Consider the following 144,179-nt stretch of genomic DNA (forward strand, 5'->3'; position numbering starts at 1 on the left):
TTGATCAACACTGTAATACTGAAACATGTTTTCACACCTGTTTTTCTTTCTTTTGTCTCTTTTTTCATTTATTCTGTTCTTGTAGTTATTCCTTCAAATGCAAACAAAATACCCAAAAGAAATCTTGTGGACAAAGGATTTAAAAAACAATTGAATTCAGATCCCTGACATTCAGGAAATGATTATTAGAGAAATTCCAAAAGTCCATGTCTTCCTCAGTGTTTTCTTAAATACATTATCACAAAATTCATCACCATGCATCAACCAAAGGTGAGAAGTTATCAATTTTATACTCATCTATAACTGGAAACTAATCTCTAACCCAATTTTAGTACTGGTACTGGTAGAAAGGGCATCTATCATTGTGATCCAAAGAAAAATTAATGTGCTACTTATGGCTGTTTCCTTTAAAACTGTGCCTTCATACAAATTCAATGAAGGAAAATATCAAAACTAGGAGCAAAGGTTAGAAAGGGAGGGGAACCACAGTCCTGAATTTCAATGGTTAAGTACAGAAATTTCAAGAGCTGTGAACATTCAGGAGCCTGATTTCACTTCTAGTAAGTGGTAAAACTTAAGGGCAGGGCTAATATGTGAGCTAAAGAAGAAGAAAAGATTGAATACTTAATGCTTTTAGAAGGTTGAATATAACATTATGCTTTGTAGTTATAAAGAGAGAGTTTTCTGCTATTTAAGATGACAGGACAGATCTTGGAGGAAAGATATTTGTAGATGAAAGTAATGAGATAGAATTCAGTGAAAACAATGAACGGCTCAGAGATTAGTATGCAATAAATTACTCTCAAATTACTCTTTCCCCTCAAGTTGCCACCTTCAAAAATATCACATCCTTGACCCCACATTCCTTTCTTTATCTTATCTCTTATACTTTTCATTCACAGAGTATTCACTGCCTCATGAGCTTTTCTCTTATTCATTCCTAAGGCAACCCTTACCTCCCTCTTACTCCTCATATGTTGCTATTTCTCAGAATCTATATTTTGGGTCCGTAGCTGTTCTCAACCTATTCTTCCTAATCTAGAACGGACTCACCTTTGCAATAATTTAAAACCACGTCTCTACAGAAGACCTCTCTCTTGAGCTCCAGCCCAAAGACTGGAGCTCATCATGACTTGAACAAGCCAAAAACTCTTCAATGGTCTCAAATAAACATGTTCATTTGCAGTAACTTCTCAAGAAATTATACCATCAATCAATCCACTGGCCTTAAAACATTCCAGATTTCTGCCTTTTCCATACCACTCACACAAAGCAGTTTTAACTTTAACGCCTACATATCTAACTATGCCCCATATACTCCATGCTCAACTCCAAATTTTAATTCTGAACTACTTCATTTCTCACCAGAATGACTATAGGAGTATTTCTAATGCAGACATTTGTTAAACCATGTTCTCCAAACATTGGATATTTCCTGTACTGAAGAGGGAGGGGTGAAGGGAGGCAGAACAATCAGGTCCTAAGTTCCTCATCCCTATTTCAAGCAAGTATATCCCTCTCTATCAAAGGTTTCAAATAATATTTCCTTTGAAAAGTAAAGATTCTGCTATTTAGAATATGTAAATAATTATTCTATATCTAATCCATTTTCCATATTATCGATATCATGCTAATGTGAAAATCTTATATCATTTCCTTGATAAATAGCCTTGGTATCAGTTAGGGATTTTTCCTACAGCTCAGGAAACCAGAACCATAAGTGATAAGGAATAATAGATTTATTATAGAGGTTAGACCCTACACTATTGTGGAAATGGGTAAAGAGGTCTGTGGAAGGTTGTTGCTTATGCAATGTGTGGTGAGCTGAAGTCACTGTAGGTCAAAGGATTGGCAGTCAGGAAGAAAAACTGGAGGGCGAGTGAGAAAAACAAGCCCATGAGGACAGCTAGAATGTACTGCACAAGGCCAAACTGGAACTCACATCTGTCTCTCACTGATTTAAACCGTGACAATACATGTGACCTGCAGAAGAAGCCATTATCCTTCACACATACCTGCACACGTTCTGGCTTAGGACTCACCGAAACTGAAGAAGGAGATATGGTGGGAGGTGAAGGAGCCATGACTCTGCCAACAAGATGAGTCTCCACATATAAGCAGCAGTGTGAACAAGCTATGGTAGTGTCTAGCTCCCATACTAACTTGCAGTACAGTGACTGTTACTTCACTTCTGCCCTAAAATCTTACACAGATTTCTCTTGTGGGTAACACTAATCTCAAAGCATACAGGGAAGCAAATTCTCTGAAATATAGCTCCAGTTTGCTAAGCAGACACTATAACAAACCACAGTTCCTTTCAGTTGGCACCTATAACCTTCAGGGGAGAAAGTGTCATACCTCCCAGCTAATACAGAACAACTGTTTTTACGACCTTGTCTCAGTTTGCCTCCCTAGCCTCATCTCTGGGCATACTCTTATGTTCTAGACATATCAAATAAGTTTCTGCTCCCACGTTTCTGCTTTTTCAATCTTTATTGCCTTTGTACAGTTTCTTATCTAGAAAGCCCTTGTTTTCTTTGACTGATCAGCTACTACTCATTCTCCACTTAGTAGGTTAAATCTCAACTCCTCTAGAAATCCTTCTTCACACCTCCTTGTAGGCAGTCTGAATAAGATTTACTTCCAATATGAACACTTCCATATGGTAGTTACTACCATAGCTATAGTTTTTGGTAGTTACTGATGGAAAGTTCTGGATTACTTGTTCACTTTATTCACTATATTTTAAGTTCTTTGAGGACAGAAAATATGATCTTGTACATCCACGTATATAAATACTTCAAAGAATGCCTGGGGTTATCATAAATATTCAAAAGATATTTGTTGACTTATTAATCAGTAAAATGAGTAAATGAATAAATGTATGAATACATGACAGGAAAGAAGACCAAAGGAGAACTACTGCTACAAACTGGTGATTCTAGTAAAGAATTGCTCATAAAGAATTGGGTGATAATTCTAGTGTGAAAAGCAAGACTTCCCTCTGTAAGAGCTTGCTTTCATTCACTACAGATGAAAACTCTGATCTCCATCTCAAAACTCACATGTTTTTACTTAAAGGTGAGTTTATGTTTGGCAGTTCCTACAGGAGAACTTCCTGCCTATCCCAAGTATACTGAGGAGTTATCCATGTAGACTGAAAAGCCTGTCTCCATATAATGCGTGTTACCTGACACATTCACACATAGTTTTCAGTAAAGTATTAAATCATCCATGTCAATGGCTTACATTGGCCAGGCAGCGGTAGCTTCACGGCAGCCAGGGAACTGCGTGCATTGTAGTCACTTCCCTTAGACAGCAGTGGGAGAAGTGAAGGGTAGATTGTTGCCATCGGTCAATTGTGTATGTGGACTTCACTAAGGTGGTCGATTCTGTCAAATACATCAGTTCGTGAGGAATCCTATGAGAGACCTGCTGTCGAGGGAAGTTTACACATATTGCTCTCTTACTTTATGAGGGAATCATGAAAAAAGATGTAGCTGTGAGAGAGACAGCAAATTCATTTACTGTGACTAGGTGTACAGGCCAAGATGACATCTCTCAGCCATTAAGATGTGCATTCCAGCAGTATTTCACACTGCCTTCAAGTATAGTATTCCAGCAAGGGGGAATCACTGTATGTGATTTTAGTTTTAGAGAAAAGGACAAATATCCTATGTTATGGACTACTCATAGAATAATTATGCTGCAAATGTGGTTATATTTAGGTTATGTATATTGACTTGCAGTCACTACTACATTTTGACTTTTTTAAAAACAGAAGATGACAGGTTTTAGTGTATTTTACAATTTAGAGATTTCTATTACAAGTATATATCTCTAGTCCAAATCTCCTTCCCAGTCCCCAACTTCCCTAAAGAATATTCAAAATCAACGTATACAAGTTCCACTACTTTCCCTTCTGTCCCCTGAACATATATACACCCAATTGGAGGATGAATTCTATAGACTCATTTTTATCAATTATTTTTTAATTTCCACTCTAACTCAGGCCCATATTACCTTTTATCTTTGAAAGCACAAATCAGGAACCCAGAATAGAACTTCTTTTTTTTTTAAATTGGGGTATGGTTGATGTACAATATTATGTAAGTTTTAGGTGTATGACATAGTGACCTAAATTTTTAAAGGTTATATTCCACTTATAGTTAGTATAAAATATTGGCTATATTCCAGAATAGAACTTCATATGTGCAAATTCCAGCTAAGCTTAAAAACAAGGCTCTTATCCTGACACCTGTATTTGAGCTCTTTGTGACTTTCGTGTCCCAGATACTCTTATAGGATTCTGTAGCTATCCCCCAAAGACTGACCATACTCTTGAGTGATGGCCAGTTTTTTCAGGTTTCCTTGAATGCTTCCCTCTCTGCTGGTCAACGTTTGTCTCTTTAGAATCTAACATACATTCTGAAGCCCTCACCCCAGCCTCTCTGGAGTGCATCATTGTCTCCCAGGGAAGGCTGACCTGACTGGTTTCTCTATTCCTCTTAACCTGTTCCCTGTAGGTTCCACCGTTTCCAGATATCTCATAAGATAATACATTAAAGGGAAATGACTCTATTATAGAATGTTGACCAAAGTCAGGATCAGAAATCCAAGATAAGAAGATACTAAATGTGTTAGGAAATAGACTACAAAGAAATTGATTTTCCAGTAGGTTGGAAGGTGGTAGGCAGAGATATTCGTCAGACATCCTGTGCCCTACCTGTGCTTTCTCTTTATGAAACAATCCTCTCATATACCCTGGATGAAAATATGGTCTTACTGGCACTGACTTTAGTCCAAAAGAAAATCTGCTATTTCTCAATACTATTCAATGGAAACACACTGATTGTATAATTTCTTTACAAATCATGCTGCAATGCCAAAGTAGAAAATGACTGTGACATAGTAAGAACTGAACTTGTCAGGACTTGCAAGACCCGATCTTATAAACAGAGTGTCATCCATATGCTGTGTGCTCATGCTTCCACCCCCCTTAGGTTCTCTGGAGACCAAGCAATTGCATTGAGATTTACTGTAACTCTCTCCTCTGTGTGACCACCTTACTTCTAATTAGACTTTGTAAAAATTAAATCAGAAACATTATCTTACAATGCATGAATGTGTGACTTCCTGCCTTAAATCTACAGCCTACTTAAAATGTTGCAGACATTCAGGAGGTGCCAAATAAATACCATCTATTCAGTATGGCCTTCAAGACTCTCCACAGTACCATTTCAACTGCATCTTCAGACCTGTCACCTACAAATGTATGAGTGTATTTTATCTTCAGCTAGATGAATTATGAGTTGTTATTATCACTGTCATCTTTCCGTATCTGTGCCTTTGCTCTGCTGCTTTCCTGGTAGACTCTCCTTATGTCCACCTCTAAATTTCCAAGTCATCTCAAGTCCCATGTCAAAGCTGCCTCCTTCACAAATCCTTGGTTATTTTTCCCCAAAATGTGCTGGTGTCTCTCTCTGCCGAACCCTCAAGGCACTTTATTAATATTGATTTTTTTTTGCATTCTTCTTAATCTTCCTTTTGCTATTGTATTACCAACATGACTCTCTTGCAAATTTCTGCTGGATTGTAACATTGTATCTTTTGGAATCAAAATGTATTGGCTAATTTAAGTTGCATATTTTCAAAAGAGGAAAAATCCCTTTTTAAAAAGGAGAAGCAGAATCTTCAAAGTGAAACCAATAGCAGTGCTTTGCAAATTTTAATGGACAAAGCCAAAAGGAACTTCATTTATGAGGCCTGTGATAGGTTCAGAAAGTTGCATTTTTAACAAGCAACTCAAGTGATTCCATGCAGGTGGTCTGAGCACCACATTTCAAGAAACAATGCCAGAGAGAACATACAATTGCTAAAGAGAGAAGACAGGCGGTAGCCAATGTGTATAATAAACAATTATCTGTAATTTAAATTATCTGTAGTTCTGGATTCACAGAACAGAAAGCTAGTCCAAGTACAGAATTGGTTAGCTGTAAACAATAAAACACTCATGATTAAAAAGGTACAGTGAAGGGAAATTATTATACTGGCAATTGTTCTACACAACTGGAAAAATGGACATGTAGAATTCTTTTTTAGAAACAAAATTTTAAATAAGCTTTCTCGAACTGATTCTGTTGGCTTTACGAATGGGAGGCAGGAATTTCACATAGATACCATGTAAGAAACTTAGAAACGGTCAATATAAACATTAAATTGTGTGATATCAATCTAGAGTTGAACATAGCTAAAGTATTATAAGTGACAGAAAGAGTTAAAAATGTAGGAAACAATCAATTTATAAATATTAACTGCTTACAAAAGAGGTATGCAATTGCACATGGGGATTTGTCTTTTAATTATGCCCTGATTTTCTGTTTCTTTAAATATATAATATTTATTTTTTAAAAATTTATATTTACAATATAAGGTAGGTCACAAGCATAGCCCAAGTTTCCTCAGGTCTAAACAGCCTGAAAGTAAGGATAAAGTCACATTAATAGCAATGGTTCTAATCTTGCTCCTACTTGCCCCGCTTGCAAAGGACCCCCAGATCCCTAGCAAAGTCGTCTTCACTGCCTGTAGAAGAATTCAAGAAGTGTCATGTATACTCAGAAATAGATCCTTTTTTATTATGCACAGATGCTGACTGCTTGGCATCATCTGGGTACCACTATTTTGCCAAGTTCCTATCATCTCTTGTCAGTCATCACTGAGTACCTCGTAGTCCGCCAGATGCTATAATCTCCTTCCACAGCCGAGTCATTGGCACCACCAAGATGATAAACCTCCATGGTGTTCTTTTGCAAAATGGAGAAGACTGCTTCTCTCTCCTTTGGTTCTTAACTACATTAGAATGCACTGTGAATGCTCTTGCTTAAGATCAACATTTTACAGAGACCCTTCTGCTTATAAATAAACGCTTTTTGCTTATAAACACTCTAATTTTCATGGAACTTAGTTATGAACCCAAAGGTGGCTGGACCAAGAAGCTAATATGAACTATACACATACCCACTGCCTTCTCAAAAACTTATACACCCAGGGTGCATTGCTCCAAGAGCTTCTCATTTCTCATGTGAGTGAGCTTCTCTTGATCCTCCATTACTATCTGTGTCCAGTTTCATTTATAGTCCAATAAAGACCAGTTACTTAAATAATAGTTATGTTTTGTTTTGTTAAATTAAGAGCTCTACTTTTATAGTGAAAACATGCTCAAGTGGGGAAAAATGTTATATTGTAAAAAATATAGGTATCATACTTATGAGAAGCTTTTTTAAAAATTTAAATTATAAAAGCTTAATCCAGAGACTACCAACTGCCTGGTGGGTACTTATATAAACTATGTATGCAGTGGCAAGAATAAAAGAATTTCCGTAAGACTTAATCAAAAGTTGCAAATTGAATATTTTTGTTTAGCCTGCACAGTTTTTTAACTTAAAAAATACTTAATTGTTAATAATTAAATAATAAAAATAATGGTTTCTGACATTTATTAAGTGCTTATTATGTAGAGTCTTACATGAATTTAACTTATTTAGTCCTCACAAAATCCTATGAGGTACGCAGTACTACAATAATGCACACCTCCCGGAATAACAATCACGGTGTGGTCTTCATAGCCTTCAAGACAGCACTATATTGAACTACATTTTCAGTTTAGAACACTGAGGCATGGAGCAGCTGAGTAACAGGAGAGTCACAGACTAGTAAGTGGCAGAGCCAGTATTCAAATGCGGAGTCTCAGGCGCTAAGCCCGCCTTGGACTATACTGCCTCTGAAATCAGAAGATTTCACATTACAACACCTATTTCTGTCCTCTGTGGACAAATCAGATGATCTGGCAACATTAGCCCCTCATTTTGTTATGATTCCAAAGGGCTGAAGGGATGATGGACGCTCCCCTGTGCCAGCAAACATATCCATTTTGCACAGCCCATTCCTCTCTATTGCCTCCCTGTCAGGGAACCCTTCAATGTTATACCTGCCTTGTTGTCCTACAGTACAGGTGAAGGGAAAGTGAAACATTCTTGAACCCAAAAGATAGTTCAAGAGGGCCTGGTATTCTATCTGTCATTCTTTACAAATCTATATCACCACTGGCCCTGTATGCATGTGACTTTGTGAATTTAGATCTAGGTTTTCAAATCAAGACTTCTTTATGAAATAACAGCAAATCTCAGAATTATAATTGTAGCTATATAATATAGAGTTTCACTCCAAGGATCTAGAATATATAGATTTTGATCACAAGGCTTTGGATTAGACAGACCTAATTTAAATAATAGCTTTACTACCTATAGCTGTATAACTTAGAATAATTAAATTTTAAGTCCTGAGCTTCAGTTTCTATTACTATTCAGTGTATCTAATGAAATAAATAAATGCCCATCCATACTCACTGAATGAATAAATGATTAGGTGAATGAAAATATAAATGAAACATTATAAAGTGCTAAATGAGTACTGCTATTTTTTTTTGTACTGCTATTTTTTATTCTTTTTATTCATTAACTCAGTTTCATGTTCGGGTCTTTGATAGGAAAAAGAAAAGTGCTGATATTAATCACTCCAGGCTATCTATATACTGATGATTTTATCCTGGTAGCTTCTAATCAGGACGCCATGAGACAGTGGTTAAATAATTTGCTAAAGCTGTACTTTTCTTTGATCTATCAATGCTAAAGGAAAATATCTTCCTGCAGAGCTAGCAGAGACACCTGGGAATTGCTACCAATATCCTGGCTAATGATTTCATTCCACTAACAACTGAGATGACTTTTGCTACTTGAATGTATTCTTCCGCTAAGTCGTCTTCACTGCCTGTAGAAGAATTCAGGAAGTGTCAGCCTTGAGGAAGTAATTATTTGCTTGAAAATATACTGATTGTTTCTTTATTGACAAAGCATTTGCAGAAGGTGGATGATACCAAACATGAAACTACGGTGCCCATTATTTTCCTATAAAATGCATCTCTTTAAATTATAATGTTGGGATACTTGACTGTTGAAATATTAGATCCTTGGAGACTAATATTATTAAGGACTAATACTGAGGACCCAGTCAAGTGTTTACAGAAAGCACTCAGTAAATACTTGCTCAAGAAACAAATTAATCGATGTATAAATAATTGAAGATGCAGCAGGAAGTTCACTGGATTCACACTCATTTGCATGAGATCATATATACAATCAGCCTCGGCATCAAGAGAGGGAGAAAAAAATAGATTAAGTAATTGTCTCAGCAGAACACCCCTCACTTCACTAGATTAGGGTCTTTCCAGATTTCCAAACGTAAGGGATGAGATGAAAAGTTGGTATTAGTTAATCCTTTGAGCATATAATGATTTCCTGGAGGGAACTTGAAGTGGCTTGATAATTTCCCCCATTAAATATACAAAGATTTCCTAAAGTTCAATTCAAAGGGACATTTCTCATGGGAACTGAATGTAAAATCAAACTCCAAATGGCTGCCCTATGCCACAGCATGGACCAGCTGTTTCCAGAGAATTCCGTGAATATGTCAGGATCAAAGAATATTGTGAAGCAGGCATTGAATGAGAAGCCAAGTTCCAATGAGGCATCCGATGGAACATTAGACTATTCTATAACTAAGGAACCATCAAGACATGCGTAAGTGCACAGCCCAAAATATAAATTATATTTAGCAAAAATAATTTCAACAAATGCTTACATTTTTTTTCAGGTCCTCAAACAACACCTGTGAAGTCTCAGTTTATTTTTCAGTAAATGTTGCTATTAATGACTCCAAAATATAAAAATACTTTTGTATGTTCTTATCTTGTAAAGTATCAGAATTGAGTAATTTGGAGAGAAAAAAACCACATTCTTGAGAGGGCAGACTGCTGAAGCAAGAAAAACTACAAAACTGCAGCCTGTGGAACAAAAACCACATTCACAGAAAGATAGACAAGATGAAAAGGCAGAGGGCTATGTACCAGATGAAGGAACAAGATAAAACCCCAGAAAAACAACTAAATGAAGTGGAGATAGGCAACCATCCAGAAAAAGGATTCAGAATAATGATAGTGAAGGCGATCCAGGACCTCGGAAAAAGAAAGATCGAGAAGATGCAAGAAATGTTTAACAAAGATCTAGAAGAATTAAAGAACAAAGAAACAGAGATGAACAATACAATGACTGAAATGAAAACTACACTAGGAGGAATCAACAGCAGAATAACTGAGGCAGAAGAACGGATAAGTGACCTGGAAGACAGAATGGTGGAATTCACTCCTGTGGAACAGAATCAAGAAAAAAGAATAAAAAGAAATGAAGACAGCCTAAGAGACCTCTGGGGCAACATTAAATGCAACAACATTCGCATTATAGGGGTCCCAGAAGGAGAATACAGAGAGAAAGGACCCGAGAAAATAGTTGAAGAGATTATAGTTGAAAACTTCCCTATCATGGGAAAGGAAATAGCCACCCAAGTCCAGGAAGTGAAGAGAGTCCCATACAGGATAAACACAAGGAGAAACACGCCGAGACACATAGTAATCAAATTGGCAAAAATTAAAGACAAAGAAAAATTATTGAAAACAGCAAGGAAAAAGGACACATAACATACAAGAGAACTCCCATAAGGTTAACAGCTGATTTCTCAGCAGAAACTCTCCAAGCCAGAAGGGAGTGGCATGATATACTTAAAGTGATGAAAGGGAAGAAACTACAACCAAGATTACTCTACCCAGCAAGGATCTCATTCAGATTGAATGGAGAAATCAAAAGCTTTACAGACAAGCAAAAGCTAAGAGAATTCAGCACCACCAAACCAGCTCTACAACAAATGCTAAAGGAACTTCTCTAACTGGGAAACACAAGAGAAGAAAAGGACTACAAAACCAAATGCAAAACAATTCAGAAAATGATCATAGGAACATACATATCGATAATTACCTTAAAAGTGAATGGATTAAATGCTCCAACCAAAAGACACAGGCTTGCTGAATGGATACAAAAACAAGACCCATATATATGCTGTCGACGAGAGACCCACTTCAGACCTAGGGACACATACAGACTGAAAGTGAGGGGATGGAAAAAGATATTCCATGCAAATGGAAATCAAAAGAAAGCTGGAGTAGCAATTCTTGTATCAGACAAAATAGACTTTAAAATAAAGACTATTACAAGCGACAAAGAAGGACACTACATAATGATCAAGGGATCAATCCAAGAAGAAGATATAACAATTGTAAATATTTATGCACCCAACATAGGAGCACTTCAATACATAAGGCAGCTGCTAACAGCTGTAAAAGAGAAAATCGACAGTAACACAATAATAGTGGGGGACTTTTAACACCTCACTTACACCAATGGACAGATCATCCAAAAAGAAAATAAATAAGGAAACAGATGTTTTAAATGACACAATAGACCAGATAGATTTTATTGATATTTATAGGACATTCCATCCAAAAATGGCAGGTTTTTTGGATGAAGAAAAAGAGGTTACACTTTCTTCTCAAGTGAGCACAGAACATTCTCCAGGATAGATCACATCTTGGGTCACAAATCAAGCCTCAGTAAATTTAAGAAAACTGAAATCATATCAAGCATGTTTTCTGACCACAACGGTATAAGATTACAAATGAACTACACAGGAAAAAACGTAAAAAGCACAAACACATGGAGGCTAAACAACACGTTACTAAATAACAAAGAGATCACTGAGGAAATCAAAGAGGAAATCAAAAAATACCTAGAGACAAATGACAATGAAAATATGACGATCCAAAACCTATGGGGTACAGCAAAAGCAGTTCTAAGAGGGAAGTTTATAGCTATACAAGTCTACCTCAAGAAACAAGAAAAATCTCAAATAAACAACCTAACCTTACATCTAAAGGAACTAGAGAAAGAAGAACAAAAAAACCCCAAAGTTAGCAGAAGGAAACAAATCATAAAGATCAGAGCAGAAATAAATGAAATAGAAACAAAGAAAACAATAGCTAAGATCAATAAAAGTAAAAGCTGGTTCTTTGAAAAGATAAACAAAATTGATAAACCATTAGCCAGACTCATCAAGAAAAAGAAGGAGAGGACCAAAATCAATAAAATTAGAAATGAAAGAGGAGAAGTTACAACAGACACTGCAGAAATACAAAGCATCCTAAGAGACAACTACAAGCAACTCCATGCCAATAAAATGGGCAACCTGGAAGAAATGGACAAATTCTTAGAAAGGTATAACCTTCCAAGACTGAACCAGGAAGAAATAGAAAATATGAACAGACCAATCACAATTAACAAAATTGAAACTGTGATTAAAAATCTTCCAAGAAACAAAAGTCCAGGACCAGATGGCTTCACAGGTGAATTTCATCAAACATTTAGAGAAGAGCTAACACCCATCCTTCTCAAACTTTTCCAAAAACTGCGGAAGAAGGAACACTCCCAAACTCATTCTATGAGGCCACCATAACCCTGATACCAAAACCAGACAAAGATACTACAAAAAACGAAAATTAGAGACCACTGATGAATATAGATGCAAAAATCCTCAACAAAATAATAGCCAACAGAATCTAACAACACATTAAAAGGATCATACACCATGATCAAGTGGGATTTATCCCAGGGATGCCAAGGATTCTTCAATATACACAAATCAGTCAATGTGATACACCATATTAACAAATTGAAGAATAAAAAGCATATGATCGAGCTTCCCTGGTGGCGCAGTGGTTGAGAGTCCACCTGCCGATGCAGGGGACACGGGTTCGTGCCACAGTCTGGGGGGATCCCACATGCCACAGAGCGGCCCCGTGAGCCATGGCTGCTGGGCCTAGGCGTCCAGAGTCTGTGCTCTGCAACGGGAGGGGCCACAGTGGGGAGAGGCCCGAGTACAGCAAAAAACAAAAACAAAAAAAACCATATGATCATCTCAATAGATGCAGAAAAACTACTGAGAAAATTCAACACCAATTTATGATAAAAACTCTCCAGAAAGTGGGCATAGAGGGAAACTACCTCAACATAATAAAGGTCATATCTGACAAACTCACAGCAAATATCATTCTCAATGGTGAAAAACTGAAAGCATTTCCTCTAAGATCAGGAACAAGACAAGGATGTCCACTCTCACAACTATTATTCAACATAGTTTTGGAAGTCCTAGCCACGGCAATCAGAGAAGAAAAAGAAATAAAAGGAATACAAATTGGAAAGGAAGAAGTAAAACTGTCACTGTTTGCAGATGACACGAAACTATACATAGAGAACTCTAAAGATGCTACCAGAAAACTACTTGAGCTAATCAATGAATTTGGTAAAGTTTCAGGATACAAAATTAATGCACGGAAATCTCTTGCATTCCTATACACTAACAATGAAAGATCAGAAAGAGAAATCAAGGAAACAATCCCAATCACCACTGCAACAAAAACAATAAAATATCTAGGAATAAACCTACCTAAGGAGACAAAAGACCCGTAGGCAGCAAACTATAAGACACTGATGAAAGAAATTAAAGATGATACCAACAGCTGGAGAGATATACCATGTTCTTGGATTGGAAAAATCAATATTGTGAAAATGTCTATACTACCCAAAGCAATCTACAGATTCAATGCAATCCCTATCAAATTACTAATGGCATTTTTTACGGAACTAGAACAAAAAATCTTAAAATTTGTATGGAGACACAAAAGACCCCGAATAGCCAAAGCAGTCTTGAGGAAAAATAACAGAGCTGGAGGAATCAGACTCCCTGACTTCAGACTATACTACAAAACTACAGTAATCAGGACAATATGGTACTGGCACAAAAACAAAAACATAGATTAATGGAACAAGATAGAAAGCCCAGAGATAAACCCACACACCTATGGTCAACTAATCTACGACAAAGAAGGCAAGGATATACAATGGAGAAAACACAGTGTCTTCAATAAGTGGTGTTGGGAAAACTGGACAGCTACATTTAAAAGAATGAAATTAGAACACTCCCTAACACCACACACAAAATTAAACTCAACATGGATTAGAGACCTAAATATAAGACTGGACACTATAAAACTATTAGAGGAAATCATAGGAAGAACACTCTTTGACATAAATCACAGCAATATCTTTTTTGATCCACCTCCTAGAGTAATGGAAATAAAAACAAAAATAAACAAATGGGACCTAATGAAACTTCAAAGCTTTTGCACAGCAAAGGAAACCATAAACAAGACAAAAAGACAACCCTCAGAATGGGAGAAAATATTTGCAAACAAATCAATGGACAAAGGATCAATCTCCAAAATATATAAATAGCTCAATAGTAAAAAAAAGAACAACCCAATCCAAAAATGGGCAGAAGACCTAAATAGACATTTCTCCACGAAGACATACAGATGGCCAAGAAGCACATGAAAAGCTGCTCAACATCACTAATTATTAGAGAAATGCAAATCAAAACTACAATGAGGTATCACTTCACACCAGTTAGAATGGGCATCATCAGAAAATCTACAAACAACAAATGCTGGAGAGGGTGTGCAGAAAAGGGAACACTCTTGCACTGTTGGTGGGAATGTAAATTGATACAGCCACTATGAAGAACAGTATGGAGGTTCCTTAAAAAACTAAAAATAGAATTACCATATGACCCAGCAATCCCACTACTGGGCATATACCCAGAGAAAACCACAATTCATAAAGACACATGCACCCTAATGTTCATTGCAGCACTATTTACAATAGCCAGGTCATGGATGCAACCTAAATGTCCACTGACAGATGAATGGATAAAGAAGATGTGGTACATATATACAATGGAATATTACTCAGCCATAAAAAGGAACGAAATTGGGTCATTTGTTGAGACGTGGATGGATCTAGAGACTGTCATATAGAGTGAAGTAAGTCAGAAATAGAAAAAGAAATATTGTATATTAACAAATATATGTGGAACCTAGAAAAATGGTACAGATGAACCGGTTTGTAGGGCAGAAATTGAGACACAGATGTAGAGAACAAATGTATGGACACCAAGGGGGGAAAGTGGTGGGGGGTGGTTGTGTGATGAATTGGGCGATTGGGATTGACATGTATACACTGGTGTGTATAAAATTGATGACTAATAACCTGCTGTATAAAAAAATAAATAAAATAAAATTCAAAAAAAAAACCCAAAAAACTAAAAAACAAAAAAAAAACACATTCCCGAATTCAGATTATGATTTGATGGTACAAACAATAACAGAGATTTTAAATATTTCAACAAAATTAATTTTAAGGTGTATTAAAATGTGAATAGAGAAGGAAGAATCTAATATCTTCTAAGATAAAAGTCACAGGAATTCTTTATTATTTTCTGCAAAATATCACATAATGGACAATAGTTTAAAACAGAGAAAAACAATAATGTTCAATAATACCTGATGGAGTAAAGTCATGTTTATTTAATTATTCTCCCTAAGTAAAATAAATGCTTAAAAAAAAGTGAGTTGAAAATTCTAGCTACAGTGAGATTAAAAATGACTACAGGGGTGGGATAGGGAGGGTGGGAGGGAGGGAGACACAAGAGGGAAGAGATATGGGATCACATGTATATGTATAATTGATTCACTTTGTTATAAAGCAGAAACTAACACACCATTGTAAAGCAATTATACCCCAATAAAGATGTTAAAAAAAAATGACTACAAACCTCAAACCATATTTTGTCAAAAATGCCTATCAAATATTATGCAATTTGGATTAAATAAAGGTAGATTCTAAAACTCAATGCAATGTTTCATAGTTTGAATAGCATGTGTAGTTCCCTAAAAGATATGTATGGGACTTAGAGCACCTAATTTTTAATCCTTTCCTTTGAAAAATTGGGGGGATGGTGGGTAGGAAACCCATTAGAATATGTGACAGCTTCTAGTGTGCATGATTCTAGAGGGAAGATCAACAGGAGACACAATGTTAAAGAAAGAAAAGCACAGCTTAATCGTATTTATTTTAAAAAAACCAGTATCCTCTTAAATTTTATAAACATGAAAAAAATAAATGGGAGGAGAAGTAGCAATCAGCTATTATCTCCTTATTTCATTCAACATATCAAAGAAGAACAAAAAATTAAACAAAAGACCTGTGAATTTCAGAGATGGCACCTCAACTTTTAGCCAGGTGATTTCTATCATTTCCATAGGATAAAATTTGAAGATAAACATGTTCACGAGATATAAGACACAGAAGACTGAAATTTGTTGTGGAGTGCTTTGGGAATCAACATCTATTGGGAAGTGAAAAAAGCAATATTGGGTAGAGTGAGAAGTTTGGCTATTATGCAGTCACAATAAAGGTATGCACTGATCTCATGGTGACTCAGGGATTGGAATAGCCCTACAGAGTTGTACCAAATTGGCAGGAGGGATCAGCCTTTTATAATTTGACATTTCTAGTTACTGAATGCTTCCACAGAGGTTGGAAACCTCTCTTAAGCTGAGAGCATTTCCCAATAGCTGGAGGAATGAGTGCTTTATTTCTGAAGTTGATGGGTGGAGATTAGGGCAGTACATGACAGTGTTCACTAAACATATTTGAATCAGTGAAACACAGTATGTACAGGTATTGCTGAAAACAAAGTCTATGACTTAAAAGATTTTCTTGAGGAAAATTATCAAAATCTAAAATAAAAAGGAGCAATGATATACAATGCTTAGAAAGCATATGATAAAACGATGGAAGACAAAGGACGTCCAGCATAGGCATTACTCATATTCTCGACAAAACAGAACAATAAAATAAGAAATAAGTTCCTGTATGATAAGTAAAATAAATGAAAAACTGAATAGTAATTTCAAAAGGAATAGAAAACAAATGATTAAGACTATTAATCCAATAATATTGTGATGAATTTACTGAATTCAAGTTTAAAGAAAGAGTCTCAAGGAAATAAAGACAATTAGTAGATCATCTCCATAGGGGAAACATTAGGCTAATTCCTTATTGTTTCATAGTAAATTTTGGTACCAGAAAACAATAGAAGAATATTTACAATATTTTAAAGAAAATAATATGTCAAAGAACATTATTTCCAATTATTTGTTCTTTACACTTGAGGTTAACATTAAGATGTAATGTGATTAGAAGCTATCAGTAAACCTACCACCCATGAACCAGGCTTTAAAAACAAAACTTAAAAACGGTAATCTGAAAAGCTAACAGATGAATAAAAATAAAAATCTCAGAAACAGAAAATCTATTGTTGGTGTGAATGAACTGCAGTGAGCACTGAAGCCCAATTTAAGTACATAGCCAAGGTTTTTTTTAATAATTTAAGTCTAGATCTATGGGAAAAATGAGTAAAAACAAAATATAAATGTTATAAACTTTGGTACTATAAAAACAAAAATGAGGGGACAGGAAGGAAAATGGATGTTTGAGGAAATTTAATTATGTTAATTTTTTAATCTTTCATGATGGGAACTTTCTATCAAAATAAACAAAACAGAACAAAATAAAAATACAATTCATTTATGTATTGTATTCAAGTATGTAAAATCAAGGAACTCAAAATGATTATAAGTTTAAAAAATTGGGCCAAAACATAGAAGGGAAAAGTAAGCAAAAATCAAAATAAATCAGGTCACACACAAAAAAGATACACTCTAAAAAAAACATTATAACTGGTATTTCATCAAACTGCACAAACCATACATGCAAGAAATACTTGAAGAAATAGATTGCAACACAATGGTAATTAACTCATTTTTGATACCACTGACAATTGAACATAAAATAAATAGAGGACCTGAATAAAATGATTACTAATATTAGCTATACAAATAGATGGAAAGGTAGATAGTCCATATAAATGTTCACCCTGATATTAATCATTTTTTCTAAGACAAATGGAATACATTTTAATGACCCTGCATTTTAATAAATTCTAAATGTTATATAAATATCCTTCTACAGTTTATTTTTATACCCTTCTTAACCAGTTCTTAAATCAAACAGAAATCAGAACCAAACGTGTGGAATACCCAGAAAACAGCTACAGTGAAAATAATCTCTCTTAAACATATGAATCCACTAATAAACAGAAAAGAATAAAGAATGAATTGAACTAGGAGGGATTATTAAAGATATAAATTATTAAAGATATAAATATAAATTAGTGAGTTATAAAACAGAAAGGAAGTAAACATAATAGTTCAAATATTAGGACCTCTGATACAAGAAAAATAATAAAATAGAAAAATCATCCATATTAATTAATACAAAAGTGGGGAGAAAATATAACCTTATAAAATTGCTTATGAAATGTGGAACATTATCTGAGAGAGTAAATGTTTTTTACACATACACACACACACACACACACATCCATGAAAGAAAATAGTTTGTACAATTAAATGCAAATAGATTTGAACACAAGGTTGAAATAGGTCATTTTTCTTGGAAATATAAATTAGCAAAAAGATCTCAAGGAAATATATAAAAGCTGAATATACACTTGGGAATAAAAGAAATTGAGAAGGTTTCTAAAGGATTAAGCCCCAAACTTAAGCCAGGTTCTATGACTTTAAACATCAAGTATAATCACAAGACTATGTAATCCTCAGCCCTCATTTTACCTGATGTGTCAGCAAGATGTGGCAGAGTTGGCCCTGCTTGATCCTTCCATTTTTCCCCTAGCCCTAGCCCAGCCTGTTCCATTAGAGCAGGCTTTCATCACAACTAATGGAAACTATATTTTCCATTTGCTCAAGCCAACAAGCTTCATCATCATTTATTTTCTTCTCTTTTTCTCACACCACACATCTATTCCACCAGTAAACCTTATTGGTTCTACTTCAAAATATATCCAGTTTCTCTGATACCTAGCCTTTTATCATTCCTCTCGTCATACCATCCTGGTTTAAACCACCATCATTTCTTGTCCGTATTATCCACTACCCTCCTCACCGATCCTCTCACCTCTGTTCTTGCTTCTTCTTCTTTTATTTATTTATTTTTTTTGAAAAATCTTTTAATCCACCTGTTCACCTACAGCCTTTTTCAATGAAACAGTAAGAATGCTCTTCTTCAAAAAGTTAGAACATATTATTCCTTCCAAAGTTTTCCTATCTCACTCAGAATAAAAAATACTCAAAATCATCTAGAAGGCCCAAACTCTCAGACTTCCTGTTACTTCTCTGATTTTAATCTCCCATCATTCTCCCTCTTGCTCATATTACTCTAGCTATACCACTATACTAGTCTTTCCTGTGACATGCAAAGTAAGTCCTCTGGCTTCTGGGTCTTGTCACTTGCTATTCCCTCTGCTTGGAAGGTCCTTGTCCTATATAAATGCATAGCTCACTCCATCACCTGTTCAGTTCAAATGTCACTGTCTCAGTGAGATTACATTTGTTTTCTTTTGCTGCATAGCAGATTACCACAAGTTAGCAGCTCAAAACAACATGAATTTCTTACTTCACAGTTCTGTAGGTCAGAAGTCTGAGGTGGCTTGGCTGCTTTCTCTCCTCTAGGTTTCACCAGACCCAACTCAAGGTGTCAGCCAATATGGGTAATTACCTCCAGTCTCTGGGGAAAAATATGCTTCCAAGATGATTCAGGTTGGTAGAATTTAGTTCCTTGCAACTGTGGGACTGAGACTTATGCTTTCTTGCTGGTTGTCAGCAAACAGCTTTCTCATCTCCATAAGGTCACCTGCATTCCTCATTACCTTAGCTCCCCCATCTTCAAACCAACAAGAGTATGTTTCCCTTCTCACACTTCTAATCTCTCTGACTTCTTCTGCCACATCTCCTCTACTTCCAGCTGGAAAAATTCTCTTCTTTAAGGCCTCATATGATCAAATTCAGACCACCCAGATAACCCAGGATAATCTTCCTATTGTGAAGTCTATAACCTTAATCATATCTGCAAAGATCCTTTTTCCACATAACATAGTATATCCATAGGTTCCAGGGATTAGTGTGTGCACATCTTTGGGGGTCATTCTGCCTACCACCCCACTTTGACTACTCTGTTTAAAATAGAACAGCCTATGTCCACACTACCAATCCCTTTACTGTTTAGTTGTCTCATAAGCACTGATCATAATTTATTTATATAATTTACTTGTTTATCATTTGTGAACACATGATAAACAAAATCCTAAAATATAATTTTACGAAGGAAAAGATTTTATACTGCTTCATTCATTACTGTATTTTCCTAGTACCTAAAAGGGTGCCTAGAATATATTAGGCATTCAAGTATTTATCGGATGAACAAATTAAATAATATTTAATTGTCTGAGAATGTGGAGAAAAAGTAAATCTTCTATATTAATTTATTTCAAATGTAGTATAACACATTAACAAAATTTGACAAAGATAGCTCAAACAAGAAAAATATAGAATGAAAATTTGGACACCAAACTGTTGCTGTGGTTTCCGTTGGAGAGAAAAGAGGAATTAGTGGAGGATATGAAGAAAAAAATTCTGAATAATTATTTATTTTTTAAAATTTTATGATAAAGATACATTTAGTTAATACTCAGGTAATTAAAATGTATAAAGGTAAACTTTCACTTCAAAACTAAAAAGCAAACTAAAACAAACTTCTGACTATAATCAAATTAATAAAAATCAAAATTCTTACAAGAATCAGTTGGACATTAACAAAATGGTTTTAATGTTAACCTGAAAAAATAAATAGGAACAAATGACCAGAGAATTTCATAAGCGGAAGTGTAAGGAGGAGTAGTCATAAAGATATTATATTCAATAATACAGGTTTTATAAAAGTTTGGTATTGGCACATGGATATATAAACAGAACAGGATATAAACTCTGGAAATAGCACAGAATATATATGGGAAATTAATATATGATATAGGATTCATACTAGCTAATAAGGATTTTTCACTAGAAAAAATTTGGATACCTTTAATAGTTTGAAAAACAGATGAATAAATCTGGGTCCATATCTCACTCATACTCAGATTCTAGGGAGAGAGTAGATTTTAATTTAAAAATAAAAACTATAATATTGCTAGAAAAACCATAGGTGAATTTTTTTTTTTTTTTTTTTTTTTTTTTTTTGCGGTACGCGGGCCTCTCACTGTTGTGGCCTCTCCCGTTGCGGAGCACAGGCTCCAGACGCGCAAGCTCAGCGCCATGGCTCACGGGCCCAGCCGCTCCACGGCATGTGGGATCTTCCCAGACCGGGGCACGAACCCGTGTCCCCTGCATAGGCAGGCGGACTCTCAACCACTGTGCCATCAGGGAAGCCCCATAGGTGAATATTTTTATGATCTTAAATTATATAAAGTCTTTCTAAGAAAAACATAAATCCTAGAACCAAAAGGGAAGCAATTGATAAGTTTAATTACAGGAAAATGTTAAATTTGTATACAACAAAATTTAAGCTTCATTAACGAGGGTAAAATATAATTTAAAAATCTGATAAAAACTACATATATGCATGAGATATGAATTTGAGATATATACATAAATTGTAAATATGTGACAAAAGACTAATTTTTCTAAATCTTTTTTGAAATGACCAAGACTCAGATACAAAAAATGGTCAAAGGAAATAAACAGCATTGCCTAACAAATGAGTAAAACCAGTCAATTGATATATAATTAAAGAAATACAAATTTGAACATTTTTGATAGCACTTTTCACCAATGAGATCAATAAAATGTTAGGAAATATTAATATACAAAACTCTCATGCACAATGAGAATGTGATATGTAAAATCATTTTGAAAGGCATTTTGATTATCTATCCTCCTATTTACCTATCATCTATCTGTATATACATAGAGGATAGAGAATCCAGAAATGGTACATAAATACATATGAGAACATACACTTTTTAATGAGCATAACTTTTGACCCACATCAGTTCCATTTTTGAATATGTGTGACATACTCACACAAAGGTTGTGAAAGATGTATAAGTAGACTGATATCACTGCACTCTTTGTAATTATATAAACTGAAAATAAGTACATTTTAATAAAGTATTGTTAAATAAATTAATGCACTTTCATATGATGGTGTGCTCTGCAGATCTTATAAAGAATGAGGTAACAAGAAATATTTGAATTGTTTGCCATGTTTCTCCACCATAAAATTCCCCTTTATATTTAATAAATATCTTGAGGAAAATACTTCGATACTAGAAAAATATCTTGTTTCTCCTCAAAGAGAGAAACCTATTTACTAACCAGAGTACAGTACTTTTATACAGTTCTTATTGTCTTTAGCCTTACAATGTGCAGTCAAATACTGTTTTCCAAAGTTAATTATAGGAATTCTGTTCATCCCTACCCCTCTCAGTGTAATTATATTAGCGGTCTGTAAGACTAATTTGTTATGGTTGGTATCCCATTTTAGGTTCAAGAAGTATGGTGAACTTGCAGTTTGTCTAGCTTTTTTCTTTTGCATATTTGGGAGTGACACTTTTCCCAGATCTCTACTTTCCCAAGTGAAAAGTAGAAGTTCTGATCTGCATTACTTTTCAAATGAAGTTTTATAGATGAAGAAAACACAAATAACTAAATCTCGAACAATCTCCAACTCATGAATACATTTCTAAGCATGTCTAATGCAATTATCAAACTGAATTTTCAGGAAGAGACACAATTCTAAGTATACTGCATGGATGCCCTTGGTTACCTATAGTGAGACCTTGGTTACCTATAGTGAGACCTTGGTTTGCAAGTTTCCATAATGTGATTTAAGAGATACTCAAGCCACATTTCAAATGCCATTCTTTGCTGCCTTTATTGCCCTTTGGGCTTTCAATGATTCCCAAAACATAGTTGTGCCTACATCAGCCTTGGTAATTACCCAAGCATTTTTGAGTTAAAATAAAGAAAACAGTAATTGAATGAATATAGTTCTATTTTGCCCTATGGTGAACTTAATTTTCTTTGTAAGTGTCTTTACCATTCATTCTAAAGCCGCATTCAACATCTTAACTAATGTGGAGCTTTAGGGAAGAATTTCTAAGATGTTTGGAGAATCAAAGCAAGTGATTCTAAATAAGGTTGCACTGAGTTAATTTTAACTATAATTTACAGATGTGTTCAGATTTCCAAAATGTATAGTAGCATATTATGTAAGGGCACATTTACTTCTGTATTTAGGTTTAACTGTCACTCATAAAACACACATAGTACCGTACTATCATTAGAGAGATTTGAAACACTTGACAATTGTTAAATAAACACAGCAATTCATTAAAATCTTGGGGAAGTTTTCTCTTTGGCAGTATGAATAGCTTTTCTTTTACTTCTGCACAGAATGCTAATGTAGACAGCCTGTGATCAAAGTGTACTGGAGGTGCACTTTTAGGACAGGGAGTCACCCCACATTGGTGTTACTGCTTGATCCTTTTGTTCAGTAAAAATGTCACTTGCAGCAGAAGTACACACAGAGCGGGAGAAAGTGACAATTCTGAACAAGGAAATCAAGTAAAATTGAGGTGCTTCTGATATTCTGATAAACCTGAAAGGTTTTCCTTTGAAGCCCAGCCTTTGCTAAACATCTTTTTCTCTGCTGTGAGCAAAGTGACTGCTGGACATCTACAGCCTCTCTTTCTAGCTGGCAGGAATGTTCCTAGAAGTTGACAAGAGGCCTACATAATGTGGCTTGTATTATTACTGAAGACAGGCTGAAAATGCATTGCTTGCTCTGATGCTCACTGTTGCAGCTGTTGCTAATGAGGTGCTTTTTTTGTTAACAACAAGTGAGACTCTAGCCATCCTATAACAACTTAATGAATGTCCTTGTTTTTTCAGTTGTGGATCTTGATAATCCTGTCAGACTTGTCTGTAACAATCTTCAATTGTAAATGGCTTTATTTTGCATGTATATACTACTGATGCTAGACTTTAGCTCTTTAACATTATTTCTAAATGCTTTCTTAGAAGCATTTAACTCTCATTTGGTCCTACTTAAGATGACGAAAGTATATTTAAATTAAAAATTAGTCTACCTCCTTAATATCTCAGTCTGACATTTTATTTCATCTGTAACATGGAACTCTTACATGGACATACGTTTATCATTTAAAAAATCACGTTTTCAAATAAAATTTAATAAAAATATGAAATAAAATATTTTTATATTCATAATATGATATAATATTATATTATATAATTCATAATATATGAATATATAATATATGAATTATATAATTCATAATATAACAGAAATATTAGTTTAAAAACAAAAATGTCATGTGACCTTAGTTCTGTAAAACCATATGTACCTCTACTAACATTACAATATGTTCATAGCTGATACCTAGTTAAGAGTCCAGAAATAGACCCAAACATGTATGGTTGATTATTTTACACAAATGATCCAAAATAATTCAATGGAGCAAGGACAGTTTTCTCAACAAAAGGTGTTAGATTAATTGGACATCTTTATGCCAAAAATTAATTAATAAAATTTTAAAAAACCTTGACCTCACACCACATAAAAAATTAACTCAAAGTGGAACACAAACTTTTGTAAAACTTAAAACTATAAAACTTATGGGAGAAAATGGGAGAGAATCATTGTGACCTTGTGTTGGTCAAAGACTTCCTAGACATGATGCAAAGAGCACAAACGTAAATATAAAAGATTGTTAAATTAGACCTCATCAAAATTAAAACCTTTGTTCTTAGAAAGACATTGTTTAAAAAAAGACAAGTCACAGAACAAATATTGCAAAACAAGAATAAAGAACTCTCAAATATCAATATAAAGGAAACAAAAAACTGAATGAAAGGTAGGCATAAGATTTTGACAGAACCTTCATTGAAGAAGATATATACGAGATAGCGAAGAAGCACATGCTAGCATGCTGTCACAATCATTAATCATTAAAGAAATAAAAATTAAAACAATAACATATCACTGCTTATCTATTAGAAGGGCCCAAGTTAAAGGAAAAAAAAAATTTCTATACAAAATAGTGGCAAGGATGCAGAGTAACTAGAAAGCTCATATATTGCTGATGGGAATGCAAAATGCTACAGCCACTTTGGAACAGAAACATATATCCACACAAAAATTTACATATGGACGTTCTGAGACTTTGTTCCTGATTGCAAAAAATGGGAAACAAAGCAATGTTCTTCGACTAGTAAACAGGTAAATAAACTGTAGTACATCCATACTATGAAAGTCTATTCAGCTATAAAAAAAAATCAGCTACTGATTCTCACAGAAACATGGATTCCTTTCAAAAGCATTATGCACAGTAAAATAAGCCAGACCTAAAAGGCTGCACACTTTATGGTTCTGTTTATACGGCATTCTGGAAAAAGCAAAACTATAGTGACAGTAATCAGATCAGTGGTTGCCAGGGCCTCAGGGAGGGGGATGAAACTGACCATGAAAGGATGCAAGGAAACTTTGGAGTGATTAAAATATTCTATATCTTGAGCACAGTGGTAGTTTCATGCCTTATAAATTTGTCAAATTTCATAGAAGAATGCATCTGAAATGGGTGAATTTTGCTATGTGAAAAATTTACCTCGACAACCAAGAAAAGTGTTAATAATACTTATTATTTCTTGGTAATAGAGTTTTCTTCTCTTTGCTGTCCTATAATTTCAAAAACTTTAAAAATATTGTAGCATTTCAATACTGGAAAAGTGCATTTTTCTCAGTATTGTAAATTAATTTGATTGGAGGAAGAGACTAAAGCAGGCTTCACAGTACTGGCTGCTTCTCTAATACATCTCCTATAGATGAAGAACACAAGTGAAAATTTTCTTTGGAAGAACAGAGAAGTTGTATTTTTTTTTTTTTTTTTTTTTGCGGTATGCAGGCCTCTCACTGCTGTGGCCTCTCCCGTTGCGAAGCACAGGCTCCGGACGCGCAGGCTCTGTGACCATGGCTCACGGGCCTAGCTGCTCCACGGCATGTGGGATCTTCCCGGACTGGGGCACAAACCCATGTCCCCTGCATTGGCAGGCGGATTCTCAACCACTGCGCCACCAGGGAAGCCCGAGAACTTGTATTTTGAAGCAACTAAATAGAGATACTGAAATGTAGAAAAGAAGGATCCTCTAAGGCTCATCTATGAGCCACGAGAAATCTCTTATTTAGCTCCTCTTCTTATAAAGTAATCACTATATTCCTTTGGGATTTTAAAAAGAGGCTAAACAGCCCATATTTACTTAGATTTTAGAATAAAGGGATATGGCTACTATGCTGTTAAAGTAGTAGTATGTAGTTATTTGGGAATCAAAAATTCTCTCAAGAGAAGTGGCCCTGGCAATTATTAAAGGAGCATTCACTCTTTCAGGATGCTGTAGTACAATGTCAGGAGTCTCAAACTCATACAAGTATAGAGGTCATTTAAGCAACAGTAATAGATGAAGCCAACTTGGTGTAATATAATAGGCAACGTGGAAAATAAGACAGTCTGCAGAATGCAACCTTCTAAAAATGTTGACACTGAAAATTTTAAACACAGTGCAATTTAAATAAAACACTAACCATTGAACATAGCCACCTGGATGCCCTTTTGATTTCTGGATTTGTGCATCACAACCAAAAGCATAGTAACTGCTTTTTTACTTTTTATGGACCAGTTGCTCAGAAAATAGATTGTATTATCTGAATGCAGAATATTTTTCCTTAAAAGTAACTTTAATTTTTAAATCAAATTCATACAAATAATTCAGTTAAAAAATAATCCATTAATAAAAGATGAAATCCCACTGAAAATCAGAAAATAATTTGAATTGAACAAAAACAGTATAATTTTGGGATGCAGCTAAAGCAGTTTTTAAGGAAAAATCTCTTTCAGTGCTTATATTAACAAAGAAGAACGATCTTTAAACAAAAACTTACGTTTACATCTTAAGAAACTAATATAAGAAAAGTAAACTAAAATTAAGCAGAAAGAAGGAAATAATAAAGATTAAAGCAGAAATTATTGAAATTAAAAAAAGAAAAAACAGAGAAAGTCAATTAATCCAAAAGTTCATTCTTAAAAGTAAACAAAAATTGACAAACTTTAGCTAGACTGATCAGTTTATAAAAGAAAGAAACCACAAATTACCAAACACAGTAATGAAAGAGGAAGGCATTATTCCTGAGCTACAGAAGCTAAAAGGATTAAAGGAGAATACTGTGTACAAATTTATGCCAACCAATTAGGAAACTGATGAGATGGACAAATTTCTAGAAACAACTGCTGAAACTGACTCAAGAGAAAATGGAAACTGAATAAATCTATAACCAGTAAAGAAATGGAATTCATGATAAAAATTTTCCCTACCAATAAAAAGTTCAGACCCAGAGAACTTATCTTATGAAATCTGTAATTTACTTAAAGAATAAATGTTACCAGCATTTCATAAACTATAAGAAAATAGAGAAGGCAACACTTTCTGCCATATTCTAAGAGGCCAATAATACTATGACACCAAATGAAATGTATGAAAAGAAAAGAAAGTTGACCAAGATGGCAGAGTAGGAAGACACTGAGCTTATTTCCTCCCATGGGCACACTAAAATTACAAATATTTACAGAGCAACTGTCAATGAGAACAACCTGAAGGCTAGCAGAAAAGAGTTTTCACAACTAAATATACAAAGGAAACACAATGTTATGGATAGGAGGAGTAGAGATGCAGTATAGTCAAGATCCATACGCCTGGTTAGGGGACCCACAAATGGGAAAATCACAATTGCAAAGATGTCCCCAAGGAGTGAGAGTTCTGAGCCCCATATTAGGCTCCCCAGGCAAGCGTCCTTCACAGGGAAGAAAAATCCCCAGAATTTCTGGCTATGAAAGCTAGTAGGGTGTATAAATGGGAGAGCCAGAGGACTGGAAGAAACAGAGACTCCACTCCTAAAGGACTCACAGAAAATCTCACATGCTCCAAGACCCCGCAAGAGGCAGTAATTTGAAAGAAGCCTGGGACAGACACACTTGCTGATCTTGGATAGCCTCCAGGAGAGGCAGGAGGCTAACTGGAATCACCCTGGAAACAAGACTCTGGCAGCAGCCATTTCTGGGAGTTCATTCCACATTGGGGACACTGGTGCTGGCAAGCAAAATTTTGTACTCCTCCATATAGGCTATTATTGCCAGGGGCTTACCTTTCCACCAACGGGTTGACACCAGCACTGGGACACCCCAGGCTGAGTAGTCAGCCATATGGGTACCCAGTCTTGCCCACCAGTGGAGGAGCAACAGCCCTAGGAATCCCCAAACCCTGCAGCTAGCCACCTGGGGATGGGCACCAGGATACCCCTGGCAATGCATCCAGCCACCCCAGGACCCAGCAGAGGCCACCAAGTGGTGTCACTATCCCAAGGACCCCCAGCTTGCACAGCCAGACACCACAGGAAATGGGCCCAACCACCAGCAGGCCTGCAGTCTCTGAACAAGGCAGGACCTGGCAGCCAACTGGGCTGGGGACCAGCCCTGACGACTTCCATTATGCCCACATAGGGGGAACTCTTACAGCATAAAACTCTGGTAAACAGAGGGGAGTGTGCTCCTGGGCCCCATAAGAGGTATCCTACATAAGGCCACTTCTCCAAAATCAGGATATATAACCAACCTATCTAATATATAGGAACAGGCACAGGTAATTAGGCAAAGTGAGGACACAGAGAAATACGTTTCGAATGAAGGAACAAACAAAACCCCAGAAAAAGAACTAAGAGAAGTGGAGATAAGCAATCTACCCAATAAAGAATTCAAGGTAATGATCATAAATATGTTCAAGGAAATTGGGAGAAGAAAAGATTAACACAGTGAGAAGTTTAACAAAGAGACAATATAAAGAAAATCCAAACAGAATTGAAGAATATAACTGAAATAAAAAATACACTAGAAGGAATCAACACAACAGAGGAACAAAACACCAAACTGGAAAACAAGAGTGGTGGAAATCACAAAAGCTGAATAGAAAAAAGAAAAAAAAGGGTTTAAAAAATTGAGGACAGCTCAAGAGACCTCTGGGACAACATGAAGCATACTAACATTCACATTACAGGGGTCCCAGAAGTAAAAGACAGAGGGAAAAAGGCTGAGAACTTATTTAAAGAGATAATAGCTGAAAACCTCTCTAACCTAGGAAAAGAAACAGATATCAAGGTCCAAGAATCACAGATAGTCCTAAACAAAATCAACCTAAAGAGATCCACACCAAGACACACTGAATTAAAATGGTAAAAATTAAAGATAAAGGTAGAATCTTTAAAGCAGCAAGGAAAAACCAACTAGTTAGGTACAAGGGAACTAACTTAAGACTGTCAGCTGACTTTTGAGCAAAAGGAGAGTGGTCCAATATATTTAAAGTGATGAAAGGAAAAAAACCCCCTACAACTAAAAATACTATACCCAGCAAGGCTATCATTCAGATTTGAAGGAGAGATTGAAAGTTTTCCAGACAAGCAAAAGCTAAGAGATCAGCACCACTAAACCAACTTTATGAGAAATGCTAAAGGGACTTCTTTAAGTGAAAAGGAAATAACCACAACTAGAAATATAAAAATTATAAAAGGAAAAATCTCATTGGTAAGAGCAAATATGCCATAAAGATAATAAATTAACCACTTATAAAGTTTCTAGGAATTTTAGAAGACAAAAGAAGTATGATCATCTGTATCTACAAGTTAAGGAACACAAAACAAAAAGATGGAAAATATGAAATCAAAGCATTAAATGTGTGGGGGGAGAGTAAAAATGGGGATTGTTAGAATGTGTTTGAACTTAAGAGTTCAGAACCTTTAACAAATCATATATATAATATATATTGCTATATATAAACCTCATGTTAACCACAAACCAAATATCTATAAAAGATACACACAAAAAAAAGAGAATGAAATCCAAACATAGCTCTAAATATAGTAATCAAATCTCAAGGGAAGGTAACAAAAGAAGATGAGAAGAACAAAAAAAGAATTACCAAAACAACCAGAAAACAACAAAATGTCAGTAAGTACATACGACAGGGCGAGAGAGAGTCATGGGCATATACACACTAACAAACGCAGTAAGGTAGATAGCTAGTGGGAAGCAGCCGCATGGCACAGGGATATTGGCTCGGTGCTTTGTGACAGCCTGGAGGGGTGGGATGGGGAGGGTGGGAGGGAGGGAGACGCAACAGGGAAGACATATGGGAACATATGTTTATGTATGACTGATTCACTTTGTTATAAAGCAGAAACTAACACACCATTGTAAAGCAATTATACCCCAATAAAGATGTTAAAAAAAAAAAAAAAAAAAAAAAAAAAATAAAATTACTTTAAATATAAATAGACTAAACACTTCAATCAAAAGACAGAGTAGCTGAATGGCTACGAAAATAAAACCCATATATATGCTGCCTAAAATAGACTCACTTCAGATGTAAAGAAATGTACAGACTGAAAGTGCGAGGGTGTGAAAAGGTATTCCATAAAACTGGAAATGAAAGAAAAAATCAAGGGTAGCAACATGTATATCAGACAAAATAGACTTTAAAACAAACACTATAACATGAGACAAAGAAAGACATTACATACTGATAGAAGGATCAAATCAACAAGAAGATGTAACAGTTATAAATATATGTACCCAACATAGGAGAATCTAAATACATATACCAAATATTAACAAACATAAAGGGAGAAATTGACAGTAACACAATAATAGCAGGGGACTTTAATACTCCACTTACATCAATGGATAGATCATCCATACAGAAAATCAATAAGAAAACACTGGCATTAAATGATACATTAAACTAGATGTATATAATTAAAAATATATATAGAACATTCCATACAAAAGCAGCAGAATAAACACTCTTTTCAGGTGCACATGGAATATTCTCCAGGATAGGTCACATGCTAGGCCACAAAACAAGTCTCAATAAATTTAAAAAGAGTAAAATCATATCAAACATCTTTTCTGACCACAATGATATGAGGGTAAAAGGAAACTACAAGAACAAAAACTGCAAAAACACAAACTCATAAAGTCTAAACAACATGCTAGTAACAACTGATGAGTCACTCTAAACAATCAAAGAGGAAATGAAAAAAATATAATTGGAACAAGTGAAAATGAAAATACAGTGTCCCCAAATCTATGGGAAACAGCAAAAGAAGTTCTAAGAGAAACATTTATAGCAGTACAAGTGTACCTCAGGAAAAAAGAAAAATCTCAAATAAACAACCTAACCTTACACCTAAAGGAACTAGAAAAAGAAGCTCAAACAAAACCCAAACTTACCAGAAAGAAGAAATAATAAAGATTGGAGCAAAATAAATAAAATAGAGACTAAAATAAAATAGAAAAGGTTAATGACTAAGAACTGTTTCCTTGAAAAGATAAACAAAAATTGATAAACCTTTAGCAAGATTCATCAAAAAATAAAAAAAAATTTAAAAAGAGAGAGGGTTGAAATCAAAATCAGAAATGAAGAAGTTACAACTGACACCACAGAAATACAAAGGATCATAAGAGATTATAATGAACAGTTATACTTCAATACAATGGACGACCTACAAGAAATATATAAATACCTAGAAATGTACAGTCTCCCAAGCTTGAATCAGGAAGAATTAGGAAATATCAACAAACCATTTACCATTAATGAAACTGAATCAATCATAAAAAACTCCCAACAATTTAGAGTTAAGGACCAGATGGCTTCACAGGTGAATACTTCCAAACATTTAAAGAAGAGTTAGCACCTATATTTTTCAAACTATTTCAAAAATTTGAAGAGAAAGGAACGTTTTCCAAACTCATTCTATGAGGTCAGCATCTCCCTGATACCAAAACCCGAAAAAGACACCACAAAAAAAAGATTACAGGCCAATATCCCTGATAAACATAGATGCAAAAAAATCTCAAAAAATATTAGCTAATTAAATTCAACAATATATTAAAAAGATCATTCACCATGATCAAGTGGGATTTACCCCAGGGATGCAAGGATGGTTTGATATTTGAAAAAAAAATCAATGTGATAAATCCCATTAACAAATTTTTAATTTGTTTTTTAATTTTAATTTTAACAAATTTTAATTTTAACAAAATTTTAACAAATTTTTAATCCCATTAAAAATCAATGTGATAAATCCCATTAACAAATCCCATAACAAATTGATCATCTCAATAGTTACAGAAAAAGCCCTTGTCAAAATTCAAAATCCATGTATGATAAAAACTGTCAACAAAGTAGGTACAGAGGGAACATAACTCAACATAATAAATGACATATATGACAAACCCATATCTAAAATATTCCCGAATGGTGAAAAGCTTAAAGCGTTTCCTTTAAGACCAGGAACAAGACAAGGATGCCCACTCTTGTCACTTTTGTTCAACATAGTATTAGAAGTTCTAGCCACAGCAATCAGACAACAAAAAGACATAAAAGAAATCAAACTGGAAAGAAAGAAGTAAAATTGTCACTATTTATAGATGCATGATACTATATGTAGAAAATCCCAAAGATGCCACTGAAGAAACTACTACAACTAATAAATGAATTCAGTAAAGTTGCAAGACACAAAATTAATATACAAAGATCTGTTACATTTCTATATGCTTAACAACAAACTATTAAAAAGAGGAATTAAGAATACAGTTCCATTTACAACTGCCTCAAAAATAATAAAATATCTAGGAACAAATTTAACCAAAGATATAAAAGACCTGTACTCAGAGAACTATAAGACATTGGTGAAAAAAATTGAAGACAACACAAACAAATGAAAAAACATACCATGCACATGGACTCGAAGAATTAATGTTGTTAAAATAACCATACTCCCCCAGGCAATCTTCAGATTCAATGCAATCCCTATCAAAATACCAATGGTATTTTTCACAGAACTAGAACAAATAATTTAACAATTTCTATGGAAATAAAAAAACCCCAAACAGCCAAAACAATCTTGAGAAAGAAGAACAAGCTGAAAGTATCATGCTCCCTGGTTTCAAACTATACCTGAAAGCTACAGTAATCAAAAGAGTGTGGTACTGGCACAAAAACAGACACATAGATCAATGGAACAAAACTGAGATCCCAGAAATAATTCCACAGTTATATGACTAATTAATCTACAACAAGGAGACAAAATTATACAGTGGGGAAAACAGAGCTTCTTCAGTAAATGGTGATGGGAAAACTGGACAGTTACGTGCAAAAAAATTAAACTATTTTCTCAAACAATATACAAAAATAAACTCAAACTGGATTAAAGACTTAAATGCAAGACCTGAAACTATAAATCTCCTAGAAGAAAACATAGGAAGTATGCTCTTTAACATTGGTCTTAGCAATATTTTTTGGATATGCCACCTCAGGCAAGGGAAACAAAAGAAAAATAAACAAATGGAAGTATGTCAAACTACAAAGCTATTGCACAGTGAAGGAAACTAACAACAAAACAAAAAGACAACCTACTAAACAGGAGAAGATATTTACAAATGACATATTTGATAAGAGATTAATATCTAAAATATACAAAGAACTCATACAGCTCAACTACAACAACAAAAAGATTAAAAATAAGTAGAGGGCCTGAATAGACATTTTTCTTAAAAAGGTATACAGATGGCTAATAGGCAAATGAAAAGATGCTCAACATCACTAATCATCAGGGAAATGCAAATCAAAATCACAATGAGATATCACTTTATACCTATCAGAATGGCTATCATCAAAAAGACAACAAATAAGTGTTGGTAAGGTGCTGGATAAACAGGGACCCTCATGCACTGTTGGTGGGGATGTAAATCAGTACAGCCACTATGGAAAACACTATGGAGGTTCCTCAAAAAAACTAAAATAGAACTATCACACAATCCATGAGTTCCACTTTTGAGTATCTGCCCAAAGAAAACAAAAACACTAATTCGAAAAGATATATGCACCCCTATGTTCATGGTAGCATTATTTACAATAGCCAAGATACATCAATAGAAGCAAACTAAGCGTCCATTAACAGTCCAATGGATAAAGAAGATTTGGTATATATAAATCTATATAATGGAATATTGCTCAGCCATACAAAAGAATGATATCTCGCCATCTGTGACAACATGTATGGACCAAGAGGGTACTATGCTAAGTGAAATAAGTCAGACAGAGAAAGCCAAGTACAAGTGAGATTTTACTTATATGTTGAATCTAAGAAACAGGATAAATGAACAAATATAACAAAACAGAAGCAGACTCATAGATTCACAGAACAGGTGGCTGTCAGTGGGAAGAAAGGAAGGGGAAGGAGAGAAATGGGTGAAGGACATTAACATGTTCAAATTTTTAGTTGCAGCAGGGGGGTTGGTCGGTTTCTATCTATTACACACTTCTCCCAGTACAAAAGGACAAGAGAAATAAGGCTCACTTTAAATAAGTGCCTTCAAAGCAATTAATGATCTAATCTCAACTTAATAAGCAAGCACAAACTAATTTACCAGTGACCAGGGTTTTGTTGGGGTGGCAGAACCCGGCAATTGCGTAAAACTTAAACCTTTATACTCAGAGGTTCAAACCCCTCCCCAACAAAATGTTTATAATTAACATTTTAATGCTCATCATCCCTATGCTCCTAGCCGTAGCATTCCTGACACTAGTAGAACGTAAGATCCTAGGCTGCATACAACTCCGAAAAGGACCAAACATTGTAGGCACTCATGGTCTGCTCCAACCCTTTGCCGATGCAATCAAGCTGTTCACTAAGGAACCCCTGCGACCAGCCACATCCCCCAACACTATATTCATCACTGCACCTGTCCGAGCCCTGACCCTAGCCCTCACAATATGAATCCCTCTGCCCATACCATACCCCCTCATCAACATAAACCTAGGGGTATTATTCATACTAGCAATATCAAGTCCAGCCGTACATTCCATTCTATGATCCGGCTGGGCCTCCAACTCAAAATACACATTAATTGGAGCTCTATGAGCCGTAGCACAAACAATTTCATGTGAGGTAACACTAGCAATCATCCTCCTATCAGTACTCTTAATAAATGGATCCTTTACCCTATCAACACTAACTACAACACAAGAACAACTATGGCTATTCTTCCCATCATGACCATTAGCTATAATATGATTCATCTCTACTCTAGCAGAAAACAACAGAGCCTCATTTGATTTAACAGAAGGAGAATCAGAACTCACATCCAGCTTCAATGTAGAATACACAGCATGCCCTTTCACCATATTCTTCTTAGCAGAATAAGCCAACATCATTATAATAAATATATTCACAACTACTCTATTCCTGGGAGCATTCCACAACCCCTACACACCAGAACTATATAGAGCAAATCTCATTGTTAAAACACTATTACTAACAACATCTTTCCTATGGATTCGAGCATCCTACCATTGATTCCGATACGATCAACTAATACACTAACTCTGAAAAAACTTCTTACCTCTGCCACTAGCCTTGTGTATATGACATGTCTCACTACCCATCATAACAGCAAGTATCCCTCCACAAACATAAGAAATATGTCTGATGAAAGAGTTACTTTGATAGAGTAAATAATAGAGGTTTAAGTTCTCTTATTTCTAGAATCATAGGAATTGAACCTACCCTTAAGAATTCAAAGTTCTTCGTGCTACCACATTACACTACAATCTACAGTAAGATCAGCTAAACAAGCTGTTTAGTTTATATCCTTCCCATACTAATAAACCCTGTTATCTTTATTATTATCCTAACAACCATAATTTTAGGGACTACAATCGTAATTACTAGCTCTCACTGATCACTAGCCTGAATTAGGTTCGAAATAAACATAATAGCTATCATCCCCATCATAATAAAAAACTTTAGCCCGTGAGCTATAGAAGCCTCCACTAAATATTTCCTAACACAGGCCACCGCATCCACATTACTTATAATAGCAGTCATCATTAATCTACTGCACTCCAGTGGTGGGATGAATTGGGAGATTGGGATTGACATATATATGCTAATACATATAAAATAGATAACTAATAAGAACGTGATGTATAAAAAAATAAATTAAAAAAAATTTTAGTTACAAAAAAATAATGAGTCATGGGTATGAAATGTATGGAGTGAGGAATATAGTCAATAACATTGTAATAACTTTTTATGATGACAGACAGTAATTAGATCATGGTGATCATTTTGTTATGTATAGGAATATCAAATCACTATGTTTTGCACCTGGAACTAACAACACAGTGTTGTAGGTCAATTATACTTTAACTGAAAAAAAAAAATAAAAGAAAGAAAAGAAAATTGCAGGTCAATATCTCTCATGAATAGAATAAACAAAAAAATTTAATGAGATTATAGCTAAACAAATCCAGCAACACTAAAAGGATTATCAAACAGGACCAAATGAAACTTATACCAGGCATGAAAGGTTGGTTTAACATTCAATATCAATTAATATATCATATTAATAGTATAAAAGACAAACCCCATATTTTGAACAGAAAATACATTAAACAAAATTCAATTACTATTCATGATAAGATATCTCAATAAATTAGGAATAAAAGAGAATTTCCTCAACCTGACAAGGGCACCTATGAAAAATATACAAATAACATCCTTCTTAATGTTGAAACACTGAATGCTGTCCTCATAATATGGACATGAGGGGCATGTCCACTCTCACCACTTTTATTCAATAATTTAGTTCCAGTCATTGCAATAAAACAAACAAAAATAAAATATAAAACTATTCAGATTTTAAGGAAGGAGTAAAACTCTATTCACAGGAAACCTGATCATATTTGTGAAAATGCAGACATAACAACACTCATACATGCACCCAAACAAACAGAAAGAATTAATAGGTGAGTTCAGAAAGGTTACAAAATAGAAAATCAATTGTATTTCTATGTACTACCAATGAATAATTAGAAAATAAAATCAGGAAAGCAATTACATTTAAACAGAAGTTTTAAATACTTAGAAAACACTTAACAGAAGACACATGGGAAACTATACAACACAAAGAGAAACTGGAGTATCTAAATAAATTGAGAAATATTTCATGTTCATTAATTGGAAGTTTCAACATTATTATGATAGAAATTCTCCCCAAATTTATCTATATATTCAATGTAATCCCTATCAAAAAAACATCAGACTTTTATTTTCTGGATAGAGACAAGTATATCTGGAAATTTGTTCATATACGCAAAGGAACTCAAATAACTTAAATAACTTTGAAATAGAAGAGCAAATTTGAAGGAGTTACACTACCCACTATCCATTAATTGAAGCACTGTGGTACCCTTGTAATAATGGGCCTATAGATAATGGAATGGACTTGAGAGTCCAGAACTAAACCCTCATATTTATGATTAATTTTTCATTTTGTTTTGTTTTGTTATGAATGCTCTGAAGCAATACAATGGGAGAAACATAGTATTTTCAACAATGATGCTAGGACAAATGGATATCCTTATGCAAAAATATGAATGAAGACACCCCACACCACCATAGAAATATTGACTCAAAATGAAGCAAAGATAAGAGCTAAAATTATAAATCTTCTGGAATAAAACAGGAGTTAATTTTTATGACAATGGGTTAAAGAATTATGAAATGTGATAACACAAAGAAGGAAATAATTGATAAATTGGACTTAATCAAAATTAAAAACTTGAGAGTTTTGAAATGCACCAATAACAAAATTAAAGGCAAGTGCAGGCTTACAGAAAATATTTTTTCAGTCATACATCCAATAATGGGCTTGTATCCAAACTACATCAAGAATTCTTACAGGGCTTCCCTGGTGGCGCAGTGGTTGGGAGTCCGCCTGCCGATGCAGGGGATGCGGGTTCGTGCCCCGGTCCAGGAGGATCCCACATGCCGCGGAGCGGCTGGGCCTGTGAGCCATGGCCGCTGAGCCTGTGCATCTGGAGCCTGTGCTCCGCAACGGGAGGGGCCACAACAGTGAGAGGCCCGCGTAGCGCAAAAAAAAAAAAAAAAAAAAAAAAGAATTCTTACAACTCAATAATTAGAGGACAAAAAACCAATTTTTAAAAAGGTCAAATCATATCCATTGGTATTTTACCAAATAAGATATATAAAGAGGTAATAAGCATACGAAAAGATGCTCATTGTTATCAGTTTTTAGGTAAATACAGATTAAAACCCCAACAAGTTATCACTATGTTCCCACTTGAATAACTATAATCAAAAAGGCAGAAACTAACAGTTGTTGGTGAAGATGTGGATAATCTTGCTTTGCATTACTGACGGAAATGTAAAATGATAAAGCTACCTTGGAAAACACTCTGTCAATTTATGACTCTGAGATCCTACTCTCATGTATCTACCTAACATAAATAAAAACGTATGTCCAATGAATTTGGTAAAACTGCAGGATACAAAATTAATGCAGAGAAATCTCTTGCATTCCTATACACTAATGATGAAAAATATGAAAGAAAAATTAAGGAAGCACTCCCAATTACGATTACAACAAAAAGAATAAAATGCCTACAAATAAACCTACATAGGGAGACAAAAGACCTGTATGCAGAAAACTATAAGACATTGATGAAAGAAATTAAAGATGATACCAACGGATGGAGAGATATACCATGTTCTTGGATTGGAAGAATCAATACTGTGAAAAAGACTATACTACCCAAAGCAATCTACAGATTCAATGCAATCCCTTTCAAATTACTAATGGCATTTTTTACGGAACTAGAACAAAAAATGTTAAAATTTGTATGGAGACACAAAAGACCCTGAATAGCCAAAGCAGTCTTGAGGGAAAAAAACGGAGCTGGAGGATTCAGACTTCCTGACTTCAGACTATACTACAAAGCTACAGTAATCAAGACAATATGGTACTGGCACAAAAACAGAAACACAGATCAATGGAACAAGATAGAAAGCCCAGAGATAAACCCACACACCTATGGTCAACTAATCTATGACAAAGGACGCAAGGATATACAATGGAGAAAAGACAGTCTCTTCAGTAAGTGGTGCTGGGAAAACTGGACAGCTACATGTAAAAGAATGAAATTAGAACACTCCCTAACACCACACACAAAAATAGGCTCAAAATGGATTACAGACTTAAATGTAAGACCAGACACTATAAAACTCTTAGAGGAAACCATAGAAAGAACACTCTTTGACATAAATCACAGCAATATCTTTTTTGATCCACCTCCTAAAGTAATGGAAATAAAAACAAAAATAAACAAATGGGACCTAATGAAACTTCAAAGCTTTTGCACAGCAAAGGAAACCATAAACAAGACAAAAAGACAACCCTCAGAATGGGAGAAAATATTTGCAAACAAATCAACGGACAAAGGATCAATCTCCAAAATATATAAATAGCTCATGCAGCTCAATATTAAAAAAAACAAACAACTCAATCCAAAAATGGGCAGAAGACCTAAATAGACATTTCTCCAAAGAAGACATACAGATGGCCAAGAAGCACATGAAAAGCTGCTCAACATCACTAATTATTAGAGAAATGCAAATCAAAACTACAATGAGCTATCAGCTCAAACCGGTTAGAATGGGTATCATCAGAAAATCTACAAACAAACAACAAATGCTGGAGAGGGTGTGGAGAAAAGGGAACCGTCTTGCACTGTTGGTGGGAATGTAAATTGATACAGCCACTATGGAGAACAGTATGGAGGTTCCTTAAAAAACTAAAAGTAGAATTACCATATGATCCAGCAATCCCACTACTGGGCATATACCCAGAGAAAACCATAATTCAAAAAGATACATGCACCCCAATATTCACTACAGCACTATTTACAATAGCCAGGTCATGGAAGCAAACTAAATGCCCATCGACATACAAATGGATAAAGAAGATGTGGTACATATATACAATGGAATATTACTCAGCCATAAAAGGAATGAAATTGGGTCATTTGTAGAGATGTGGATGGATCTAGAGATTGTCATACAGAGTGAAGTAAGTCAGAAAGAGAAAAACAAATATCATATATTAACGCATATATGTGGAACCCAGAAAAATGGTACAGATGAACCGGTTTGCAGGGCAGAAATTGAGATACAGATGTAGAGAACAAAAGTATGGACACCAAGGGGGGAAAGTGGTGGGGGGGGGTGGTGGTGGCGGTGTCATGAATTGGGCAATTGGGATTGACATGTATACACCAATGTGTATAAAATTGATGACTAATAAAAAAAGAATTCAAAAAAAAAAGAAATAAATGTATGTCTACACAAAGATTTGTGTACAAATGTTTACAGTAAAATTATTTATAATAGTAAAACTGGGAAACAATTCCAGTGTCCATTAATTGGTGAAAGGATAAACAAAATGTGGAGTATTCATCTAATAGAATATTATTCATGTATATAAGGAACAAGCTATTGATATGTGCTACAATATGAATGGACCTTAAAACCATTATGCTAAGTAAAAGAAGACAGATGCAATAATCTACATACGGCAGGATTACATTTATATCAAAGCTCCATGAAAGGCAAAGCTGATGCATGGTTGTCTGATATTGACTTCAGCTGGGCATAAGGAAACACTTTGGGGTAATGGATGTGTTCGAAAACTGGGTTGTGTTGACGGTTGTACAACTCTATAAATTTATTTAAAATAATTCAAGTGTACTCTTACTATCTGTGAATTTATAGGATATAATTTATATACACCCAAACCTGTAAAATGTTAAAAAGTAAAAGGGAAAAATAATACATGTGTTAGTGTCAGTTCTTTTCAAATTTAAGAATTCTGAATAGCAGAAAAACCTGAGTTCTAGCAATGTTAACAAAAAAAAACACTTATTTTTGCCTTTTTCTTTCCTTTTGCTTACCTAGTTTAAATTTTATACGTGAAAGTCCTCAGATTTTATTGGAACTCATAGCAGCAGGTAGGTCTACTAACTGTTTCTGTCCTACATTTATTCTTTACTCCGTTCTTTTTGCAGCTTGTCTTGCTGAAGAGTAGTTTATGGCCTTATAGGAATCAAGTCTCTAAGACAAAATTTCACAAAGTGTGTTCCACCAGATGTTAATGGATGTAATTACCCCTCTCCACAATCTCAAAAATATTTTATGGATCAATAAGTTTGGATAACAGTAGGCTAAAATTAAAAAAAGAAATAAACAGTTTTAATTACTGCATAGCCTCTCGGAGTCCTCAGCATGTTGCTGTAATTTTGTTTTATTGCACAAAATATATATTACATGATCTCCTGCAGTCACTCAGAGACCCAGTGATGCCAACTTCAGTGATCAACTTTAAAGCCCAAGCATACGATTGGGGGTCACTATATCTACCTGGAAGATAAGGAAAAAGAGAGTGTGTGCATTTCCGCGGTCAGAGCTCCATCATATGATCACACTAAACTGCAAGGAGAGCTGGAAATATAGGCCAACACTGGTCACATGAAAAAAGAAAAGAAGTAATGGATATGATAGATATCTAGCCAATGTCGTTTTTTAAAATGAGAGTAAATCACTTCATTCTTTGGTTTGTACATCTCATAGATTTCCCAGTGACAGATGGAATATGACTACAGATAGATATACCCAACATCTCTTTTATAGAACAGTATGATGTACCCAACACTTCTTCAAATTTCCGTATACTACTCTTCATCATCTGAGCCCTTTGTCCTCTACTATCTATGTTTTTTAAAAAATGCTTTGCCTGAAACTGCCATAACCCATTGGGGGGAGGAGCAAAAATGCTTTTTTAAAAGCATTTAAAGAAAAATTTTCTCTGAATGCACAATGTATTCATATTGTCTACATTTTCCTCAGTTCACTCCTTTAACAACAGCACTAATGTTTGTGGAGTGCTTTTGGTTTTTACTAGTGGTTACCAGTGGGGAAAGGGAAGGGTGGAGGGGAAGTATACGGGTAGGAGAATAAGATGTACAAACTATTAAGTATAAAATAAGCTACAGGGATATATTGCACAACACAGGGAATATAGCCCATATTTTAAAATAACTATAAAAGCAGTATAATCTTTAAAATTGTGAGGGCTTCCCTGGTGGCGCAGTGGTTGAGAGTCCACCTGCCAATGCAGGGGACACGGGTTCATGACCCAGTCCGGGAAGATCCCACATGCCGCGGAGCGGCTGGGCCCGTGAGCCATGGTCGCTGAGCTTGTGCGTCCAGAGCCTGTGCTCTGCAACGGGAGAGGCCACAACAGTGAGAGGCCCGTGTACCGCAAAAAAAAAAAAAAATTGTGAATCACTATATTGTATACCTGTAACATATAATATTGTACATCAACTATACTTCAATTTAAACAATGGGAAAAAAAGAAGATTATTGGTAATAAGTAACCACACTTATTTCACACCTTTTTCCTTTACAGAAAAAAAAAATTTTACATGCAAAGTTCCATTTAATCCTTATACTTGTCCTGGAACATATACATTAATATACTCATATTATAAAGAAACAGTGGACGGAGATGTAAAGTGTACCTTTTCAATGACAGTGAAAAGTTTTGTAACACATTTTGGGGAATACCTCACAAGAGTACAAGTTCAAATCAGACAAGATTGAGGGATATTTTATCTCAGTCAGTCAGGGGCAATTTTAAGAACCTGCCTTTAGGAAATAAAATCTACACTAAAATGAAGGACTTACTCCTGTATTCATTACATAATACCCCTAAATTCACTGTGTACAGTTTTTAGATCCCTGTATTAAGTGCCAAGATTACAAAGTGGTTTAAAAATCAACTTTTTATTTCCTGCAAAATGCATCAAATCTATCTGAAGTGCCATAACTTGCATAGGTAACACTAAACAGTACTTGAAACACCTGTGTTAATGCCAAATGAGTGCAATAATGAGTATTACAAGTACAGATCTGAAGTGAGTCCTTAGGGCTGTAGTAATCAGGAAAATCTCCCAGAGGCTGCTAAACTGAGCAGAGTTGAGGGAGTCTTTAGGTGACTAAGAAGGAGAAAAGAAAAGGGAATCAAGGCATGAGGAATTGCAAGGACATAAACAGAGAAGTAGGAAGCAGTATGGGGTATCCAAAGAGCATTGCATAGACCTGCTCTACAGAGCAAGATTTCTTATTGGGAAACGAAGGTCCCTAAACACCAAAAAAAAAAAAAAAAAAAGGTTAAGATTTTTCTATAGGCACTGGGAGTCAATTATCTCAGAACAATTATCCATATCTGAAATTATTCTATTTATTTGAATCCTCTCACTAGAAAATAAGGGAGTATTATGAGCAATTATATGTCAACCAACTAGATAACTTAGATGAAATGGATAAATTCCTAGAAGAAATGGATAAATTCCTAAAGGATCTGAATAGACATATAACAACAAATTGAATTAATTTAAAAACTTCCTACAGGGGCTTCCCTGGTAGCACAGTGGTTGAGAGTCCGCCTGCCAGTGCAGGGAACGCGGGTTCGTGCCCCGATCCGGGAAGATCCCACATGCCGTGGAGAGGCTGGGCCTGTGAGCCATGGCCGCTGAGCCTGCGCGTCCGGAGTCTGTGCTCTGCAACGGGAGAGGCCACAGCAGTGAGAGGCCTGCGTACCGCAGGAAAAAAAAAAAAAAATTTTTAATAAAAATAAAATTAAAAAAAAACTTCCTACAAAGAAAAGTCCACGGCCAGGTGACTTATTTGTTAAATTATACTAAATGTTTAAAAAATTAACACATATTGTTGGCAAACAAAAAATAGACAAGAGAATAGTTCACAAGTTAGTCTATGAGGTCAGTGTCATGCTAGTACCACAACCAGACAAAGACATAAGAAAAGAAACCAGAGAGCAATATCTCTTATGAGTATAAACACAAAGATCATGAATAAAACTTTAGCAAACCAAAGCCTGTAAAGCATCAAAAACATTATGCTCCATGACCAAGTGGGATTTATCCCAGGAATGTAGAATTGTTTAATATCCAAAAATCAAACCATGTGATAAACCATATCAATAGAATAAATGACAAAAGAACACATGATCATCTCAATAAACATAGAGAGAGCGCTTGACAAAGTACAACATCATTTTATAATAAAATCTCTTAAGAAACTAGAAATAGAAGGGAACCTCCTAAATCTGATAAAAGGTATCTATAAAAAAACAATATTTAACAGTATACTCTATGGTGAAAGACCAATTGCTTTTTAGCTAAGATCAAGAACATGACAAATATGTCTACTCCAGTAACTTTTATCCAACATTGTGGTGAAGGTTCTAGCCAAGACTATTAGACATGAAAAAAAGGCATCCAGATAGGAAAGAGAAGTAAAATCATGCCTATTCTCAGATGACAAGATCTCATATACAGAAAATCCTGAGGAATCACAAATTAAAGAAAAATTATCAGAACTAGTAAGTTTGGCAGGTTACAGGATACAAGATCAACCTACAAAAGTAGACTTCTAGGGCTTCCCTGGTGGCGCAGTGGTTGAGAGTCCGTCTACTGATGCAGGGGACATGGGTTCGTGCCCCGGTCCGGGAAGATCCCACATGCCGCGGAGCGGCTGGGCCCATGAGCCATGGCCGCTGAGCCTGCGCGTCCGGAGCCTGTGCTCCCCAACGGGAGAGGCCACAACAGTGAGAGGCCCGTGTACCACAAAAAAAAAAAAAAAAATCGACTTCTATACACTGTAATAGACAATCCGAAATTTAAGAATACAGTTTCATTTACGATAGCATCAAAAAATATCAAATACTTGGGAATAAGTCTAACAAAATAAGTAAAAGACTCTTACAATGAAAACTACAAAACACTGATAAAAGTGATTTTAAAAGATCTAAATAAATGTAATGAAATCTCATGTTCATGAATTAGAAGACTTAATATTCTAAATATGGTAATATTCCACAAATAAATCATATTGAAAACAATCTCTATCAAGACCCTCAAATTCTGCTTTTTTGCGGAAATTGACAAACTGATCTTAACATTTATCTGGAAATGCAAGGGTCCCAGAATAGCCAAGACAATCTTGAAAAACAAAAAAAGTTGGATGATTCACACATCTCAATTTTAACACTTACTAGAAAGCTATAGTAATCAAGATAGTGTCATATAAGGATAGATATATAGATTATCAGAATAGAATTGAGAGTTCAAAAATAAACTTTTACATTTATAATCAATTGAGTTTTGACAAAGACACAGTCAATTCAATGGGGAAAGGAAAATCTTTTCAATAAATTATGCTGGTATAACTGGATATCAAAATGCAAAATCAAAATGCCTCAAACTATATACAAAAAATTAACTCAAATGGATCTTTACCTAAATATAAAAGCTAAAACTATTCATAGAAGAAAACATAAATGTAAATATTTGTTATCTTAGCTTAGACGATGGTTTCTTAGATGTAATATCAAACTCATAAGCAACAAAAGAAAAAGAGATAAATTGGACTTCAGCAAAATTAAAAACTTTTGTACTGCAAAGGCCACCAGCAAGACAGTATTTGCAAATCATATATATTATAACAGACATACTTCCAGAATACATAATGAACCCTTACAATAACAAGTATATAAAGAGCTCAACAATAAAATAAAAATAAGCCAATTTTCAAAATTAGCCAAGGATTTGAATAAACATTTCTTCAAAGAATATATACAAATAGCTCATGAGCACAAGAGAAGATGCTCAGTATCTTTAGTCATCACGGAAATACAATTCAAGCCACAGTGAGATAATCCTCTAATATAGACCAGGTTTAACTTCAGTAGCTGCCTAGCTCCCCCTTTTCATGACCTTTTCCTCCCTCCTAATCCAAGCCTTCATTCCGTCTACAAAATATACTAACAGAAGGTCAACGGAATTTTACAATTACAGAGGGCACCATTTACCTTGTATTCTATTGTAATGATGGCCCCCTGGATTTGTGCAATATGTCAGTATTGCCTCAATATGTATGAATTGGAACAATTAATTGGAGAAAACCTTAATGGTAGTAACATCAGCAAGATAGCAGAGTAGGAAGCCCTGCACCTCCTCTCACCCACAAACACAGCAATTCAGCAACAATTCACAGATAAATTCCATTTGTGAAAAATCCAGAAACTAATTGAAAGGCTTTTGCACACCAGGAGAATATGAAACTCATCAAGGCCAGTAGGGAGATCTGGAAAAACCTATCACCAGAGTCCCTGCCCCAGACACAGAACCATACGATCAGCAAAATACTTCCTAGCCCCCATCTTCACTTAGGGGATGGAAGGGGTGGGTACACACATCCAGTGCCCCAACTTTTCTGAGGGGTACCTCGGAGGACTGGCTTCTGTCTTGCCAATCTTGGAGCTTTGATAAGCCCAGCACAGTCTAGCCACAGTCTTCCCCCAGAGAGGGAAATGCTCAGGCTGTTAGATACCATAGATCCTCACCCTTCTTAGCACAGAATAAGCAAACGAAAAATCCAAATTTTCAGCTTACTGTTAGGGAGGGAAAAAGTTGATTCCTGTATCTAGAACTCCAAATTCTCCAGAGGTGCTCAAAGAAGTTTTGCCATTCTTGAAGTTTTGCCATTCTTGAAGCTTTGATGGGTCCAGCACAGTCTAGCCACCTAGAGAAGAAAAGAAACAGTGGCTTTGGTTTGTAGACACCAGATTCTTCCCTTCATGCTAGCGTGGAGTATGTGTATGAAAATTCCCAGCTCTTAGCTTTCCCCAGAGAGAGAAAGGGTTGATCCATGCATACAACACACCAATTTCTCTGGGTCTGCCCAAAGAACTGGTATGTGACTTGCCAGTCTTGGAGTTTTGATGGGTATGGCACAGTTAGCCATCTGGGGAAGAACATGAATGGTGGTTTGGACTACATGCCACAGCTTTCCACCTCAACTCAGCACAGAATGAATGGAAAAAAACCACAGCTGCCTGCTTATCCCTAGGAAAGGAAAATTTGGTAGAGACCCCCAGGATCTTGAGTCAGGCTGATTGGTAGGGGGTCTTCACCCATAAAAGGCCAGTTTATGAAGACTGGGAGAGGCACCTGCTTTGTCTAATGCATAGACAGTTTTTGTAGGTGACTGAGCTTAAGTTGTTATCAGCTTAAGTAGACTGTTAATAAGATATTTTATGTAAGCTTCAAGGTCACCACAAAAGAAAAATAAAAGGAGAAAGGAATCAAAGCATATCAATACAAAACATCAACAAAACACAAAGGAAGAAACATAAAAAGGAAAATACATACAGAAGAAACACAAAACCATCAGAAAACAACTAACAAAATTCAATAGAAAATCCTTCCCTAATGATAATTATTTTAAATGTAAACGGTTTTAATTCTCCAGTCAAAAGACATAGAGTGACTAAATGGATTAAAAAAAAAGAAAAGGACTCAACTATATGTTGTCTACAAGAAACCCACTTTAGATTTAACGGCACACATAGGCTGAATGAAGAGATGGAAAAAGATATTTCCTGCAAATGGCAACCAAAAGAGAGCAGGTGTGGCTATACTTATATCAGACAAAATAGACTTATTTCAAAAACTTTAATAGACGAAGAATATTTTATAGTGATAAAGAGTACAATTCATCAAGAAGATATAACAATTATAAATACATATGATTCCAACATCAGAGCACCTACATATAGATCAAACACTGGCAAAACTGAAGGGAAAAGTAAATAGTGATATAAAATTGTAGGAGACTTCAATATCTGACTTTCAATAATGGAGAGACTATCCAGACAAAAGATCAATAAGGAAACAAAGGACTTGAATATCACTATAGACCAAATAGACCTAACAGCCATACACTGACGATTCGGCCAAATAAGAGCAGAATACACATACTTCACAAGTACACGTGGGTCTTCATCAAAGACCAATCACATTTTAAGTCACAAAACAAGTCTTAACAAATTTAAAAATATTTAAATCATATCAAGTATATTTTCCAACCACAATGTAATAAAACTAGAAATCAGCAGCAAAAGCAAAACTAAAAAGTTCACAAATATGTGGGAATTAACCGCACACTCTGGAACAACAATGGGGTCAAAGAAGAAATCAAAAGGAAAATTAAAAAATACTTCAAGACAAAAGAAAATGAAATGAAACATAAACAAAACTTATGGGATGCAGCAAAACGAGTATTAAGAGGGAAGCTCGGGGGACCTTGAAGATGGCGGAAGAGTAAAACGCGGAGACCACCTTCCCCCCCACAGATACAACAGAAATACATCTACACGTGTAACAACTCCTACAGAACACCTACTGAAGGCTGGCAGAAGACCTCAGACCTCCCAAAAGGCAAGAAACTCCCCACGTACCTGGGTAGGGCAAAAGAAAAAACAGAGACAAAAGAATAAGGACGGCACCTGCACCAGTGGGAAGGAGCTGTGAAGGAGGAAAAGTTTCCACACACTAGGAAGCCCCTTCGCGGACGGAGACTGTGGGAGGCGGAGGGGGGAGCTTCGAAGCCGCGGAGGAGTGCACAGCAACGGGTGCGGAGGGCAAAGCGGGGAGATTCCCGCACAGAGGATCGGTGCCGACCAGCACTCACCAGCACGAGAGGCTTGTCTGCTCACCCGCCGGGGTGGGCGGGTCTGCGAGCTGAGGCTCGGGTTTCGGTTTCGGACGGAGCGCAGGGGGAGGACTGGGGTTGGCGGCTTGAACATAGCCTGAAGGGGTGAGTGCACCACGGCTAGCCCGGAGGGAGTCCGGGGAAAAGTCTGAACCTGCCGAAGAGGCAAGAGACTTTTTCTTCCCTCTTTGTTTCCTGGTGCGCGAGGAGAGGGGTTTCAGAGCGCTGCTTAAAGCAACTCCAGAGACGGGCGCGAGCCGCGGCTAAAAGCGCGAACCCCAGAGACGGGAGCGAGCCGCGGCTAAAAGCGGGGATTCCAGAGGCGGGCGCAAGCCGCGGCTAAAAGCGCGGACCCCAGAGACGGGCGGGAGACGCTAAGGCTGCTGCTGCCGCCACCAAGGGGCCTGTGTGCGAACACAGGTCACTCTCCAAACCCCTCTTCCGCGGAGCCTGTGCAGCCCGCCACTGCCAGGTTCCCAGGATCCAGGGACAACTTCCCCGGGAGAACGCACGGCGGGCCTCAGGCTGGAGCAACGTCACGCTGGCCTCTGCCGCCGCAGGCCCGCCCCGCACGCAGTGCCCCTCCCTCCACCCCCACCCCCACCCCGGCCTGAGTGCGCCAGAGCCCCCGAATCAGCAGCTCCTTTAACCCCGTCCTGTCTGAGCAAAAAACAGACGCCCTCCAGCGACCTATACGCAGAGGCAGGGCCAAATCCAAACCTGAGCTCCTGTGAGCTGTGAGAACAAAGAAGAGAAAGGGAAATCTCTCCCAGCAGCCTCAGAACCAGCGGATTAAAGCTCCACAATCAACTTGATATACCCTGCATCTGCGGAATACCTGAATAGACAAGGAATGATCCCAAATTGAGGAGGTGGACTTTAGGAGCGAGATCTATGATTTTTTTCCCTTTTCCTCTTTTTGTGAATGTGTATGTGTATGCTTCTGTGTGAGATCTTGTCTGTATAGTCTTGCTTCCACCATTTGTCCTAGGGTTCTATCTGTCCATGGTTTTTTTAAAATTTTTTTTCTTAATTAATTTTAATTGTAATAACTTTATTATTCTTTCTTTCTTTCTTTCTTTCTTTCTTTCTTTCTTTCTTTCTTTCTTTCTTTCCTTCCTTCCCTCCTTTAGACAACGAATCACCCCAAATTGAGGAGGTGGTCTCTGAGAGCAAGATTTATGATTTTTCCCCCTTTACCTCTTTTTGTGAGGGTGTATGTGGATGCTTCTGTGTAAGATTTTCTCTGTATAGCTTTGCTTCCAACATTTGTCCTAAGGTTCTATCCGTCCCTTTTTTTTTTCTAAATATTTTTTAATTCAATAACTTTATTATACTTTATTTTTACTGTATCTTTTCTTTCTGTCTTTTTTCCTTCATTCCCTCCTTCCTTCCTTCCTCCCTCCCTCCCTCCTTTCTTTCCTTCTTTGCTTCTTTCTTCCTTCCTTCCTTCCCTCCTTTCCTTCTTTCTTTCCTCATACTTCTACTAATTCTCTCTACTTTTTCTCCCTTTTATTCTGAGCCGTGTGGATGAAAGGCTCTTGGTGCTCCAGCCAGAAGTCAGGGCTCTACCTCTGAGGTAGGAGAGCCAACTTCAGGACACTGGTCAACAAGAGACCTCCCAGCTCCACATAATATCAAACGGCGAAAATCTCCCAGAGACCTCCATCTTAACTCCAGCACCCAGCTTCACTCAACGACCAGCAAGCCACCGTGCTGGACAACCTATGCCAAACAACTAGCAAAACAGGAATACAACCCCACCCATTAGCAGAGAGGCTGCCTAAAATCATAATAAGGCCACAGACACCCCAAAACACACCACCAGACGTGAACCTGCCCACTAGAGAGACAAGATCCATCCTCATCCACCACAACACAGGTACTAGTCCCCTCCATCAGGAAGCCTACACAACCCACTGAACCAACCTTAGCCACTGGAGACAGACATCAAAAACAGTGGAAACTATGAACCTGCAGCCTGCAAAAAGGAGACCGCAAACACAGTCAAGATAAGCAAAATGAGAAGACAGAAAAACATACAGCAGATAAAGGAGCAAGATAAAAACCCACCAGACCTAACAAATGAAGAGGAAATAGGCAGTCTACCTGAAAAAGAATTCAGAATAATGATAGTAAGGATGATCCGAAATCTTGAAAATAGAATGGACAAAATGCAAGAAACAGTTAACAAGGACCTAGAAGAAATAAAGATGAAACAAGCAACGATGAACAACACAACAAATGAAATTAAAAGTACTCTAGATGGGATCAATAGCAGAATAACTGAGGCAGAAGAACGGATAAGTGACCTGGAAGATAAAATAGTGGAAATAACTACTGCAGAGCAGAATAAAGAAAAAAAATGAAAAGAACTGAGGACAGTCTCAGAGACCTCTGGGACAACATTAAACGCACCAACATTCGAATTATAGGGGTTCCAGAAGAAGAAGAGAAAAAGAAAGGGACCGAGAAAATATTTGAAGAGATTATAGTTGAAAACTTCCCTAATATGGTAAAGGAAATAGTTAATCAAGTCCAGGAAGCACAGAGAGTCCCATACAGGATAAATACAAGGAGAAATACGCCAAGAAACATACAAATCAAACTGTCAAAAATTAAATACAAAGAAAGCATATTAAAAGCAGCAAGGGAAAAACAACAAATAACACACAAGGGAATCCCCATAAGGTTAATAGCTGATCTCTCAGCAGAAACCCTACAAGCCAGAAGGGAGTGGCAGGACATACTGAAAGTGATGAAGGAGAAAATCCTGCAACCAAGACTACTCTACCCAGCAAGGATCTCATTCAGATTTGATGGAGAAATTAAAACCTTTACAGACAAGCAAAAGCTTAGAGAGTTCAGCACCACCAAACCAGCTTTACAACAAATGCTAAAGGAACTTCTCTAGACAAGAAACACAAGAGAAGGAAAAGACCTATAATAACAAACCCAAAACAATTTAGAAAATAGGAATAGGAAGATACATATCGATAATTACCTTAAATGTAAATGGACTAAATGCTCAAACCAAAAGACACAGATTGGCTGAATGGATACAAAAACAAGACCCTTATATATACTGTCTACAAGAGACCCACTTCAGACCTAGAGACACATACAGACTGAAAGTAAGGGGATGGAAAAAGATATTCCATGCAAATGGAAACCAAAAGAAAGCTGGAGTAGCAATTCTCATATCAGACAAAATAGACTTTAAAATAAGGACTATTAAAAGAGACAAAGAAGGACACTACATAATGATCAAGGGATCGATCCAAGAAGAAGATATAACAATTGTAAATATTTATGCACCAACATAGGAGCACCTCAATACATAAGGCAAATACTAACAGCCATAAAAGGGGAAATCGACAGTAACACATTCATAGTAGGGGACTTTAACACCCCACTTTGACCCATGGACAGATCATCCAAAATGAAAATAAATAAGGAAACACAAGCTTTAAATGATACATTAAACAAGATGGACTTAATTGATATTTATAGGACACTCCATCCAAAAACAACAGAATACACTTTTTCTCAAGTGCTCATGGAACATTCTCCAGGATAGATCATATCTTGGGTCACAAATCAAGCCTTGGTAAATTTCAGAAAATTGAAATTGTATCAAGTATCTTTTCTGACCACAACGCCATGAGACTAGATATCAATTACAGGAAAAGATCTGTAAAAAATACAAACACATGGAGGCTAAACAATACACTACTTAATAATGAAGTTATCACTGAAGAAATCAAAGAGGAAATCAAAAAATACCTAGAAACAAATGACAATGGAGACACAACGACCCAAAACCTGTGGGATGCAGCAAAAGCAGTTCTAAGGGGGAACTTTATAGCAATACAAGCCCACCTTAAGAAGCAGGAAACATCTCGAATAAACAACCTAACCTTGCACCTCAAGCAATTAGAGAAAGAAGAACAAAAAAACCCCAAAGTTAGCAGAAGGAAAGAAATCATAAAGATCAGATCAGAAATAAATGAAAAAGAAATGAAGGAAACGATAGCAAAGATCAATAAAACTAGAAGCTGGTTCTTTGAGAAGATAAACAAAATAGATAAACCACCTAGCCAGACACATCAAGAAAAAAAGGGAGAAGGCTCAAATCAATAGAACTAGAAATGAAAAAGGAGAAGTAACAACTGACACTGCAGAAATAAAAAAGATCATGAGAGATTACTACAAGCAACTCTATGCCAATAAAATGGACAACCTGGAAGAAATGGACAAATTCTTAGAAATGCACAACCTGCCAAGACTGAATCAGGAAGAAATAGAAAATACGAACAGACCAATCACAAGCACTGAAATTGAAACTGTGATTAAAAATCTTCCAACAAAAGCCCAGGACCAGATGGCTTCACAGGTGAACTCTATCAAACATTTAGAGAAGAGCTAACACCCATCCTTCTCAAACTCTTCCAAAATATAGCAGAGGGAGGAACACTCCCAAATTCCTTCTATGAGGCCACCATCACCTTGATACCAAAACCAGACAAGGATGTCACAAAGAAAGAAAACTACAGGCCAATATCACTGATGAACATAGATGCAAAAATCCTAAACAAAATACTAGCAAACAGAATCCAACAGCACATTAAAAGGATCATACACCATGATCAAGTGGGGTTTATTCCAGGAATGCAAGGATTCTTCAATATACGCAAATCTATCAATGTGATAAACCATATTAACAAATTGAAGGAGAAAAACCATATGATCATCTCAATAGATGCAGAGAAAGTTTTCAACAAAATTCAACACCCTTTTATGATAAAAACCCTGCAGAAAGTAGGCATAGAAGGAACTTTCCTCAACATAATAAAGGCCACATATGACAAGCCCACAGCAAACATCATCCTCAATGGTGAAAAACTGAAAGCATTTCCACTAAGATCAGGAACAAGACAAGGTTGCCCACTCTCACCACTCTTATTCAACATAGTTTTGGAAGTTTTAGCCACAGCAATCAGAGAAAAAAAGGAAATAAAAGGAATCCAAATCGGAAAAGAAGAAGTAAAGCTGTCACTGTTTGCAGATGACATGATACTATACATAGAGAATCCTAAAGATGCTACCAGAAAACTACTAGAGGTAATCAATGAATTTGGTAAAGTAGCAGGATATAAAATTAATGCACAGAAATCTCTGGCATTCCTATATACTAATGATGAAAAATCTGAAAGTGAAATCAAGAAAACACTCCCATTTACCATTGCAACGAAAAGAATAAAATATCTAGGAATAAACCTACCTAAGGAGACAAAAGACCTGTATGCAGAAAATTATAAGACACTGATGAAAGAAATTAAAGACGATACAAATAGATGGAGAGATATACCATGTTCTTGGATTGGAAGAATCAACATTGTGAAAATGACTCTACTACCCAAAGCAATCTACAGATTCAATGGAATCCCTATCAGACTACCACTGGCATTTCTCACAGAACTAGAACAAAAAATTTTGCAATTTGTATGGAAACACAAAAGACCCCGAATAGCCAAAGCAATCTTGAGAACGAAAAAAGGAGCTGGAGGAATCAGGCTCCCTGACTTCAGACTATACTACAAAGCTACAGTAATCAAGACAGTATGGTACTGGCACGAAAACAGATAGATCAATGGAACAGCATAGAAAGCCCAGAGATAAACCCATGCACATATGGACACCTTATCTTTGATAAAGGTGGCAGGAATGTACAGTGGAGAAAGGACAGCCTCTTCAATAAATGGTGCTGGGAAAACTGGACAGGTACATGTAAAAGTATGAGATTAGATCACTCCCAAACACCATACACAAAAATAAGCTCAAAATGGATTAAAGACCTAAATGTAAGGCCAGAAACTATCAAACTCTTAGATGAAAACATAGGCAGAACACTCTATGACATAAATCACAGCAAGATCCTTTCTGACCCACCTCCTAGAGTAATGGAAATAAAAACAAAAATAAACAAATGGGACCTAATGACACTTCAAAGCTTTTGCACAGCAAAGAAAACCATAAACAAGACCAAAAGACAACCCTCAGAATGGGAGAAAATATTTGCAAATGAACAACTGACAAAGGATTAATGTCCAAAATTTACAAGCAGCTCATGCAGCTCAATAACAAAAAAACAAACAACCCAATCCAAAAATGGGCAGAAGACCTAAATAGACATTTCTCCAAAGAAGATATACAGAATGCCAACAAACACATGAAAGAATGCTCAACATCATTAATCATTAGAGAAATGCAAATCAAAACTACAATGAGATATCATCTCATACCAGTCAGAATGGCCATCATCAAAAAATCTAGAAACAATAAATGCTGGAGAGGGTGTGGAGAAAAGGAAACATTCTTGCACTGCTGGTGGGAATGTGAATTGGTGCAGCTACTATGGAGAACAGTATGGAGGTTCCTTAAAAAACTACAAATAGAATTACCATATGACCAGCAATCCCACTACTGGGCATATACCCTGAGAAATCCAAAATTCAAAAAGAGTCATGTACCAAAATGTTCATTGCAGCTCTATTTACAATAGCCCGGAGATGGAAACAACTTAAGTGCCCATCATTGGATGAATGGATAAAGAAGATGTGGCACATATATACAATGGAATATTACTCAGCCTTAAAAAGAAACGAAATTGAGCTATTTGTAATGAGATGGATAGACCTAGAGTTTGTCATACAGAGTGAAGTAAGTCAGAAAGAAAAAGACAAATACCGTATGCTAACACATATATATGGAATTTAAGGAAAAAAATGTCATGAAGGACCTAGGGGTAAGACAGGAATAAAGACGCAGACCTACTGGAGAACGGACTTGAGGATATGGGGAGGGGGAAGGGTGAGCTGTGACAGGGCGAGAGAGAGTCATGGACATATATACACTACCAAACGTAGTAAGGTAGATAGCTAGTGGGAAGCAGCCGCATGGCACAGGGATATTGGCTCGGTGCTTTGTGACAGCCTGGAGGGGTGGGATAGGGAGGGTGGGAGGGAGGGAGACGCAAGAGGGAAGACATATGGGAACATATGTATATGTTAACTGATTCACTTTGTTATAAAGCAGAAACTAACACACCATTGTAAAGCAATTATACCCCAATAAAGATGTTAAAAAAAAAAAAAGAGGGAAGCTCATAGCAATAAGCACCCACATTAAAAAGAAAGATCTCAAATAAACAACCTAACTTTACACTTCAAAGAGCTTTATAACAAAGAACATATTAAACCCAAAGTTAGCAACAAAAAATAAATAAATATTGTTATAAAGCAGAAACTAACACACCATTGTAAAGCAATTATACCCCAATAAAGATGTTAAAAATAAATAAATACATAACAGAGCAGAGCTGCATAGCACAGGGAGATCAGCTCGATGCTTTGTGATGACCTAGAGGGGTGGGATAGGGAGGGTGGGAGGGAGGCTCAAGAGGGAGGGGATATGGTGTTATATGTATACCTATAGCTGATTCACTTTGTTGTACAGCAGAAATTAACACAACATTGTAAAGCAATTATACTCCAATAAAGATGTAGGAAAAAAAAGAGCAGAAATAAATCATGTAGAAATTAGAAAAAATAGGAAAAACATAACAAAACCAAGAGTTTTTTTTAAAAAGATAAACAAAATTAATGAATGCTTATTTTAAAAAGAAAAAAATAATTCAAATACATAAAATCAGAAATTAATGAAGAAGCATTAGAACTGATGCCACCAGATTAAAAAGGATCATAAGAGACTATATGAACAATGATATTCCAATACTATGAAAACTAGATGATAAACAAATAAAAAGTCTGAAAAAATTTATAACAGGTATGGAGATTGAATTAGTAATCAAAAACTTCCCAAAAAATAAAACCCAAGATGAGATGGCTTCAATAGTGAATTCTACCAAACATTTAAAGAAGAAATAACACTAATCCTTCTCGAACACTTCCAAAATATTGAAGAGAAGGGAGTACTTCCAAATTCATTTCATGAGGCTAGCATTACCCTGATATCAAAGCCAGACAAAGGCACTAGGAGAAAAGAAAACTACACACAAATATCCTTGATGAATATAGATGCAAAAACCCTCTACAAAATACTAGCAAACAGAATCCAAGAGCACATTCAAAAGATCATACACCATAACCAAGTGGGATTTATCCCTGTGATGCAAGGATGGTTCAATATTTGAAAATCAATTAATGTGACACCACATTAACAGAATAAAGAACAAAAGTCATATGATTATCCTAATAGATGCAGAAAAGCATTTTACAAAATTCAAAACCTTTTCATGATAAAACTTCTCAACGAACTAGAAATAGAAGGAAATTACTTCAAAATAATAAAGGCCATATTTGGAAAACTAATTTCTTATATTGTATTCAATGGTCAAAACTGAAAACATTTCCTCTAAGATCAGGAACAAGACAAGGATGTCCATTCTAGTCACTTTTATTCAACAGAGTACTAGAAGTCCTATCCAGAGCACTTAGGCAATAAAAAGCAATGAAAGGCATACAAATAATCAAGAAAGAAGTAAAACTGCCCCTGTTTGCAGACTACATCATCTTGTATATAGAAAAATCTTGAAGACTCAAAAAAAAAAAAAAATACTGTTAGAACTAATAAACAAATGTAGTAAAGTTGCAGGACGCAAAATCAACATATAAAACATCAGTTGCGTTTCTACACACTAACAATGAAATACCCAAAAGGAAATTAGAAAAGCAATATCACTTTCAAAGGCATCAAAAATAATAAAATGAATAGGAATAAACAAAGAGGTGAAACACTTGCATACTAAAAACTACAAAACAGTGACTAAAGAAATTAAGGAAGACACAAACAAATGTAAAAACATTCTATGTTCTAGATCAGAAGACTTAATAATATTAAAATGTCCATATTACCCAAATCAATCTACAGATTCAATGTAAAATCCCAATGGCAATATTCAGAGAAATAGAAAAAAAGTAATTCTACAACACATATGGAGACACAAAAGACCATGAATAGTCATATTAATAGTGAGAAAAACAAAGTTAGAGGCATTATACATCCTGATTTCAAATATATTACTAAACTGCAGTAATCAAAACAGTATGGGGGGCTTCCCTGGTGGTGCAGTGGTTGAGAGTCCACCTGGCGATGCAGGGGACACAGGTTCGTGCCCTGGTCCGGAAAGATCCCACATGCCGTGGAGCGGCTGGGCCCATGAGCCATGGCCGCTGAGCCTGTGCGTCCGGAGCCTGTGCTCCACAACAGGAGAGGCCACAACAGTCAGAGGCCTGCATACAACAAACAAAAAAAAAACCAGTATGGTACAGACAACCTACAGAATGGGAGAAAATATTTGCCAACAGTGTGACTGACAAGGGATTAATCTCCAGTCTCCAAAATACAAATGGCTCTTGTAGCTCAATATCAAAAAAAAAAAAAAAAACAACCCAATGAAAAAATGGGCAGAAGATCTAAATAGGCATTTCTCCAAAGAAGACATATATAGTCAACAGGCACACGTAAAGATGCTCCATGTCACTAATTATTAGAAAAATGCAAATCAAAACTATAATGAGGTATCACTTCACGCTGGTCAGAATGGCCATCATCAGAAAGTCTCTAAATAGTAAATGCTGGAGAGGATGTGGAGAAAAAGGACTCTCCTACACAGTTGGTGGGAATGTAAATTGGTACAGTCACTATGGAGAACAGGATGGAGGTTCCTTAAAATACTGAAAATAGAGCTACCATATGATCCATGGACACATATCCATCCCACTCCTGGACACATATCTGAGGAAAAGTATAATTCAAAAAGATACATTCACACCAATGTTCAATGCAGCACTATTTACAATAACCAAGACATAGAAGCAACCTAAATGTCTATTGACAGATGAATGAATAAAGATATGGTACATACAAACAATGGAATATTATTCAGCCACAAAAAAAGAAAGAAAGAATGCCATTTGCAGCAACATGGAGGGACTTAGAGATTATCATACTAAGTGAAATAAGTCAGACAAAGACAGATACCATATGACATTGCTTATATGTGGAATCTAAAAAAAGAATGATACAAATGAACTTATTTACAAAACAGAAATAAACCCACAGACATAGAAAACAAACTTATGGTTACCAAAGGGGAGAGGTGGGGGAGGGATAACTTAGGAGGTGGGATTAACATATACAGATTACTATATATAAAATAGATAGTCAACAAGGAGCTATTGTACAGCACAGGGAACTATATTCAATATTCTGTAATAACCTATATGGGAAAGAATCTGAAAAATAATATATATATGTATATGTATTTGTATGTGTGTATATATATATGTGTGTATATATATATATATATATATGAATCACTTTACTATATACCTAAAACTACACAACATTGTAAATCAACTATACTTGAATTAAAAATTTTTTTAAAAACTTTTAAATAACTTGGACAGGAGAAAAAATCTATCTTGGAGTAAACTTTAAACTGCTTAATGCTTGTATCAGATTTGAGAAGGATCCCAGGAGTCTTCCTTGAATCACTTAATAAGAAAATGAAGAATTACAAACTAGGAGACATGAGAACTACTTCAATTAAAATAAAAAAGAAGAACAGTATGGTACTGGCATACAGACATATAGACCAATTGAACAGAATGGAGAATCCAGAAATAAATCCATGTATTTACAGTCACCTGATCTTCAAAAAGGGTACCAAGAATACACAAAAGGGAAAGGACAGTATCTTTAACAAATTATGTCAGGAAAACTTGATATCCACATGAAAAATAATGTTTGGAACCATATCTTATTACCATGTACAAAAAATCAACTCAAACTGAACCAAATGTCCAAAACTGTAAAACTTCTAGAAGAAAACATAAGGGAAAATATCCTTGATATTGGTCTTGGCAACAATTTCATGAATATATCACCAAAAGCACAGCCAAGATGTGGAAACAACGTGATGTTTATCAACTGATGAATGGATAAAGAAAATGTGGTTATTAGTTCCATATTTCTTTATCGATATACACACACACCATACACACACATACACACACACAATAGAATACTTTTCAGCCTTCAAAAAGAAGGAAATTCTGTGATACAGCACAACATCGATGAACCTTGAGGACATTATGCTAAGTGAAATAAATCAATCACGGAAAGGCAAATACTGTATGATTCCACATATATGAGTATCTAAAACAGTCAAAATCATAGAAGCAGAGGGGAATGGTAGTTGCCAGGGGCTAGGAGGAGGGGTATACAGGTAGTTTCTAGTCAAGAGGCATAAAGTTTCAGTTAAGTAAGATGAATACGGTCTAGAGATCTGCTGTGCAACATTGCCCTTATAGTCAACAAACATATATTGTAAGCTAAAAATATTATTTGGAGGGCAGATCTTATGTTAAGCGTTCTTAGAACAGAAAATAAAATTAGGGGAAAAAAGAAAACCCTAATGAATAGTGGCATCAAACTCTGACCACCTGATATATACCCTGCCTCTAGAGTAGTAGATATGCCAAAAGAAGTTGCTAATTCCATCATTTGGATACTGTTCAACAGAAGCTGAAGAATCTAAAGGTTTCCCTTTGTCTAAGTCACCATTCTTCTATTGATATTTTGACCACAGAACTATTAGAACTTTATTCAGGTAAATGTCCTTCTACATAGGTATCCATGAACCAGCCATATCATAGGGTTACATTTGCAGATGAGTAAGTTCATTAAGTTTGATTCTCAGTGTTTTCACAACCAAAAACTGGCTCTTGCCTTACAAGCCAGCAAATATGCTGGTTTCGTTATTACTGCAGTTTGTGAATAAAATATTAGTTGGAGAAAAATTTGATCTAAGTACCCTGCAATATTAATGTAGTAGCTGTAATGATGTCAGTCAGATTCATCAATAGGGCTTCCTTAGGGATTATATTTATCCCTCTTGAACTCAATCACATGGGGGAATTTTGTTGGGAGACATTGGTCCATTTCATTTTATTAGATTTCTAGTGATATGTAGCATAACTTTCCTGAACATAGAACTATAAAACTTTACATTCCACTCTTTCCCCCATCTGTAAGTTCTAGATTTTTTTCTTTCTTTTAACATCCTTGTTTTAATTAGGAATCCTATAATTCCTTAAGGTTTACAGAAGGCAATTATAATAACTTTTAATTATATACAAATGAATTGAGATGTAGAGGAATTGTACAACACATTCTTAAGACTCTCAGTTGCTAAGAGTTGAGGCTCAGGATTCTGGGAAGCTAGAAGTCCCTAGAAATAGAAGTATCTGGAATACTATTAACATGTTATTACTATGATACCTGGATGGTTTTAAATCCACCCGACACAAGTGTGTTAATATAATCCATTAATGAATCTTTGCTAGAACTTGTCCTTTGTTATTTGGAAGGCTAGCCCTTAAAGAATTTTCCCAACACTCTACATCAAGCATAAATGAATTGTATTTTAGCACAGCAGATTTTGTTTTTTAATTTTAAGGTGATTTATGCTACTGGATTGCTGGTAAACTTTTGAGCCTCAGAGATTAACAGATTTCAAGATGGGACTTCTATTCCTTTCATTCTGTTGACCTAGAGTGAGTTATTCAGTCTCTTAGACATCTGTGACCTCAACTTCAGAACAGGTTGGCGTATACATACCTCTCAGGGGCATTTTGAGGTTTAGATAAGATAGTGTGTGTAGAAGCACCTAGCACAGTGACTTACACATGAAGAGCGATAATATAAGTTCGTTAAATAAACTGTAGTTTCACACATTCACCCAACAATTTGTTGAACATTTGTTGAATATCCATAATAGGTCATGAGATATTTAATAAATATAAATTGATTTTGGATTAAGGGATATATTTGATAGTTCCTGAATGATTTTTTAAAGACTAAGAATAATATGTTCATAGAAGTATCTTACTGTAGCATATATAGAGCAAATGAAGAGTACAGGAATCACTAAAATATTTCAGATTCCAAACCCATTCTTAACGCTAGGAGTCTGAACTTTCCACATAAGTTTCCTGCATTACAGAATGATAATGTACAGTGGTTAAGAGCATGGGCTCTGAAACCATACTTCATGGAAGCAAGCCTCTGCTCTGTCCCTTCCTATCTCTTTGACCTTGGGCAATTTACTGCACTTCAGAGTTCTCACTTGTCGGTTAGGAACATAGCAAAGCTATCTCATAGAGTTGCTTTGGGGATTAAATACATCAATTCATGAAAGGCCTGGCATATTGTAATAATTAACTGTTTTTGTTTTTATTGCATAAACTTATTTAACCTCCTCTTTACTTAGTTAGGCAGACACGGACTAAGACATTAGAAGCAGGATTTCAACTTCCTAAAAGATATTTTAGTTTAGCTCATAAATTTTTGCTTTTAATCTTTTTTGGCAAAGGCTTTAAACAAACATTATGCTTACCATGGGAGGCATGATTTTTTTTGCCTCTTTTTGAAAGTGATTATAATTCTCTATGTCTTTTTTTTTTTGTAATTCACAAAGATTTCCAGACCTCCTGAGAAAATTTCTCACATTTTAAATCAGAAACAAGGGGAGAAAAGCACAAATCTTGAACAGGTTGAGAGACAACTACAAAAGAACAGATTCTCTGACAATGGGAACAAAATTCCATAATAGACGACCAGAGTGTCTTTCATTTTTTGACCTTTAATTGAAAGATTAAAGATAAGCAGTTCCTGTGATTAGGCAAAAGGCTGATTCACTTGCCCTGTAGCTTAAAGTTAAAAAGCTTCCTGGAAGCCTTACTATATATTATGAATCACTCTCTTGTCACTCTAAGAAGTTCATAGCTAAGTAAAATGCTAGAAATGGACTGATGGTACTGTGACAGGCACCAGGGCTAGAAGAAGAGGTGAAAGGCCTCTAGATAATACATTTGGGCCTCCCTTAAGGCATTTTTTGTAAAGCTGATGTTTCTGACCTAAGGCTTTCCTGTCTCACTGTGTCAGAAAAGAGTATTCTTAAAAATTCCCACTATCTTAAAACACATGAATCTGTAGAGTAAGGTTATGAAAAGCCAATTTCTTTTTTTGTCCCTTCAATTTAAACATTCCCTGTGCCTTTGGAATTATCCCAAGGGTGTATCCAAAGATAAGTCCTAAAATACTAGTAGTCTTTATTTAGGAAGTCACTGAAAATCCCATAATAATCAGACCCTGGGCAAGAAGCTGCTGAAAAAAGGAAAAAGTTGGATTCAGGCCAATATCTGACACATCATTTTAACAATCCATACAATCACTTATCATTTTTTACATCATTTTTCCTCTAACTCAATTAAGCTAATGTGTCTTTTTGCATTTACTTACTATAATTCAGCCATAATTATTAATCCTTTATAGATTTTAAAGCTTTCAACAACTAGGCCCATCTAAATATGGAGTGGTTGGCAGTCACCTCCTCATGCAAATTAAAGGATCATTTGTTTTCTCCCCCAAATTTCTATTCACTATACTGGATTCATATAATATGCAAAGCATTATTATAAACACTGTATCACACACAGTGAGACAGACATCAATGAGTGAAGCTAGTTGACTGAAGATAATAAAAGATTTATTCATGTTCTATAGAATTTGAATTTTTATTATAATAAAAGGTAGCTTAAAGTGAATGTCATATACAAGTGTCAAAAATTCAATGGGTTCTATGTTAGGGACACTTCAATCATGGTGGGGAGATCTAGAAAGCTTACTGGCTTCTTGGATCTTAGAAACTAGGAGTGAAAGGTAAGGGGCAGAGGGAGGGAGACAGAGACAGAGAAAACATCTTAGGTCTAGGGAACTCGAGGTGACATTGTACAGAGGGCAGAAAGTGAAATGTGGTTTGTGGCCCTATATGGCTTGAAGGTAGGATATAAGAACTGAAGAAGTAATCAATAAAGTTAGAAAAAAAGGGCTGAGTGAGGGCTGATGGGTGTCTTAGTTAACACTAAATGAATTATTTAGCCATTTATTAAGCCATAGAAGGTCACTTGTAATGAAAATTGCTTGATTTTGCTATCATATAGACTTAGAGTCACATAACAGATCTGATTCCCACTAATTGTATGATGCTAAGCAAGTTACTTAATCTGTCTGAGCCTCAGTTCTTTCATTTGTAGAATGAGAATCACACCTAATTTTCAGGGATGTCTAAAGTTTACAGGCAATATATATGAAATATGTATCATTATGGTTGGCAATATTTAGGCATATAACAAAGTGATTAATAATAATAAGCATTCACTGGAGTTTACTATTTTATAGAAATATGTTATTTTTTAATTATTATTATTTGTACAACTAGTGTGTTCACCAGAATTTAAGCTTCCTGAGGGTAGGGACTTTTTTATGTTATTTATTACTATATCCCTAGTGATTAAAACATTGCCTGGATTATAACATTTGATCAATCAATATTCATTAGATGAATGAATGAAAAATAATCATATTCAGTTTGTTATAAATATTCATCCCTGTCAAAATAAAACTTTAAGAGGATTGATCTGGAAATTCTACATAGGGAGAATTAGAATGAGAAGAGATAGGGGCCTCCTTTGTGGGGCTGCCATCACATTAACCTAGATGAGAAGTAATCCATAATTGTAGTAAGAATGGATGGAACAAAAGGGAGCTATTCAAAAGACAACATGGTGGATGAAAGAAATACCAGATTTCAGCAACTGATGGGCTGAAAAAGGATAGGCTGTTTCAATGCAAATTAAGGAGATGATGATGCTTACGGTTTTGAGCCTTAGCACTTAGAAGGATATTGATATTAATTCACCAAAATGAGGATGTCAGGACAAAGAGAAAGTGAACAAGTCAACTCTAGATATTATATATGTCTATATACACTTATTGAGTGTTTTCCATGTCAGAAACTATGCCAAGGGCTTCATATACATGATCACATTATATCTTTCTCAATGCTCAGATGAGGTGGATATAATAATTACTCTCTCTTTACATAAACCAGGAGACTGAGGCATACAGTGACTGGATAACATGACTAGGGTCAAGCAGATAGGCTGTGTCCAAAGTAGGAATTTGAACACAGCCTTTCTTGACTCCAGAGATTCTAACCATGAGGCTCCACTGCATAGTTTGAGTATGAGATGCTATTGGGCTTTATGGGAGGGGAAGGAATATTTGTCCAATAATTGAAGGGAAGGGCTTGTCTTTTCACTATTATAATAGTCCTATGATGCATCATGGATGATTTTTTACTTTTAAGAAATCGCTTTCATATTATTTCTGGAAGTAGTTACACATTAGAACCCTTTGCCAGACAATTCCAAATTTATTTGTTCAATCACAAATACTTATTTAATTCTAAGCAGAGGTTCCCATAAATAGGATTCAGTTAACTCCTGGGGTGGGTGTGGTAAGGACCACAGTGGAGAAATGGGAGAAATGGAGAATGGACAGCAATGGGCGAAATTCTAGGTGACACTGACCTTTCTGCAGACTTAATCTGACAACATTCATCTGACGTTTTACCATAAACTTTGCAAGTTCTTATTTTCCACATGAATTTCCTCAGAAACTATTAGTAATATATTTATTTAAATACTTCCTGGTGAATTTCCCGTTTCAAAGTCTAAGTAAGGAAAGCAGTTTTTAGGTTGTACTTAGTTGATCCATGGGATGAACTTTAACCAGTGTTCTTGAGAATCTCCCCTCTGTCTCCTATTTATTTAAACAAAGAACACATTGTCATTCTAGTGAAGTTTGTAACTTTAGCAACATTTCTGATTCATCAGGACCATTCCCTCTGCTTACATTTTAGCTATCATGTTATATTTTAACAAATGTTTAATTGCAAATCAAATACGTTTTTAGGAAATGATATTTTAAGCATCTAATTGCATCATGCTGTCAAGGCTAGCATGTCACATACAAATTGAAGGAAAGCCTGATGCTCAAACAATAGTTTATACTTGAGTTTACTAGACAGGAAGTAGCTCTGTGTCTCATAATCTACAGTGATACTAAAGCAGTCTTCAGTTAACTAGAAGGCCTTGTAGACAAAAAATATATATATTTTACATTAGTCCTTTAATGGGTAGACAATATTAAGTGTAAAACAGACTATTAGGCCAAGTGTTTGTGACTATATCTTATGTCAGAGGCTCAACTAGGAAGCACTCATGATTAGATATTATTAAAGCTTGAATATGGGGCCAGAAGTTGCCTGTATATATATGGAATTTTGTACTTCTCTATTTGATTGCTCACGATTTTTGAGTTCATAGGAGGGAAAGCAAAAGCTGCCTTCTTCAACTCTATATCCTTCACAATCCTCAGCACAGGTCCCTGCTCTTGACACATCTTCTGTGAATATTTATTAAATTGAATAGAAGTTGAGATTCTGAAATAACGTAAATCAGATATCAAAGAAACTCAAAGGGTGTAAACTTTCAGTTATGAAAGATAAATAAGTCCTAGGGATCTATTGTATAGTTTAGTGCCTATAGTTAATAATACTTTATGGTATATGTAAAATTTTGCTAAGAGGGGAGATCTTAAGTGTTCTTATCACAATAATAATAATAATAAACAAATAAGACAGGAAGAAACCTTTGGTGCTGACAGATATGTTTATGGCATAAATTGTGTTAACAGTTTCATGGACGTATACTTACCTCCAAAATCACTGTCATATACATTAAATATGTTTTTTGTATGTCACTCATACCTCAATAAAATAGTTTAAAAAATATGTCCTATATTCTGGGCTCACATGAGGTATCTTGCCACTTAAAATCCTTAGCTCTGGTACAAATCAATATTGGGGTAACTCAGTGGGCATACAGTGGTCCTATTTTCCCTAACTCAGGAGGACCTGAAATTTGCCAGCTCAGAAACAGATGTCAGCATGCAGCATGCTTATAGAGCTAGAGGCACACTTGTAGTGAGGAACTCTGGTGAGGGAAGTCAAGATCCATTTCTCATGGGTTACGTTTCCCATTGTCTTTCCCACCAGATATTCACAAGATCTCCCATCCCAGACGTGTGTTGGAACTTTGAAATGTGGCAGTATAGACCCTGAACTGGAGTCTACTAAACAACTTTCTTTTCTAGGGCCTTTTAATTTCTTTAATAATTACAGCATTCATTTCTTTGAGTAGACTCAAGAAAAGGGGGTACATAGGAAAGCCCTTTACAGCAATGTATGTCTTAACTCCAGGAAATAACAGGTCCTCACATGTATCTGAGACTCTTTCTTGACTGCCACACCGAAGAGGTTCCTCCTGACCCCTTGCTGAGCTCACTTCTGCCCTTGGTGTAGAAAGCATATTACACAGCCTGAGTATGGAGTAAATGTCCAATGGAGACATGTGGGTATTCACAGACTAGACTGTTTTCATTCCAACAGCTTCATATTATTAAAGAGAGATGCTCTTTTCCTTAGGATTAATTTGGTTTATATTACAAAGGACGCAGTGGACAAGTGAGAATCTTTTAAGCTTTTCCTAGCCTCATAAAAGCTTGGGTTGTACTGGAAAATGGAAATGAAGACAAGAAGGCTTTCTAGGTCTCATCTTTGAAAAGCATTTTTTGCTATCAAAGGCAGAGCTACTAAGCAGAACTGACATTCCAAATCAGTCGTGGCAATAATATCTCATGAAATAAAATAAGGTAAAAAATCTCTACTTGGATGCCACTAATTTGGAAGGTATTATAATATGGAGCCAGACTGGACATAAGTCTACTTTTAGAAGGGGTTTACTATCAAAAACATGCACTGAAACAAAATGTTATCATAGTTCCCATCAATTTAGGTTCTTTTTCAAGGTTCTTAAGCAAGAACATTTGCGAACAATTAATAAAGTATAAGTAAATAAAGAATAACAAGTAATGTTCATTTATTCATTAAAATGTCAGGATGTTCCCTGATAAGAGCTTGATATTTTCATTTTTGCTAATATTCATATATGTATCAATTATTTTAAAGACAGGATTACAGAGAAGAGATTTGTATCGGTGACTGGAGAGAATGTACTGGTGTCAATCTATATTAAGAATGGCTGACTTTTATTGAATGTTTAATATGAGCCACCACTGTACTTGCATTATGAAATTTAATTATCACAATAGACACAGCAGGTGAGCACACCCTTGTTATGTTTTCCAGACTAACACACCATAGCTTAAACAGTTAAAAGCAACTTGCCCAAGGGCACAGACAGGGCTTAGAGACAGGTCTGTCTGATACTGACTCATGTGCTTTTAACTCTTCTGAAATACTGTTTCTGTATTTAAGATTATGAAAAAAATTTCCATACGTAATCTCTTCTCACAGCAGCATTAAGACATTAATAAAGTCATACACAAAGAAATACTATATGATGTATAAACTCATATACAGCCTATCGGTCAGACTTTTAAAAACCATGTTTTGTTAATTCTCAGGGACTTGTTTATGCGGGTGTGTGGTAGGGTACAAAACACTAAAGTTGGGAAGGACATTAGTGGAATAAATGGGGGGTAACAATGTGAAAATGGGCAATTCAGGAGTGAAGAGTCACCTTACAGTTGTTAAAATAAAAAGCAAAAATTCAAGTCTACAAACATTAGCCTCCAAAGATCCTATTACCATTTGGGGCCATTCCTTACTTTATGTACTGAAATCATTGGTGAATATATTCCTAAAGAAGTTACATCAAGATCCTAAAAGTTTGCTAGTATTTCAAAATCAAATTAGAAAATCTGATTTGGTGAGAATATAAATATATTTATAAAAAATATTTTCTTGAAATAGTATAAATTCAGATATCACTAACTTAGACTATCATTCCCTCACTAATTATAAGCGAAATGAACTTTTATGTTGTTCCTAAGTAGAGGCTGACTCTAAACTTATTTGGCATAGCAAACCACTATTGAACCACACATTAAAAAAACCCACTTAGGCTTTTACAAAATAGACTGTAAAAGCCTCAGAGGACACACTACTGGTGCTGCTGTCAATAATTCATGGATTCGAGTCCACCCACAGGCTTTGATTTGATAGATTACAAGATACAAATGATCAAAAAAGTGTGCATTAATGCATAAAAAGAAAATTCAATATTTGTCTAGGATCATCTTTACACTTCTCTTTTTTAAAATTTAAGACCTTGTTCACAGTTAAGGGAAAAGTTGACTCTTCATGATCTTCTCACACCCCTTTAAAAAATGAAAACTAAAGAGAGAGCAGGGGAGGGAGAGAGAAAGAGGGAGAGGAGAGAAGAAAGAGGGAGATGGGAGAACTGATGGAAATAATAGCTGGGATTTATTTGTCACTGGCCAAAAAAGGATAGAGAGATTAGTGTATGAAAAGTTATGCCCATCCTAAGGAGAAAATTTAGGACTGGATGGGATTTAATTCTTAATTCTTAATGTTAGTCATTTGTCAAGCTAAACTATATGAAGAATAAATATACACTACCTGGAAACCCAAACCTGGAACATCATAGGAAGATGAGAGTCAGCAACATAGGAAGGGACATTAAGATACTGTATATATTAAGAGAAGTCATCCAATGCCACTGTTTCATCAAATATGTATTTGTGACTAGATGCCTAACCAGGTGGGATATACTGAATAAAGATAGAAGAAGCAAATATAAATCAGGGACTCTTCCTTAGAGGAATTCAAGTCTAGTTCAAGAGATAAGATATATATAGATATAACTCAGTTAAGTAACTACATGCCATCAACTAAATTGTGTCTACTCAAAAATCATGTTAAAGTCCTAACCTCCAATGGGACTATATTTGCAGATAGGGCTTTTAGGAGGTATATAAGGTTAAATGAGGTCACAAGGGTGAGATCCTAATCTGATAGGATTGGTGGCTTATAAGAAGATAAACAGAGAAAGCTCTCTCCATGCACACACACCAAGGAAAGGTCATGTGAGTACACAGCAAGAAAGAGGCCTTATGCAAGCCAGGAAGAGAGCTCTAACTAGGAATCAAACCAGTCAGCTCCTTGTTCTTGGACTTTCTAGCTTCCAGAACTATAAGCAACAAATTTCTGTTGTTTAAGCCACTCAGACTATGGTATTTTGTAATGGCAGTTCAAGCTGACTAATATATTATATAAAGAAGGAAATTATTTTTGACCAAAATAAATGTCATAGATAATTCAGAGAGAAAACCATTGCTGGGGCAATCAGGGAGGCTTTTATGGAAGAGGTAGGTCTTGGTCATTCCTGCTTCAAAGAGCAAAACAAAGAGTTGGATAAATACAAATTGGACCTAAGAATGGAGAGGTGGGCTGAGCATGTGTAGAGGGATGGAGGAGGATGGAGTCACAGGACTAGACTCCATCCAGACCATGGCATTTTCAATACCAGGCTAAGGAATCTGGATGGAGCAATGAAACAAACTAAAAGTTTAGGAAGTATATGGGGTGGCTGTGTATTTGAAGGATTGGAGAAGGGGTAGTTGTAAAGCAAAGAAACCAATTTGAATGTTTTGTTTTAATTTAATCAGGAGATAAGAGGTTTATCCCTGATGATGACAGCTAATCAAAGGTTTTATAATTTCATGAATTAGAAAAGAGTAAATAAAACTATTACATTTTCATAGCACTAAGTTCTGAGGGGATCTAAGATAGCTCCCAGCTTAAGGGAAGTTGTGAAAACAGCAAAGATCAAGGCACAGCCTGAGGAGTTCTGAAGAAAAGCACAGGGCCACATACAAAGTTGCATTTGAAATTTATTATTGAATGGTGATTTTTATTTTCTCAACTGTTACTTTAGTTAACTCTTATAAACATTAATGATTCCCAAACTTCTTCTCTAATTAATTAAATCATTAATGTTTAATTAATCATTAAACATTAATGATTCACAAATCTCTTCTCTAATTTACCTATATCTTCAGCTGCTTCAAGGGTTTTTTCCAGTGCCTTACTGGATGATGAGTACTTACTGTATTAGACTGACTCTTCCAGAGACAAGGAATCAATAGGAAGATAGGTAGATGGATAGATTGAGAGACAGACAGAGAGAGAGATAATAAAGAATTGGCTCATGCAGTTATGGAGGCTGAGAAACCCCAAGATCTGTAATCTGCAGGCCTGATTATGGGAAAGCCAATAGTGTAAATTCTAGTCTGAGCCTGAAAGCAGGAGACCAGTGTGCCACTATCAAGACCATCAGGAAGAGGCAGAGAATTCTCTTTTGCTCAGCATTTTGTCCTGTTCAGGCCTTCAGTGGATTGGATGAGACCTGCCTACACTGGGGAGGACTATCTGCTTTAGTTAGTCTACTGATTCAAAGGTTAATATCATCCAGAAACACCCTCACAGACACACCCAGAATAATCTCTAACCAAATATCTGGGTCTGTGGACCCGTCAAATTGATACATAAAATTAATCATCACAAGTACCTCAAAGTAAAACATTCCAAACTGAAATCACCTTTTCCATTCCTATCTCCACAAATAGAGCCACTGCCAACCCAGCAGCCTAAGCTTCTTCTGCTTTCTCTCTCCACCCTAATTTCAAGGGGTTAGGAAAGATAAATTAGCCCAGAAATATTCCCTTTCCCTTCTGTATAATACTCCACTGCCTTTATTTGGATCTCCATCTTCAATGGCATGGACTATTACAGAAACTATCCTCCTGGTCTTCTTGCTTCTAATCTCACCCACTTTACAACTTTCTCCACTACCATAAAGACTTATTTTTTCTAAAATGTAATTCTGATCACGATATTTCTCTGTTTAACATCAGCCTTTGATTCATCATTATTTACAAAATAATTCCAAAGTCTTTACTACGACATTATCCAAATTTGGGTTTTGACTACCTTTATAGTCACCTATTTTACCATTCCTCCTGGTGTATCATTTTATCCTATGGTTGAATCAAAATACTTCTGAATCTATGAATACATATGCTATGAACTGAATTTATCACCCCCAAATTCATATGTTGATGTTCTAACCCTGAGCACCTGAGCATGTGACTGCACACAGAAATGGGGACTTTAAAAAGGTAATTAAAATTAAATCATTAAGGTAGGCCTTAAAAGACACCAGTATGACTAGTGTCTTTATGAGAAAGGGCAATTAGGACACAGACACATATAGAGTGGAGACCTTGCAAAGATACAGAAGATAGATAAGATGGCTGACTACAAGCCAAGAAGACTGTTTTCGGAAGAAACTAATCCTGCCAACACCCTGATCTGAAGAACTGTGAAAGGATAAATTCCTGTTGCCTAAGCCACCCAGTCTGTTGTACTTTCATATGGCAGCCATTAGAAAACTAATACAAAATAACATTCATTTAAGTTTCCAACACGGTATTTATTAAATGTTCTCTTCCCCCAACCTAAGATTCCTTTCCTTGTGTTGTCTCCTTGGTAAAATTCCACTCATCCTTCACTACTCAACTCGGTTTCACCTGAGAAATGCTCTCTTTGTCCTCTACAAGTACTTTATACACCTTATGGCACATATCACATTATGCTTTAATTATCTTGTTAATATGACTTTAATTGGAAGAATATTTTGGACTTAACAATTTACTCTGGAGGTCTGGAGTTACAGAAATTCCAGGATTAGGCAAGATATTTATATGGTTTTTTCTGTAATAAACAGAATCAAATAAACTCTATTCCTTTGTCTCAGATTGTTTTCCCTTTCATGTACAGTTGATATTCAAGATGAAAAATTCTGGGTATTCATTTGCTGGTCTATTAATGCTAGATAAGAGGGAGAAACAAAAGTACCAAGGTGTTTTTACAAAACTTAAATGATGTAATACTCCTAACTGAAGTGTTACAAGAAGATAGGAGATAAACTCCCAAGACAGGGAAAAGCATTTTATAGTGGTTGGAATCCAATTTGTACTGATACTTCCTTTACCCACTTCAACCCCATATCATAAAATAATTATCCTTAATTGAGGGCAAGTGTTGGCAAATATTACCTGTAGCACCAGATAGTACATATTTTCAGCTCTGTGAGACATATGTCTCTGTTGCAACTATCGAAATCTTCCATTGTAGCACAAAAGCCACCATAAGAAATATGTAAATAAGTGTCCCAATAAATGGAAGGAAAAAATAGAAGTTGGGTAGATAAATATGCTGATGAAGCAATCTTCTTAATCACAGATCCCTTTCCCAAGTAATTCTTCTCTACCTCTTAATTCCTATCATCCATGTCTCCAAACCAGGGATTGCGTGTTTCAACCCTTTATACAATTTGCTCATAGTTACTTTTTTAGGATACAGGAACACTCTTTCGATTCCAGTAGTAGGCTCTGCACTCCCTAAAATGTGTAGTAATGGAAGTAAAAGGCAATGATAAGTTCTAACCCACTCTACTTGTTCCGTACTAAGAGTACCCCAAATTTGTTCAGGGTACCAAATGTACCCGGCTAAGAATTCCAAGTTCTAAACTACCTTGCAACTAGGGTATCCATATGAATTTACCTGAGCCATGACATAAATCTGCAAAGGCTGAGAGGGCCTTCTGGAAAAGCTCTGCAAAGATGTCATTTGCTACCTGCTCACTCATCTCTTCATCTTCTTCCTTCTTGGGGTGAGGATGAGATGCCTAGAGAAGTGGCAGCCATCTTACAAAAATAAGAATGAAAAACATCTGCTAAGAATGACAGAGCAACAAGCTAAACTGAGTCTGGGTCAGGATGAGCAGCAGCACCTGCCTTGGGCTACCTAACTCTGGATTTCTTGTTACATGAGAAAAAAAACTCTGTCTGTTCAAGTCAGTGGTAATTGGACTCAGCATTTGTTTCTTTCTGTTTACATCCAAATTAATAAGATGAGTAAGAAAATCCATGGTTGTAGCAAACATGAGATCATGGAAGTATTAGTTTTCTATGCCTGCTGTGGCTACCAACTTAGTAGTTTAAAACAATGCAGACGTCACTTTCCATTTCTTTAGGTCAGAAATCTGATGCAGGTCTCACTAGGCTAAAATCAAGGTGTTGGCAGTTCTGTACTCCTTTCTGGAAGCCCTTGGGGAGCTTCCTTTCCCTTTCCCAGCTTCTGGAGGCCACACATATTCCTTGGCTCATGCCCGCTTCCTCCATCTTCAAAACCACTCCTTGGTAGTTACATTTCTCTCTGACTCCAGCCTGGAAAAGTTCTCTGCTTTTAAGGACTCACATGATTAGACTGGGCCTGTATAATCCAAGATAATCTCCCCATATCAGGGTTCTTAACTTAATCACACATCTAAAGTTCCTTTTGCCAAGTAAGGTAAATATTCACAGGCTCTGGGGATTAAGATCTAGACATCTTGGGTTAGCTATTATTCTGCCTACCAACAACTACATAAAGAAAACTATATAAGGTTAAATGACCTTGTTTCTTGGTATAACTCAATTTTTTTGTACACAGTTATGCAAATAGTAGAAGAATAATGAAAAATAACTATTTTTATCAGATATAAGAAGTATTGCACCATTTAAAAAAAAATTCTATACTAAAGTAATACTATTATATCAGCAATAATCTGCCTTTCCAGGTTGGATAATCAGCCTGAACATCCCTTAAATTGGGAAAGCTAAAAACTGAATTAGGCAGAAATAATGAAACATTTCTCTTATTCACACATGGGTTGTTGCAATTTTTCAGCAGGACAGATTATAGAGGTAGAAAATTTTATAGAACAAATGACTGCTTCTCAAGCAAAGAAGTAGTTGTAGAAGTCAGGAAGCAAAAATCTATACAAAAACTTATGTAATAACAAATATTTTAAAATATTTTACAATTTATAATGTGATTTTTTCACATTATTCATTCCACTTAATCCTACATTCTTCCTAGAATTAATGCACATTAAAAAGTAATATTTGATTATTCTACTTTATCTTCTATATATAGTAAACCACCAAATAATTTGATAATTTTTCAGGAAATCCTTCTGGTTTCCATGTCCTTGCCAAACCCACTGTCAAGTCATGTCCAAGTAAGACACCATTTAGTGTTTAGATTGCCTTGTTTATTTGATCTTAAACTGTTACCTCTATAATACATCCTACATGCTGTTTCTAGAACAACACTAGAAACATAAAATTTTACAATATATTTGATTTGTAATGGATACACTCATTTAAGGGAAGCTTGAGAAGTAGCCATCAACCCATTAGTTTCTGCCACTTCCAGGGGCGGATAATGTTGTTTTGCAAAGCTCTCCATACTATATATATATAGCATTGGTAAACTTTCTGATTATTTGGAAAACTTCCCTTCCTATTTTTATTTAACTCCTTATTTTTGCCTTTTAAAGCAACATGCACTAAATAAACTCTTTCTCCAGCATTATATTTTCAAATATTTGAAGATAGTTATATTTCTTCTTAATCATATATTGTCTCAGTTAAACTTCCCCTGTTTATCCAACTCTTCCTCACTGCAACTGAAAACTCAAGATTTTTCTGCTCTCCTCTGGATACATCACAATTGATCAATGATCCACTAAAAGTTTTTTTGGTTGAGTTAAATTGAGTACTCCTAAGACCACCACACTGCAGCATATGGAGAGCAGGTAAATCTGGCTGTAGTTTTTTATATTGCCTATGATTCATGAATTCTGTGACTTTATATTTTCTTCCATCTTTCATATGACCTACTATCAAACATGATCTCTCCCATCCTGATCTTTTACAATTTATATTTTTAAATAAATATTTCATATTACACATGTAATACCTATTCATTGTAGGAGATAAAGATACGTAAAATGAAAAAAATAAAAATCATAAACTTGGCATTCAAAGAATTATTAATCATTTGAATCTAAATGTGAAAATCATATTTGCTTTTTAATAGTAGATAAAGCAACTAGATCAATCTTCCCACCAAGGACAACTAGAACAATCTGATAGATAGAAAGATATAAAGGTATATAAATATCCTTGAGCACTAATAAAATGAAGACATTTTACTGATACTACATATAATTGAAGTTAGAAATCCAAAGAGGTAAAACAACACTTGGAGCAGCTTTTCTGCTGGTAGCGTCTGACATGCTGAGAATGTCAGAAGCACTTCTGAAAACATCTTGGGGCAGGGAATAAATCTTTGGAGTTCAGGATTCAAAAAACATGGAAGTCTTGGTAATTCTAATACTTTGGATTGGGACTCTAAAAAGCTGCAACCTAGGAAAAGAGTGACCTGGAAATAGAACTAGATTGGCTCTCATAGAGACCTTGAAAAAAAGCCTGAAATATTCTCAATTCCTGGGAATTGATTAAATCATATCAGATTTCTGGTGTCCCCAGATACTTAGAAGAAGTAAAGATGAGTCCTCCATGTAGGATTATGACACAAATCTAATCCTCAAATCATTTCTAAAAATAAATTTCCAAATATAATGTTAGTTAAACAATCAAAATGATCAAACCTACAGGAGATAAGACTACATGAATGGCCCAACACTTAATATAGATCATAATACAAATTACTATATATAAGAAAACTCAGTTTTCAGCAACTTGCCTGTTGTCTCACACCATAAGTAGCAGAATCAGGAGTCAAACTGAGGCAAAGTGACTGCAGAGTCTGTGTTTTAACCACTACAACACACTGCCTCTTAATTAAAATGTGTAGGTGAGAAACAAAGGAGAAGTAGGTAAGTGTGTTATCTGGACTAGAGTCAGATTCCTTGGGCTTGGATTCTGGCTCCAGGCCCTTCTGCAAGGTACTCCATGTCTCTTTCTGTCCATAAAATGTGAATGTTGTTAGCACCTACCTCATGTGAATTCTGTAAGAATTCATGAAAACTGTGTATACTCTTGTTTGGCAAGTAGTAAGGTGCTCAAAAAATAGATATTATTTTTTATCATTATGTGCCCCGAACAGGGGTCATAGTATTTAAAATTTGTTTTGTAAGAAGGGAGACACCATATCTGATTTATATTATTAAAATAAATAAAAAATGAGGTAGTCAAGGAAAAATATTTCTCCTCTTGGCTTCTACAGAAATAAAAAATTACAAAAGGTGAAAGAAAATTGTAAAAGGAACAAATCTGTCAAGAAAGACTAAAGAATATTGGCCACTCTTACAGTTATCTCACTTATTATTCACTTCAATCCCACAATATTACATTAGGAAAACTAAGTCTTGTTGATTATTCATAATCACAGAGTCAGTAAATGACAAAAACCAGGAGGATATGAAACCATATCTCCCTGACATCATAGCTCTAATTAAAAAAAAAGAGAGACTATATAAATGAAAACTAAAGGAAGAAACAGACAAAATAAACAGAACAACAGGGGGTCAGGATATTGGAATTACAAACTCACATAGTTTAATATAGGAAGTAAATTGAAAATTTTGGAAGAGAATTAGTAACAATATGAAGGGAGTTAGATTTGAAAGAAAATAAAACTCTTATAACTGAAAAAATAACAGATATAAAATTAAGAATCCAATGAATAAATTCAAGAAGGTAATCTCTCTTACACCATAAAAGAAAAAGTCCTTATTAATGAAATTTTAGAATATTAAATCCAACACTAAATTAAAAGGATAACACATGATGACAAAATGTGTTTTTTTTCAAAAATGCAAGTTTGATTTAACCTTTGAAAATCAATCAATATAATTCACCTCTTCAGCAAAACAAAGGAGAAAAAGCATATTGTTCTTTCAATTACAGCAAAAAAAAAAAAAAGCATTAGATAAAGTTTAATTTATCCTACAAACTCTTGGCAAACTAGGGATATAAGGACAAAAATACCTATCAAAAGAGCATACTAATAATACTGAAAAGTTTACCCTGATTCAGGAACAAAACAAGAATGCAACTATCTTGATTTGTTTCACATATTGTACTTGACGTCTTGGCCAGTACAAAAAAGCCCTAAAAAAGACTTCTGGTTTTGGCTAAGATGAAATAGCCCCATTGTTCCCAGGCATTGCCTCATAACTGAAAACTCTGGACATAACACAGCAGATAAGCACCAGAAGGCTCAGAAAGGTGGAAAGAAGGCAAACTGCCTAGGGACCTTGGGACCTGAGGAATGGCAGGACAGTGAGTTCCCTGGCTTCCTTACTGGTTGACATTACATCCCAGCAGGGTGCTGCAGAAGCCTTCAAACCCAAGACCTGCAACAGGCACAAACAGAAAAAAAAAAAACAAAAAAGTTCCAAGAAAAGCCTGTTCCACTTAGTCCAAGGACCAGAAATCCATGGCCTTACAACAAAAATCCTTATTGGCAATACCCTACTCTGGTCAAACACCAGCAGCAAAAAGTGCACCACTCACTGTCAGAATTCAGAGGCTGAACAGGAAACTAATCTTCTACCAGCCCTACCCCTGCCCAGCAGAAACCAGGCAGCAGCTCTCCAATTCTCCTCCCCAGTGGTATGGGTGTAGCCAAGCTGGGAGCTAACCTTCCGTCCCCAAACTGGCCAAAGCTGGCAGCACTCCAATTCCCTGATAAAGTGGTATCATCGTTCTGAGTCTGGAGCTGATCTTTTATCCTCTGTATGTCTTAAGCAGATGGTAATGCTCCAACTCCCTGATCTTCCACCTGGAAGTAGGTGGTGCTAAAATTACTCCACCATGGTAGTGTCAGGGGAGTCCAGCCATAAGCTAAGCCTCCACCCCTTCCACAGCATTGAGACTGTACAAGGCAGTGTGAGTCAGGACTAGTCAATATTCTAAGTCTTCCTCACCCCTGCTCTTACCAGTGCCCCACGGGGAGCTGAACCTTCACACACACCCAGCAGCAATGAGATTGAATGAGACTATGAAAAGTAAGGTTAATTGACATGAATGCTGGCCATCTCCCAGTATCAGTGGGGCCCAGTGGGGCAGCTGAATCCCCACCTCACCTAGCATTAAGGAGGCAGGATGAGGTTGTTGGGGACAGGAAGGGCTAGTTGGCACTCTGCTTCCTCTGTTCCTCTCTACTGGTGTCAGTGGGGCCCAGCAGGAAGCTGAGCCTAAATCCCCTCTTGGAGGCAACAAGGAGGTACAAATTGGTGCCCCAGTTTCCCCTAGAAGGTATCAGTAGGGCATAGGAGAAACTGGATTTGTCTGCAATAATGCAGTGTGAGTTGGCACTCCACTTTTGCTAGGGTGGTTTTGGCAGGGCCTGGCCCGAAGCTGAACGGACACATCTACCTGCCCCAGAGGTACACCTCAAATGGGAGGACTACCTACTACAATAAGAAGATTACATAGTATCTGAAGTTTCATGATATAATATCCAAAATATCTAGGGTACAATAAAAAATCACTCACCTTTGAAAGAACAAGGAAAATCACACCCTGAATAAAAATATATACCAGATGTCAACACTAAGATAAATCATATGTTGAAATTATCTGAAAAGGATTTTAAAGCATCCACCATAAAAAAGGCTTGAAGAAGAAATTGTGAATCTTCTTAAAACAAGTAAAAACATAGAAAATATCAACAAATAAATAGAAGTTATGAAAAGGGACCAACTGGAAATTATAGAACTGAAAATTATAAAACTGAAATAAAAAACCTGCTTGATGGGCTCAATAGTAGAGTGCAGATGACAGAGGATAGAATCAGTAAAATTAACACATCAATAGAATTTACCCAATCTGAACAAAAATGGAAAATAGACTGAAAAATAAAACAACAACAAACCCAGAACCTCAGGAACCTGTAGGACTATAACAAAAGAATTAGCACTGGTATAATTAGAACCTTGTAAGAAGGGAAGAGTGAGAGTGGAACTGAAAAGTTGTTCAAGGAAATAGTGGTTGAAAACTTCCCAAATTTGGTGAAACATATAAATCTATAGATTCAAGAAGTTGAGCAACCCAAAGTAGGATAAACCTCAACACCAAATGCCATCAAGGATGTGGAGAAACTGGATCACTCATATACTAATGATGGAAATGTCAACTGATACTCTGGAAAATAGTTCGGCAGTTTCTTAAAAAATTAAACACGAGCTTACCATATGACTCTGTGATGGCATTGCTGGGCATTTATCCCTGACAACTAGAAACATGTTTACACAGGAACTTGTGCATGAATGTTCACAGCAGCTTTATTCATGTTAGGCCCAAACTGGAAGTAAGCCGTTTGTCTTTCAATGGGTAACTGGTTAAACAAAATGTGATACATCCATACCATGGAGTATAAGAAAGAAGAAGGAATAAACTTTGATACAACTTGAATATTGTATGATGGATGAATCTCAAGGTCATTATGCTGGGAGGAAAAAAAATAGTCTCAAAGGTGTCATGCCATTTACATAATATTCTTGAAATGATAAAATTATAGAAATCAAAACCAGATTAGTGGTTGCCAGAGCTGAGGGCAGGCAAGGGGTTGCAGTCAGGGGGGAGGCAACTGTGGCTGTAAAAGAGTAGCACAAGGTATCCTTGTAACGGAACTCTTCTGTATCTTGAATGTGAATGTGGTCACACGTTATGATAAAATATCACAGAACAAAACACACAGACACACACACACACACACACATATACAAAGAAGCACCTATAAAACTGTTAAAATCTGACTAAGATTGATGGGTTGTATCAATATCAATTTCCTGGCTATGATACTGTACTATAGCTACGCAAGATTTAACTGTGGGGGCAAACTGGGTGAAGGGCATATAGAATTGTACTGTATTTTTTCTTACAACTGTATGTGCATCTATAATTAACACAAAAGAAAGTTTTAAAATGCATAAAAATGTAAATATTGTAAATTAATAAACTTTATTTGCAGATGACATGATCGGGTATGTAAGAAAAATTATCCAGAAGAATTTAAACTGTTGGAATTAATTTAGCAAAGTTGCAGGATATGTCAATATTCAAAAAAATAATAATTCTCTGTACCAGCAGCTAACAATTATAAAAGGAAATTTTTAAAAATGTTTCACCTACACTAGTTTGTCTAGGAGTAAATATAATACAATATGTACAAGAATTATACATCAGAAACTATGAATCATTGCTCAAAAAGAATTTAATAGCCCAATTTTAAAGGATTAGAAAATCCCTTATGATTAGTATCAAAATTCTCCTTCAAATTTATCTTCAAAGCCTCTGCAAACACAGAATATTTTGGGGGAAAATTGAAAAGCTGATTCTAAAACTTATACCTAAGTAGAAAGAACCTAGAATAGCCAAGACATCTTGATGATGAATAACAAAGTTGGAGGAACTACATTATTAGATTTCAAGACTTATTCTAAAACTAGAGTAATTAAGAGAGTCTAGTTTGGCATATACATAGAAAAATAGACCAGTGTAACAGAATAGACAATCTAGTAATGGACCTGCAAATGTATAGTCATCAATGGTTTGAGCTCTAATTCACTGGAGGAAAGGATGTCTTTTCAATAAATTATACTGGGACAATTGCCGATTTATTAGTTTAAAAAAAAAGAAGAAGAACATAGACTCCTACCTTACATGCTCATAGGATATGTACAAGTTGATTCAAGATGGATCACAGGCCTACATGTGACTGGTAAACAATAAAGCTTCTAGAAGGAAATAGGACAATATTTTCACACCTTTGGTGTAGGCAAAAGATTTCTTAAACAATACCCAAAACCACTAATTAAAAAGAATATAAATAATCCTTTGATTTTATGAAAATTAAAGATGTTTATCAATCAAAAGACACCATTAACTAAGTGAAAAGATAGTTCACAGACAGGGAGAAGATATTGCAGTTCACATATCCAACAAAAGATATGACTGGAGTATATAAATCGCTCCTGCAAATAATTTTTTTAAAAAAACACCCAATGAAAAAGGGCAAGTCTTGAACAGGGACTTCATAAGAGGGAATCAAATGGTCAGCAAGAATAGGAAAATGTGCACAACATTTTTACCTACAAAGGGAATGCAAGTTAAAACCACAGTGTGATACCACTACATATTTCCCCTGAAGACTCAGATTCCAAAGAGTCACAATACTAATGGCAGAAAAAATGTGGAGTAACTGCAACTCTCAACAATCAATGTTAGGAGTGTAAATATTTACCAGCACTTTGAAAAATACTTTGGCAATATCTGCTAAAGTTATACCACTCCTAGTCATATTCACAAGAAAAATGAGTGTATAAGTTCCCCCAAAAGTATATACAAGAATATTTCATAATAGCCCTAAACTGGAAACAACCTTAATTTCTATCAACAGATTAAATTAATAAATTGTGGAATATTCATATAATGGCATACTATAAAGCAATAAAAAGAAACCATAGATACATAGAACAATACAGATGAATCTCATAGTTATTATGTTGAGTGAAAGGAGTTGGGCATTAAACATACAAATGACTCCACTTATATTAATTTTAGAACAAGCAACAGTAACTGATGGTGATATAAGAATACTGAATACCCCTGAGAGATGAGAGAACCTTCCAGGGTTCTAGAGATGAGAGAACCTTCCAGGTTTCTAGAAATGTCCTGTATGTTGAAATGAGTGATAATTACAAAAGTGTAAATATATGAAGATATTTACTAAGCTGTACACTTAATGTCTTTTATACAATCAATCTATAGTATCTAAGTTACACCTCCATAAAACAAGTTTTAAAAAATCATAAAGGCTCTTAATGATACTCTCTCCCTCCAAGGAGGGTTAAGCTTTTTTTGACAGGCAGAAAGACTTTTGGCAGAGCACTGTGATCGTATGGGAGCATGGTGTCAGGCTTCCTCAGGACTGCTCTTCTTCAGATTTTCCCTTACTCTCAAGCTATGAATCTTATTTCTTTGGTGGGTCCCTTACTCTTAGGATGTGGCCTTTCTGGAGACTCACTTGAAAGCCCAAGGTGTTTATGAAGTCTTCTCCACCTTTAAAATGCTTGAATTCCAACCTCTGTCTCCACAGCACAACACAGATGCTAAAATCTCTGCTAAGTTTTTCAACATTCTAGATGTCATATTTTACTGAATTCTAAGGTGACTTACCCTATATGCACATAGTTTAAGTACTGGCCAAAGACTCATGGGAGTGTATAGGCAGATTTTTGAGTGTCTTCACTGGACTCTCCTTCTGTCCAGAATTTAGCCTGTAAAGTACCAACAGACCTGAACTCTGTCTTCTCAGTCAGTTAATTCTACCATTTTCCTTTCCCTAGCAGCACAGTTTGGAAAATCTCCTAAGAAGATAAAGCTGGGATAAAAATGGAACTCTCCTACTGTGCTTTTTTTCCTCTAAAGGATCATAGACCCTGAAGCACTGCCTGCATTGGTTGCCTCTCCATTGTCTTTCAATAGTTTTTTTTTTTTTTTAATTTCTAAAGTTATTTTTTTCCAGTTTTTGTATTCCCCCCTACACTTCCTGTTCCCTCAGTTGGAAAGTTAATCTGATACAAGCTTTTCTGTCATAGTGAGAGCTTGAAGTCTATTTGTTTTCTTCACACATGGAATATAAAAACTTAGGAGTGAGGAAACACATCACATACTTTTACAATTCTTAAATTACCTAATTCTTTTTTCAGGTCACAGTTTCTCCTCAGAAAGTTTTTTGATTGCTTCAAACTTTGGTAGAGTGTTTTCTATAAGAAGTTCTTAAAGTTTATTCCAGTTGATCCATGTTATTCCATGGTTGGGCAGTTTCCTGCTTATACAATTAACTCAAAACTGATTATTAAAATTGGCAAATGCTATGTTTATCTTCAGTTTGTCTTCCTTAAATCTCTAGCAGTGGAGAATAGAGGTATAAATGAACAAGCCTGGAGCCTGCAGTTTAGTGATGTGGTTTTAAATTCTCTCCTGTATGGCCTGTATGTAGAAAAGTTATTTGATCTCTTTCTGATTCAATTTATTTATCTATGAAATGGGGAAGGATACTAGCAACTACTTCCTAAAGTTGTTGAGAGTTGAATGAGTGCTTAGAATAGAGCATGGCCCAAAATCAGCCCTCAACAAATGTTTCCTATTCTTCTCATAGCACTAGAAGATGGTCTCTAATTTACCAGACACGTGAATACTGTTTAAGTTTACTTACTGGGTCACTATTCCATTGAGTCCCACAAAGATTCTATGATCCCCAGATGTTCCATCATTTTTTTCTTCAGTTATCAAATGGCTAAGAGTTCAGACTTCCTTTCTTCACTAGCAATGCCAATGACACATAATTACATGTCTTCACATCTTAGAGAGTGAAGGCTACATGGATAATAACCAGCAAAAACATTTACTCAATATTCTTCATTGTTTTTTATTTTTAATCAGAACAAGAGTTCTATGGGGCATAGATTGGAAAAGGACATAATTTTGGTTATAAATCTACTTTCAGGGGGATGTTTTCTGTAATGAGAGTAAAGGTATAAAAAACAGACACTGAAAACCATCTGATAAAACACCCCAGTTGAGCATTATACATATTTCAACAGTATTAGATCTCACTATCTCTCAGTCTTGTTTTTATTTTTCCTTGCTAACACTATTTTCTACTTTACTAGGTGAATAAAATATTTTTACACTTGGTTACTTGTTCTATTGCTTTGTCTTTACTTAATCATTCTGTATTTGCTTTTACTGGCCTCAGAACTAATTATCTCTGTGTTTTCCTTAGCATACACTACTGTAGTAATTGCTGAAAGCAACAATTTGATACAGTATCTCAATCTCTTTTTTATTATTACTTGTATATTTTTTAGTTTCATTATATATCAATCAGCTGTTAAAGTTAATGATAGCCAACTTTTATTGAACTCAAATCATGTGCCAAGCATTGTACAATGAGCCTTACATGTATTTATTTTTCCCAAATTCCTTTGAGGTCAGTGCCATCTCTACCATTTGGAGATAAGATAACTATTCTGATACAATTACAGACTCCCAGGAAACTGCAAAAAATGTACATAAAGTCCCATGAAATTATTTTTAGTATATATTATATGGTCGTCAAAAAGAATTTAAAAAGAAGTACAAAGACCAAAATAATGGTTTTCTCAGAAGTAACAGAAAGCAGTAACCATTGCTGGTATTTTAGTGCATTGCCTTCCACAATTATCTATGTGTAAGCATTTCTACAAGAATGAAATCAAATCATATGTGGTTAGTATCCATATTATGGCATGAGCATTTTCCTAATATATTAGGTAGCTTTGAAAAATGCCACTGTAATACTCAACCAGTATCACTTCAAAAGAATTTATCATAAATAATTTAATCATTCTATTATTTTTGGGTAATTGATTTGTTCGTAATTTTACTATTAACAATTATGCTTCAATAAACAGTTTGAAAAATCATCTATGACAAAGTTTCTACTTCTCTAGGGTAGATTCCTTGATAATGAAATATCTGATAAATAATATGACTATTTTAAGTACTCTTAATTCAAACTGACAAATTTCTTTCCAGAAAACTTTAACCCATTTATTTTTATGCAAGCAGTTTATGAGAATGATTATGTCAATTGATCCTTATCAAAAATTGATATTACACTTTCAAAAAAGCTTTGCTAATTTGATAAACAAAAAGCAGTGCTTTAGCTACTGTTACCTGGAAACCACACTATCAATGGTGGAAATGGCCTTGCTCTGGAGCCAGCAAAATAGTGTATCCAGGTCCAGATAGCCAAGGTGGATCTGGAATTGCAGCACTATATGGAGATACCAGGCTTCCCTTCAGAGACAACTTCATCATATTTCTCTAAATATTCAGATCTTTGAAGGACAACACTAAAGAACATTCAAGGAAAATAAGACACCAAGAAGCCATCCTAGGGCATTGGATGGGATCAGCACACCAGGTAGAATAAAGATAGAAAGCTCATCTTGTGTAACCAGGTCTTTGTCTCAGCAATGATGGGCACAACTGCATCCTAGGAACAAACACTCCAGGAAAAGGTAACCAAGTCAACCAGCCTTCCAAGAAAATCCATATACCTCCAGCTGCTCTGGGCTCTTGGGTTGGGACCCACCTATAACCAACTCAGCCTCTTGACCTATTGTTGAGATTGCCTATGTCATCCACACAGGAATGGCATTCACAACTCAAGCCAGCCCAGTTCCTTAGGCTTGCATGCAGGGATACTTTGGGGGTTATTTCTGGAATTGCCTCTGCCCCTTAAATCTCCTGTAGAGACACCTTCATTCATTGTGCTAGGACAAGATGCCATTCTCTTGTCAAATGAACCTCTGGGGCTTCAACTAGGAATTTCCTCAGGGTAGCTTCTCACATAAGGAGGAACAATGTTTCTGTATCAAAATTGGCCTTTGAGTTCAGTATTTGTATATCCAAGCATTCCTCTCATACAAAACTGTGCCTTTCTACCTTCCTTTAACCCATCGCCAATTCCCCAGTTACCCCCCAGCCCCAGTGAAGTCTGCTGCCACACCTTTGAATACTTATTAATCCACCTTGTAAAACACTCCAACAATTAGGGAACCATATAGTTTAGTGAGCACTTACTGTGAGTTCTGTCAGAATACATCTATGTTTTAAATTTAACTTTCTTTATGTACCTTGGATATACTTATTGAGTTTATTAACACATACTTCTTAGTTCATAGAAAATTTATCATTAACTTAGGCAGGCCTCTCCCTTACTTTTTAACTCTTTAACCCCAAAGCACAATGCTACCTGTCACTTACCAGGTTATATTTCACAAAGATCCTTAACAATGTACATATATAGAACTTCTGCTTTTGCTGTGAGGAATAACTGCCTTGCCCTCATGCCATAAACAATTAGAAATAACATAAAAATATACTAAATAACATTATTTGACTATAATTAATGCAGGGCAGAGATTTCTGAGAGAAAGAAACAAATGAAGTGAGTTCTAAGATCATCCTTGTTTTCTACATGGAGGACCATTCCAGTCTGTGAAAGAAAGACAGGGAGCTCAAGCAGAAAACGTCAGTCATACAGGGTTGAGAAGACAGAGATTAGAAGTGGGTGGAGAGACTAAGGTAGCTGGAATTTATGGGGTGTGGTGGAGTAGAGGAGAGATGGGAGATCAGCAGCGATAGCTTCAGAAATTGGTGAATTGAATCCCCTGAGTCTGTTCCAGACCATAAATTGTATACATATGGTGAGACTTCAAGAAGCTAGGCAAAGGCAAAGAATTGTAAGTTGAACAATTTCTAGAGGTCACAGTACAGTACAAACTGTACACTTAAAATCAGTGATTTGTATTGTTTATGAATTATAACTCAATAAAGGTAATTTAGAAAAATAAACAATGTGTATAATCTTATAAAACATAAAATGGTGTTTCAGGTGTATGTTTCTAATGTAACTAAATGAAGTTGTGCTATAAATCTCACATTTTTAATACTTTTTTCATTCAATAATCTTTTCCAAAGATCTATCCATATCTCTGTTTATTATTTATTGTTTTTAGGTATTTAAATTTATGTGAATAAAATTATAATGATGTTTTTATTATATATTTTAAATCTGCAATTCATCTGCTTATGTTCCTCTTATCTTTCCTAATATTGTGTGTGTCTCCTCTGGTTAAAAAAAGAAATCTCAATTAAGTTTTGTCTTTTAGTCTTTGCCAAAAAACAACTTTTGTCTCTTAACAATCTTCTCTTGAATCTTTTGCTTTATACCTGATTGATTTCTCCTCTTACTTTTATATTCTTTCTCATCATTTATTTTAGGTTTGCACCCATTTTTTACTTTCTTAGGCAAGACATGTAATTAATAAATTTTATCCTTTATTCTTTTTAATAGAAATGTTTTATGTTATAAATTGTGTTCTATAAATGCATACTGTTTCAGTGCATCCCGTAGTTATGATATGTGGTATTTTCATTATTGTATTTTTAAAACTTATCATTTTTAAAGTAAAAATAAAGTTGCTTTTACATTTGTCATTTATCTACAGTAAATAGCTAATCAAACCAAAAATTATCTTTGCACTTTCTATTGATAAATCATACATATAATGCTCCAATAAATGTTGATATTATAATGGAGTAGTAATTATCATTAAAATTAAAATATAAACAACTCACATGTAAGATTAACATATAAGTGATATTTACCAAAAACCTTTCTGAAAATATAGTTCCATCTATCTTTAATTTGAATAAAAGGGTAGTCTCTTAAGTAGTCAACAATTCTTAAACTTATAATAAAAGAGAAATAATCTAAACTTATCTTGATGAGCAAGAAAAAAATTCAAGATTTTTTGGGTGTGATTCCGGAAGTACAAACAGTTGGTTTACTTAAAGGTTGAATTAAATTTGAAGAGAATCTCTTCTATTTTCAGGACATGAAGTTGATGGAAAAATCAAGCTCACAGCAAAAAAAAGGACTTCTTCCACAATTTTCCCCCACTTTTTAAAATGAAATCTAACCAAGGATAAGGATTATATTTAGGTGTTATAGCTCTTGACTCTGATCTAACTGCACCCAACAGATTTTGATATGTGATGTTCTCATTATCACTCAGTCTGAAGTATTTTATATTTTTTCTGGAGAATTTTTTGACTCGAGTTATTTAGAAGGGAATTACTCAATTTCATCTGCTTCATTCTACTTTTTAAATATGGCTACCAGAACATTTTATACATGAGTAATTTAAATTATTGATTCACACTACATACGAGTTTTATATTATGTTTTTATTAAATAATACTGTTCTATATTTTTACTAATTTTTAGACTGATTTATCAGTTTTAAGAGAGATATGTGTTTTGCTTGTATCAAGTTAAAGATTATTGCCTGTATTACTAGTTTTCTGAATGTTTTCATCATAAATATTGTTGAAACTTACCAAATTATTTCCCTGAATTTATTAAAATAATCATATTTTTCTCCTGTAGTCTAAAAGAGTGGTTAATTACATACAAAAAATGTTAATATCTCATTGTTGATTTAGATTGGGTCTTTAATCAACAGTTAAATTGAAAGTTAAAGACAGAGTATGAGAATTTGGAGTAAGAAAAGTAAACTTCAAGATAGTTGGCAGTCAATGAGAAACCAAGGTTAGCGGTTGTTTCCATTTCACTGAAAAAGAGTGAACAGTCAACTAATAAGATTACTAAAAGATCACTAAAAAAGTTGTGCAACACAGAAGGCAAATCTAGAAAGATTGATTTTGCTGAGATTTTGTAGAGTAATCAAAAATAAAATGGTTTGAAGATATAGCAGAAAGTGACAAAACAAGAACTAAGCTTGATCATGCTCATTTATTTACCTCTAATCTAGAGGTCTGTTTCATGAGAGAGAAGAAAATCTACACCATGACAATTCTATCTTCTTCATCCTAAGTACCATCTACCCATTTCCTCACACACACACCCCAAAAGGAAAATTTCCCTTCACGTCTCAGAAAAATAATTTGTACTAAAGAATTAATGGATGCAAATACAATTGTTTGATTATCATCCTAACATGGCATATTAATTATCAGACATTGCCTTTAATTTCAAAAAACTATTACCATAAATATAAAGCAGAAAGCTCTGAAGAAAAAAAAGTTTGTTTTTATATCTTAATATTTTATCAAGTAAAGCCTCATGTGACCTTCAGGCAGAGAAAAAAGTCACATTTGGTAATTGAAGCCATGTTTCCATTTCTTGTAAACAGTGAACCATTATATTACTTCCCTATAACAACCTAATTCTCATTGATATTTTACTAAGCTCTCTCCAAAACTGAGATGTTAATCAAGACATGGATGGGAAAATGATGTAAATCTTTATGTTCAACACCATGAATACCTGGTTTATTCCTGTGTAATGACTTAAATGATCTTACCCACAGGCTTTAGACCAAAATTAGTGTAATAAGCATTTTCAGGTCTAATGCATAGCAACCCAGTCTTTATTTGACATTAATTTTAGTGGTATAAAAAGCATTTAAACCAGTAATGGGATTTATAACCTTAATGAATAAATTCTCTATTCAATTACACTTCCATAGTCATTATGGAGTTCTTACTTTTATGTTTATTTTCCCAAGCCTAATGATTAATTTGAATTTTGAAATATTAGATGATGATCCACAAGTAGTTTCCAAATGTATCATAATCTTTTTAAATTCCTGGCAGACTTCCCTGCTTATCCATTTGCGAGACTTGATGCCTCATGCATTTGAAATTACATAACCAAATAGGTGAGAAAAAACAAATATTGTACATAAAAGTTTCACTACATCTCTCAATTTCTGAAAGAACTAAATAATTATCTTACAACAAAACAAAATATGAACTGTCATGGCTTTCTTTATTTTTAATTTTTGTTATGGGCAATGGAAATAATTGATTTTTTCAATCAGTTTTTACAGTAGAATATAATTATAAAATATAATACATCTAGAAATATGACATTTTGTGATTGACTTCTTCCATAACTTACATGTGAATAAAAAGTTCCTTCCTTGATCTACATCTGTACTAGCTTTATAAATTTTAGAGTGATTATGTAATGGATTAAACTGAGTTAGAAATTATGCTATGTTGCCTGTATTACATTACTGAAATTACATGTGCTAAAATTACATAGAAATGAAAATGCCCATTTCTCACAAAAATTCCTTTTTGAACCAAATTTATGTCGTCAGTAAGTCAGACTAAGCAGATATGTCACCACCACACATATATACCAAACATATAGAAATGTCAGATAAAATATAGAAAAATATTTACATTATAGAGCTAAGCTTGAAACCAAAAAGAAAAATATCTAGGTACCCAAAATGTTTTACCGATGATTTAGAAGAGAATTAAATTCCATATAACAGAGGAGTTCAAGCTAAACATCTGCTGTACATGATTAAAACCAGGATATCCCAAAGCATTTCTCTATACAAAAAATAAAGAGTAGGAAAACTCTACCTACTGACCCATAAAGAAAGCAAGGAAGTTTGCCATCTTTCTGGAGCAATAGGTAGAAATAAAGTACACGGCAATAACGTACACGGCAACAGCACTTCCTGTGCCACATCCATGTGTGAGCCAAAACACACAATCCTTGTGCTGTGGAATCTCAAGACAAACATTTAACATAGAAATAGTCTGTAATCAATAAAATATATTAGGCCTGATAGCAGCAAATATGAAGTCAGCTCTTTAAGTCACTTTTATTACTTGGGCACTCCATGGAAAGTATCAGTGAATTTTAATTCATAATAAAAAAAATCACAATCCACCGTTTGTGAAATATTAGATAGTTCTAAACCAGAACTACTAGATTATTTAAAAGTAACATTTAGACTAAGGCTCTTCTAAACGTTCAAACACAATTTAAAAAATGAAATGGAAACCATAAGGCAAGAACACGACAGTATGAGATAACAGAGTAGGTCTTTAAGTTAAACACTCAAAAAGACTAACGTGTCACTAAAGATTGGGATCAGTTTCTGAATCTAGTCTGAAAAATCATAAAGCAATGGAGATTAGTGGACCTCCTGATGTGAAGGTTGCATTGAAGGTAAAGTGCTTTTCCATTTTAATATGCACTCTCAATGTCCTTCAGGGCCAAGAATGCATGAGTGATTCCTTTGGACTAGATGTCGGTCATGTGGAAGAGAGAACATTCCTGGAGGAATAAACTTATTTAGAATTGGAAAGCTGACATATAGCTAGAGAGCCAGGCGTTTAAGAAAGGAACAGCAACAAACTTTAATCAGAATACATTCTCCCTAATGTAGGAAATATAGATGGGAGTTCCCCACAAATTAGGTGGGGGTGAAGGAAAAACAGAGAAAATATTTGAAGACCCATCAAAGTACTCAAAGAGGAAGATTTAGCCTTACAGATCTGCTCCTTCTTTATATTCCTGAAGGCTTACCCATAAGAGTTACGTCAAGTCTTTAGCTGCTGGTTGATTTCAGCCAGTGGAAAAACCCCACAGAATATCTGGGGGTTTGGGGCAAGTGGGATGAAAGAGAACTTGGTTTATTTATTCTCTTAGCTCCCTCCCTGCTTGGGCTGTGGCTTGGCAGTGTCTGTATTCCTCCACCTCGGGCCTAAGCTGTTGATGGGTGACCTCAGGTATGGTGGTGGCTTTTCACTCTTCCTAACCATGGGGTGTTTCACCTTTCCTTTTAAAACACTCTCTTCATTAAACTCTTAGTAATCATCCCTTTTGGATGTGCCACCTGTTTCCTGCCAGGACCTTGAATGACATAGTAAGTCAGAACTTTCTTCACCTACCTACATCTCCTAGCTACCCAACCTCCATCAACTCTGGAGGCCTCAGACACAAGATTAAAAAGCCAAGGAAAGCCCTGTAGAATTCAAGGCAGAGGGAGAGAAGCAGACCATATGTGCCCCATCTCAACCTTAGACTTTACTCATGTACTTGGCCCAAGACAGAGGTGGAAAGAAGTTTCAGCATTAAATCAAGTTTAGAGTTTTGACTATTACATGAAACTCTAATGATCCCAGACCTGAAAAGTTAATTACCAAATTGAGACAGTATTTAGTGCCTCTAAATAACCATATGATTCTTTATTAGCTAAGGGCACTTAGAAATGTCACAGACTACTTGAATTTTGCCTATTACTTGGGAAGAGTAAACACCCATAGTGTCAGTATAAAGGAATAGGGGAGACATATGAAGTGGCTGCATGATTAAATCTCACATATTCATGGTTATCCAATTTACTAATTACATATAGGAGCAAAACATAGGTTGGAAGGATACACACCAAAACCTTTATGGTAGTGGCCCTTGGGGAAATGGTAGCCAAAGTTAGTTCAACATTATACATGTATCTACTTTATACCTTTTTTGAAAAACCTTAGATCTAAAGCAGCAATGTCAATCTTTTCAAAAAACTGTGGATATGTGGTATATGAATGTTTATCATATTATTCTTGATACTTTTTCCTCTCTCTTTTAAAACTGGGCCTCAGTGTTAAATCCATATATTCTTCATCTTCACAAATTCTACTTTTTTTCAAGCCACAAAGGAATGTTGCTTTATTCGGGTAGCCTGAAAAATGGCCCTACTATTGATCATTTCTTAGTTTACAATCTGATTTGAAACTTCAAGTGTCCTCACAAAGGCAGGAATTCAAAACTCTATTGCAGTGATATAAATGCTAATGGGGAACTAAATGACATTGTTAACTACAGCTCATTTTGCAGTTATAATTCAGGGCAGCCAGACATGGGTCTGTAACTCAAGAACTTAATGGGAATCCCTGAAGCAGAACTACTGAACTGCCAAGTATGTCTGTAAGAACTAGACAAAACACACCCCAGCAAGACTCTTTCACTGAAATGACTTCCTAAATTTGGAAATTGACACTTGTCTACTTTTTGGCTACGGTTTAGAGAAAGATTTTTCCTTACTTCACAAACCACTCCAAGCCCTTCAGTCAATATTAAATTACTATTTTCCAATTTTATTGAAAGCTGCATGAAAGCATTTTTGCTTTTTGACAAGACAGTCCCCATGCTTTGAGAATGATCGATGTGCACTGAACTTTGATATAACCTAAATTAAACTGGGCCATCAGTTGGCCAATGCCAGCCAGATATCAAAACTTAAAGAAACTAAAACCAACAACTTACCCTCACACCAGAAAAACAAAAAAACAACAGAAAAACAACAACCTAGTAGCATAATGTATTCTTGAAGCCTATTGGTGAGATGCCAAAAGAGAAATTATATTATATAAAAAAAGAGCAAAACTTTCCAAAAATTGTATCTGTCTAATTCTAGTCTAAATCTCTCTCATAATATGGCACCTACTCCCCAAACTCTCTTCTTCTCACCATTACTCTCTATCTCTACCCCACTCCTCTTACTCCACCCCACCCCATTCTCACAACTATTTTGTCCTTCAGAAAGGATTCTCCCATTCTTTCTACTCTAGAATGAAGGTATCCTCTTTTACTAATTATCTAGTCTCTTCTTATCCAATACCCCAATCAGAACAATAAAATCCCAAGGGTTCAGCAGATCATAAAGAGAATTTTCCTAGGAAAACTTGGTAGAAGGGACACAGACTTGCCAGGTTTTGCAAATAAAAATGTAGGCGACACAGTTAAATGTGAATTTCCAATAAAAATTTTTTTTTAGTATAAGTATGTCCCAAAGAGATAGTTTGAAAATATTTATATTAAAAAATATATTTGTTGTTTATCTGGAATTAAAATTTAACTGAGGGTCTGTAATTTATCTACAACCCTTGAAGTGGGGATTTGTAAATATGTTTACATTATATTTTTGTCCTTGTGAAACCTATAAAACAGGAAGATCCAAGTAACACCTCCTTCACCTCTGTATGTTGTGATATTAATTATTTATGATACGCCTACTTCAATTTATACAGCACCCTAGCTTGGTGTGGGTTAGTTTCCTAAATTTTTCACTGGCATTTCTTCATATGTTTGATGCCTGCAATATGATTCTGCAAATCACTCCAGGAAAATACTGTCATTTTTTAATGCTCGTTATCAACAAAAGGACATTTATAGAAGAGTATAAAGAATGCCATCCAGATAATCCCCCATGGACAGAAAAGGCTCTCATTATTGTCATTGCAGTCAAAACCTGCATTAATAATACTAGGGTCTACTTAGACTCGAAAAGAGAATAGCAAAAGAAGATAGAGGAACTCAACTTCTAAGATGCCTTGAAACTGAGGGCAAGCATCATTGATGTGGTCTAGAACATTCAGATTCAATTCCTGTGCTGAATTAGATGTATGATCCAATTTTCCTTCTTAATCTTTCTCAAAAAAAAAAAAAAAACCTCTCTTAGTTACTTAATAACTAAGGATTTTAAAGGAATTGACTTAAAGCTTCCTCCTTTAGTGGCTTTCATGTTAATGTACTTGGGACAAATTATTTAAGTTGTAAAGCAATAGACTTAGGACAAATTTGCTGTTGTTACATGTTATTACTAGTTACACAGACCATGTGCACTATTAATTAAAGTGGTAAAAACACATCTTGGGGCAAATAGCATAGCGCATTTAATTTTAGAAGTTGGATATACAAAGGTTGATTGAAAACTGGTTATGCTTTGACTTCTCTCACTAATGATATATTAGCTGAAGGATGGATTTTTAAGGGAAAAAAAAGCAACAGGTTCATATCTGTAGAATTCATCGTTTTTTAAAGCATATCCCATTGTTTGAGCCTTTGGTTTGATGAAAGAGGGGAATGAGTGTACGACTGAAACTTCACCCATAGCACCAGCATATAGATAACTCCATGGGTTCATGGTGCTGTTTTACAATGTACCATTTAAGATAGGAGCCAAAATATGGTTCTATTTTCTCCATACAAGCCAAGGTACCAAAAGAAGGACTGACTTTTCTTCCTATTACTCTTATTAATCCAGTTGAAGAATCTGAATCCTGTCTCTACAACCTTGAGCTCAATGGATTTAGAGATCCTAAAGCCCAAGGGAAGAATGTTATTACCAAACACTACCATGGTTCAAGGGATTTGGATGTTGCAGCCATTACTGGCCATTTTAGTTTCTTTATAATGGCAAACCAACATTCAGAGAATTTACTGTTCAGAGTGATTGATCATGATTGATCATGATTATTAAGCCAACTGTATTGATGCTATGTAGTGAAAACAAGGAATACTGTTTGGATCCCAGGGAATTAATAGTATTCCTTTTCTCAATAGTCAAAATAAATGGGAAACTGCAGCAACCCAGTAAAGACAAGACCATCAAGAACACAGGTCCTGCAGGAGTGAAGTGCTCTGTCACCCAACAGGTAAGTATCACTGTTCAGGTGATATTCTGGCAGATGGGATGGGCAATATGGAATGAGTTTTGGAAGAGTATAGGTATTGTTGTGGAGGAGGAGTACCTCTCACCAGCTACAGAAATGGTAGCAATGGTCTATGTAGCAGCAGTTATGGTTTATGTTTAATGTTTTATGTTCCTTGATTTTTCCAGTCTACAAATGTTTCAGCTAAGATTTTCAGTTTTAGATGGAACTATGACTAAACTGATATCATTCCATGATGATACAGTAATTGTTGTGACTTTGTATGCCCCCAGTGTTGGGTATGTAAATTTTTATCAGAATGAATTAAGGATGAGTGTACAATAAAGGGACCGGAGTGAGATGTGCTAGATAATTTCTTTTTGCCCTCCACATCTACTTTCTACTTTTCTCAATCTTGCTAGGGCTACATACTAACTTGAAAATCATGGGGAAGATACTCAACTTTTAAAATATCAAATTCAATGTGCTATTTTATACATATAAAAATACACATAATATTTACATAAGGTTTATGACATACAAAAAGATAATATTTACATAAGCTTTAAAGAATAATTTTATTTATTTATTTATCTATTTATTTTTTAATTTTGGTTGTGCCACATGGCTTATGGGATCTCAGTTCCCCGACCAGGGATTGAACCCAGGCCAAAGCAGTGAAAGTGCAGAATCCTAATCACTACAGCACAAGGTTAAAAGGAGCACATGTGAGCCATCTATACAAAGGAAAAAGTAGAATATTGCAAACATTCTTAATGTTGTACTTTTCATTCCTTTGTTTCTGGTTAACTTTTATAAACATTTGTTTTCAGATATATATAAGAAATAACCTACCTATCATCAAATCTCATTGGTTCAGTCTTCAAAATACCTCTAGAATCTGGTCACATTTTGCTACCTCTACCATTGAAACCCTAGACTCCCAGACCAGGTCACCATGATCTCTTCTTTGAACTATTGCTTTAACTTCTTAACTAGTCTCTCAGATTTGTCCTTTTGTCTCCCTGCCTTCTATTCATCCCATAGAAGGCAAAATGGTTCTTTTAAAATATAAGTCAAATGGTGTAACTCCTCTGCTCAAAAACCTGTACTAATCATTTCCCATCTCACTCAGAATAAAATCCTAACTTCTCGCCACGGCTTAGAAGGTGCCACATGCTCATGTCATTGCCTCCTTCTCTAACCCCAACTTTTCCCATTCTCACTTCATCCACTCCACTTCAACCACCCTGATCTTTCCATTTCTCAAATTTCTCTGTTAACACTCTAACTTTTGTACTTACTATTCCTTCTGATTAGAATGTTCTCTCACATTTCCCCAAAGCTCATTCCCTCCCTTAGTTTAATTCTTGCTCATTTCAAAAGCCATCTTCACAGAGAAACTTTTCAGATAACCCTACCCTATGGTACTCACTTATCTCATTGTCCCATCAACTCCTTATTTCTTTTCCCTATTTGCATTCTATGAACATATTATGTATTTGTTCATAGTATATTATCCACCTTTAAAATGTAAACACAACAAAGACAGAAACTTTACCTCTGCTGTTCACTGCCATGTTTCCAGCATGCAAAGCAGTACCTACCCCAAGATTCTGATACCTGATACCTCAGCCTCTGGGTGGCTAACCCAGCCTGTTTGCTGGAAACAACCATACGTGGTTACTCCAGTGTACTAATATTATCAAGTGTATTCTGATGTTATAATGCAAAATTCTAGAAGGGCTTGATTACAGAGAATAAAATAAATAAGATATACAAATTCAACTCTTATGCTAAAACTTTTATGACAGTCATGCAAAACCTATAAAAACATAGGAGATGAGTAAATACAATACACAAAACAATGTGACAACACATGTTTAATACACAAATGAATAACTGAAAAATGAATGCTACTCTAGGCATTCAATTTGATGATAACGCACCATGGGACGATAACAAAGCTTTCTGAATGAGAAAAAGTTGACATATAAATATCAATAGCAAGATTAAAAAAATCTATGAGATAATGAACCTCTAAGTGATCACTGAAATATCAGTGGAAGAGATTTGAAAATAATGAAAGAAGTTCCTAAAGATATTTTCTTCATGTGTTTTTTACCTCAAAATACTGGGCATTTACAGAAAGGGCACCAAAGACAAAGGCAGAAACAGACTACTTTGGTTTCTTTGAAGGTATAGGTTTACAATCAGATTTACACTTACTCTAAAAGAAAGCTCATCTCTGGAAGAGAGCCAGACAAACATGTCTAAAATAAATGAAGGTTTTTTAAGGACAGATTCCATAAAAGATTTCTTTCAGATGTATCTATATATAAATAATTCCTCAGAAAGCAATTCTGCATAGATACAGATAATTAGAGATGTTTGTCCTTTTTATAAAAATCTTCTGAGAGTATTCAAATACTATAACAAAATATTCCTTTCATTTCAGCATAAGATTTCTCCTATTTTTGAAGTCTCCACAGCGAAAACTAAGAGCCATGTTGTCAGCTAACACCATCAATATTTATTTTCACTTCTGCTAAGTGTAGCAAGGAAAAATAAAATATAATCGTAATAAAAATCAAAAACGCATGAGGAACAGAGCGAGAAGCAGGTTATGATTTAAGAAGCAGCGCACAATGTATGTAAGGTTCTCAAAGAAAATAATTCTTAGATGATACTTTGCATACCTTAAAATGTGTGATCTTCATTTCGTATCTCTTCGCATATGAAGTAACTGTGATCTCCAGTGAACAAGACAGAGCTCAGTCAATTAACCAAATTATGACCAAGAAGCAAAATGTTCGTATGTCAGGTAACAACATCAACTTCTTAAACTAGCCACAAAGTTGTGCAAATGCAACTGCAAACTTTTTTAAATGTGAAGGCGGCACAATTATTTTTTACTTCTGTCGTAACATTTTTAATAAATGCCCTAGCAGTATGAGCATCTTTGTCAGAGATTCTTCATGAATTTTCAGCATAAAATGGAGCATAAAAGTTACAGAGGGGTTATTAATCTATCAAGTAAACAGTAAATTGGGTTAATTTCACCCACATATACTGTCATGTCACAATCCATAAAAATTACCAAGAAATCCCAGACACTGTGCCAAATAAATTCTGACAAAATCTGCACCATGTCATAATGAAAGGATGTATATATGGAAGCCAATCCCAGGAGACCCTTGTTGGTATATTTATGGTGAATATTGTATAATGACAATCCCTATAAATTATTTTTATTCAAAACTCATGTAGTAGCCACTCAATAATAGATTTTGTATTACATATGGTTTACACTTCAAAAAAACAGGAAGATCTGAGTTGAATTATTCATTTTATTTGGAGATTATTTGTGTTTTGCTTTCAAGAAGTATTGACTATTTAACACAATTTTCTTATCTCTTATAATCACAAACATGTCAATAATTTTCATCCAAAAAATATATCCAAAGTCATAATATTCAACACATTAAAGCAGGGAAGAAGGTCCTTATGTTTAGAGAAGAAAATAAGCAGAATTACATATGCTCAGATACCTCCTCCATTTCTTTCTGAGATCATAGCATTTATTTCTATGTATTAATCTCTTTGCTGTAGAGGGTTGAACATCATTATTTGATTTTTAGAATCTCAAGACGTAATCATATGGAATCATTTCTTTGTGTTTGGCTTCTTTCAATGTTTAAGGGAGTCATTCACGTTGTTGCATGTATTGATGTTTAGTTCCTCTTTATTACTTAATGGCATTTTATTTCATGAATATACCATGATTTGTTTGTACATTCCCCTGTTATTGGATATTTAATTATTTATAGTTCTTGGCTATTATGAATAATGCTTACTTAAAATTATTGTACACATATTTTTGTGGATAGATGCTTTATTTTTCTTGGATGCAAAACTGGTAATGGATTTCCCAGGTCTTGGGGAATTTTCTAGCATGATAGAAACATTAGTTAAAGGTGTGTGTGTGTGTTTTACATTGAGTTGTATGATTTTTTATGTAATTTGAATATTAACCCCTTATTTGATATATAATTTGTGAATATTTTCTCCCATTCAGTAAAATGCAAATTAAAACCACACCTCACACTCATCAGAATGGCTATCATCAAAAACAATAAACAACAAGTGTTGACAAGGATGTGTAGGAAAGGGAACCCATATGCACTGTCATTGGGAATGTAAATTTGTGCAGCCATTATGGGAAACAGTATGGAGGCTCCTCAAAAAACTAAAAATAGAGCCTCCATGTGATCCAGCAACTCCACTCCTGAAATACATCCAAAGAAAAAGAAAACACTAATTCAAAAAGATACATGCACCCCAATGTTCATAGAAGCATTATTTACAGTAGTCAAGATATGGAAGCAACTTAAGTGTCCCTCAACAGATGAATGGATAAAGAAGATGTGAGATAGATATACATATAATGGAGTAGTACACAGCCATAAAAAAGAATGAACTTTTGCCATTTGTAACAGCATGGAAGGACATAGACAGTATTATGCTAAGTGAAATAAGTCAAACAGAGAAAGGCAAATACCGTATGATTTCACTTATATGTGGAATCTAAAAACCAAAAGAAATGAACAAATAAAACAAAATAGAAACAGACTCATAGATACAGAGAACAAGCTGGTGATTACCACAGGGGATGGTGGGGGAGGTTGGGCAAAATAGACGAAGAGGATTAAGAGATACAAACTTCCAGTTGTAAAATAAATAAGTCATAGAGATGTAACACACAATGTAAAAAATACAGTCAATAATACTGTAATTATTTTGTATGGTGACAGATGGTTACTGAACTTGTCATGATGATCCTTTTGTAATGTATTCGCTTGTCAGATCACTATGTTATCCACTTGAAACTAACATAATATTGTACATCAACTATACTTCAGTAAAAAAGGAGTGTATACATTTGTCAACATTCATCCAACTGTACACTTAAGATCTACAAATTTTACTGTATATCTTTAAAAAACTACTTGGAATGTATTTCCCATTTTTTACTTCCTATTAAGTTTATTTATAATACAAAAATTCAGGCATAACAAATTATCAGCCTTATTCGTAGAATAACTTATGTTATTTAAAAACCTTTTATGTACATTATTAGAATCTCAAATTTTACTTGCAACTCTATTTGCTAGCTAGAGAAAATATTATCACTCACTTGTAGACAAGGAAAGTGAGGCACCCAGAGAGTAAATGGCCTGACCAAGTTACATAACAACAGATATTAGGTGATCTCAGAGTCCTTTGTCCAGTAGAGCCAACAATAATCACTATTTCTTGGAACTTTTTTCATGGAAATCTTTCTGCATCATGTTTAGAACATTTCCCAAGTGAACAGATTTCAAAAAAGAGCTTCCAGTTATAACCTAATGTACTGCTACTTCAAACTAGATGCAATGGTAGGAGACATTGCCCTTTAAAGATTTCCTAAATGTATTTGGAGTTAACTGCATTTATTCTCTCTTACTTGTTCACCGGGGTTGTGCTAGAACAGAAGAGCTTTTGCATTTGCATGCCCACTGTTGGTTCCATCGCATGAAAATTTCAGAAGGCTGAGGAAGAATTGGTAGAAATTATTGAATTTACTAGACCACAGAGAATGACAGCATTCCAGTAATAAAGCTGTGCTCAGAGCAGATACTCATCTTCAATGCCAACAGCTCTTCATGATATAATCTTTATGAATCAGCTACGTTACTGTATGGCTACCATTTTTATGTCATGTGGACCTAAGAAAATCCATTATTTGCGTATCGTCCTTTCACATTTCTATACCCTTCTCCTCTACCCGCTGTATTGTTCTATTACTCACAAGGATAGCAGGCCATAATGAAGCAGATTGTTACTTCATGTCCAGACTCTGACCCAAGGCCATAATTAGCTTCTTTCTTTCAAATATATATATATATATATATATATGTATATATATAGTTAATTTTATGGGAAATATATGAAACAGTGACTCATCTCTTTTTATACCTTTATTAGTAATGGAGTAATAATGTGAAGATAGGCTTGGACGTTCCATGCAATGTCCTCTAATTGGGGATAAAGATCATAAGGGATCAAAAACTGCAGAACAGAGGATGGCTCCAAGATTGGGAGAAAGGTTTGGTAGGAAGTTACACTATTACTGAAGCCTAACACCATTTTAGTCCACCCATATTAATAAGCGTCAGACAAATTACTAGTTCAGAAATATTTATCTAAAACAGAGTATCTTTTCCCCTGCAGAAATTCAAGTACTGGTTTCCTACAGTTTTCCATTTTTTAAAGAAACTGTAAGTCCAGATTTTTATGTAGAATCTCAAAGATCTTGGACGTTGGAAACTAATTCTGTTTATTTAAAACACTATTCAGGACAAGCAAGTCCATCAGTGGGTCATATTCAGTTGAAAAGCCACCATCTGTGTCTTCTGCTTAGATAACAGTTTAACTTCCTACCAACCCCTTCTCCCAATCTTGGAGCTATCTTCTGTTCTGCAGTTAGTCCACCCCTAACCATCTTCAGCCACAGTTAGAGGACATCATAGGAAACTTCCAAGCCTATCTCCACATTATTATGCCAATACTAGTAACACTGACTTCCAAATGGGTATCTTTTGACTTTTCTTAAACCTTGACTCTCTCCCTTCCTTTTGGGACAAGGTGGCTGAACATATCTTTCTTAGTTTTCCCCAACTTGACTAATCCATTGCATTTTGAACACTATGTCTGAGATGCACCTTGACTTCTCTCAATCTCCACCAATACTGAAGTTACTCTTAATTATAGTTGTCTCTCCCTTGTTTTTCATAAACAGACATCATAAACAGGTCTTTATATTAATCTTACTTAGCTGTCTGAGCTAAGTAGGCATTTTCTCAGAAAACAATAACAGAAAGTGAGAACAGCTAATAAATATTTGGAAATAAATGAACTATTGATACAAATAAAATGTCACAAATCTCTATACTACATCCAGATACTTCAGAGAATGATAGAATACTATTAGTAAATATCACATAGTATATCACATAGTATAGACTCTCCAAAAGTTGTCAAAACACTAACTTTTTCTCTAGTATAACTATTTGCAGTTTGTAAAGTCAAGGTAGGTGAAGTGATTAACATAGTTTACATGGTAATTTTAATATTCCATTTTCCCATTTTCACCATTTTCATTTCTCCAGCCCAACTTCTGGCTAACCAAGTTCTCTTACCTTTTTTCTCCCAGGTCACTGGGTAATATCTCAAACCATTTTTCAAACCAGTGATTCTTTTCTTTCCATCAAAGTGTGCTTTACAATGATGTATTCCCTTAGATCCTTCACTATACTTGCTCTTTTTCTTCTCTCAACTATGCAATATTCTGTCCCTATCCTTTGTTCTAGGTTGATAACTTCACTTCTTATATCATGTAAAATACAGAACCAACCAAAATTAAGTAACCTCAGCATCCCACCAACAAGCCCACCCACCTACGTGTACTTGTTGCTCATATAATCTTCCTTCCTGTTTTAATATATAAGCCACTCTTGATTTTATCTAATGCCAACCTCTCTCTCTATGGACTGTATACCATTCTCTCAGTCTCTAGTGCCTGCTTAAGTTCTTTGCTCCCTCAATTACCCTCTAACTTCTGCATAACCAATGTTTACCCACATAATAATTTTTTTAATCAAAATACAAACATAGCCAGCTTACCCTTCCCACTCTCCAAATGTAAAATAGCTAGCTAGTGGGAAGCAGCCACATAGCACAGGGAGATCAGCTCGGTGCTTTGTGTCCACCTAGAGGGGTGGGATGGGGAGAGTGGGAGGAAGACGCAAGAGGGAGGAGATATGGGGATATATGTATACGTATAGCTGATTCACTTTGTTATACAGCAGAAACTAACACACTATTGTAAAGCAATTATACTCCAATAAAGATGTTAAAAAAATACAAACATACCAAAATATTTCTATCTAAAAATAATCCTCTTTATGTTAGGTCCTTTTCCAATTGAGGCTACATTTTTTGTTCCCATTTATTTTAATAGGTCCCCAAATTGTCCATATATGCCTACTCTCTTCACTTAATTCACATGCCATTTAGCCTTTCTTTGCTACTACTCCACTGAAACAATTCTTGTCATACTCAAAATGACTCCATCTTACCATATACAATGGTTAATTTTTAGGCTTCAATCTATTTACTTCATCAAAATTATTTGACATATTTAGTCACTCCTTTCTTGAAACAATTTCTTTACTTGGATTCCAGGACTCAACATTCTGGGTTTAGCCATACCTCACTGTCAATTTTTTGTTTTTGATTTTCAATGTCACTTGTGCCAGAACTCTGCACATTAATATTAGCAGAGAATGATCTCCTTGGTCTCTTACTTTTCTTGTCTATAATCACAAACTAACACTGCGTTGAGTTCTATGGATTCAAACACAATCAATATACTGATACTTACCAAATTTGTATTTTTAGTCCTGACCACTTCTCTAAGCTCCAGAATAATATCCCAACCACTTACTAAACATCTTTTGCCATACATCTTCTACTTGCCCCTCCAGATTCACTTTTCAACCCTCTCTACTCTGGTCTCTACCCTGAAAATCTGATGTAAATATAACGAGGGTCCTTACAACCTCTGACCTCCGGTCACCTTCATTTATCGTAAGGGAAATGCTAATTAAAATCAGACTGGGATATAAATATGTATGAACCAAATTAGCCAAAATGAGACACAGACACAGACACAGACAGACAGACACACACACACACACACACACACACACACACACACACACCCCAGGCGTAGATACAATGAAGGTGTGAAGAAGTCAGAACTCTCTTACACTGATGACGTGGGGTACAAATTGATACAACCATTTGATAGTTTAAAATACAGAATAAATCTGGAAATATACAAACCTTAGGACTTTTAAAATTCATTCTTACATCATAGCAGATATATAGAAAACAGAAAATCGTAGCTTTTTAAATCAAAAGCCATGGACTAGAATGTTCATAGCAGTACATTTGGTAATAGCCTCAAATTTTAAACTGCACAAATGTCTACAAAGCATAGGATGGATAAAATAAGTGTGGTATATTCACAAAATAAAATATCCTACAGTACTGAAAATAAATTAATTTTAACAATTTGCAGCAATATGAATCATTAGTATACACATAATATTAAGCAAAGGATGCAGACACATAGGAGTATATAATGCATGATTACATTTATATAAAGTACAGAAATAGGCAAAATTAAATATGCTGTTAGAAGCCAAAATGGCAGTTACCTTAATTAACAGAAGGGAATATTAATGCATCTTCTGGGGTAATGCTCTGTTTCTTGATCTGAGATATATATAGATATACTCAGTTTGTAACAATGTTAAACAATAAAAAATGAATTTGAAAAAAAAAAGCATTCAGCAAATACATTAGAATTATAAAAATTTTGAGAAGGATATTAAAGGAGAGATGAACAAATAGAGTTAAATGCCATGTTTAGTGATCCAACACTCATCAAAAAATTATCAGTTTTTCCTAAATTGACCTATAAAATAGATGCAATCCCAATAGGCTCTTTAAAAATTAAACTTAAAACATAATTTTAAAATTTACATTGATAAGGGCCAATTATTAGCAATATATACCTAAAGATGAAAAGGTGTCAAGCATGTTCTAACAGCAGTTTTTAAGACAGTGTGTTACTAATACACAATAGACAAATTGGCCAAAGAAGCATCAAAGAGATTTCAGAAATAGACTCAAATTTATATGGAAATTTGATTAAAAAAACAGAAAAGTAATTGATGATAACTCAGAAAATGTTGATTCTTCAATACTTGTTGCGAGGAAAAATTAGTTATCTTTGTAGAAAAATATTAACTAACTAAACCTTCACCTCAAGTCATAAAGTAGATGAATTCCAAGTGGTTGAAATAATAATGGAAGGAGAAACAATAAAGCCTTTGGATGTCATTATAAGATATCTTTAAGCTTTTAGGGGACAGAAAGATGTCTTTTAAAAGATTAAAAATGAAAAATATTGCTAAATTTGACCATATTAAATTTAAAAATAGTTCTTCACTAAAATAAATCATAATGAATATAAAGAGGTAAACCACAAATTGGGAGAACATTTTTAGAAATCATATAATCTACAATATATTAGTTGGCAGAATATACACAGGAATTTTTACATGGAAGTAACAAAGAGATTAAAAAGAGAAAATATAAAAATGCATTTTAGGAAGCTGAAAGGAGGGGGAATGAAAAAGACACTTAAGATACACAGGAGGAGCTTCAAGATGGCGGAAGAGTGAGACACGGAGCTCACCTTCCTCACCACAAATACATCAGAAATACAACTATATGTGGAACAACTCCTACAGAACACCTACTGAACGCTGGCAGAAGACATCAGACCTCCCAAAAGTCAAGAAACTCCCCACGTATCTGGGTAGGGTAAAAGAAAAAAGAAAAAACAGAGACAAAGAATACGTACGGGACCTGCACCAGTGGGAGGGAGCTGTGAAGGAGGAAAGGTTTCCACACACTAGGAAGCCCCTTCGTCGGTGGAGAACGCTGGTGGCGGAGAGGGGAGCTTCGGAGCCATGGAGGAGAGCGCAGCACAACAGGGATGCGGAGTGCAAAGCGGAGAGATTCCTGCACAGAGGATCGGTGCCGACCAGCACTCACCAGCACGAGAGGCTTGTCCGCTCCCATGCCGGGGTGGGCAGGGGCTGGGAGCTAAGTCTCAGGATTTGGGCTTTGGTTGGATCCCAGGGAGAGGACTGGGGTTGGCTGCGTGAACACAGCCTGAAGGGGCCTAGTGCACCACAGCTAGCCGAGAGGGAGTCCGGGAAAAAGTCTAGAGCTGCCGAAGAGACAAGAGACTTTTTCTTGCCTCTTTGCTTCCTGGTGCACGAGGAGAGGGGATTAAGAGCACCGTTTAAAGGAGCTCCAGAGACAGGCACGAGCCATGGCTATCAGCGTGGACCCCAGAGACGGGCATGACACGCTAAGACTGCTGCTGCAGCCACCAAGAAGCCTGTGTGCAAGCACAGGTCACTATCCACACCTCCGCTCCCAAAAGCCTGTGCAGCGCCACTACCAGGGTCCTGTGATCCAGGGACAATTTCCCTGGGAGGATGCACGGCGCGCATCAGGCTGGTGCAACGTCACGCTGGCCTCTGCCGCCGCAGGCTCGCCCCGCATCCGTACCTCTCCCTCCCCCGAGCCTGAGTGTGCCAGAGCCCCCGAACCAGCGGCTCCTTTAACCCCCTCCTGTCTGAGTGAAGAACAGACGCCCTCAGGCGACCTACACGCAGAGGCGGGTCCAAATCCAAAGCTGAACCCCGGGAGCTGTGCGAACAAAGAAGAGAAATGGAAATTTCTCCCAGAAGCCTCAGTAGCAGTGGATTAAATCTCCACAATCAACTTGATGCACCCTGCATCTGAGAAATACCTGAATAGACAACAAGTCATCCCCAAACTGAGGAGGTGGACTTCAGAAGGAACGATATATATATATATATTTTTCCCCCATTTTCTCTTTGTATGTGTATGCTTCTGTGTGTGATTCTGTCTGTATAGCTTTGCTTCTACCATTTGTCCTAGGGTTCTGCTGTCCACTTTTTTTTTATTACTTAAAAATTTTTTTGTAATAATTATTTTTTATTTTAATAACTTTATTTTATTTTACTTTATTTTATTCTATCTTCTTCTATCATTCTTTCTTTTTTTTCTCCCTTTTATTCTGAGCCATGTGCAGGACAGGCTCTTGGTGCTCCAGCCAGGAGCCACGGCTGTGCCACTGAGGCAGGAGAGGCAAGTTCAGGACACTGGTCTACAAGAGACCTCCCAGCTCCACATAATAACAAATGGCGAATATCGCCCACAGATCTCCATCTGAATGCCAAGACCCAGCTTCACGCAACGACCAGCAAGCTACAGTGCAGGACACCCTATGCCAAACAACTAGCAAGACAGGAACACAACCCCATACATTAGCACAGAGGCTGCCTAAAATCAAAATAACGCCACAGACAACCCAAAACACAACACCATACGTGGACCAGCCCACCAGAAAGACAAGATCCAGCCTCATCCGCCAGAACACAGGCACTAGTCCCCTCCACCAGGAAGCCTATACAACCCACTGAACCAAGCTTAGCCACTGGGGACAGACACCAAAAACGACGGAAATTACGAACCTGCAGCCTGAGAAAAGGAGACCCCAAACACAGTAAGATAAGCAAAATGAGAAGACAGAGAAACACACAGCAAATGAAGGAGCAAAGCAAAAATCCACCAGACCTAACAAATGAAGAGGAAATAGGCAATTTCCCTGAAAAAGAATTCACAATAATGATAGTAAAAATGATCCAAAATCTTGGAAACAGAATGGAGAAAATACAAGAAACGTTTAACAAGGACCTAGAAGCAGTAAAGAGTAACAAACAGTGATGAACAACATAATAAATGAAATACGAAATTCTCTAGACAGGATCAATAGCAGAATAACTGACGAAGAAGAATGGATAAGTGACCTGGAAGATAAAAGAGTGGAAATAACTACTGCAGAGCAGAATAAAGAAAAAAGAATGAAAAGAATTCAGGACAGTCTCAGAGACCTCTGGGACAACATTAAACCCACCAACATTCGAATTGTAGGGGTCCCACAAGAATAGAAAAAGAAAGGGACTGAGAAAATATTTGAAGAGATTACAGTTGAACGCTTCCCTAATATGCAAAAGGAAATAGTTAATCAAGTCCAGGAAGCACAGAGTGTCCCATACAGCATAAATCCAAGGAGAAACATGCCAAGACACATACTAACCAAAGTATCAAAAATTAAATACAAAGAACGAATATTAAAAGCAGCAAGGGAAAAAAACAAGTAACACATAAGGGAATCCCCATAAAGTTAACAGCTGAACTTTCAACAGAAACTCTGCAAGGCGGAAGGGAGGGGCAGGACATATTTAAAGTGACGAAAGAGAAAAACCTACAGCCAAGATTACTCTACCCAGCAAGAATCTCATTAAGATTTGACAGAGAAATTAAAAGCTTACAGACAATCAAAAGCTAAGAGAATTCAGCAACACCAAACCAGCCTTACAACAAATGCTAAAGCAACTTCTCTAGGCAGAAAACCCAAGAGAAGGAAAAGACCTACAATAATAAACCCAAAACAATTAAGAAAATGGTAATAGGAACATACATATCGATAATTACCTTAAATGTAAATGGATTAAATGCTCCAAACCAAAAGTCATAGACTGGCTGAATGGATACAAAAACTAGACCTGTATATATACTGTCTACAAGAGACTCACTTCAGACATAGGGACACATACAGACTGAAAGTGAGGGGATGGAAAAAGATATTTCATGCAAATGGAAACCAAAAGAAAGCTGGAATAGCAATTCTCATATCAGACAAAATAGACTTTAATATAAAGAATGTTACAGGAGACAAAGAAGGACACTACATAATGATCAAGGGATCAATCCAAGAAGAAGATATAACAAGTGTAAATATCTATGCACCCAACATAGGAGCACCTCAATAAACAAGGCAAATACTAACAGCCATAAAAGGAAAAATCAACAGTAACACAATCATAGTAGGGGACTTTAACACGCCACTTTCACCAATGGACAGATGAACAAAAATGAAAATAAATAAGGAAGCACAAGCTTTAAATGATACATTAGAGAAGATGGACAAACTTGACATTTATAGGACACTGCATCCAGAAACAACAGAATACACTTTCTTCTAAATTGCTCGTGGAATATTCTCCAGGATAGATCATATCTTGGGTCACAAATCAAGCCTTGGTAAATTTAAGAAAATTGAAATCGTATCAAGTACCTTTTCTAACCACAACGCTATGAGACTAGAAATCAATTATAGGAAAACATCTGTAAAAAATACAAACACATGGAGACTAAACAATATACTACTTAATAACCAAGAGATCACTGAAGAAATCAAAGAGGAAATAACAAAAATACCTAGAAACAAATGACAATGAAAACACGAAGACCCAAAACCTATGGTATGCAACAAAAGCAGTTCCAAGAGGGAAGTTTATAGCAATACAGTTCTACCTCAGAAACAAGAAACATATCAAAAAAACAACCTAACCTTACACCTAAAGCAATTAGAGAAAGAAGAACCAAAAAACCCCAGGTTAGTGGAAGGAAAGAAATCATAAAGATCAGATCAGAAATAAATGAAAAAGAAATGAAGAAAACGATAGCAAAGATCCATAAAACTAAAAGCTGGTTCTTTGAGAAGATAAACAAAACTGATAAACCATTAGCCAAACTTATCAAGAAAAAAAGAGAGAAGATACAAATCAATAGAATTAGAAATGAAAAAGGAGAAGTAAAGACAGTCAGTGCAGAAATACAAATGATCATGAGAGATTACTACAAGCAACTATATGCCAATAAAATGGACAACCTGGAAGAAATGCGCAAATTCTTAGAAATGCACAACCTTCCAAGACAAAACCAGGAAGAAATAGAAAATATGAACAGACCAGTCACAAGCATTGAAATTGAAACTGTGCTAAACCTACCTAAGGAGACAAAAGACCTGTATGCAGAAAATTATAAGACACTGATGAAAGAAATTAAAGATGATACAAATAGATGGAGACATATACCATGTTCTTGGATTGGAAGAATCAACATTGTGAAAATGACTCCACTACCCAAAGCAATCGACACATTCAATGCAATCCCTACCAAACTACCACTGGCATTTTTCACAGAACTAGAACAAAAACTTTCACAATTTGTATGGAAACACAAAAGACCCTGAATAGCCAAAGCAATATTGAGAAAGAAAAACAGAGCTGGAGGAATCAGGCTCCCTGACTTCAGACTATACTACAAAGCTACAGTAATCAAGACAGTATGGTACTGGAACAAAAACAGAAATATAGATCAATGGAACAGGATAGAAATCCCAGAGATAAACACACACACATATGGTCACCTTATCTTTGATAAAGGAGGGAAGAATATACAGTGGAGAAAAGACAGCCTCTTCAATAAGTGGTGCTGGGAAAACTGGACAGGTACATGTAAAAGTATGAAATTAGAACACTCCCTAGCACCATACACAAAAATAAACTCAAAATGGATTAAAGACCTAAATGTAAGGCCAGACACTATCAAACTCTTAAAGGAAAACATAGGCAGAACACTCTATGACATAAATCACAGCAAGATCCTTTTTGACCCACCGCCTAGAGAAATGGAAATAAAAACAAAATAAACAAATGGGACCTAATGACACTTCAAAGCTTTTGCACAGCAAAGGAAACCATAAACAAGACCAAAAGACAACTCTCAGAATGGGAGAAAATATTTGCAAATGAAGCAACTGACAAAGGATTAATCTCCAAGATTTACAAGCAGCTCATGCAGCTCAATAACAAAAAACAAACAACCCAATCCAAAAATGGGCAGAAGACCTAAACAGACATTTCTCCAAAGAAGATATACAGATTGCCAACAAACACATGAAAGAATGCTCAACATCATTAATCATTAGAGAAATGCAAATCAAAACTCCAATGAGGTATCACCTCACACAGGTCAGAATGGCCATCATCAAAAAATCTACAAACAATAAATGCTGGAGAGGGTGTGGAGAAAAGGGAACCCTCTTGCACTGTTGGTGGGAATGTAAATTGATACAGCCACTATGGAGAACAGTTTGGAGGTTCCTTAAAAAACTAAAAATAGAACTACCATATGACCCAGCCATCCCAATCCTGGGCATATACCGTGAGAAAACCATAATTCAAAAAGATTCATGTACCACAATGTTCATTGCAGCTCTATTTACAATAGCCAGGACATGGAAGCAACCTAAGTGTCCATCAACAGATGAATGGATAAAGAAACAAAATTGAGTTATTTGTAGTGAGGTGGATGGACCTAGAGTCTGTCATACAGAGTGAAGTAAGTCAGAAAGAGAAAAACAAATACTGTATGCTAACACATATACATGGAATCTAAAAAAAAAAGGTCATGAAGAACCTAGGGGCAAGACAGGAATAAAGATGCAGACCTACTAGAGAATGGACTTGAGGACATGGGGAGGGGGAAGGGTAAGATGGGACAAAGTGAGAGAGTGGCATGGACATATATACACTACCAAACATAAAATAGATAGCTAGTGGGAAGCAGCCGCATAGCACAGGGAGATCAGCTCAGTGGTTTGTGACCACCTAGAGGGGTGGGATAGGGAGGGTGGGAGGGAGGGAGATGTAAGAGGGAAGAGATATGGGGACATATGTATATGCATAACTGATTCATTCTGTTATGAAGCAGAAACTGGTACACAATTGTAAAGCAATTATACTCTAATAAAGATGTTAAAAAAATAAAAACAACAACAAAAAAACAAAACAGAAAACAGACACACACAAAATGTATTTTAAAGAAAAAAATGGTTTATATATATATATATATATATATATATATATATAAGCAATCATCTATCTCATTATCAGGTAAATGTGAATTAAAATCACAATGATACTCAATATATTGGCAATAAGTAAACAAATGTGGATAAGGATACAGACTACTCAAGTTGTAGGACAATATGAACTCTCATTCACTCTCTATAATAATATAAATTGGTGTAATATCTTTAGAAATTTATTTGGAATTACCTTATAAATATGAAGATAAGCTTAATCTTCATTTAAAAATTCCATACCTATGTACATTCCTTGGACAAATATGTTTATGTGGTACAGGAAATACGTTCATACCTGCACTATTCTTAACAGCTAAAAGGGGAAATAATCCTATGCCTATCAACAGTATAATAGGTACATTGCTGTGCACTCCTACAAAGAAATACAATGCAGCAATAAAAAGGAACGATCCACGTGCACATGTCATCATGGGTGATTCTCAGAGGTATAACAAAGCATAAAAAATACAAGCCACAGAAGAGTAGGTCCTATATATTCACTCACACAAAGTGAAAGAAACAGGGAAAATTTCAAAAATATTGTCTTGAAACATGACGTATATGGTATACCAATGAAGAAAAGCAGTGGGAGGATGGAGAGGGATCTGTTCATGGAGGAGCCGCATGGAACTTCCGTACTAGTCACTTTCTTGTCTTTCTCATGCTGATGTTTGATAAACAGTGTTAACTTTATTATATTTTAAATTATTCATCTACTTTACACTTTACGTCCACCTTTACATCTTGGATATATCACTAAATAAAAACAGATATGAAACAACAACCTTTAAAGTTTCTATGGAGGTTCCCATTTGAAGATAATGATAAAACATTTGACAGTCTCTAGTTCTCTTTTTGGAATTATCCAAAGGTAATAATAAGAATTTTTTTTAATTGCAATTACATACTCCATTAGCTATGTGTAAGGGACACAGATAAAACACTCAAAGCCTCATAGAGGAGAAAGTTCTGCCACATGCAATAGAAATAGGCAGACGTGTTCTTGGGAGAACAAGAAGAGCACACACTGAAGCTAATGATAACAGAGAAATCAGCACCCTATACTTCTCACAGCTGAAAGGCACATCCTAAGGCATAAACCATAAAATATCTCTTTGTGGGCTTCCCTCGTGGCGCAGTGGTTGAGAGTCCGCCTGCCGATGCAGGGGACACGAGTTTGTGCCCCGGTCCGGGAAGATCACACATGCCACGGAGCAGCTGGGCCCGTGAGCCATGGCCGCTGAGCCTGTGCGTCCGGAGCCTGTGCTCCGCAATGGGAGAGGCCACACAAAAATAGCAAAAACAAAAATCTCTCTTTGTAAGAGCAGAAAAAGGGCACATATGCTGCAATCTGAAATTTTCCTGGATGATTAAACTGTGAGAATCACAGAAAATAGGGCTAAGTAAAAGTCAGATAGACTAGCCATGTTTTCATGAAGTTGTCTGCCTCAGTGGCTTCAAGGGAGAAGGAAGTCATTGCATTGAGAAATATCCCCAAACTACCCATAACCTTTAGGTGGCAAGAAGTAAAGACCAAATAATCTCACACACAAAACCCTTGGAAATAAAGAAAATTCCAGTAAGCTACCTTTCCTTTGAACAAACGTTTAGGAAATACCTGATATAAGGGAAAAAATCACCTGTGATTTAAATGATTAATCAAAAAGGAAGTAGCAGAAAATCTGCACAACTGTACTACAAGAAAAGGAGGAAAGTCTAGAAGAAGATGAAAACTGTGGCCATATTTCATCCTGAGTTAAAAAAAAAAAAAAAAAAATCAACCAAACCAATGCTTCTCTGAAACAAAGCACAAGCTCACGACGTGCATAAGTTCAGGGAAGTGACTGCCAACAGCAAGCAGAGCTTAACAATGAAAATTCAATGTTCAGGATAGAAGTATAAGACAAATACAAAATATAACCATTATAGAAATTAAGGTAAATGTGAAAGGACTGCAGGAAGAAAGAGACAATCTAAAAATATTAATTATCATAAATTATAGAAATTTTGAAAAATAATATAAACAAAATAGAACAATAACATAAATAAAGGTTTAAAATAATTAAATGGAAAATAATGGATATAGAATAGAGAAAAAAGATGATACATTTATAAAACCAAGTACCCAAATTTTTAAAAGAATCCAAGATAATAATTTCATTGTTATATAACAAACTACCCCATAATATAGTGGCTTAAAACAGGAACTATTTTATTTGCTTAGATTCATGAGAGAGGAGTGACTGTGCTGGACAGTTCTTTAGCTCTCTGTCCTGTCAAATGAAGTTGGCTAGTGTCTTAGCTGAATTAGAAGTTCCAAATACATTTGACTCTTATTCTTGGCCTATCTTTCTACATGGCTAATTCAGGCTTCATCCCAAGGTAGTCTGACCTATTTCTGGTGGCTGGCTTAGAAATGACTTTCACCATTTCTAAGATGGGTAAAAGCAGAAGTTGTACAGCATCAGTTCCACACATTCTGTTAGTCAAAACCAGATATAGAGCCAGCCCAGATTTAAAGGGAAAGATGATACTCCCATCACTCAGTTTTGGTAAGGTGTGGCAAAGGATCTATAGCTATCTTTAATCTACTACTCTACAAGGATACAATTTAAGAAAACAATATTAAAAAATAATGTCATATAATATGTTGAAAGTATATCCTGTGTTCCAGGAAAAACTGAATCTGAATAACTGTCATCAAAATATAGGCTTATAATTTTCACAGATTCCAAATTATACAAATAGCTAACACTTACTAAAAATGTTACTCAGTAGCTATATGCCAGACATAAGGTTGCCAGATTTAGCAACAAAAATGTCTTGGGACATACACTAAATGTCTTGGGACATACTTCGACTAAAAAAAAAACTGTTGTTTATCTGAAGTTCAAAGTTTAACTAGACATTTTAAATTTTATCTGGCAACCTTTCTAAGCAGTAATTTAAGAAAAGTACTGGAGGTGGAACTCCAGCCAACCAAAAGATAATCATAAAACTAGGGTAAAACATCTGGCAGTAAGCATTAAATGTATTTAATAGAATGGCAAGATAATAAAATATAGTGATTAGTTTATTAAAACAGTAGGTAATTATATGCCCTGACTATGCAGAAAACACAACTAACAAACATTTGGGGTGGAAGGTGTGTGAAAAGTGAGTGGTAGCATAAATGTGCAGAGTTCTTCATTTTCTATACCAGGAATCAGAGTTTATAAGTTACAGGTGACTATTCAAGTAACAGAACTGTGAGCATAGTTAATAGCACAATGATAGACACTGAGAAAAAAAATCATAATTAGTGAAAATCTGGCATTGGGGTAGAGTGAGGGAAAAAAGAGAAAAGGAATTATGCTAATTTTATCATTGCTTACAATAGGCATATCAGTCAAGGGGCCCAGCTGGAAAGAGACGGCATACTGAAAATAGGAAAGTTTGAGGTAGGTTTATCTGCAAAGGAATAATTTACAAAGTGTGGGTTTAATGAAATAACAAGGAATAGAGTAAGAACCAGGGTTCCTATCCCTAGCCCAGAAAGAATGAGGGAAGCAGTACAGAGTATTATTTAAAATCAGTCACCATAAGAGGGACAGTGATGGTAGGTCAAGGGACACAGCCATTCTCTCCTTCCTCCATCCTATTTCTTGCCAGGGTTCATCATTGTCTGAGCTCAACCAGAAGACAGAGGTCATGGAATTTACTTATATAATCCATAGGGTCAGACTCTGGACCAAAGAGCAAGTAAAAATATGGAAAGTGGATCTGGAGGGGCAAACAAGGTATGTGGTATCATAGATAATTAATAAATATTCCTGAAGAAATAGACCCTGTAGGGGATTATATGACATTATAGTTACCAAAAAAACCACTATGGCAAAAATAAATATATCAAAGGAAATGTATGTTAAAAAACAAAACAGAGAAAGAGCCAAATCAGATTTTTACAAACTATCAACAGCTATCTGAAAATAATTTAAGACAACTGAAACACATATGCTATGTGAATAAATGAAAATGGCTTATATTCACTTATTAAAAGAAAAAGGCACTTGCATTACCTTACAAATAAAAAATCCTGTTTATATCATTTTTAAAGACACAATCTAAAGCAAAGTGATTTGGGAAAGTAAATAAAAGGATTTGCAGAGAAATGTGAGTAAAATGCAAACAAAAAAGGACAGGGGGTATGCCCTTCATATCAGATAAAGATACATTCATTTGAAAGCCATTAAGTAATCATAGAAAGGCACTTGCAACAAATTAAGGGTAAAATTTATGATGAAGAAGTAGCAGACATGGTTACCAAATAACAGAGCATCAACAGTCATAAAGTATAAGATTAGAGGTGTTAAAAATAAGTGATAAGCAAATAATAAATAAGCAAAATATTTTAATTCACTAATGTCAATCTATAACAGAGCAGATATTAAAAAAAAACTATGAAAACAGATGACCTAAATGCACAATATTTTGTATATCTATATAAAATGAGTTGGGAAGTGCTCACACCATTCCTAATTTCTGGGATGGTCTATTACTGGTATTTTTCATCCTTACATATTTGATAGAATTTATAAGCATAGTTATGGGGCCTTAGTGAAATATTTATATCTATCAAACTTACTCTAAAGAAACAGAAAGTCAGAAAAGACAATCATAGAAAAGAAAAATGTGTCAAACAGCTACTCCCCAAAAAGCATGAGGCGAAGAAAGTTTTAAGAAGAGATCTATATGAAAGTGAAATTAAGAAAACACTGCCATTTACCATTGCAACAAAAAGAATAAAATATCTAGGAATAAAACTACCTAAGGAGACAAAAGACCTGTATGCAGAAAATTATAAGACACTGATGAAAAAAATTAAAGGTGATACAAATACATGGAGACATATACCATGTTCTTGGATTGGAAGAATCAACATTGTGAAAATGACTCTACTACCCAGGGCAATCTACAGATTCAAAGCAATCCCTATCAAACGACCACTGGCATTTTTCACAGAACTAGAACAAAAACTTTCACAATTTGTATGGAAACACAAAAGACCCTGAATAGCCAAAGCAATATTGAGAAAGAAAAACAGAGCTGGAGGAATCAGGCTCCCTGACTTCAGACTATACTACAAAGCTACAGTAATCAAGACAGTATGGTACTGGAACAAAAACAGAAATATAGATCAATGGAACAGGATAGAAATCCCAGAGATAAACACACACACATATGGTCACCTTATCTTTGATAAAGGAGGGAAGAATATACAGTGGAGAAAAGACAGCCTCTTCAATAAGTGGTGCTGGGAAAACTGGACAGGTACATGTAAAAGTATGAAATTAGAACACTCCCTAGCACCATACACAAAAATAAACTCAAAATGGATTAAAGACCTAAATGTAAGGCCAGACACTATCAAACTCTTAAAGGAAAACATAGGCAGAACACTCTATGACATAAATCACAGCAAGATCCTTTTTGACCCACCGCCTAGAGAAATGGAAATAAAAACAAAATAAACAAATGGGACCTAATGACACTTCAAAGCTTTTGCACAGCAAAGGAAACCATAAACAAGACCAAAAGACAACTCTCAGAATGGGAGAAAATATTTGCAAATGAAGCAACTGACAAAGGATTAATCTCCAAGATTTACAAGCAGCTCATGCAGCTCAATAACAAAAAACAAACAACCCAATCCAAAAATGGGCAGAAGACCTAAACAGACATTTCTCCAAAGAAGATATACAGATTGCCAACAAACACATGAAAGAATGCTCAACATCATTAATCATTAGAGAAATGCAAATCAAAACTACAATGAGATATCATCTCACACCAGTCAGAATGGCCATCATCAAAAAATCTAGAAACAACAAATGCTGGAGAGGGTGTGGAGAAAAGGGAACACTCTTGCACTGCTGGTGGGAATGTGAATTGGTACAGCCACTATGGAGAACAGTATGGAGGTTCCTTAAAAAACTACAAATGTAACTACCATATGACCCAGCAATCCCACTACTGGGCACATACCCTGAGAAAACCATAATTCAAAAAGAGTCACATACCAAAATGTTCATTGCAGCTCTATTTACAATAGCCAGGACATGGAACCAACCTAAGTGTCCATCATTGCATGAATGGATAAAGCAGATGTGGCAAATATATACAATGGAATATTACTCAGCCATAAAAAGAAACGAAATTGAGATATTTGTAGTGAGGTGGATGGACCCAGAGTCTGTCATACAGAATGAAGTAAGTCAGAGAGAGAAAAACAAATACCGTATGCTAACACATATATATGGAATCTAAGAAAAAAGAAGAGAAAGAAAAAGTCATGAAGAACCTAGGGGTAAGACAGGAATAAAGACACAGACCTACTAGAGAATGGACTTGAGGATATGGGGAAGGGTAAGGGTAAGCTGGGACAAAGTGAGAGAGTGGCATGGACATATAAACACTACCAAACGTAAAATAGATAGCTAGTGGGAAGCAGCCGCATAGCAGAGGAAGATCAGCTTGGTAGTTTGTGACCACCTAGAGGGGTGGGATAGGGAGGGTGGGAGGGAGGGAGATGCAAGAGGGAAGAGATATGGGAACATATGTATATGTATAACTGATTCACTTAGTTATAAAGCAGAAACTAACACACCATTGTAAAGCAATTATACTCTAATAAAGGTGTTTAAAAAAAAAAAAAGAAGAGATCTACAACATCTTTCAAGACCAGACATGTTAAAGCTCTTTAAATTTCCAATGCACAGAAAGAGAAAGCTTCCGACTGTTCATGTGAAGTGAGGATAATTTAAAAACAACAGCAATAACAACAAATATTGCAAGACAAAATAATGTAGACAAATACCACATGACAATTGGTAATAAATTCTAAGTATATTATTAACAAACAGAAACCAGCACAATAAAAAAACAAATACAAAACCAAGCGGGATTTTTTTTCTAGAAGTACAAAAATGGTTAGAAAGAGAAAGGAAATCTACTTACATAATTAAACGTATTAATAGTTCAAACTGGAAAATTCCCATAGATTATTAACAGAAATCAGTATATTAATCATCCATTCTTGATTTCAAAAATCTTAATAAAACAGGATGATTTTTATTAACATGATTATTAATAATCATGAATCCATGATTATCAACATGGATTATGTTAACTCCAAAGACAGCATATGCATATGGGGAAACACTGAAAACATTCCCCAAAAATTCAGAAGCAAGGTAAGATGCCCATTGTCACTACTATTACTTAGCATTGTTCTTAGAGTACTATCATTGCAATTACAAAGCCAGGAAAAGAGAATGGTATGGAATTATCTTTACTTTCAGTCACCAAAATTTTATATCGAAAAAGGGGAACTATAACTGAAAATCGATAACAAAAATTATTCCATAATATGCATAGATATTAACTTAATGCACAGAAATCTATAACAGTCATGTATTAAGACTGCAACAGTTTAAAAGATATAATAAAATAAATGTCCATTTTCAATAGATAAAAATTGTTGAAGTATATTAGGAATAAATGAATTAAGAAATATATGAGACCTATGTGGATTAAGCTTGAAATTTTTCCTGAGAGACTGAAGGTAAGACTAATGGAAACTCACAACATTGTTTTTTCAATGGGAAGGTTCAACACCATAAAAATAAAAGCTTTACATAAGATAATCTTTAAATCTGACACAATCACAATTTAAAATGCCAAAAGCATATGCAAGGTGATGCCAAGGTCATATGGAAACAAACAAGAATAGTCGAGAACACAAGAAAAGGAAGACTATTGAGAAATAATTAGCTTAAGCAGATATATAAACATATTACAAATATTAAGTAATAATGTTGGTTTTATTCTTATAAAATAGAGATGCATCAAAGGAATGGAATGAAAAACTGTAGAAACAGATACAAAAACAGACAGGTATATGATAAATTAGGTATCTACATTAAAAGAACAAAGTTGGATTATTTAATATACTATGTTAAAAATCTACATGGAAACAATAATTTTATCCAGATTAAATTCCAAATAAAGCAAACATTTACACGTAAACATATAAATAAGAATTAAATAAATAAAACCATAGTAGTATTTGAAGAAACCATAAGAAAATTACAAAACTATGTATGTATATATTTGATTGTACATGCATAACATATTTTTGGAAAAATATTTACGAGATAGAAATATTGTTTGCCTATAGTAGGGAGAATTACTTGGCTGGGATCAAAGATGAATGGAAGACTGTTTGCTCAATACTTTTACGTAATGTTTGGATTTTCCACCATGTGTATGTATTACCTATTCAAAATCAAATATACACAATTTAGAATAATAAAAAAATAAAATGCACAAAGTGAGTAACAGTAATTCTTAATCCAAGAAATAATTCAAAGCCTTAACATAAATATTTCATGCATATTATGGGAGGTGTTCCAACCCCTAAAATTATTGTCCCTATCTGCTTCCTCTCACAGATTTTAGTCTAAGAGTCCTGGTTTATAATGCCCTATTCAGTCCCTAACTTTTAAGGATATCTTCTGATTTTATTGAAAGATTAAAAAATAGTTTACAAGTGGTTCTTTTATTTTCTCTGAATTACTGCAATTAAAAGTAAAAAAAACAAACACAGACAAAAATTTATACATTTCATGGGTTATATTAAAAATTAAAATCTCATGAGCATAGAGATTTTGGTGTTGAGAGTTTTAATTCAGGAACCTAGGTCTGGATGAGAACCAAGTACCCACTGGCAGAGGTATCTGATGATCTCAGCTGAGGTCCTATTAGAATGATCTGAGACTCCTTTGTGGAAGCATGCCTCTGATACAAAGCAGTCTTAAGTCAGGATAGATTTATGTGCATTGGCAGAGCCAAGTAACAAACGAAACATGTTCTCACAGTATGTCTGGCCTGAGCCTGTGTTATTAAATCCTGACTTTGATGAATCCCAGACCTTCAAGGAAGAGAAAATAAAGTCCAAAGACAGTTGGTTAATAAGAAATTACTGAATCAGCCTGGCCTAAGATGTTGTAGCAAGAGGAGCAACATTTAGTAAGTACGCAGAGAAACAGACAGAGGGAAAAAACTAGAAAATAAAGGTTATACTTTTCCAACTTCCCCTCAATTTTGCTTTCATCACATTTTGGATATTATAGATATGTAGAATATTTTATCATTGAAATTATATCTTTTATTAAATTCAGAGATGTTGCTATTAATAATTATATAAGTATAACAAGTATAATCTAGGACTGCTCTGGGAAAATCAACTTATTTAGTTACCCAAAGTATGGCACTTATTCCAAAGCATTACAAGATTTTGTTTATGTACCTGTCTCCTCAGACAGGAGTATGTGGATTCCCTGAAGAGAAAGAGAGTGTGTGTTATTCATCTTTATATCATCATTGGCCCATGCAATGTGTGGTACATGGCCAACATTGAGTATTTTGTTGAGAGAGGGAAAAAATGAACGAATTAATTTGTGAATCAATGGATAAATATCAGGGACACCCCATCTTACTAATATGCTTCCCCAGTGCATTTTCAAATGATGTGATATAAAATTGTTAGGTCAAACTATATAATTTTATTGTAGACATATTATAAAGGTATATATTTTTTCAAAAAGATGGTTTTGTGGTAATTCAAAGGGTTGAGACTGGAGTTTGGAATGTTCAGATCTAGAAAACATATTTAATATGAAGTACTACTCAGTACTTTTAAGTATTCTTAGAGGCTTAGCCATGGGTGCTGATGAGCTTTACGTATACTGGAACAGTAATCTTAACTGAACCCAGTAAAATGTTGATCAAGTGAAATGTTTGAACACGGAGTGGTAAAATTAGCTGGAAAATATTTATGTCAACATCTAATAAAAATTATTCAGAAGTCTACCAGTCCATTCTTCATACTTCCCTTAATAAAGGTATTCATAAAGACTTAGTTGTTACAGAACGAAAGATCATTGTTCAGAACAACTGGTTTAATTGCACATGTTTGTAGACAGACAACTAGGCTAAATGCATATTGACACAAGACAATGCCTAAATTTAAAGTATTATTTGGTTATTATCTCCACTTAACATTAGAAACTGTGATGCCAATATCAGATAAGGACAGTGTAAGAGAGAATCCATAAATTCTAAATGAAATATTTTAGAACCTAAATGCAGCAATATATATAGGCTATACATTGAGATCAGTCGAGGAATTTGGTGATGGCTTAATATTAAGAATTTATTTTAAGTGACAGCAATGAAAATGGTGGAGCAAGAACCTCAAAAAAATTCTCTACTTCACAAAAACAATAAAGGCATTGGCAAAAAAAAAATCAGAATAAACTTCAGCATTCTGCAAATTAAACAAAGACTTGCAGAAAAACAGGGAGCATTTATTCAAGAAAAACAGCTGACTCTCTGTAAGCAATTTTACAGTATTTAATTTGCCCTATTCCCATCTTTCCTACCCCTTAAGCTTTGTAGTATCTTTGAAAACCAACAGCCTGCAGTCATAGTAAAAATTAATAGCTTAGCAATCACTAGAGGGGGCCAGAAAAGGTTTGGAGCTCTTTCAAAGCCCCATTCACAGAGAATTTTTATTATTTGACTGGTCTGTTATTTCCTTGGAATACCTCACTTGCAAGGCTTTCTTTACTTAAAATGACCTACAGATTGCACACAATAGGCTCACCAAAAAGCTTAAAAGAAAGAAGCGTAAGATGTTAATAGGAGATTTGGAAAAGCTCTGATGTATCTCTGATAATCTAGAATGTCACGCATGTAGGGTTTTATGCATTCCTGGGGCTATGAACTAGTTCAGGAAAGATGTGAAAAGACGCCACACTCTCACTACAAGCTATCCTTGATGATCTGCACAAGCAGGAAGTGCAGGCTAAGGCAGAGTTTTAAACTCCCTGGCTGAGTGTTAAAGGCATTTACTAATACATACATAGAGCCCCTTGACAAACATTGGCAGAATTCTTGGTTCCAGGTGTCTAAGAAATCTCTATGCCATCATTATCTGACCACTAAGCTAACTGAGCAGAAGCCTTAGTAACCACACATGACAAAGAATACAAACTTTACTGAATTAGTTCAGAAAAGTCACTAAACAGACAAACTACAACAAAAAGCAAAAACAATAAACCTGGTAAGAAAAATAATGTGATTTTCAGTTTCCTGTTTTCAATAAAAAGAAAAAAAATAAAACTATGTGGCATGGAAAGAAACAAGAAAATATGGCCCATGTGCAGGAAAAAAAAAAAAAGCCAAAAACTGTCCCTGAGGAAGCCCAGAAGTTGGAATTATTTCACAAAGGCTTTAAATCAGCTTTTCCAAATATGTTCAAAAAACTGGAGAACATATCTTAAGAAACAGGAATATATGAGAATAACACATCACCAAATAGAGGATATCAATAAATAGATGAAACAGAAATGAAAGAAATGAAAATTTCACTAGAGGAGCTCAACAACAGACTTCAGCTGGTACAGGAAAGGATCAGTTAACTGGGAGATAGCGTAATTTATTATCCAGTCAAAGGAACAAAAGAAAAAATAGTAAACAAAATCAACAGAGCTTCAGAGACTCATAGAACACCATCAAGCATACCAAACTCTAGAAGGAGAGAGAGGAAGAGGACAAGTGAATATTGAAGAAATAATTAATGAATATGTCCAAAATTTGATGTAAACATTAATCTGCATTGAGACAAAAGTCTCAATGAACTCAAAGTAGGATAAACTCAAAGAAACCCAAACCTAGACAAATCATGACTAAGCAGTTTATAGTCAACTAGTGAGAATCTTGTAAATAGGTAGAGAAGCAATTCATCATATGCAACTGATCCTAAATAAGATTATAAGCTAATTTCTCATCAGAACCCATGAAGGTCAGAAGGCAATGGGAAAATAAAGTCAAAAGACTGTTGACCAAGAATTCTACATCAGGCAAAACTGTCCTTTAAAGATAAAGGAGAAATCAAAACATTCCCAGAAAAACAAAAACTGAGAGAGTTCATTAGTAGCATACCTGTTCTACCATAAGTACTAAAGGGTGTCCTTCAGGCTGAAATAAAGGTCACTAGATAATAAGAAGAAATAAAGAGCACCAGTAAAGGTAACTATATAGGTAAATTTTTTTTTTAAAAAGTATACATGTATTTATGTTTGTAACTCTTTTCTCCTCCCTAATTTAAAAGACTACTGCATAAAGCAATAATTATAAATTGGTGTTGGTAACATACAATGGATAAGAATTTAGTTTATATGACAATAAGAGCACAAAGGAGTTGGGAGGGAATGCAGCTCATAGAGCAAAGGTGTAAAGAAAACCTACACAACTCCTCCTGTGTATTTCTTCTTATTCTCACACTATCACACTCACAATACTTCTAACACCAGGCATGTGGGGGTTTTATCCACACCAAGCAATTTTGCAACACCAGTTGTGTGTCCTACAATTTAACTCAAATCTGACGTTACCTACTTAGGGATAGCAACAGATCCCATAGGGTAAGGGCTCAGTTCCACACGACTACCTTACCCCCTTAAGATGCCAATTCCAAAGCCTGTTTGTCACCTATGCTTCTGAAAATCAGCTATAAATCAAAGGATCCCACGATCCCCTTGTCGGGTTCCATTAATTTACTAGAATGGCTCACGGAACCAGGAAAAGTACTTCCTGTTTTATCAGTTTAATATAAAGGGAGATATTAAAGGATACAGATGAACCTCCAGATGAAAGACATGTGTAGAGCAAGATATGTGGGAAGAGACAGAGTTTCTATGCCTTATGTGGGTATGCCATTTTCCCACCACCTCCATGTTCACCACCCTGAAAGCTCTCTGAACCCCATATATTTTGGGATTTTTATGGAGCGTTCATCATGAAGGCATGATCAATCATTAACTCCATTTCCAGCCCCTATCCTCTCTCTGGAGAATGGGGTGAGGGACTAAAAATCCCAAGCTTCTAAGCATGGCTTTGAGTTTGTGGTGATGAGCCCTATACAGGAGCCATCCAGGAGCCCACCCAGAGCTGCCTTTTGCCATCAGAACAAAAAACATCCCTATCAGTCAGGAAATTCCAAGGAATTTAGGAGCTTAGGGTCAGGAACCAGGGTCAAAGAGCAAATATTAGAAGAAAAGATGCTCCTAGTGTTCTTATTGCTTAGGAAATTACAAGGGTTTTAGAAGCTCTGTGTCAGGAACTAGGGGTAGAGACCAATATAAAAATTTTCTGTTATTTCACAAAAGGTTTTGTATATTATTAAATTTGAGTGGCTATCAATCTGACAGCTTACTATACATCAAAATATTATTTGTAAATTCCAAATTCCAAAAAAAAATGTAGTTTTTCTTCAGTTTTGTTAAACAGCTCAAAAGTAATGAAACAAAATGACAAGGGAATAAAAATGGTACACCAGAAATGTCTATTTAACACAAAAGAAAGTAGTAATGAAGGAATAGAAGAAAAATATGTATGACATTAAAACATAGGAAAATGACAGATATAAATCCTATCTTATCAGTAATTACATGAAATATAAATGGATTAATCCTCCCAATAAAAGATGAACAATGGCACAATGGATTAAGAAAAAATACAAGTTTACTTTCAACATAAATTGAAAGAAAAAGTTTGAAACTAAAAGGATGAAAAAAGATATACCATGCAAACAGTAAGCAAGAGAGAGCTGGAGTGTCTAAACCAATATCAGATAAAATTGACTTTAGGACAAAAATTTTTACTAAAATATTATTATGGTAAATTGTTAATTTATAATAATAATAAGGGTAAATTCATCAAGAAGACAGAACAATTATAAACAAATATGCACCTAAAATAGAGCTCAAAGAATACATAAAACATTAACTCACAGAATTAAAGGAAAAATAGAAAAATCAACTGGGATAGGTGAACAATTCAATGGTTCACTCTCAATAATGGATAGAACAACTACACAGAAGCTCCAAAACGAAAAACGAACACATCACCAACACTATAAACCAACTAAATCAAGCAGGTATGTATAGAACACTCCACACAGGAGCAGAAAACAAATCCTTCTTAAGTGCACATGGAACATTCTCCAGGATAGACTACATATTAGCCCACAAAACAAGTCTTAATAAATTTAAAAGGACTGAAATCATACAAAATATAGTCTCCAACCACAACAAATGATATTAGAAATAAATGACAGAAGGAAATTTGTGAGTTACAAATACATTAAAATTAAATACACAGTGCTAAATGACCAATGAGCTAATAAGAAATCACACAGGAAATTATAAAATACCTTGAGATTAATGAAACAAAAACACAGCATACCAACACTTATGGGATGCAATAAATGAGAGCATAGAGGGAAATTTATAGCTGTAAACACCTACAGTAATAAAAGAAAAAAGAAAGATAAGAAATAATCTTCTACCTTAAGAAATTAGAAGTAGAGAAGCAAATTATGCCCATAGTATGCAAAAGGAAAGAAATAATAAAGATTGGAGTGGAAACAAGTGAATGGAGAATAGAAAAAAAAGCATTAGAGAAAATATACAAACCCAAAAGATGGTTCTATGAAAAGGCCAACAAAAATGGTGAAGCTGTAGCTAGACTGTCCAAGAGAAAAAGAGCAAAGAATCAAATTACTAAAATCAGGAACAAAAGAATGGACATTACTAAAAATAAAAAAGTATTTCAAGGGAGCACAAATCCTTTACAAACTCTCATAAAAAGTAAAAGGAGAAAATACTTCCCAACTCATTCTGTAAGATCAGTGAAGAGATGCAGAAAAAACATTTGACAATATCAAACATACTTTTATAAACAAAAGAAAAACAAACACTCAAAAACTAGGAACTGAGGGAACTTCCTCAATCAGATAATGCACCTCTACAAAAACATAACAAACAAACAACAACAACAACAAAACAAAACTAACATCATGCTTAATGGTAAACGACCCAAGTATTTTCACTATGATCAAGAAAAGATAAAGGTGTCCACTCTCACCACTTTTATTCAGCATTATACTGTAGGTCCTGGGCAACACAATTAGCAAGAAAAATAATTAAAAGGCATCCCGATTAAAAGGGACAAAATAAAACTGTCTCTATTTGCAGATGATATGACTTATAATATAGAAACTCCTAAGGAATCTAGTAAAAAACTAATAGAGCTAATAAATGAGTTCAATAAAATCATAGGATACAAGATAAATATACCAAAATTAATTGAATTTTAATAACTTGTAACGACTAGTCTGAAAGTGAAATTAATGTAAAATCCATTTAAAATATACTGAAAATAATAAAATACTTAGGAATAAATTTTTAAAAGAAATGTAAGACTTGTGTTCTGAAAACTACAAAACATCATTGAAAGAAATTAAAAGAGGACCTAAATAAGTCAAAAGACATCCTGTGTTGGATGAGAATGACTTAATACTATTAATGTACCAATACTTCCCAAGCTGGTCTACAACTTCAATGCACTCCCTCACAGAATACCAGCTTATTTCTTTATAGAAATTGACCAGCTTATTTTAACATTTATGTGAAATTTCAAGGGACCAGAATAGACAGAACACTCTTGAAAAAGAACAGTAGGAGGATTCTCACTTCTGATTTCAAACATTACAAACAGCTATGGCAATGAGGATGTGTGGCACTGGCCAAACAATTACATATAGGTCAGTGGAGCAGAATTTAGAGTTCAGAAATAATCCTAGACATTTTGGTCACTTGATGTTTTACTAGCATGCCAAGATCATTCAATGTGGAAAAACGGTCTTTTGAATAAATGATGATAGAACAATAGGAATGCCACAAGCAAAGGAATTAAATTGGATCCCTACCTCAAACTATATATAAAAATTAAAATCAAAATGAATCAAAGACCTAAATGTACAAGTTATAACTATAAAATTTTTAGAATAAAACGTCATGGTAAATATTTGTGGCCTTGAGTAAGTAGTTGTTTCTTAGATGTAATGCCAAAGCACAAGCAACCAAAGGAAAAAAAAAGTAAGCTGGATGTTATCGAAATTAAAATCTTTTGTGCTCCAAAGGACACTATCAAGAAATTGAAAACATAACTCACAGAATGAGAAAAATTATTTTTAAGTCTTAAATCTGATAAGGGACTTATGTTTAGAACAAAGATACAAAAGACTCTCATGATTCAACAATAAACCACAAATAACCCAATTATTCAATAAAAATGTTCTAAGGATTTGAATAGTAATAAAAGATAAACAAATGGCAATAAACACATGAAATGGTTCTCAGCATCATCAATCATCAAGGAAATATAATTCAAAACCACAACATGATACCACCTCACACCCACTAGAATGGCTATAATCAAAAGACAAGCAATAACAAGTGTTGATAAGATTGTGAAAATATTAGAACTCTCACACGTTTCTGCTGAAAATGTAACATAATGCAGCCACTTTTGAAATGTTTGGCAGTACCTCAAAAAATTAAACATAGAGTTAACATGTGACTCATCGATTTCACTCCTCACTACATAACCAAGAGAAATATATATATATATGTATGTATATATATCCACACAAAAACTTATACATGAGATGTCACTGTACATTTGTCCAAACCGATAGAATGTACAACACCAAGAGTGAACCCTAAGTGAAACTGTGGACTTTGGATGATTATGATGTGTCAATATGGGTTCATCCTTGGTAAAAAATGTACCATTCTAGTGAGTGATATTGATAATGGGGGAGGCCATGCATGTATGGGGGGCAGCGAGTATATGAGAAATATCTGTACCTTCAATTCAATTTTGTTGTGAAACAAACTGCATTAAAAAAGTAAAGTCTTAATTTAAAAAATAAATTACACTTATACATGAATATTATGGCAATATTATTCATAACAGCCAAAATGTGGAAGTAACTCAAATGTCCTTTAACTAATTAATGGACAAATAAAATATAGTATATCCACAAAATGAACTATTATTCAGCAAATAAAATAACACACTAAGTGAAGTAAGTTAGAAAGAGAGACAAATGCCATATGATATCACTTATATATGGAATATAAAATATGACACGAATTAACTTATCTACAAAACAGAAACAGACTCACAGACATAAAGAACAGATTTGTGGTTTCCAAAGGGGAGGGGAGGTAGGGGAGGGATGGATTGGGAGTTTGGGATTAGCAGATGCCAACTATTATATATAGAATGGATAAACAACAAGATCCTACTGTATAGCACAGGAAACTATATTCAATATCCTGTAATAAACCATACTGGAAAAGAATATGAAAAAGAATTTTTTTAGAAAAGGAATAAAGTATTGATACAACATGGGTGAATCTTGAAAACATTATGTTAAATGAAGGAAGCCAGTCACAGCAGGCCACAGTTGTATGATTCTATTTACTTGAAATGTCCAGAATAGGCAAATCCATACAGATGGAAAGTAGATGTCATGGTGAAGGTTGGGAGGGGAGCTGGCACGGAGTGAAAGGGTATGTGCTTTCTGAGCTGATAAAAATGTTCTTGAACTCAATAGTGATGATGGTTGTAAATTATTGTGAATATACTGAAAACCACTCAACTGTATACTTTAAAAGGTTGAATTTTATAGTATGTAATTTATCTCATTAAAACATAAGAATTTATTAATGTGAATCACTAGAGATGAAATAAAAATTACAAGTTATCTGAATGAGAAATAAATATTTGATGAAATTTAATATAGTAATAATTTTTAAAATTAGTAATAAACTAATAACAGAATGTCTCACTTAAATTGATAAATAGCATTCAGTAACATAGCAAATAACATAACAATAAACTTTTATCACTAAAATTTTAAAAGTCTGACACTTAATAAAATATCACACACATACCAGCTGTTAGAAACATGTGACCAAGTAACATGGAACAAAGGGAGGTTGGGACACCATAAAAATAAACTTCAAGTAGCCTAAATATTAAAAGTTACAACTTGGGCTTACTTATAATTAATATGTCAACTGAAACAAATTACATGGTAGAAAATTGTGCCAGAGGACTCATAACAAGACTATCAAATCTGAATTTTAGAACTTAAATTACTATAACTGGAGAATGTAGTATACAGGTTTTAAAACAATGAAATGTAGCAGATGAAAGAGTTAATTGATTGATTCAACAGATTATATCCAGACTGAAGCACAGAGATAGAAGAGTATGACCAATTAACCAAAAGAAGGTAATAGACTTGGGAGCCATGTAAGAAGCTCTAAAATACCTAAAAAAGGAGTTCCAATAATTAGTGATGTTGAGTATCTTTTCACGTGCCTCTTGGCCATCTGTGCTTTGTGATGACCTAGAGGGTTGAGATAGGGAAGATGGGAGGGAGGCTTAAGAGGGAGGGGATATGGGGACATGTGAAGGTATATGGCTGATTCGCTTTGCTGTGCAACAGAAACTAACACAGTATTTTGAAGCAATTATACTCCAATAAAGATCTATTAAAAACATTAAATTAAATTTAAAATAAAAAGGAGTTCCAAAAGAAGAGAAAAGAATGAATGGCGTAAAAACAATAGTAGAAACAACACTGGCCAAAAATCTTCCAAAATTGAAGAAAAACAAGACACTTAGAGTAGCTCAATGAATCATAACAAAGAAAAGTACAAAGAAAAGCATGCCTAGACAAAGCAGAGTCAGACTACTTAAAACTAAAGACACAAGAACATTTTACAAGCAACCAGAAAGTAAAAACAGGTGCATTGCCTTCATAGAGTAACAAGAAACTCACAGCTTACTTTCCAACAAAAATGATGGAAACCAGAAAAATAAAAAAAAGTGTCTTTAAGGTGCTGAATGAAAGCAACTGCCAAATTAGAATTCTATATGCAGTGGCAATGTTCTTCAAAAATGAGGCCACATGAAGATGCTATTGAGAAAAAAGGAAAACTGAAAGAATTCCTCACCTGCTGAATCTTACTAAAAGACTCACTCAAGGCACAAACTGAATTCTTCTGGGAGGAGATAAATGATGCCCAATGGAAGTACAAAAAAATTGAATTCAGATTTTTAATGGTATATATATGGTTAAATATAAGTAAATGTTGACTATATTAAACAGTAGCGTTAATTTTGTGGGATTAAAAATTTATGTAGGGGCTTCCCTGGTGGCGCAGTGGTTGAGAGTCCGCCTGCCGATGCAGGGGATGCGGGTTCGTGCCCCAGTCCGGGAAGATCACACATGCCGCAAGGCAGCTGGGCCCGTGAGCCGTGGCCGCTGAGCCTGCGCATCCGGAGCCTGTGCTCCGCAACGGGAGAGGCCACAACAGTGAGAGGCCCACGTACCGCAAAAAAAAAAAAAAAAAATTATGTAGAATTAGAATATGTGCCCCCAAAGCACAAAAGTTGTAGGCAAATAAATAGACCTGTTTTGTAAAGGTTCTTGTGTTGTCAGTAAAGTTGTAAATGCTCCAATTTATTTTAAGTTTAAATAAGTCAAGGATGTATGTTGTAATCTAATGCGTAAGCATTGAAAGAATTATAAAAGAATGCATAACTACGATGTCAATAGAGAAGAAATACAGAATTTTAAAGAATAATTGATTAATCCTAAAAGTGGGAAAAGAAAAATACAGCAACACAGTATAGAAGTAGCAAAGAGGAAACAGTATGATAACAGATTTAACTCCAAATATATGTCCAATTATATGTGAATGAATTAAATTCTCAAATTAAATACAACTTTGTATTGCATATGAGACACAGCATAAATTTAACACAAAAAAGTTACAATAATGCAAAAACGTATTGCATGAAAACATTAACCAAATAAAAGCTAGTACGGCTGTGCTAATATTAGACACAGGAGACACTGAGACATATATATTATTAGATATAAAAATTATTTTCAAAATAATAAGGGATCTTTCAGAAAGGTATTCTAAATCTGTAAGCTCTTGATAATTTAAAGTCAGAAGTTAAAAAGTAAACAGGAAGATCTACAGTCATAGGGAAAGATTTTAATGCTTATTTCTTAGTAATTAATAAAACTAAAAAACAAACGTCAGCCAGAAGCTGACTTCATTCAGCTAACCCCAACCAAAACTAGCAGAACTACAGCCTGCTTGCACACCCATGAGAAGGAAATAAATGCTTGTCATGGTGAACCACTGAGTTTTGAATTGTTTTAATGAAGCACTATTTCAGCTGAAACCTGACGAATACAGCTTTCAAAGATTCAGTAGACCCGTGGGTAATTCTTAATTTGCATCTGTAATTCACGAGGCCTTCGTGAAATTAAGCTAGAGGTCATGAAAAGACTGGAAAGTCAAATAATACTGGGCAGTTAAAGATAAGCATATTTAAAAATAATTAATATTTATTGCATGCCATTGTTCTATAATTTTTCACAATATTTTAGTGCATTAATACATAGAAGTATATGTGTGATTATATTGTATGTGTGGTGCTGGTTGGTGGTGGAGGGAACATTTTCCTTCAACAGAATAATCCAACACTGCCTTTCCCCTACCCTGCAGTGAATACTAGAAACATCGGTAGGGTTCTTATTTACTTCTGGTGACGTTTCTGACTATTCCTCTCTTGTGCTAGTGTGGATGAACACTGTAAGCAAGTGCATGGGGAGCCTGAGGACAGACATAAGAATTGGTTCTGCACTTTTATTTGAAGCATCTGGAACATCACAAGGTGCATTCTTGGTTTGCACACAGACATATGCACACATATCTGTGACTCTGTCATAGCCCTCAGTCTAATTGCACAAATGTTCCCATTTATATATCTTTCGCATGTAGCAAAAGGTGCCACATGCCAATTTCTTCCTCAGAATCATATGCCCCAGAACTGCTATGCAGGTATATTTTTATTACCTCCTCCTCTCACTACTGCCAGTAGCAAATGAGGTAGTAAATCCATTCTAGGCTTTCACACTCAAGTCCCTTAGCATTTTGCAAGGCCAAAACACAGATGGGTACTATTTTTAATTTAAAAGCACAGTCAGATGTTAAAAAGAAAAAGAGCTATCCCTCTAAAAAACTAAGATCAATAAATATACTCTGTTAAAAACGACTCAATTTTAATTTGTCCTAACTTATAATAACCAGTCTTATTTTTAAATATCTTAATTGTGATTGCTTACAATCTTGTTTTATTTTACTGCTAATATCTATGCTAGATGCCTAAGAGGTATAAAGAAATGAAAAGCTCTCTTATACTGTTTAACACGCATAAGTATATGAATGTTTTTCACATCCTTAAACACTGGAAACTATGCAAATCAAACTTTATTTCTTGTAGTTGTGAATAATTATGACACTCACTCATCCAATCACAGTAGTCAAGCACAGTATATCCTTTGTATTCTTTTGGTTCTATATTTTTCTCTACTCAGAAGATGACAGTAGGCATAATTTAAGGGGTTTTTAATTACAAAATCCAATCAGACTTAACTAAGATTTATGCTTTTTTTCAAAATAGCATTTTATGTTAAGATAATTGTAGATGCACATACAATTGTAAAAAATCATACAGAGATCCAACGTACACTTTACGCAGCTCCCCTCCACCTCGAAAAGCATCTTGCAAAACCATAATACACTATCACAACCAGCATATTGACAGTGATACAGTCAAGACACAGAAGATTTCCATCACAACAAGGAACCCTCCTGTTGCTTTTTATAGCCCCCCCCACCCTCTTCCCACAGCCACTTTCTCCTTAACCTGTGGCAAACATTAATGTGCTCTCCATTTCTATAATTGTGTCATTTAAATGTTATATAAATAGAATCATGAAGTATGTAACTCTTTGGGATTAGCTTTTTCGCTCACCATAATTCTTGGAAGAATCAACCAAGCTGTTGCATGTATCAGTAGTCTGCTCCTTTTTATTCTAAAAAAATAGTATTTCATAATGTAGATGATCATAGTCTGATTAAGCATTCACCCATTGAAAGATATGTTTTTTTTTTCCAATTTTGGCAATTATGAATAAAGCTTTAAAAATGTTTCATGTACAGATTTTTGTGTAAATATGTGTCTTTATTTCTCTGGGATACATGAGTGGAAATATAGATGCTGGGTCATATGGTAATTGCATATTTTGTTTAACAAAAAAATCTAACAAGCTATTTTCCAGAGTGAAACCAGCCTTTTATATCCCTGGAATAAACATAGCATAGATGTGATAAACAATCTTCAGATTCTATTTGCTAATATTTTGTCAAAGATTTTTACAAGTATATGTATGAGGAATATCAGTCAGTAGTTTTCATTTTTTGTACTGTCTTTGCCTGGTTTTGATATCAAGGTAATACTGTAGAGTCTAAAAATTAGCTGGGAAGTCTTTCCTCTATTTTCTGAAAGACATTATGTAGAATTTGTTTCACTTCTTTTTAAACATTTGGTAGATTTCTGTGATGAAACCATCTGGGCTTGAAGATTTCTTTTTTGGTAGTTTTCAAATTACAAATTAAATTCCTTAACAGTTATAAGGCAATTTAAATGATCTATTTCATAATGGTGAGTTATGGTAATTTGTGCTTTTAGAGGATTTGGGCCATCTAATTTGTCAAGTTTATATACATAGAGTTGTTTGTAGTATTTTCTTTTTATTCTTTTGATGTCTACAGTCTGTAGTGATCCCCTCTTTTATTCCTGACATGTGCCAGGTAATTTGTGTCTTCTCTCTTCTTTCTTTGTGTCTTGTTAGAGATTCATCAATTGTATTATTGTTTTCAGAAAACAAGTGTTATTTCATTGCTTTTATCTATTGTTTTTTATGTTTTTAATTACATTGATTTCTACTCTTTTGTCCATTATTTCCTTCCTTCTGCTTTCAGTTTCAGTTTGCGCTTCAATTTCTATGTTCTTGAGATAGCATCTTAGATTATTAATTTGAGCCTTTTCCTCTTTTCTAATATGTGCATTTAGAGCTATAAATTTCCCTCTCAGCACAGCTTTAGCTTGGTCTTGCGAATTTTGATATATTGCATATTCATTTTCATTCAGTTCTTTATCTTTTTAATTTCCTTTAAGATTTCCTCTTTTTCCCACAGATTATTTAGAAGTATATTGTTTACTTTCCAAACGTTTGGTGATTTCATCTTTCTGACATTGATTTCTAGTTTTTTTTCTACTGTGGGCAGAGAACCCAGAATAGGATATCAATTCTTTGAAATTAGCTGAAGTTTGTTTTATGGTCCTGTCCATGCTCTATCTCGGTATGTGTTCTGTGAGCACTTGAAAAAATGTGTATTCTGCTGTTGCTAGGTGCAGTGTTCTATAAATATTAATTAGATCTTGTTAGTTGATACTTTTCAGTTGTTCTTTATAATTCTTTGAGTCAAGTTGTTCTATCAAATGCTAAGAAAGGGGTGTTGAAGTTTCCAATGATAATTGTGAATTTGCCTTTTTCTTCTTTTAATCCTGTCTGCTTTTATTTCACATATTTGTGGCTCTGTTGTTTGATACATACACATTTAGAACTGTTACATCTTCTTTGTAGATTGACTCTTTTATCATTATATAATGTCTCTCTGTCTCTGATAACTTTGCTCTGAAGTAGGCTTTATTTTATACTAATATAGTTACTGATGCTTTCCTCTGATTAATGTTTACATGATATAATTTTTCCACGTTTTTACTTTCAACCTACCTATATCATTATATCTGAAGTGGGTTTCTTATAGAAGGCATATAGTTGAATCACATTTTTTTTTTTTTTTTTGCGGTACGCGGGCCTCTCACTGTTATGCCCTCTCCCGTTGCAGAGCACAGGCTCCGGACGCGCAGGCTCAGCGGCCATGGCTCACGGGCCCAGCCGCTCCGCGGCATGTGTGATCTTCCCGGACCGGGGCACGAACCCGTGTCCCCTGCATCGGCAGGCAGACTCTCAACCACTTCGCCACCAGGGAAGCCCTGAATCACATTTTTAATCCACCCTGCCAACATCTTTCAACTGGTATATTAAGACCATTCAAATCTAATCTAATTATTGATATGTTAATGTTGCCTGCCATTTTATTTGTTTTCTCTGTTTTCATTTATTTATTTACTTACTTATTTTTGGCTGCGTTGGGTCTTTGTTGCTGCATGTGGGCTTTCTCTAGTTGCGTCAAGTGGGGGTTACTCTTCATTGAGGTTCATGGGCTTCTCATTGCGGGGGCTTCTCTTGTTGAGGATCACAGGCTCTAGGCACGCAGGCTTCAGTAGTTGTGGCACATGGGCTCAGTAGTTGTGGCTAGCAGGCTCTAGAGCATAGGGTCAGTAGTTGTGGCACATGGGCTTAGCTGTTCTGTGGCATGTGGGATCTTCCTGGACCAGGGATTGAACCCATGTCCGCTGCATTGGCAGGTGGATTCTTAACCGCTGTGCCACCAGGGAAGTCCCTCTCCGCTTTCATTTAATGTTCACTTTTTCCTACTATCCTCTAGGTTATATGAACATTTTTTAGGACTCCATTTTAATTATACAGTGTTTCTGAGTATCTCTTCATATAAAATTTTTAGTGATCATGCTAGGTATTACATTATATATACATGATTTACCATAGCCTACTGGTGTTTTCATTGACCAGTTTGAGTGAAGTATAGAAACCTTATCACTTTTTCTGTCTCTTTCTTTCCCCCATTTGTAATATAATTGCTATTAATATTTCCTCTACATACATTTATAGTGACACAACAGAGGTTCATAATTTTTGCTTCAATCTTCAAACATAATATAGAAAACCCAAGAGAAGGAAAGTCTATTGGATTTACCGACATTTTGCTGATCAAGTTCTTTCTTCCTTCGAAAATTTTTTCTTTTATCATTTCCTTTATATTTACAGAAAATCCTTTAGCCATTAGATCTGTTGGCAACAAATTATCTTAGCTTTTTCTTTTTTTTTTTTTTAATCAAAAAATGTTCAGATTTCTCATTCATTCCTGAAAAATGCTTTCATTGGGTTTAGGATCTATGTTGGCAGTGTTCTTGGTTTTTTTTTTTCCAGCAACTGAAAAATGTGCTACACCTTTCTGGACTCTGTGATTTCTCATGAGAAACCTATTATCATTTGAATTGCCTTGCCTATAGCTAAAGTGGCAATTTTCTCTGCATTTATCAAGGTATTTTCTTTTGTCCATAGTTTTCAGGAATTTAATTTTAATATGTTTTGCATGGATTTATTTGGGTTAATACTTTCTGGAATTTTCTCAGCCTCTAGAATCTTCTTACATCTCTTGACAAATTTGGACATTTTTCAGCCATTATTTCCTCAAGTATCTTTTTAGCCCTGCACTCTACCTCTCCTCTTTCCAGGACTCAAAGACATGAATGTTAGATCTTGTGTTGTAGTCCCACAAATATTTTTAATTTTTTAATCATTTTTAAAAATTCAGTACATTTTCTCTCTGTTGTTAAATTAGTAATTTCCATTATTCTATCTTCCAGTTCATGATTGTTTTCTCTGTCCCATTTATTTTACAATTGAGACCATTCAGTTATTGGACTTGGCAGTTCTAAAATTCCCATTTGATTTTTCACAGCATCAGCTTCTTTGTTGACACTTTCTATTTCGTTGCTGAAGTTTTCTATGATCTTTTTTGTTTCAAATGTGTTTGCTTATTGAAGTTTTTCATAATGACTGCATTAAAATCTTCATTAGTTATTTCTAAAATCTCTAACTTGTCACTGTTAACAACTATTGCTTGCCTTTTCTCATTCAGTTTGAAATCTGTCTGGTTCTTGGAATGATAAGTTATTTTTTAAATTGAAATCTAGACATTTTCATTTTCATATTACGTTATGAGACTTTGGGTCTTGTTTAAATCTTCTGTTTTAACTAGTGTTTTCTGACACAGTACATGCACGGAAAGTGAGGACACCAGTTCTTTACTGCCAGGTGAAGTTGGAAGGCCAAGTTCCCCACTTGGCCACTGTTGACCCTGAAGATCAGGGATTCCTTGTTGCTAATGAGCAGAAGGTTGACTTCTGACTATCCACACAGTCTCCACTGACATCATGTTAAGAGTGGTCTCATTACCAGTGGAAAATGGTGAAAGTTCCAACTCTTTTCTGATATGGAGGGGTGCCCTGCTTCCTTTTTTTTCTCAATAAACATGCTATAGGATTATGGACAATTCACACATACTTGAAACCAGTAACACCAATAAATATTGTACATTTAGTTTGAATGTTATTGCTAACCAACTTAAACACCTAAGAGAGTAAAAACATTTATTAGGTATTAATGCCACTGGTATTACTCTTGTAGACAATTTTGTTGGATGTTCCAAATATTAACATAATACTTAATTTGTGGGTAATTTATGTTTTATTATTTTGGGTACATATTTCCAATGAATCTATGAGTCTAGATATTTTAGATACGTCAAAAGGAAATATGTGCATTACCAATATACCTACCATTTTACTTTTAACCTAATAAAAATTTGAGGCCATAAATATATACAAAAATACCTGAGGGCTTCCCTGGTGGCGCAGTGGTTGAGAGTCCGCCTGCCGATGCAGGGGACACGGGTTCATGCCCTGGTCCGGGAGGATCCCACATGCCGCGGAGCGGCTGGGCCCGTGAGCCATGGCCACTGAGCCTGCGCGTCCGGAGCCTGTGCTCTGCAACGCGAGAGGCCACGACAGTGAGAGGCCCGCATACCACAAAAAAAAAAAAAAAATACCTGAAAGTGATTTTTAGATATAAAGCATATGTTGCAATACAAAATATAGCCCTCCTTCCCATATTTTATTCCCTCTATAATGAATACAGTTTTTCCTAAGGCTCTGATTGAGATTATGAATTCTTTGGAAAGAAGAGGCTTTTAGCTGCAGTCAAAATGAAAAGGCAACTGGAAGTGGTTCTGGATGGTGGCATAGGAAGAGCCGGAACTTATTTCCTCCCACAGACACAACAAAAATACAGCTACATATGGGTCAATTCCCTCTGAAAAGAACCTGAGAACTACCTGAACACCTGCCCTGCAACAAAGGATAAAAAGGGCCACACTGAAACAAGTAGGAGAGGCAAAGAAACTCTCTCACCAAAAGCCCCATCCCCAGCATACTGCCACATAATAGAGAGGGATCTCACTAGATGGATTCTTCTATTGGAGGAGTGAGGAACTGGCTCCCCACACCAGGCACTCCAATCCCTGGCATCTAAAACAGAGAAATGAACCCTGAAAACATCTGGCTCAGAAAACCAATGGGGCTGAGCTCTGAGGTTCCCCAAAACTATAAAAAACTAAGCTTCCATCTTAAAGGGATCGTGGGTGTTCACATTCACTCCAATAACCAGCAGTCTGAAAACTTCCAAGTCTCTATGGGAGGGAAAGTTGTTTGTGAATCTAAAAGCATTGTTTGGAGTGGCAGGAGATCATGGAAACATTCTCTGGGGATGGAAGCAATGAAAGACAACGTTGTTGTGCTCCCCACTTAACCTGCTAGCACAGGCAGAAAGTCTTGGACACGGGGGCAAGTAATTGAGGCTGTGTTGCTGAAGACAGAGAGTTCTGCCAGTTGCAGCATTCCCTTCCTCCCTGATTGGGGTGGCCTGGCATGAATGGTTGAGGCATTCTCCTTCTCCCTAGCTGAAGTCTGCAAGTGTGGGCCACTGTGACACTCTCCCACCCTCTAGCTGGGACTGGCAAGTATGAGCAGCCTTGGCATTATCCCTCTCCCTGCCAAAAGTCAACTGAATACTCTCTGCTCTTCTGGTTGGGGCTGGCAAATGAAAGTTGATGGCATTCTCCTGCTCTGAATGAAAAGCTGACATGCAGGCGTAGGCAAAGCACTATCAGGCTGTACTGCTGAAGTCCACAGGTACACACAGCCAAGTCATTTTCCCAGTGATTTCCTGAAGCAAGAGAGCAAGCCTTGTCCCTACACTCTCAAACTGCCTAGCTAAAGAAAATGGGTACATACAATCCGCACAAGGGATACTCCTTGACTGCCTGGCCCTGGTGGCCAAGAGGACTGGTGATCCTGAGCTCCATGGGACTATAACAATTAGAAAGACAGTTATTGGCAAGCCATCACAGTGCAGAAACTTCACAGAGAGAAGACAAACACAACTCCCGACTTCCTGCAAAAAAAGGTCTATCTACTTAGCCCGGAGTTTCACCTTGGGGGATAAACTTCAGGTTCCTGACATATCTAGAGGCTAAGGAGGCACTCTTGGGGAACATAAGCAGGAAGATACCACCCTTGTGCACCCCCTTGGCCTTGAAACAGATCACAAGACTTCCAAGAAAGGAGTTTATACTCTCTTCAGACAGACAGATTTTTGCAACTGTCACCAAGGGAACAATTCCAGATTCCCAGGTTTGGAAGTCATCAGGGATTGACTGCAGCCCCACAGAAATGTATATATCTGCATAATTTAAAAACTGCTGCCTGAAGGTCTGTCATCCAATCAGCCTGAAAACAGGTGCTAAATGATGTTTCTCCCCTTGAAACACTGACAGGTCTCAGCACACCCTCAACAACAGGGACATGTCAAGCATAAAATGAGCAGTACAGAAAATCACAAAGATTCAAGAGACAACCAAGAGCTAGGACAGGGTTGAACAAGAAAAAAAAAAAGTCACTACAGAAAGCCATTCCTTCAATAAAGAAAGAAATAGCACTTTGCCTAAATTATAGAAACAAACACACAGAGCCAAACAAAATGAGGAAAGAGAGAAATATGTTCAAAATGAAAGAACAAGAAAATAACTTCAGAAAAAGACCTCAATGATATGGAGGTAAACAATCTACCAGATGAATCAAAAGTTATGGTCATAAAGAAGCTCACTGAACTCTGGAGAATAAGTCAATAAACATAGTGAGAACATCAACAAAAAGGAGGAAAAAATAAGAAAGAACCAATGAGAGCTGTAGAATACAATAACTGAATTGAAAAATTCACTAGAGGAAATCAACAACAGATTAGATGATACAAAATAAAAGATCAGAAATCCAGAAGACAGGGTAGTGGAAATCACAAAATTGGAACAGCAAAAAGAAAAACAGAATTTTTAAAAATGAGGGTAGGTTAAGGGACCTATGGGAGAACATTCAATGTATAGAGATCAAAGAAAAAGAAGAAGAGAAGGGGACATAAAACTTATATGAAGAAATAATGTCTGAAAACTTCCCTAAACTGGGAAAGGAAACAGAGAGCCAGGTCCAGAAAGCAAAGAGAGTTCCAAACAAGATGAACCCAAAAAGATCCACACCAAGACACATTACAATTAAAATGTCAGAAGTTAAAGATAAAGAGAGACTCTTAAAAGCAACCAGAGGTGTAAAAATAAAAGTTATATAAGGGAACCCCACAAAGCTATCAGCAAACTTGTCAGTAGACATATGGCAGGACAGAAGGGAGTGGCATAATACATTCAAAGTGCTGAAAGGAAACAACTAGAAACCAAGAATACTCTATCCAGCAAGGTTTTCATTCAGAATTGGAGGAGAGATAACAGGCAAGCAAAAACTAATAAAGCTTGGGCTTCCATGGTGGCGTGGTGGTTGAGAATCTACCTGCCAATGGAGGGAACATGGGTTCGAGCCCTGGTCTGGGAAGATCCCACATGCCGCGGAGCAACTACGCCTGTGAGCCACAACTACTGAGCCTGCGCGTCTGGAGCCTGTGCTCCGCAACAAGAGAGGCCGCGATAGTGAGAGGCCCGTTCACCGTGATGAAGAGTGGCCCTGCTTGCCACAACTAGAGAAAGCCCTCACACAGAAACGAAGACCCAACACAGTCAAAAATAAATAAATAAATTAATTAATTAAAAAAAAAAAAAACTAATAAAGCTCATCACTACTAACTGGCCATACAGGAATGGACTTCTTTAACTAAAACAAGAGAAGATTATAAATAGAAAAAAAAAAGAAAAAGAAAATATATGCAAGGAAAAAATCTCACTGGTAAAAGCAAATACATAGTAAAGGTAGCAGATCAACCAATTATAACACTAGTGTGAATGTTAAAAAACAAAAGCAGTGAAAGCAACTATAACTACAATAAGTAGTTAATGGATACAAAACATAAAAAGATGCAACATATGACATAAAAAACATTGGGTAAGGGGAGTAAAAATGTAGTAGTTTTAGATTGCATTTGAATTTCAGTAACTTACAAGTTAAAATAGACTGCTTTAAATATAGATTGTTATATATGAACCTTCTGGTAACCACAATCCCAAAATCTATAACAGATACACAAAATATAAAGAGAAAGAGACCCAAATATAACACTACAGAAAATCATCAAGCCATAAGGGAAGAGAACAGGAGGAAAAAAAGAAACAAGAGAAAAACTACAAAAGTAACCAGAAAAAAAAAATTAACAAAATGGCAATAAGTACATACATATCAATATTTAATTTAAATGTAAATGGACCAAATTCCCCAATCAAAAGACATAGGTGGCTGAATAGATGTTTTTTTAAATGACTCTTCTATATCATGCCTACAAGAGACTTATTTCAGATCTAGAGACACACGTAGACTCAATGAAAGGGATGAAAAAAGATTTTCCATGGAAATGGAAACAAAAAGCTGGGATAGTAATAATTAAATCAGATAAAATAAACTTGAGAAAAAAGAGTGTAATAAAAGACAAGAAGCGCATTACATAATGATAAAGGGGTCAATCCAACAAGAGATATAAGCAAATCCTCATCTTACTGTTCTTCATTTTGTTGCACCTAACAAATATTATGTTTTTTATAAACTGAAGACTTTTGGTACCTCTGCGTTAAGCAAGTCTATGGGCACCATTTTTCCAATAGCATTTGCTCATTTAATGTTTCTATATAACATTCTGGTAATTCTCACAATATTTCAAACTTGTTCATTATATTTGTTCATTTATATTTGCTGTAAATAAACTTTGATAGATAAGGAGTTTCTTCTTATTTATGAACAAAAAAGTGGTTTCTTGGTTGGAATCTAATACTGGTGAAGATACTCTGAAGACTTGACATGACAACAAAGGATTTAGAATATTACATAAACTTAGTTGAAAAAGTAGAGGTAGCGATTGAGATTATTGACTCCAATTTTGAAGGAAGTTCCATGTGGATAAAATGATATCAAAAAGATTGCATGCTACAGAGAACTCATTCATGAAAGAAAGAATCAACGTGGCAAACCCCATTGCTGCCTTCTTTTAAGAAACTACCACAGTCATCCCAACCTTCAGCAACCTCCACCTTGATCAGTCAGCTGCCATTAACATTGAGGGAAGACCCTCCACCAGCAGAAATATTACAACTTGTTGTAGACTCCCATAATGGTTAGCAGTTTTTATCAATAAAGTATTTTTAATAAAGATATGTGCATTGGTTTTCTTTACATATAATGCTATTGCACATTTAGTAGACTGTAATATAGTTTAAATATAGTTTAAATATATAATGCTATTGCACATTTAATAGACTGTAATATAGTTAAACATTTAGATGCACTGGGAAACCAAGAAAATCTTCTGTTGCTTTATTATGATATTTACTTTATTGTGGTAGTCTAGAAACAAAGCTGCAATATCTCAGATATATGCCTGTAGAATGTTTGTTAACATTTATGCAACCAACATAGGAGGATCTAAATAGATAAAGCAAATATTGACAGAGAGAAAGGAAGAAATTGACAGTAGTACGTAGGGGGATTTTAACCCCCCATTTATATCAATAGGTATATCATCCATATAGAAAGTCATTCAGGAAACATTGGCCTTAAACAACCCATTATATCAAAAGGACTTAATAGATGTACACAGAACATTCCACCCCCAAACAGTAGAATACACGTTCTTTTCAAGTGCACGTGAAAATTCTCCAGGATAGAGCATATTTTAGGCCACAAAACATGGCTCAATAAATCTAAAAATCCTGGATTCATATCAAGCTTCTTTTCCAACCTCAGCAATATGAAACTAGAAATGGATTACAAGAAGAAAAGTAGAAAAAAAACAACAAAAACATGAAAGTTAAGTGGCAAGTTAACAAATAACCAAAGGGTCAATAAAGAAATCAAAGAGGAATCAAAAATACCTTGAGAGAAATAAAATTAGAAACACAACAATCCAAAATGCAGCAAAAGCAGTTCTGAGAGAAAAGATCATAATGATACAGGCCTACCTCAAGAAACAAGAAAAAATTCAAATAAACAACCTAAACTTATACCTAAATAACTAGATAAAGAACAAACAAAGCCCAAAGTTAACACTTTAAAAAGGACATATTGAATTTCAGAGCATAAATAATTGAAATAGAGAGTAGGAAACAATAGAAAAAAATCAATGAAACTAAGAATTACTTCTCTGAAGATAAACAAATTTGATAAACCTTTAGCAAGCTCATCAAGTAAAAAAAGAAGGCCCAAATAAAGACAATCAGAAATGAAAGAGAACTTACAAC

This window comes from Grampus griseus (assembly GCF_964374135.1).
Source record: "Grampus griseus genome assembly, chromosome: 2".
NCBI lineage: Eukaryota > Metazoa > Chordata > Mammalia > Artiodactyla > Delphinidae > Grampus > Grampus griseus.